Source organism: Eptatretus burgeri, chromosome 1, assembly GCF_056783735.1.
Source record: "Eptatretus burgeri isolate ZD-2024b chromosome 1, Ebu_testis_v1, whole genome shotgun sequence".
In the NCBI taxonomy this organism is placed as follows: Eukaryota; Metazoa; Chordata; class Myxini; order Myxiniformes; family Myxinidae; genus Eptatretus; species Eptatretus burgeri.
This window is the reverse complement of record NC_140961.1, coordinates 113,641,816-113,785,994: the sequence shown is the minus strand read 5'-3', so window position 1 is coordinate 113,785,994 and position 144,179 is coordinate 113,641,816. Positions and strand designations below refer to the sequence as shown.

Genomic DNA, 144,179 nt, shown 5'->3' with positions numbered 1-144,179 from the left:
CTGTACACATGTAAGCGATGTGGGGGCTGGAGCTGTTTTGCTGCAGGAAGATGCTACAGGCATAGATCACTCTGTTTGCTACTACTCAAAGAAGTTTAACAAACACCAAAATAACTATTCGACCATATAAAGAGAGACCTTTGCTCTTCTGCTAGCTTTGCAACAGTTTATCGTATACTTGGGTGTAACTACCTTTCCAATAGTTGCTCTCACAGGATCACAATCCCTTAACTTTTCTTCAATAAATGAAGAATAAAAATTAGAGATTGATGAGGTGGAGCTTGCCTTTCAAGAATTCAACTTGGAAATGAAACACATCAAGGGCAAAGACGATGTAATTGCAAATGCTCTGTCAAGATCTGAATATCTCTGGAATTGTTCTTGTCGACATTTGGGAAGTATTAAGGAGGATAAGCTGGGGTTTTTTTTTTTTGTATTTCTAAATGCTACTCGCAGCTGTGGAATGTTTTGTTGTGTTTAGACTTTATGTAAAAGGTAAGAAAGTTCTCGCTCTGTTCAAACTTTATCTTTTAGAAGGGGGAAGGTGTTATGGAACAGCAGAACAAATAATTGTGTTGTAGGTGAAAGTTAATTGTAATATGGGTGAAAGGGTTTTGCAGTGATAAAATAATTGTTTTCTGGAAAAGGAATTTATTGCTTGTGGGTGAAGAAAGCTGTGTTATGTCCAAGTTGGCTTGTGGAATGTCAAAATGAACCTTGCAAAGGCCGATTTTTGCCTCTTCAACAACAACACCATATGAGAAGGCTTTGGAAAGAGCCTTTGGAATGACGACAAAACGAGACCAGAAAGAGAAAGCACAGAAAGAGTTGAGGGTGCCAGACCAGAAAGGAGGTGGTATAAGACAGAGCGACCACTTTCCTGTCTGTGATGGGAAATTTATAGGGCCATAGACTCAGCCTCAGCGTAGAAGATTCCATTGATATTGAAGGCCTTGGTTTCTGTGGCATCAATCTGAGTAAGATTTGAGGCAGGGGAGCCAGCCTACAGGGGAGAGCAGTACTCCATCAATCTGCAGATGAAGGCCTTGTTGGTGGATTGGAGTTCAGGCATGCCAAGGAAGGACTTTATGTGATAGAGGATGCTCAGATGGCAACTGGCTTTGGAGGCCAATTTTGAAATGTGCTTTGCTCAAGAAAAATCATGGCTGACGGTGAAACCCAGGTATTTTAGTGACTGAACTTCCTCAAGAGGATTGCTTAAAAAGTAGATGCAAGGGTTTGCCACATGGTCCATTTGGAGACTGAGAGTGAGATTTGTCTTTATTGAAAGGCAACTTACATGTGGTTGAGCAGCTTGTGATTCTTTCAAGATCTGAAGAGCAGGAAGAGGCTGCTGCTTTCATGGCTGAATGATGAGGTAGTCATGACAGAGGGTGCAGCCATCACCAAATAGATAAAGAGGATTTTCCAGAGTCAGAAATATTGTTGATGAAGATTAGTAGGAGGACAGGGCCCAGAACACTGCCTTGGGGGCATTCCACCTTGACAGAGAAAGGAGATGACAGGATTCTGTTGAGAGGCACACGTTGGCTACGAGAGTAGAGGAAGTCAGTTTGTCATGTGTGGAGTTGGCATTGGATGCCATATTGAGAGAGTTAGCATTCTTAAATGATGGTAACTTTGACAACTCCCTGAACTTAATATTTTTTGACTTGAAACCTAACAATAGTTGTACTAATCCTGGAGCTGAATGGTATGACCTACCATTAATTGCAACAAAAACTGCCAAATTATTTATGAGTGACATACTTATGATTTGATACGGAATGAATTGTTCATTGGTTACCTCTGCCACCGCAGGTGAGGGAGGTCATGTATTCACCCCTTTCTGTCTGTTTGTGCACAGGATATCTCAAAAAGTTGTAAATGGATCCGGATGAAATTTGGTGGGCAGGGTGCGTGTGTGACAAGGACAAACTGACTAGATTTTGGTGAAGATCCCGATCCAGATCCGACTACTAAAAAATTTTAAGTGATTCTTCACCAATTGAGAGATCGGGCCAACAACGATATATAGCATGATTTCTCAAAAAGTTGTGGACAGATTCAGGCGAAACTTGGTGGACAGGTTGGTGTGGAGCAAGGACGAATTGATTCGATTTTGGTGAAGATCCAGATCTGTATAGGAAAATTATTTAATTTTTAAAGTGATTTTTCACCATTGAGAGATTGGGGCAAAAACGTTATAGTACTGTATCGCATGATATTTCAAAAATGGATTGGGATCAATATGTTCTCCTGGATCAGGTATTACGTGGTGGAGGTATGCACTCTACTGAGTGCCCTTCTAGTTTTGACTGTAATGTTTTTTTCCAAGAGTGGAGCGGAGTGAAAAGGTGACAAGTTATAATTTTGTAGTTAGACTTGTGATCAAATGATAATAAACAGATTAATTAATTTAGATTTCATGTCAGTTATATCCATATGGTTGTCAAGAGAGCTCCCCCAAAAAATCTCCCACTGTTTCTATCAAAATCATAATTTTCCTCGAGGAACTGAATTGCTTTTGTGAAAGCTTGTAGCCTCTCTGCCTCAAGTGGACTTCCTTCCCTTTTCCATTAGAAATTTCCATGCTTTGATGCAGGTCGGCCCTTGGGAATTTGTTTCAAGGTCTGAAAGTTCACTGTGCAAAACTAGTGGCATATTTTGTCTGCAGTAAACAAATTCTGGGCAGACATTATTCAAACGGAGCCACAACTTCACAAGACGAGTTATCATTGCACTGAGCAAATTGCCTGGATCGTTTCCTGGAAGCTTTTGGTTCTCACTGGTTAACATGAAATCATTTTTTCTTGCCGTCAGGTTTGACAGTTTATCCGCAGAACACACAATGCTCCTTGTATACAGTTGAAGGCTTGTTCATCAGAACAAAGAATCTGTTCCGATGTCTGATGGAATTGTGTGGCTTTCCTTTTATCCCGTTCAATTTGTTTTGGATTAACGGAGATATCTGACAACATTCAATGTCAACTTGTTCTATTGGTGCAACCAGAATGTATTTTCCTCGGATTTTCCCTGTGCATTCAATACTCCAATATATATTTATTTTTTGACCATTATCTGATGGTTTATCATAAAGGCCTAAACTGTCTGAACATATCGATGTTGAATGCTGTCTGAAATGAAATTTTTTTTTTAAAGGATACAATCAAAAGGGGTGACGTTTACTGACAAACAAACAACAACAACAAAATACCACCTATCCTGGTACAAAATAGATTTCACATTTATCCTTATCAACAACAATATACAGGTATATTAGGTATTAAAGAAAGATTGCATTGCATATTAACAATAACTGGTCATATAAAACAACTAAAATGACATCAGTTATCATCAGTTTCATCAGTTTCAGTTATCATCAGTTTCATCAGTTTCAGACAGTTATAAAACATCAGTTATCAATGGAATATTTTTCCACTTGATTAAACAGATACAAATTTCATATTGTATACGTTGTACATGTTGAGCTTTTGATTTTGTATATTAATATTTGGAAAAAATAGTGAAACCCTGTAAAAACAAAATAGGAAATATAATACTTAAATGGTGATTGTTCCGCCGTGGAGAGAAGACAAGCAGGTCGGAGACGATCTGTTGGGTGGCAGATGACAATTGTTGCTCACAGGTTGTGTAGTTACAGCTGGTGTGAGACAATCTGTGCCTTGCTGCTTCACCAAGTCAGGTGTTTTGCATTATTACCATATCTGGTGTTTGGTCATAAATATATGATTGTGTGGTGTGCCTTCCTGACGAGCTCATAATAAGGACAAAACCATGGTCGGTGGCTTCACTGTCCTTTGTTTGTGACCTGTAAAATTCGGTTTCTAATAGATCCGAGTGTGCCCATGGAAATCATCTGGAATTGGAGGTGATGCGGTGTGCATACAAAGCATGATGTCATGCCATACCATTGCTATATATTGTTGCGGTTATGGAAAAGCCCTGGGGAGTTTAATCAAAACATAAAAGAACCCTGGAGTTCAGATATTTCCACAATGAATATTTAGGTTGGTTATCCATCCCCTCGCATCAGGGGAAAGGGACATGCATTGTGATTATTGTTGGAACCTTCCCCATTGTTTTCTTCCTCATTCCCAAACCTTTATTTACCTTACAACCTCATTTTCAAAACTTCATTTTCCAACTCACTATTCGAACCTCATTTCCAAACCCTTATTTTCTGACACCTGACTCAAACCACCAGTCTCATGCTTCATTCTCAAACACAGCCTCAAACGACATCACCTCACCAGTATTTCAGACAGATAATTGCTATACCAGCATTGTAATTGTCATAATCCTTCACCTGTTCAGCATCGGATCAAACAAAGATCTGCCTGAAACACCCCCACCCTCCCTAGACGCTCCAATAACCAATCACAGCATGCTTGAGCCAATTAGGTCAGTTTCCAAAACGGACCTGATTGGCGACAATGTGCATGGGATAATACGAACCAGGGACGTTGTGGTTGGAGTAAAGTTGATGTACAGATCTGGTGCAGTCGAAGTCCACAGATATGGCAGCCCAGATCCTGAAGGAGTTTGTTTCCAGTCTGGGTGAACACCAGAGCACTACCAAGTGGAGGGCTAGGGTGCTGAGTGGGACGAGCACTATGAAGCGGAATGAGAGAGCACTTCCCAATGCTACAAGTGAAATGCAAAGTGAGGCGAGCGCGCCCAAGCGGAGCACGAGGGAATGAAGGAGGGCGCTCCTCCATGAGGATATTCCTCATGGCCTGGTGACACAAAAGCACCATGCGTGATGCTTCCCAAACTACCAGTTGGAGTGGGAGCTGACCAAGCCAGTATAATTTATTTCTTACATGTCTTTTGCACACACACCATATAAACTTGCATCTTCAAGCGCATAGACCTCAGGGCTCACCTGTTGTGGAGCATCAATGAACGACACAAGACCCTGAACAGTCCTTTTCAGAGCTAAGCATGACAGGATACCACACAAAGCACACCTCCCACCCACTCCTCTCACTCACTTGCATCGACTCCTCATTGAGACCCATGCGGGCTTCATCTACTAATGTATGGGTGAGGAAGGAGTCGCCAACAAGCGACAAATTCTTTATTTCTGTCCCCTTGTCTGTCGAATTTCCCCAAATGAATGCAGGAATGTGTATTTTTCATCAAATAGTATGTATTTGTGTTGTACTAAGATGAAGCAAAACATATTTTATAGTGGAAACTATATTCATGCAAAGACAGCATCATTCGTCTAATGTAAGAGTTTTTAACGTAATAGCTTGTTCCAACACTGTTTTTTGTTAAAAGTTACTATTCTAATGCAGAAACGCATATTTTTCATCAAATAGTGTATATTTACTGTTGGACGAAGAACAACAGCACATTTTAAACAAGAAAAAGAGCAACAGAGCGTGCAGACCCTCACCAGGACTTTATGTGTGGTGTTTGTGTAGTTTTGTATGGTGTATTTTGTGTGGCGTTTGTGTACTGGTGTGTTACAGAATTCATGAGACATAATTAGAACTGCCACTTTATAACTACTGGCAGTAATGACCGGGTACCAAGACGTCCCACTTTGATGCAACCCCACTTTGATCGGACACTTGACCTTGGCCCATGACATTTAATTTTATTGAATTGAATTCAGAATGGTAATAAAATAAATTTCAGCTGCTTACTCCTCCACCCTCAAACCAAACCAGACATCTCTATCTCTCTATCTCTCTATCTCTCTATCTCTCTATCTCTCTATCTCTCTATCTCTCTATCTCTCTATCTCTCTCACTGATGCAGTGTCCCCCTTACCAGTACACTGGTATTCATTTTGCTGACCTTGGAGGGATGACAGGCTGAGTCAACCTCCTGGTGTATTAATTCAGTGGCCAACAGGGCTTGAACTCAGGACCCTAGGATCCCAAGCCGCCACCCTAACCACTAAGCCAACACCAGGCTTCCACCAGACACAGATAAGTGAGCTTAATTAAAATAAAAAACCCAGATCGAAAAAAAAGGCTGCCAGACTATCTGTCCAATCAGGATGAAATTTAAAACATATATTCTCCAACATGACTACTATCCCTGTGTCGTAAGAGGCGACCAGGGTTGCGTCAGGAAGGGCATCCGGCGTAAAACCTGTGCCAAATCATTATGCGGATCATAACCGATGATCCGCTGTGGCGACCCCGAACGGGAGCAGCCGAAAAAAGAAGAAGATTCTCCAACATGACTACATCATAATTTTGAAGTTTCACATTGATCGATGAAGCTGTTCAAGAGAAATATATATTTTTTAAGATTTTTGCTCAATCCAATATGGCTGCCAGACCATGTGACCTCTCATTTATTCGTGAATACCCTGGTATCCCCAAAAACAATATGGCCGCAAAATCACGTGACCGATGACATCATCAATTTCTTTCTCTGGACCAATTTATCCCAAGATGACCCTCAAAAGTTTTCATACCGATCGGATGTAGCGTTCTACATATGCAATGATGACGTCATAAAGAATGCACCTATGATGTCACAAAAATCACATATATTCCCCATGAGGAGTGCTTGACAATTGTCAAGTTTAATTTTTTTCCTTCGTGTGGTTTCAGAGATATAAGTCCAAAGTTTTTATGTTTTTCGAACATGGCTGCCAAACAATGTGACCCATGACATCATAATTATCATTAAACCATTCTACATGAATGGTCGCTCCTCCAGTGAAAATTTTGTCTCAATCCTACAAGCAGCTGCGGAGAAAAATACTCATGTTATGTGCAGAGAAACGGACAAAAAAATGACCGAAATGCAATACCCTCTCCTCCAACGAGGGTAACTTGGAACCTTATTCATGCAATTACAGTCTGATTTGCCTCAAAGAAGCGTTTCAAACATAATAGCTTGTTCTGATCCTGTATTTTGTTCTCAATTGCTATTCTCATGCAGGAACTCGTGCTTCTCATCAAATTGGTGTGTATGTTATCTTGTACAAAGCAAAACAACATGTTTACATTCAGAACATTATTCATGCAAAAACCGTGATTTGCCTCCTCGAAGAGTTTTTAACGTTATGGTTGGTTCTGACCATGTTTTTGTTCTAAGTTCCTGTTTTATTGTAGAAAAGTGTTTTTCATCAAATATTGTGGATTTTAACTTGTACTAAGCAAAACAACATATTTTAAACTGGGAATCTGATTCATGCTTAAACAGTCTTGTTTGCCAAAAAGAATCATTTTAACATGAAAGCTTCTTCTGACCCTGGTTTTTCTAAATCATTATTCCAATACAGGAATGGTGTTTTTCATTAAATAGTGTGTATTTTAACTTGTACTAAGCAAAAGAACATATTATACATTCAGAACATTATTCATGCAACAACAGTCTGATTTGCCAAAATAAGCGTTTTTTTTTTTATCACAATTGCTTGTTCTCACCCTGGGTTTTGTTCTAAATCACTATTCCTCCCCACCTCCCCTCCAAAAATGTTTTCCCTCAAGTCCCCCTGACAAACGTATGTTCAGAAAACCACCTACCCCTCCCCACTACCCCCACCCTTCCCCATCCTCCTCGCTCCCTACCACTCCCTGAGTGTATCCCGGCGTGTGGTGTGACTTTGCTCTCCCCATTTCTGAGCTCTCCTTTCCTCACCCACTCCTCATTCCCCCACCCCTCCAAACTGCTCATCTCTCCCACACACCATCCCCCCTTACAATATTCCTATCAGTGAAGCAATGGGTTGAATTTCCTCGTCTATACTAATGTGTGTGTGTGTGTGTGTGTGTGTGTGTGTGTGTGTGTGTGTGTGTCAGTGTGTGAGTGTGTGAATACGTGTGTGGGTGTCTCCTCTATATCTCCAAAACCATGAATCCTTGCAGCCTGAAACTTTGCATGCATACTAAGGGAACTCCAAGGAAGTGCATGAGTGAAAATTGGGTGTTTGGGTGAATATAAACACCCCTTTTGAAGATAATTAATGGCCTTATTTAATTATATCCCTAATCAGGTGCATCATCGGTAACCTCACTCGATATGGGCTCTAAAGGTGTATCCTGGTTTACCTTGCTGAAGTCTGAAACCACCATGTTTTTTTTATCCTGTTCAACCATGCCCTTATCTGGAACAGGCCACAATGATTTCTGAACGTTAAAGTATTTTTCACTTTGCTCACTCATTATCGAATGTCTCTTCATCATACATACGAATGGCTGGATACATTGCAATGCTCATAAAAGCCAGGAGACACCAGTGTTTGTGGTTATATTTCATTTCCGCACATGCCATAACTTCGAGAATATTTTTATTACAACATTTACATTACAATTTTTAAAAAAACATTTTCAACAATGTTTAACTGCCACTTTTAACTGTAAAACTGTAAAATGCCTGTTGCAGCCTGTTGCAGTAAAATGCCTGTTGTTGCCAGCCACTGTCTGTTGCACCGCAGAAAATGTGGTCAATGCAGGCAAGTGGCCTTAACCTTTGTTCAAGTCAATCGATATAAAGTATTCAGTGACAGTGTGAATATTGTAGAGCGCTCGCCAAGTGGCTTCAGAACTCAAGAAAGCATTCCAACAAAACGGTTGATAGACAATGATCCGTCGTATTAAAGACCACCCGGAGATGCCCAAATAATGTCCAAATTGGACAAATGAACACACTTTTGTCAGTCGAAAAGTTCAAACCTAGAGCTTCAATTTTGTATTTCAGCTTTGCTAAAGATTCTCGAGGTTAAGGCATGTGCAGAAATTAAATAAAGCCACGAACACTGGCATCTTCAGGTGTTTATAAGCATTGTAATGTACCCAGTGATTTGTAGGTATGATGAACAGGCATTTGATAAAATGAGTGAGGAAAGTGGAAAAAAAAACTCTCGTAAAGAAATCGTTGCGGCCTATTCCAAGTCAAGGGATGGTTGAGCAGGCCAAAAAATAAGGCTGATTCAGACCCCAGTTAGGTAAACCAGAATACACCTTAAGAACCCGTACAGAGCGATGTGGTTAAGGATGAACTGATTAAGGATATAATTAAATAAGGTCGTTAATTATCTTCAAAAGGGGTGTTTTAATTAACCCAAACACCCAATTTTCACTCTTGCGCTTCTTTGGAGTTCCTTTGGTATGCATGCAAATTTCAGGCTGTAAGGTTTCATGGTTTTGAGGTTATGGAGTTATGGAGGAGACATACATTGACATTTGTTAGTATAGATGTCGAGATCAGACCCCATTCCAGGAGTGGGTACCAGGTAGCAAGTGTCACACCAAGTATTGCTGCATGTATCCTGACAAATAGGAAATTCTAGTCACATATTAACGTGTCTGTGGTGCACAAAACAGTTCTGAGAGCATCCAGGAACAATTTAAATTTTAAAACGGCTCTTCTGGCTAAACAGTTGCATAGGCTTCAGCTATAAGGCATGAGCTTCGCAGAGCTACAGCCCCGTACATTTATGCAGGATTGTACTGCAGCCAATACCGGCAAGAGAATTTAATTCTCATTTTTATTGACCAGTTCACCTCTTCCCGGGTATAGTTATAGACGAGATGTTCCCTCTCTGGGGTTGGCTAGTTAACAATGCAGTGGAGCAGCACACACACACACACACACACACACACACACACACACACACACACACACACACACACACACACACACACACACACACACACACACACACACAGTCACACCTTCCTCTCATTTTACATACTTCTGGTAAACATGTATAGATCACAGATAAACCGACATAATGCACTTTTACACATATTGGCATAATTGTCAGGAGAATTAAGACATCTTGTCAGGCCAAATTTAGATCCCACTGAACCAAAGATTTCAGCACAACTCAGGCGAAACATTGCTTTTTTTATTACATCCCATTTGCAAAATAGCTGCAGTAACAACTGAGTTATTTTCTGAACCTGCCAACATGGGCCAGAGGCGAGATTGGGAATTGTGTGGAATATATAATCAAAACAGAATATCCTTCATGATTAAAAGCTGCATTTTGGTTGACATGGTGAAATTTTCACAGTCTTATGTCTTATTTACCAAGTATGTGTTATTTGTTGCATGGAAATGTTCAAAAAAAAAAAACACACTGTATTGTTACGGCCACGGGTACCGAGTGTATAATGAGGGGGTTATTCCTCGTTTCTCCTTGGAAGAGCTGGACCTGGGGCCACTCCGCCCACAATTAGCTTTGTAGTATAGTGGGTTGCTTTAGAACAGTGTTTCTTTAACTTTTTAGTATTGTTTCCCCCTTTGAAATTGCCGAATAATGATATTTCCCCCGACCACATTAATAGTCCAGCAGCCATTTCTCATATGAGGCCAAATAAGGAAATTCGTTCAACACCCCCCTACAGAAAAGGTTTGACTTGACAGAGTGGTAGAATAGACCCTATAGAACACCTCCAGGTAGTATGTGGTTTCAAATTTTGGTATCATTAAAATTCTACAGGCCATTATATATACCAAGGGTACTAACCAAGAGGGTCACTGTGGGCTCGCAAAATTTAGGGGGAGGGGTAACGTAAACGTGAATATCTTTGTCTAGACTCAGCCAATTTTCAATATTGAGTTATTATTGGCTTCCTATTATAATTCTCTATCAGAGTATGTACAGTTATTTGAAAATGGCCTTTTCCATGGCATCACCAAAGGTAAAATATCACACTAATTCAAACTTTCTGACATTTTTAATTGTGTTCTCATATGAAGGTGAACGGTGTTTCTCAATTACTACTGGTATGTGTACATTTTGGAAATCAAACGTTTCATTCCCTCGTGCTGCGCTTGGGCGTGCTCCCCTCACTTGGTGCTTTGCATTTCACTTGCAGCATTGGGAAGTGCTATCTCATTCCGCTTGATAGTGCTCGTCCCACTCAGCACCCTCGCCCTCCACTTGGTAGTGCTCTGGTGTTCACCCCAGACTGGAAACAAACTCCTTCAGGATCTGGGCTGCCATATCTGTGGACTTCGACTGCGCCAGATCTGTACATCAATTTTACTCCAACCACAACGTCCCAGGTTCTTATTGTCCCATGCAGAGTGTCGCCAATCAGGTCCGCTTTTGGAAACTGACGCGATTGGCTCAATCAGAAAGTATTGTTCTGCAGAAATTCGTATACATACAGAGGCACGCATAAAGAAAACAGCAACTGTTATTTTTAGCGTTCGTCTTTTACTTGTGTATAGCAACACGGAAGCACATACATCGGAGCCGAGCATAATAGTTGTCTTTGGAAACACCGAAGTACATTAGTGAAAGCCGAGTATAATAGTTGTCTCTGGCAGCACGGAAGCTACTCATTCATCATAGTGGATGATAATAGTTATCATGGTCGACACTGGGAGTTGTACATGACAACACAGAAGCACAATAGTGAGAGCGAATCATAATAGTTGTGCGTGGTTGCACGGAAGCACATTCGTCAGAGCGGTTTGTAATATTTGTGTCTGGCAACAAGGAATCACATTCGCCATGGAAGCATGAAGATGTCGTCTGTTGTAACTTTTAGTCAGCGTCTTCTTCACTACTGGATTCAAAGATTGTTCTTGGATTTTCACAAGTTTCTTCGGCCATACATGCACATGCATCTGTGCATGGCATGTGGTTGGTTCTGCATGTGCAGTCGGCTCGGCGACATAGAGACGTCTTGCAGTGACAGACAGTCAGCTCCGGAAGACCCCGTGGTGCTGGATCTTTGGTCATGAGCACGGGCTGCAGGCCAGCATCCCGAATTTTCCAGCTATGTCCAGCTGCCGGTGGAAGGCTCTGTGGAGCTCTTTTGACAGAACTGCCGGTATCTCACATTGTTCACTTTCCTCCCAGCCCCCTTGGTTGTTGAGTACATTGCACATATGAAGGCTTCGCATGCTTCTGAAGTGCTGTTGCTGAGCTCGGGTTCTTCTCCACGCTGTCCCAGACTGATCTGATGCTCTTTACTGTCAAGTAACACATTGAAACCCTTTTTCTTGCCGAGACCTGAGAGTGCACTGTTTGAATCGCACCCAATGAGTGCGTGGAAGCTGAGTAAAGCATTACACAGCTCAGGTCCTAGTTTGTGTGCCAAGCTGTGGATAGGAATATACCTAGCTTTATCCTTGATTCCAGTCTGAAACCACAGCTCCCGACACTGGAGTTTTCTGTAGTGTGTGGTGCAGAGGACAGCCACATCTGTGTCAGGTGATTCTGTATGCCACTGTACTCTCTGATGGAGTGGCACATCCCAGTGGATTCAAGTGTCCGTTTCCTTTTTGTCTGGTCTGAATAGACCCTCGGCTCAGGGACTGGACCAAAGTGCCCTCGTTGATAGAGGACTACTGTAGTGGCATGAGTTGTCCTCTTTCCATCAAGAGTCTCTTCAGTCATGTCATTATTGTCTGCTGCCACCTGGACAAAGATGATGGGGGAGATGTTTGATGGCAATACCAGACCAAGATGTCGCTCTTGGCTCGGATCTCCTGTGCAAGGCTTGTGTCGGTTGCCTCAACATCATCGTAGGAGTCACAGTGGCCCATTCTGCTCAGCATGGTAATGAGCTGTTTTGACCTCATCATATGGCGAACTGCAATTCCCAGGGCTACATGCTTGGGCATGTTAGTTCTAGCATGAGTCGCACAGTGTACAACATCCTGAGCAAGCTTCAAAACACGTCTTTCATCTGATGAGTTGCTACATTTTGGTGCAGAAAACTCATCTTCATCTTCCTTTTCTGGTTTAGCAATAACCAAGCGTGGTATCCAGTAATGACTGTCTGGTATCACAGATTTGGATTTTGTCAGGGTTAGATCCATGATATTAGGTGGTCGGACTGATATGCCTAGGCATTCATTGATCTCCGACTTGATGAGTTTTGCAGTGCGGTACAGCAGACTCACCCTGTCGCAATCATCCATCGCTGTTGCAGGCTGTTTTCTTGGTACACCCGTGGCTGTTGCGGTGTTACACTGATAGGCAGAGTTGATGACATCTTGAAGGGATATGGAGCTTGAGTACAAAAGCTCGGACTTACTAAGATCATATGGCTTATGGAAGACAATGTCATCTCCAAAGTGTTTCTTTAGTCGAAGTTTGAGTCGCTGGGTAGTGTAGCTGTCGACTGCTACTCCCTGTCCACGCAGAAAATGATTGTATCTGTCCAGAAGAATTGTCATATCAAAGGCCTTCCCACCATTCAGGTCAGCAGAGATATCTTCAGCCAATTGCTTGAATGCCGTATCGTAACAAGTTTCTTGTCTCCCTTCATGGAAGCCAGCATACTGCAGATTAGATTTGCTGATGTATGAGGCATGGCAAGCTCTGTGGTGTCGAGCTTCTGCTGCCACTAGATCATTACTGACAGCTCCAGTAGTCCGTAACATGTCCTCATCGCCCTTTGCGGTCGCTGCTTGCACAATAGTTTCACAGGCTTGGAAAGTTCTGACCATGGTCATCTCCTTTACCCTTCTGTGTGTTTTCTTCTTGCAGAAGAGGCACATAGTCCAGTCAGTGGACGTTGACTGGGACCTGGAGACCCTGGAGGTCTCCGTCAAACTTGTTTCAGATTGTGTGCCAATCTTAGATTCTTCTGCTGGTGTGGGTGAGAATGCAGATCTTCTCCTCTGCATGTAACGCAGGTTTTCTTTACTTGTCCAGTTTTCGTAGCAATTTGAGCGCCATTTAACATCCGCGGTTGCCAAACTGTCAAAATCTGATTTTAAACGTTCGTATACTTCATCTCGTCGGAGTTCCAGTGCTGCAACAAGTGTCTGTATGGAGTTATCTCGGGCTTTCCTCAGTGTCTCGTTTGAGTCCATCTGACAAATTATGCACTTGTGAAAGTTAGTCACCTTCTGTCTCTTTACAGGTAAAAGTTGAAATAATGCCTGACTCTCTGAACTGGCCATTGCTTCAGTTGGCTAGTAGGATTCTTTCAGATGTTCAATCTGGAATGACACAGAAAAGCAACTATGTTAACCCACAGCCTCTTTTACCATAATTATTAACATGACATTTTAAAACTTTATTTTTGTAATTATCTAGTCCATAAGAATTTCATAAAAAAATAGACTAACGCAGCATTTTTTAGTCCAGCAGCATGAACCTGTGAAAAATTCAATTGTTCAACACCCACTACAGAAAAGTTTTACTTGACAACTTAGTATGCTCTAAAAGATGCCTAAAATATTTTTTAAAGCTCATAATATTTGATTTGTTTGTGATTCTTACCTCTTGTGGTTGTACAGTTGAATGAATATCGACATTTCTGTACTTATTCTGAAAGAAAATTATAATAGGAAGCCAATGATGCCTCAATATTGAAAATTGGTTGTCTCGACAAAGATATTCATGTTTACGTTACCCCTCCCCTAAATTTTGCTAGCCCACAGTGACCCTCTTGGTAAGTACCCTTGGTATGTATAATGGCCTGTAGAATTTTAATGATACCACAATTTGAAACCACATACTACCTGGAGGTGTTCGATAGGGTCTATTCTACCACCCTGTCAAGTCAAACCTTTTCTGTAGGGAGTGTTGAACGATTTCATTTTTTTCAGGTCCTTGCTCCTGGACTATATCAACACAATTAATTTAAAAACTAAAATTTTTTTAAAACATAATTCCAATAAATATTTTCATGAAAATATTGATACTCAATTTATTGCATAACATTAAGTCTTATATTATTTTCTAATCAGCATTCCTAAAATTAGCATTAATTCTTGTTCCGCTAATTTTTCATCGCTTGGGAAGCGTATTTGCACAACCTATTCAACGCAATAATTAGTTTGAAAATTGTTCAACCTAAAAAATTATTTCTACCCTGAAATCCGAAAATTTTCCCCCAGGGGGGAATATCCTCTATGTTAAGAATTACTGCTAGAACCACGAACGCCAATCAGTTAACCACAAGCTCCATTGTCCACTGTCTAATTTTCCATTTAAATAGAGGTCACTTGACTTCCTGAACATGAAGCGTGCCCTCGGCAAAGCACCAGTTTTATCTTGATTAGATCTTAATTAGGGCGGCCAAGCGTTTACCGCTGGTGCGTGCCGACTATGACAGGTCAATTCGTTTGGTAATTACCTCCCAGTCTACCTCGGTTCGGACAATGCTGGATCAATGAAAGGAAAGGACAAGCACGGACACGTTGAAACACCAACAAGGAATTTATTAATAAGAAAAATAAATGAACAGAAGAACTTTTTATTTCTTTGTGGTGAAAAAAGGTAAATTCAAATCAATCAATATAATCTCAAAGAAAGAAATAATTAATCAGGCATTGATAGAAAAATAGACAAAGATCAGATGCTTATCACTATGCCTTTCTTAACGATTAATCACAAGACAAGGGTACCCACCAGATCATTCGGGGGGAGAGAAATCCGGTCTCGGCTTACCAAGGAAGAAGTCGTCGTGCATCAAATGAAATGTCCCAAAATGTGTGAGCGCGCCTTGGTCAGCTGCCAGGACCCTGCCTCGTCATGCACCCATGCGCAAACAGGCTCGAACACCAATCAACGTCACGTCATCACCCACAGGAACCAGGGATGCCAAGAATCAGGTACACCAATAATCAGGTATGTCAAGAGCAGGTACCAAGCAGAACCAGCAGGAACTGTTCAACAGTCACCAACTGCCAGGAGCTGTCAGAAATGGTCAGGAACCGTAAGAAGCTGTCAGCAATGGTCTGGACCTGTAAGGAGCTGTCAACAATGGTGAGGAACTGTAAGGAGCTGTCAGAAATGGTCAGGAACTGTCACCAACTGACAGGAAAGCGGTCCTTCTGTCCTTTTTATAGGCGACCAGTGTGGGCGGAGCCTCAAGCAGACTTCAGCCAAATCCACCTTGCCGATTGGTGCATCGCCGCACGTGACCTGCAACTGTCAATCTCATGACCATCCCTTCCTCGTTCAGCCCAACACGAACAAGAGCCAGCCAGCATCCATAGAGCTGCCAAACAGGGCATCAAAAGTCAATGGAAAAAGGTGGACGTCAACGTCGGTGAAAGAGAGGTAGGTGTCAAACATCAATCAAAGATAGATTGGTGAGGTAAATGATCCACAGCCATATTTCACCATCAGAATAATTATTCAGGAAAAGTCCACAGTGTTCTTAATCAAATGTCCTGTAAGTCCAAAGTGTGAATAAATTGTCCACCTCCAAGCCAATGTGTCCCGATGGAAAGGGGTAGAATGAGCCTCCATTGGGATAACGACTATCTCTCGCATGCATGAATGTGTCGTAAAGAGGAAAAGGCCATCCCATAAGAAAGGGAATCTGTTCTATACCCTTCTCCAATGCATGAAATAGAATCCCACCAGACGAGGGGATAGGTCTATTCTGGACATTCATTTATGGGAATAACTGTCTGAGGACCTAAATGTTGTGTGCATTAGTCGGATCTCATTCTGAAATCCGTAACAATATAATAATCACTGTCACCGAAGGTGAAGGAGGTTATTTTTTCACCCCTCTCTGTCTGTTACTGGCAAAATAGAATATTTTTCAAGTATATTTGTAAGTCGATTTTGTTGGGTCGCCAAAATAGGTGACCCTTATTGTCAGTAATTCTGTCTGTTTGTTTGGATGTTTGTTCGTTTGTCATCAGCATAATTGGGAGTAGACGTGGGCGGATTTTGACCAAACTCGGGTGGTAGGTACATCTTATGACCTCGTGCTTTGGAAATTGTGATGGTTGCTAGTGGCGCTTTAGTTCCCTAGCAACAACCGAAAAACCTTCAAAATCGGTACCGTTCACGCAAAATCAATTCCAAAAGACATTATCCCACGTGGGGTTATGAAAATAGGCACGAATGATCTACAGGTGATTCTCCATCTAATGCATTCCGGTTTTGTGATATATGGAATACTTTACCTGCAGCTCCCCCTACAATTAAGGTATGCGCGAAAATTGGCGAAAATTGAAGGCCCCCTAGTGACCAGGTGAGTGCATTGATACGAATTAAACTTTGCATGTTTATGGTACTCAATGAGTACTACAACTTTGCCTCAGGATATATTGACCGATTTCGCTTAGGTCAGGGGTCAAAGGTCAATTAGTGCAAAAAGCGATAATATGCGAGAGCTGGAGGTGCCATCGCACCAAATGCTACTCCTCTGAGCGTTATGGTGGGATGGTCATGAAAATTCACACTAATCGTCTTGAATACATTGTACACAAACAATTGAGCCGGATTTTCGATTTAGATCTTTGTTCACCCACAGCACCCCCTCAAACTTTGGGGATTTCCGATTTCAAACCGCATTTTCGGTACTTTTCATTCAAATGGATACCGAGTAGTAATCAGTAGATGGAACTGGATGAGATTTGATATGCATAATCTTAAGGTGATTCCCTATCCGCTATATGATATCCATTTTACTCTATATCTTATAGTTTCCATGCTCGGCAACCCATTGCCGCCTTCCGGCTTGTTATTCTATTTGTCTGTTTATTGCCTCCAGGTCACAATTTTAAATCGATCTTCACTAAACTTCACCACAAAGTAGAGTTTGTTGTAAGGAAGAAGCCTATTATTTTTGAGGTCAAAAGGTCAACATAGGCCACATGTCAACAACTCAGGAGGTATTTCTAAAATCCTCAATTTCATCAGATTGACTTGAAATGTGAAGAGGGTTTATAGTTCATACCACTAAATTCAACTAGCCAATTATTTTTGAGTTTAGCATGGACCAAAGGTCAACAAGGAAGGTGAGAGATGATAAATGGGGCTTTTGGGACACCCATTCAAATGAATGGGGAGAAAGGGAAAAACTTTCTGACTCAAGCCCCAAAAGCCCAAAATAGGAGACTGATTTTTCTCCCCACCTGTCCCCTTCCCTCCCATACAAGCAGATGTAAAATTGAGACTATTAAAGATTGAGACTTACTGATTAAAGCACTTCTTCCCTTTCAAATTTTCATTCCACTCAAAGAGCGAACCAACAAATATTTGTCCATGTTCTACTTTAGAGAATAACTTAATTTTCTTATAACATTCATTTCCATTGAGTATATTCACAAAGAAAAACTTGGAACTTGGTTCTTGCTATAAGTGTCTTTGTTGAGCAGAAACGAAATGATAAACTTCTCTTAATGCTCTTGCTTGACCACCTCTTGAGCCACATATCATTTTGAGATTGTAGTAAATTGTTTTTCCATTGTTCAATTGATAACCATCAAAGTTTTCAGTCCATTCAAGGATATTTTTTTCTTCTTTACATCCTCCAACTTATTTGTAATTAAATTTATCCGCTTATTTGTTTTATCCACTTTTACCCTGGTTATTTCTTCAACAAGACTTATTTGATATTTCTCACATTCTTTATGTTTCCCATTTAAATACCAAGGCTGATTACGTCTCCACTCTTTGGTTTGGTTATTGCTTGGTTCTATAATTCATAAATCAGTAAAAAGACGGTGGTGGCCTGTTAAAATTCCCAATCCAATATCTTAACTGATGCGAATGACTTGGTGTGATTAAGTGATTTATCACAATATATATATCCTTAAATAAAACGGCTGTGTATTCCAAAGATACAGAAGTGTTGATATTATCTCCAGGTCATACAGAATTCACAGTTCCAACTAAAATAAAATTTTATAAAGAAGGGCATATCGTTTGTATGAGAATAGAACAATGGAGATATGATATGATTGATTTAGGGTATAATTGGTCATTTAAAAGTAACCAAGAAGACCTGGAACAATTAAATCAGTCTCGTAAGGAAGAATATTATCCACTTGGTATAGAGAATGAGTTTTCTGGAAGCATGATTAGCAAACAACAAATAAAAGAATTTAATAAGGGTAAAATCAGTAATGGTTTTGCCATAGTTTATATCATGAAAACACGAAGAATAGGATTATATATAATAAGTTAGGGAATACAAATTTTAATTTTGATTTGAACTCTGGGAAGATAGGGAGGTATTTCCTGTCATTATATTAATCTGTCATATATTTCTGAAACATAAATGACAGCAAGAAGGCTTCCAGAAAATTATCATTTCTGTGTCCAAGCATACCTTCAAGAAAAGGGTATTCGGTATTTTAATAAATATGTTCCACAACATAAGCATAAGGTATTTTCAATAAAAGATTGGCTTTATACTGAATTTAATAAACCAACAACTTTGGATTTAACTAAAATGTTAAATAATGAAAAAAAATTTAAAGCTAAGAAAACGCAATGCTCTTTTAGAAATACAGAAGAAATTCTATTGGTTTCTTGTTGTAAAAAAAAAAAATTTTGGATGTAGGAATATCAAGTAATCCGGATGAATATATGTATGATATTCTATGGGGTGAAAGTGGTTCATGGATAGTAAGGGATGAGGAAGAAGTTGAAGAAACTGAGAAGAGAGAGAAGGAGGAGAGGGAGAAGAGAGAAGGAGGAGAGGGAGAAGAGAGAGAAGGAGGAGAGGCAGAAGAGAGAGAAGGAGAGGGAGAAGAGATAGAAGGAGAGGGACGAGAGAGAGAGAGAGAGAGAGAGAGAGAGAGAGAGAGAGAGAGAGAGAGAGGAGAGGGAGGAGAGGGAGAAGAGAGAGAAGGAGGAGAGAGAGAGAGGGAGAGGGAGGAAAGAGAGAGAATAAATAAATATAAAAATATGGAAACCAGTGAGATTATAAAAAGATCAATGGTATTACAGAAAATAAATAAATCTCAACACACCGAGGAGGAAAACAAATAATTGGCAAGTCTATTAGAAATATATGCGTCAAGACTGTTAACATCGGTTTCAGGGAAAATATTTAAACGAGAAAGTGAAGAGAAAGAAGGAAAATATTATATTATTAATGATGTTGGTGTAATTGACTTTAATTAAAGTTTTACATTTTTTTCTTAAATAAATGGAGGAGAGAGTGAAGACATATCTAAGGATTCTTTCTCTTCTAAAAATTAAGATTCAAATGTGCTTGTTGGAAACGAAAAAGGTTTTCACACTCTGTCGGAATTTTCCACATAAATAAATGAGTTCTTGTCTAAAATGTAAAAAGAAAACCAAGAGTAACAAGTGAAATCCTTCAATACAGCACGTGTGGTGAAGCAAATGAGTACACTAATGTTAAAATATGCAATTTATGCTTTTTCAGTTGAAAAACAATTAAAAAGCGTATTTAATATTTGAAATGTAAAAATCTTGTTATTATTGTGATAAGCACCTTTATATATAACAGAAGGAATGAAATGGTTTGATACAGCATGGCAGGAGGCCACAAAAGAATGATAGCATAAGAAGAACTTAGCTTTCAGCATTCAGCGATCGGCGCGAAATGCAATGGTGGGCAGAAATGACGTCTTTCGTTCGTTCGTACATGAGAGGGGCGCGTTTCTTGTTTTTTTTCCCGTCAAGCAATAAATTAAATGGTTTTCACATATATAACACATTAGTTTCACAAATTTCCATTGAAATACTCAGGTATTTCTGTCAATTCTCACTATTTCCATCTCTGTTACGCACTGCAGCTACCGGACGGCCATCATTGGCTGTCTTGAGGCACGTGGGGGGGGGGGGGACAGGGGATACTGGAGCCATGGTAGACACCGGTGCACCGGGACATTTCAAACTCGGTGCAATTGTATACTACGCATGCGCTGTAAAAATATCACGTATGTTAAAAGGAAAAATAATAGGGTTATACAAAAAGGTACGTGTTCGGTGTGTGGCTCAAAAAAGAGTAAAGTCACCAAACACAAACAAGGGGGAGATATACAAAAGTTTTTATCAGGAAGTAAATTTACAACAACTGGAATACCAGGGGAATTACATCTACCATGGTATTCTTTCTGTGGTTCAGGGCAAACTTGAATTAGACATTAGATGAGGCTGACAATCCTAAACCGTGGAGAAAACCTGTCAAAAGGGTTGATGAAGTGTGCATGAAGCATGATGTTGATTATGGCAATAGCACGATGTTGGAAGAAAAGCATGAAGCCGATAGAGAAATGTTGTATAATTTGTCTCTGATACAAAATCCAACGTTGAGAGACAAAGTTGATAGGTTCATCGTGAAGAAGATGATCAGTGCTAAATTGAAACTTGGGCTTGGGAAGTAAAAAAAACTTATAGGCTCTAATGATGTCATTAAGAATGAAGAGCAATTAGCTGATGAATTACCTAAACCAATAATCACAAAGTTTCATAGAAGGAAGGTTTATTCCAAGTAAGTTGATTATATCTGGTCTGCTTATTTAATTGAACTCAATAATGATAAGGGGTACAAGTATGCTTTAACCGTTATTGATTTGAGGAGTAGATATTCGTGGGTTGTTCCTTTGAAAAACAAAACAGGTAATACTCTTGTGTTAGCCTTTCAACAGATATTCAATAAAAGCAAGAGAAAACCTAAAAAATTGTGGACTGATGAGGGTACAGAGATCTCCAACAAAACATTTATGAATTTTCTTTAAAATAACATTACTATATATATATATATATATATATATATATATATATATATATATATATATATATATATATATATATATATATATATATATATATATATATAGCACCTTTAATGAAGGAAAAGCGGTTGTTATTGAGTGTTTTAATCGCACTTTAAAAGAGAGACTATATAAAAAATTCACTCAACTCGGTTCTCAACAATGGTTGTCTTTAATTCAGGAGATTGTAGGTAAGTACAACGACACAATTCATACCTCAACAAAAACGAAGCCATAAGAAACATTTACAAATTTAAAATATGAACTAGCCGGGAGGCGGCGATGGTTCGCGGGCATTATTGGACAATGCCACGATAGGTACAATTGAGCTCGTGGAAGCTTTTGAGGAAGCCCTACCGTAAAAACCTATCTCTTCCGTCAAAATTGACCAAATCAAATCGGATTTTTTTATATGTTGTACTTATGGACATTACACACAGCTTTCAAAAATGAAATTGCGAGAAAAAAATGGAGAAAAAAATAAAAATAAATGTAAAATAAATACATAAACTTCAAGTGGGCCGTGGCTCCACCAACAAGGGGCGTGGGATGACCCTCATACAAAAAGACACAACTGGACCATGATATCTAGCTTGTGTCCAAGTTTCATCAAGATCGCATCAAACATCACGGAGCTATGCTCTGGAGAGGGAGTCACAAACAGACAGACAGACCGACACACAGACAACAAAAATAGTGGTCACTGCTGGTGCTAATGGGCAAATATTCATTGGTTCGCTCTTTGAGTGGAATGAAAATATTAAAGGGAAGAAGTGCTTTAATCAGTAAGTCTCAATCTTTCAGTCTCAATTTTACATTTGCTTGTTTGGGAGGGAAGGGGATAGGTGGGGAGAAAATCAGTCTCAATTTTACATTTGCTTGTTTGGGAGGGAAGGGGAAAGGTGGGGAGAAAATCAGTCTCAATTTTACATTTGCTTGTATGGGAGGGAAGGGGATAGGTGGGGAGAAAATCAGTCTCAATTTTACATTTGCTTGTATGGGAGGGAAGGGGATAGGTGGGGAGAAAATCAGTCTCAATTTTACATTTGCTTGTATGGGAGGGAAGGGGATAGGTGGGGAGAAAATCAGTCTCAATTTTACATTTGCTTGTATGGGAGGGAAGGGGATAGGTGGGGAGAAAATCAGTCTCAATTTTACATTTGCTTGTATGGGAGGGAAGGGGATAGGTGGGGAGAAAATCAGTCTCAATTTTACATTTGCTTGTATGGGAGGGAAGGGGATAGGTGGGGAGAAAATCAGTCTCAATTTTACATTTGCTTGTATGGGAGGGAAGGGGATAGGTGGGGACAAAATCGGTCTCAATGTTACATTTGCTTGTGTGGGCAGAAAGGGAATAGGTGGGGAGAAAATCCGTCTCCTATTTTGGGCTTTTGGCACTTGAGTCAGAACGTTTTTCCGTTTTCCCCATTCATTTGAATGGGCCTCCCAGAAACCCCATTTATCATCTACTATGGTGGTATTTCTAAATCCTCAATTTTCATTCAATTCACTTGAAATTTGAAGAGGGTTTATATTTCAGGATAATGAATTCAACCACAAATTATTTTTGAGGTCAACATAGACCAAAAGGTCAACATAGGTCCAAGGTCAACAACTAAGGTGGTATTTCTAAAATCCTCAATTTTCATCCCATTGACTTCAAAATTGAAGATTATTTTCATATCAGGACACTAAATTCAACCAGCCATTATGTTTGAGGACCACTTGGCTAAAATTTCTAAAATTGTCAATTTTCATCTGATTCGCTTGAAATTTGAAGAGATTTGCATATTTGGTCATTGAATTCAACCACCAATTATTTTTGAGGTCAAATTTGTTTAATGAATTTTGCAAGTGTCGTGCTCTGTGTGGTGTCTTCTTCTTCTTCTTCGTCTATTTGTTTGTGTGTAGGATATCTGAAATAGTGGTGGATGGATCCGGATGAAATTTGTTTGGAAATTTGTGTGACAGAGTAAGAGTTGTGTGACAGACTAACTGATTAAATTTTAGTGAAGATCCAGATCCGGATCTGACTACTATAATTTTTAAAGTAATTCTTCACCATTGAGAGATGAAGCCAAAAATGATATATAGCATGATATCTCAAAAGATTGTCGACGGATTTGAACGAAACTCGGTATACACTTTGGGTGTTTGACCAGGAAGAATTTATTAAAATTTGGTGAAGATCCGATCCCGGATCCGATAAGCTTTTAAAGTGATTCTTCACCATTGAGTGATATGGCTAAACTAATATATCACGGGATATCTCAAAATTGTGGACGGATGCGGATGTAACTTGGTGGACAGGTTGGGTGTGTGGCATAGACAAATTGATTTGATTTTGGTGAAGATCCAAATCCGGATCTAAATACGAGAATTATTTAATTTTAAAAGTGGTTCTTCACCATTGGAGAGATAGGACCAAAAACGATATATAACATGATATTTCAAAGATGTATTGGGCCGAATATGTTCTCGTGGATCAGGTATTGCGTTTCGGAGGTATGCTATCTCCCGAGTGACCTTCTAGTTGTTTTTGTAGCTTGCAAAGCTTTATGATCATCCTTGTGAAACAAACATCCTAATCAATGCTCTGATCTCCAGGTGGTTCTGTCAGGTTGGAAGGAATGTGAGCTTGTTTTCATGAAGCAGATTTACTTGCCAAATTGTGCTTCTCATTTTGGATTACAAGAGTCATGATTTCCTCTGGGATTCGGCTTATAGTGTGATGGAATGGTGGCTTGCTGTGTGCTACGGGTAAGCCGCTTTCTGGGCCTACTCTCCAGTGTATGATCAACAGCTATCTTCGTATTCATTTCATTGTAAGGGCAAGAAGAAGCTCATTTATGGTAACTACAAAACAATGAAAATTTATCCACTACAAATTGTACAATTGTATGAAGGCAATATATTTTTTCCTATCCCCAATATTTTATAGTCATCCACACATTTTTGTTACCTCCACCACTAAAGGTGGATGGAGGTTATGTTTTCACCCTTGTTTGTCTGTCTGTTTACCTGTCTATGAGCAGGATATGTCAAAAAGTTGTGGACGGATGCAGACGAAATTTGGTGGAGAGTTTTTTGTGTGTGACAAGGAAGAATTGATTCAACTTGTGTGAAGATCCGAATCCGGATCCAGATCTGTGATTTTTAAAGTGATTCTTCACCATTTGGTGAAATGGCTGAAAACGTTATATAACACGATATCTCAAATAATTATGAACGGATTCGGACAAAACTTGGTGGACACGTTGGGTGTGTGAAAAGGACGAATTGATTCAATTTTGGAGAAGGTCTGAATGTGATCCGGATCTGACAGTTTTTTTTTTTTTAATAACTTTTGACATGATTTTTCACCATTGCGAGATGGGATATTTTATAACAATGTGGATATTTAAAAACAATGTGCACGAGTTATGACAAAACTTGGTGGTTGAGTTGGTTTGGTGACAAGACCAAGCCGATTTGATTTTGGATAAGGTCCAGATTAAGATCCGGCCCATCAGCGGGATACAAAATTTAAACTCTTCAGCCTGGCACAGGTATGCACTCTTCCGAGTGTTGTTCTAGTTCCAGGAGCAGCTATATCCCCCTCCATTGCTTCCCATCCTCCATCCAACCATAACCCCAAAGCCATTTCCAAACCCACTCCATCTCACACATATTCTTTTCTACCATCCACCATTTTATCCTCCCACCTTCCAACATTCCTGAAATTAAAGCCTTGTCCTCGTCGTCTCTTTGTTCATGTACTCTCTTTTCATTCCACAGGCACAGGAAAACAGCTAATGCTTCTAACAAAACGAAATTGCTTACTTCCTGCCCAATTGTTTTTTTTTTGTAAATACAGGTTCTGCATTACTTTTACTCATTTGTTTATTTTGAAGCTGCTTTGCATTTTTTTTTCAGTGTCAAATATATTTGGGGAAAAAGACATTTCATTCAAATATTTCTTTTGTGTGGGTACACAAGAAGGCTGACAAGATTATCACAGTCATGTATCAAAATATGAGGAAATTTGGAAGTGGGCATGGATAAGATGAGAATGGGACTGCAAAAACAATGATGTATCGTATACCTTGACTCAGGTACTGTCAGGGTATACACGATTTGATGGACCATACTCTTCATAGAGCGTCGGCGCTGCCAAAGCAGCCTTTTGGGAAGGGTTACCCTTGGGCGGTTTGTCATTGCCTTCCCAGCAATGTTTGTCCCTTCCTCTATCCGTTTAAATATACTGAGTGTAAAGTAAGGAAGCAGCACATAGCATTTTAAAAGCCTTTGGTGTGACTCGGCCATGGTTCAAAAACTTCATACCCCCAACCTCCCAGCCTGTCCATCTGTCCGTCCATCCCACTTTTGGCTTTTTTGACTTTTTTTTTCCAATACTCTTTAACATATTCAACTGAAACTCTGCATGGCTTTATCATGATAAGTTACAGAACAAGTTCGAGTTTCAGGGCATTTTGTAAAATTTTCACAGTTTTTTGCCCTTTTTACACTTAGATAGTACATCTAATCTCACATAGTACATGTCTCACATAGTACATTAGATCTCACATAGTACATGGATCATTGTTCAGATGCCATGACTCCACCGCACTGCTTTCCACCCATTGGCTGGACAGCTGGCTTGACTCCACCACAATAAAATATCGCATCACCATTACATGAAGCAGCACAGATAGTCAGGACTTGGGCGTGGGTGTTAGTCCACGTGCAGCTGGAATGATCCCAGGTATATAACCACGATGTATTATATACTAGCAAATACCACCTGTTGTTTTACTGACGGGAATACTGAGAGAGAGGAGAAAGAGAGAGAGAGAGAGGCGGGAGAGGATGGATGGAGAGAGAGACTACACACAAAAATACAAATAAACAAACAGACACACAGGGGTGAAAACATAACCTCCTTCCACCTTCGGTGGCAGAGTTAATGAGATGCCACCAGGATTTGGAGGAGGGAGACAGGTTTGAGATTTCAGACAAGATGAGAAAGATCTTGTTTCCTGGCTCTCCCCAGGGTGGACACACACTTGTTCCAAGCTTTGTGGAAGGAACTGAGAATGCCTTCAGTTGGATTTGTCTTCCATGAGGCGAAGGCAAGTTGTTTCAAGACAACTGCCTCGCCACAAGCTTCAGTAAACCAAGGGCGGGAGGAAGGGTAGGACAACCGAACACGAGAGGGGATAAATCTGTGCATGAGGGAGAGCAAGTTTCTTTGAAAGAATTCCCAGGATGAGTTGATATTGGAGAAAGTAGAGACGGGAGACCAATCTAGAAGTTTGATGGCTGCTTCATGACCTTGCCATTCGGCTTGAGTGAAAAAGGTACAGTGGGGAGTAATACGAGAGGGGGCAGAGGGAAGTTTAAGATTGGAGGAGGTGGAGTGATGAGATGGAAGAGAGAGGGCAGGGGAAAGAAGCAGCTTTGTGTATATGAGAGGGTACAACTTTGAAAAGGAGGAGTGAGGTGGGAGATTGGAGGGAGAAGGGTGAGAGGAGAGAGTTGAGGGAGAAGGGTGAAAGGAGAGAGGTGAGGGGGGAGTTGAGGGAGAAGGGTGAGAGGGGAGAGTTGAGGGAGAAGGGTGAGGGGAGTTTTTGAGAAAGGTGAGAGGAAGCTTAGAGGGAAGAGTATGAAAGTTGCTTTGAGAGGGAGGGGAGACGATGAGAGCAAGCATGGCCAAGGGGCAGGAGGGCTATTGGGAAGGTGGGGAGAGATGAAGGATGAGACTTGGCAGTGGTATGGTGAAGAAGAGAGCAGGCAGGGGGAGGTAAAACACGTTCTTCAAGTTTCAATAGCAATATCGTGGTTCGATACTGGAGTAGGAAGGCAAAATAAATGATATGATCAGGATGAGTAAAAAATGTTTTCAGTTGTTATGAAGTAATGAATCGCCACATCTAGGCATTATAGCCGAGAGGTACTTGACCTTTTTTCAAGTCAATCAATATAAAGTATTCAGTGCAAATGTTGTGGAGTGCTCACCAAGTGGCTTAAGCACTCTAGGAAGCACTCCAACGAAACAGTTGATAAAGAATGGAAACAGCTGATAAGGGGAAGGAAGCAGCTTTCTGGATGTGAAGGGGGGGGGACTTTGAGAAGGGGGAGTGAAGGGGAGATTGGAGGGAAAAGGGTGAGAGGCTTGGTGGATATGAGGAAATGTGCAGAGATGTCAAATCAATGTCAGAATTGGACAAATGAACACTTTTTTTTAGCAGTCAGAACTGCTGCTAAGTTCAATTCTGGAGCATAAAATTTTGTAATGTGGCTTTGATTAAGAGATTCTAGAGGTTATGGCATGTGCGGAAATGAAAAAAAAGCCACGAATACTGGCATCTCTGGCCGTTCATTAGCATTGCAATGTACCAGGGCAATCTGTAGCTATGATGAACAGACATTTGATAATATGAGTGAAGAAAGTGAAAAAAAAACTTTATCGTTACGAAATCGTTGCAGCCTGTTACAAGTAAAGGCATGATTAAGCAGGCCAAAAAACAAAGCGGCTTCAGACCCCAGTGAGGTAACCCAGGATACGCCTAAAGACCCCAGAGAATGAGATGGCTGAGGATGCGCCTGATAAAGAATATAATTAAATATGCCCGTTAATTATCTTCAAAATGGGTGTTTTAATTCTCTCAAACACCCAATTTTCACTGTGGCACTTCCTTGAAGTTCCCTTTGTATGCACGCAAAGTTTCAGGCTGCTCGGTTTCATGGTTTTGGAGTTATAGAGCAGACACACACTGACACACACACACACACACATTGACAATATTAGTATGGATACCTGTTTGACCCTTTAGTCTCCTTTGGACCATTTTACACCTTTTGACATTTTTGACCTTTATATCCCCATTCGACTCTTGAGAGCATTACACCATCCAGACCGCTTTGACCTTTTCGACCACTTTGACCCTTTAAGACCTATTAGACCCCTTTGTCTCCTGAAGATCTTTACACACTTTAGACTGTTTCAACCCCTTGACGCTTTGACCCTTTCAACCTGAAGACAATTAGACCCTCTTTTGACACTTTAGACTCCTAAAAGTGTTTCAATCCCTAAGACACTTCAGACCTCCAACAGCTCACTACTGTTGGAACATACCCTTTTGACCCCTTAAACCTTTTACACCCATTTAGATAATTTTAGACCTTTTTATTTGGATACATAGTCAAGGCTTGTGGATGAGCTGGAACACAGAGCGGATCAGGATGAAACAAAACAAAAGGAACAGCAGAAGCAGAAAGGGAAAATGCCAACAGCGGGGCTGAAAGAGAAAACAGACGGAAACGAACAAACAAGGGATGCAGGTAATGGTGAGGGGTGGCGTGGAACGCAAGGGGTGGACAAGATGGAATTTATACCATTTTAGACCTTTCAGGCCTTTTGGACCTTTTAAGACCCTTTAAACCTTTTAAGGGCCTTTATACCCCAAAAGACCTTGACACCCTTTTGACTGTTTAGACTCCCTGAGCCTGAAACATTTTAGACCTTTAGATCCATTAGACCCTCTTTAGACACTTGAGACTCCTTAAACCCTTGAAACCCTTACTACGATTGGAAAATACTGTTTCGGTCTTTAAACCCCTTTAGACTTAAGACCCTGACAGAGTCCAACAGACCCTTTAAAACAAAGACACTTTAGACCTTCACACCCCTTACACCCCTTAGGTGCTTAGACCCTTTCGGCCCCTTTTGATGGACACCATCTCGTCTTCTTGCAATCCACGGACTATCCTTTTTCAACAAGTAATGAGCAATCTCTACACACCCTAAGGGTCAGTACTCTGAACATAATTTGCATATTGGGTCACTGAATTGGTTCACCAATCCAAATCTTGAAGCCTATAGTTTGAGGTCAAGATCACATAAAATCGTCAATTGTCATAATATTGATTAGATTGAACTTTAAACAGAATTTGCACATTCGGTCACTGAATTGGTTCACCATTCAAAAGCTGAAGTCTATTGTTTTTGAAGTCAAAAGGTCAAAGTCACAGCAAGGTCATGTTTCCTGACATACTTTTTGAGATAACTTTTGGTATCGTCATTGTTAAGACTTCCAGTTTGCATTGCTACATTAAACTCAACCAGTGGTTAGCTTTAAAAGCTGGTAGTTGTTCTATCACCATCCGGTCAGCCATTTTCTCAAGCGGTCAATGTCAAAAATTTCAAGGTCGAATTTCTGAAATTGTCAATATTGACTTATTTAAACAGGATTTGCATGAAGTCATTGAATTGGTTCACCAAAAATCAGAATTATCGATTTGGCCATTCTGACATGTCAACGGTTTCCATGACAACAATTTCACCCCCATCTTACTATAATTCACCATCTGTCCGTCTGTCTGTTCCCAGGTACTGCAAAAACGGTTGAACCGATCGCAACCATTTTTTGGGTGTGTAATCCTGGGACCCCTTGGAGTAAAATAGGCATAAATATAATAGCATGACCCCCTTGATGGCTCCCGTAGGGAGCGGGTGCTTCTAGTTATAATCAAATGAGATTTTCTGTGACTTTATTATTGTCAAAACTCAGGGTTTTTTTCAAGCAATCATATTGAAACTTACACAGCTTATTTGTACATATGTGTAGTATCTGTGTGCAACATCTGGTCAAAATTAATCACAAGTCAAGATCAATGCTATCTGAAACATTTAAAACACCTGTTTGTTTACAGTTATAAAATTTACCAACAAAATTTGTTATGCAAACCATTCAATCTTGGGAACCACTTGATATGTCAAATTTTGGAAATTGCCAAATTGCTGTTTCCAAGACAACTCTTCTTCATTTGCACTTCACAGGTATTGTGCTAAGCAAGACATCCTTGTTTTATATATTTATTTATTTAGTTATAGTCGTATTGTGTCGAGTTCGACGAAGAGCTCGAACGAAGGGTTAACGCCTCTTTTTCTCCGACGAGGTGTTAAAAATCAAAACATCAGTTTCTCCTCGCTTCCCACTGCATTTAGCACACCTCAACCAATGTCCTTTTGATTTCATCCATTAAAATCATAGCCAACAACCCGACACATGCTGCCCTTTTTTTGGGGGGGGGGGTTCGTTTTTATTGCAATTGATAAAATTTATCATGCAGTAGCTTACTTTCTGCTGGGTGATTTTTATTGTCAGATCAATCCATGAAGAGGAGCTCAAAACAAACTGAACAAGTTGTAATCTTGGCTAAATCTCATAAAAAGCATCCATCAGCATGATGCATAGGACTCTTCATTTTTAATTACTGATGGAATTGCACACATGAAAACTACTTCATGATGTTACCGGCAGAAATATTGCTTCATCCGCAGATCTGTTGCATGGTTGCCTTTATAAGCCGTCTACTGCTGTGTTTGAAATCCTGTCGAATTAATCTAAAAACATCATTTTGAAGCAATGGCCAGAGGCAATAGTGCAATTGAAAATGTGCCTCCATCGGAGCAGACATTCCATGTTATCTTTTAAACCAGAGTATTGGTACTATTTTGGAATCTTAGTAGTCTGAAAGATTACCCCTGTCACCAACCTGGGTTGTGGTTAGAGTCCGGGTTAAGGTGACAAGATGCCAGGTGGTTAGACATTTTTCAAGCAAATCATAAATATGAGGGTTTTTTTCATGTAAATAGTCGAGGCTCGTGAAAGAGCTGGCATACTGAACGGATCAGGATGTCACAGACAAAACAGAACACAAAACATGCATGGAGAAGGAAACTCCAAGGAGGAAAAAAACTGGAAAATTAGGAGTGATTTGGGTGGGGGTTAATGAGGGCAGAAAAGATCATGGTTTTGAATTGGAGATGATCTGCGATGGTGGTGAAAAGTTGTCTTGAAGACCTGGAGGGAAGGATGACATTGAAGAAGATGTGGAAGTTGATTCCAAAGGCAGGAAAAAAAAGATGAACAAATGACTGGAGGTGAGCCGTGATCCTGGACTTCGGTAGGTTTATCAGAAGAGGGTGGGGTGAACCCTGTGTGCCTTGCAGAAACCTGGGGGGGAAGCATGGACAGAGCAGAGGGTACAAGACCAGAAAGGAGGTTGTAGTAGACAGACCACTGACCTGTCTGCAATGACAAAGTGATAGACCCATAGACTCAGCTTCAGCGAGGGAGATTCCAATAATCTTGATGGCATTGGTTTCCACAGCGTCAAGCTGTGCAAGATGTGAGGCAGGGGAGCCAGCCCAGAGGGGAGAGCAGTACTCCATAAAGCTGCATATGAAGGTCTTGTCGGTGGATATGAGTTCAGGTGTGCCAAGGAAAGACATTGTTCGACGTAGGATGCCCAGTCGGCAGCTGGCTTTGGAGGCCAACGTTGAAATGTGGTTCACGCAAGAAAGATCTTTGCTGATAGTGAGACCCAGGAGTTTGAATGACTGAACCTCCTCAAGATGATTGTTGAGAAAGTAAATGGGGGAGGGGGTGGTTGCCAGAGATAGTGAGAGTGTGAGATTTATCAGGATTGAAAGATGTATTCCAAGTGAAGTGTTTGAACAGCTTGTGATTTTTGTCAAGGTCTGAAGAGAGGGATGAGGCTGCAGCCTTACTGTCTGAAGGATGAGGGATGTCATGGCACAGAGTGTTCAAAAAGTTAAAGAAACAGGGTATTCGTCGGGAATCTATAGCCAGTGTTTCCTGTTCATTATAAGTTTCCACACATGCTTGTTATTTTCTATTAGTACCATTTGTTTGACAATCAAAGTTTTATCTATAAGTGTCCTATTTCATTATATATATATATATATATATATATATATATATATATATATATATATATATATATATAAATATATCTGTTGTTAACCAATGACTGACTCACTAACTCAGTGGTATAAATGTTTAGTACCTTCAAGGTGGTGTGGAAAGCTGAACTTTTGCAAACTGCTGCAACACAAAGCCAATATCCCAAGAAAATAATAATAATCACAAAACCATCAGAGATTGTCTGTAAATGAAAATATCCACGAATCAGAGTCCGCCAGTGCAGCCTCTGTCTGCTCACTGCTGGCAGACAATGGAGATGACACTGGAGCTGGTTGCTAGTCAACGGTAACAAGTTCTACTTCTGCCTCTTATTTTATAACTTTTGCCGTGTTTAGTTTTAAAATTACTCTGGCTGTAAACTTTTCAATCAAGAGCTCATTCCAATCATTAATTCTTAATTTACTTGACTTACTGAACAGCTAGTTGCATAATATAAGCACAGTTGAAGGAGACCAAACTTTATACATTAAAAGTGAAGCAATTACAAGTGATTCCCCTCTGTCTATGTCTCTGATCCATAATGTGCTTCAGTATTGATATGTTTAAAATGTTGCTAATGACTAAATAGTCGAAGTAATTAGCAGTTTGTTAATTTATAAGTAATCATAGTAAAGATAGCACAGTTTAAATATTGCAAATTTAATTATATTGAATTTTAGGTCACATGACTTGCCATTATTTTTGGTCATTTTTCATAAAGTTAATTATGAATATACAACATTTTTAGTTTGTCTTTTTCTTTGCATATCATTGTAATTTAGTGCTCTTGAATATAAATCTCTCGCACAATCCACATCATCAAATACTTAAACCATATATTTATTACTAGTAAAGGTGCCGTCTTCGACGGGCGTTACTGTTAACATATGGTAAAAGACAGATAGCATGAATGTATTTTAAACAAAATATTATATCATTTTTATCCATTGATTATTATCATTCAGGTTTTCCCCTTCGACTGTCCCGCAGTAGCTCCACTTCGATGACATTACCACGTAGTTTGGTGACTACACAACGTGTACCATTCATGAGTTCCGAAGGATCCATAGAGCGCATTAAAATTACAGGGCACCCTACTTTAAAGTGATCCAAAAGGCCGGATCAGTTTCATCTACATATTCATATGTTGTAGAATTTAGCTGGTTCTGAAACTGTTAACAGCATGTCGATCGGATGGTTCTGTGATTTTCTACGGTAGTAAACAGAAGTACGACTTATGCCTGTACGTCACTATGCGGAGACCCGAGATTTTTATGTGCACGTGCTCAATCCCGCACCCACCCGGAAAAGACCCAAGTACACTGTCAGTACTCACCTCCACACTAAAACGATGATCATGATTTTGGGTTTAACCGTGACTGACCGGGCGATACTTTGTTGGCAGTTGGTCCGGCTGGGCAGCGGGTATCGGTCGATGAAAATTTCAAAACTGCAACCATGTATAAAAAAAGCAAAGAAATACTTTGTACTTAGTCAGAAAGTCATGGTTTTGTGAAGAAACTACAGCACATGGAAAGTGCAAATTCGTCAGGTATGAACTCAACTCTTTTCTCCCCAAATGGAGCGTGATTCTATGAGCCGAACTCATCTTCGTGGTCCTCTAAAAAATGGGAAACATTTTAATTTCTTTTTTGTGCAATAATTCCTCCCATTTGGAAATGGAGAACATAAACTGTTTAAGTACCATAATCATCAAAACGAATTTTGAGGGGCCTCTTATGGAAGACAATAATATCATTACTATATATGTCAAAGCTTGTTTCATTTCATGCAGTAACAAAAATCTGATGGTGGAACAAAAAAAGGGGCGTGCCGAAATATTAATATAGATGTCTGCACATAGGATGTACCCAAGTAGTTGCTTGCAGTGTGCAAGTATGCCCCACCGGTACAATTATGGAGCTTAGTACAACTGAAAATAGAGGTGCCTTTTCATTTTTTTGATGCAAAGGAGCCAGCTCCAAAGAAAACCCAGCTGCCTTTATTGCTCATCTGGTGAAGAAACGTGGCTTCACCGGCAGCATCCCAAAACCAAGTTACAATGAAAGGACAAGGCATCACTGTCCCACACTAAAATATTTTTTTAACCCAACCATTAGCTCGCAAAAGCATGGCCTCGATATTATAGGATGTGAAGAAAATCCTGACAAAAGTACAATCAAAGGGGAATGATATGCCAGCCTCATGCAAAAATTGCGGTAGGCCATGAAGGACACATGTCAAGGGATGTTGGTCAACATCCCTTGACATCAAGATGTGCTCCTCCTTAACCACAACCCACACACAGAGACTTATAGCCTGAAGCTGGCCCCAATTAAGTCATGTTATGTTTTAGTTGTTTTTTTTACAACACGATCGTAGGCTCGTAGTGGAGCTGTCACACACACACACACACACACACACACACACACACACACACACACACACACACACACACACACACACACACACACGGACATAAAGACATACATGGGAGACAACACGGGACTGTTAGACGAGACAAACACAGCCACTGAGCTTTGAGGAAGATATGACATTTCCCAGGGCACTCTGGGTATTAGCAACGCCACAACAATGGCACCACCTTTTTAACCGCACTCATCGGGGCATTTTCTAAGAAGGAATTTCCTCCTTCCTATGGATGCTAACCTATTGGGATTGTCCATGCTCTATCCTTCCAAATGCTGAACATCAAGCAGGGAAGCAGCACGTACCAATTTTTAAGTATTTGGCATGACTCGACCGGGGTTCGAACCACCACCGAGTCTGGTGTTTTGATTACACTGAACAACAAATTTCAAAAAATTTTTTTTACTGGAGATGTGTAAAGTGATTAAGACTAATTTGGGTACGCTGATTTCAAAAATCATAACCGTTTTGCTGTATCACGTCAGGATTTTCAGGAACAGAAATATTCCCATTGCCTAGAAGTCAGGATTTCAATGAAATTTACATATGTCTTTAACATGTCTATTTCGTACAATTGTTGTTAACTTGTGTTATATTTCTTTCTTTCAGATAAAGATGAGTAGGCGTTCCTGTACCAATCATCCTGACAACTTCTGTTATGTCTGTGGTCGGTATACCAAAAAAGATCAACAGCGAAGTATATCTACAGCAGTGAAAATGAAGGCCCCCTACTTTCACTACTTCGGGTGTAAGGTGGGGGACCAAGAACAGAGCTGGGCACCACACATCTGCTGCACAAGCTGTCACACAACCTTGACTCAGTGGTTGGTGGGCAAGCGTGCGAGCATGCCATTTGCGGTGCCCATGATATGGCGTGAGCCGCAGAATCATCATGATGATTGTTATTTCTGCTGCACAAGCATCGCCGGCTTCAACAAGAAGAATAAAGGTCACATCAAGTACGCTGACTGTGTCTCTGCTCGTAAACCTGTGCCTCATGATGACGAGAACCCCGTTCCAACACCTCCAGCTGATCAGAACATAGCTGTAAGCAGTGGTGAAGAGGATGGTGATGATGAACCTTTTGAACGCGACACTCAAGAATCACACCTTCTGAACCAGGGAGACTTAAATGATCTTGTAAGAGATCTCTCGCTGTCAAAGGCGAAGGCAGAGCTGCTTGGATCAAGGCTGCAGCAGTGGAATCTACTTGAACCTAACACCAAGATATCCTTGTTCAGAGCACGTCACAGAGACAGGGCTGAGTTCTTTGAGATGGAAGACACGATGACATTCTGCAGTGACATCAACGGTCAGTTGAAAGAACTTGGGTGTGATCACGATCCTGCAGACTGGCGCCTCTTCATCGACTCGGGGAAAAACAGCTTGAAGGCTGTTTTGCTCCACAATGGCAACGAGAAACCATCAGTCCCACTGGCTCATGCGTTCGGCATGACAGAGACCTATGAGACTATGCGGCAGCTGCTTGATTCCATCAAGTACAATGACTTCAACTGGCACATCTGCAGAGACTTGAAAGTGGTGGCGCTGTTGTTAGGGCTGCAGTCAGGCTACACGAAATACATGTGCTTCCTTTGTCTCTGGGATAGCAGAGACGACAAGAATCACTGGACGAAGAAAGATTGGGAAGAGCGAAAAGAGCATGTACCTGGTCGACACAACGTGAAGCATGTCGCCCTTGTCGACCCAGCCAAGGTTTTCCTTCCACCACTCCACATAAAGCTCGGCTTGATGAAAAGTTTTGTACGGGCAATGGATCTGAATGGGCGTGGGTTTTTATACCTCAAGGAAAAGTTTGGCAACACCTTGTCGGAGGCCAAGATCAAGGCTGGTGTCTTTGTTGGACCGCAAATCCGACAGATTATGAAGGACGAAACTTTTCCGACAACTCTAAACCCCAAAGAGCTGGCAGCGTGGAGGAGCTTCAAAGCTGTGACGGACAACTTCTTGGGGAACGAGCGCGCGGACAACTATGAAGAAATAGTGCAGCAGCTGCTGGAGTCCTTCAGGAAACTTGGCTCCGGGATGTCCCTGAAAATCCATTTCCTACACCAGCACCTGAACTTCTTCCCTGACAACTTGGGAGCAGTCTCGGACGAGCACGGCGAGTGATTCCACCAAGAGATTTCACTCATGGAGACGCGTTACCAAGGGCGGCACAACCCGAACATGATGGACGATTTCTGCTGGTTCCTGCATCGTGAAACTGACACAGAGCAGCACAAATGCAAAGCCAAATGCCTAAAGCATTTTTAATTACATTCTAGTGGAGTTTTTCTGTAATTTCTATAATTTTGAAGCATTCATGATGAAATAAATGAATAAATGAATTTTTGTAAATTTCATTGAAATCCTGACTTCTAGGCAATGGGAATATTTCTGTTCCTGAAAATCCTGACGTGATACAGCAAAACGGTTATGATTTTTGAAATCAGCGTACCCAAATTAGTCTAAATCACTTTACACATCTCCAGTAAAAAATTTTTGTTGTTCAGTGTTATTTAACATTATTCAATGGAAAACATTCAGCTCATGGATGTGAACTAATCAATCAGATGCAATTTTTTTTTAACGCATTCTCTGATACATTCAGTGCAAACAAAGCACGGTGCTTCACAGTGTTGTGCAAGTAAGATCAAAAAATTGGCCAAAGTAACCTTTCCGATACAACAGATGAGGACAAGAAGTCAACTGCAATAAAGCATGACTCATCGGTCCTCATGAACTAGTTATAGATGTTGGAACATTGTGCTGATGTTTCCCTCCGTATATTGAAGAGCATAGTTGAGCTTCAGTGTCAGCACAAAGTGTGCTGCAATGTCGAATTTCAGAGATTAAAAAGAATTTTTTTTAGAACCTTCCAGGATAAAATGATAGAAAGAAGAGCACAAGGCCAAATCTCTCCTTATGGAATAGTCTTTTATCTTCCACCGGCTGGTACGGGTCAAGATACTTTGTCCTTTTAAGGCTATAATTTTCTTTATGATCGGTAACTGACCCGCTCGGAAAGCACCATAAATATTTTACATTCCCTCCCACCTTGATGGGTTGGTGAGGGGAGGGGAGGGGGATAATGTTTACATCGATCTCAGGCAGTCTGCAGACAAGTCAAATGCAGGACAAACATGGGAGCAGACATCGGTGTAAGTCCAATATAACATGTTAAAATGACATCAGGAGACATTGGACAAATACATGCAGTTTAGGGATCATCAAAGTGAACAGCACTTCACATCCTAATCAAAGTTCTTTTTCTTTTTTTCAACGATTTCTCCAAAAGAGAATCACCAAAATACCACATCCCACCTCTCTCAACCCTCAAGGTCACAGAAAAGCCTCTACATGCTAATCATCATCTCAGATCATTCCGTTTGGTATCTATTCCATAACGATAAGAGACGTTTGTCTGTCTGTCCGTCCGTCTATCCATCTGTGTGTCGCCATTTTTCTCAGAGATGGCCAAACGGTTCTTGGTCAAACTTTCAGAGGTCCATCAGTGAAAAAGTTGGATTTTTTTAATGATATGATTTTTTATGATATGATATGATTTTTATTATTTTTATTTTATGATATTTTTTATGAAAAACGATATGCAAGGAAAAAGACAAACTAAAAATGTTGCATATTCATAATTAACTTTATGAAAAATGACCAAAAATGATGACAAGTCATGTGACCCAAAACGCAAAAAGTGAAGAAAAAAATAAGTCCATGTTTTAGCCCAAAAAAGTTGGATTTTTTTTTTTCGATTTTTTTGGTTTTAATCACTTTATCGTGCCTAACTAAGCCTTTGTAGCTATGTAAAAGGTAATATTAAATAATCCACAACCCCATTCCTGTGTGTGTGTGTGTGTGTGTGTGTGTGTGTGTGTGTGTGTGTGTGTGTGTGTGTGTGTGTGTGTGTGTGTGTGTGTGTGTGTGTGTGTGTGTGTGTGTGTGTGTGTGTATAGAAGTGTTTTCGACCCCCACAAAAAAAATTACATAAATATTTATTTATTCTAAAATGCCAACAGAATTAGAACATCACCGGGCTACGCCATCTAGTGCAGGATTTTCAATGCCTCACCCCTCTCACACGTCTCACAAAATAAACTACCCCAGCTATATAGCACAAAGTATTGTATTGTAATAAACATCTCGTGATGCAATTATAGCTGAGGATTACTGAACCATTGTCTCTGTAAATAAGAGGTGCTATTTAATGCCTCATCAAAGTGAGGAAGGGGTTGGGGCTGATGTAACTAAAGCTTCAAACAGCTGGGACAGTAGTTAGTTGACAACAAGCTGATGAGTCATCTAAGTACAGAGAAACATAACCATGTAATCAAACTAGCCTTGAAATCTTTGCTCACTTGAAAGCAAAAAAACAGAAAAAGCCAAAATGAATCAACGAGCACAACAAAATTGAAACACCCTTAAAAATGACCTGGTGTTGGCTTTGTGGTTAGGGTGGTGGCTTGGGATCCGAGGGTCATGAGTTCAAGCCCGTTGGCTGCTGAATCAACAGCAGGGGGTTGACTCAAGCAGTCATCGTTCCGAAGTTGGCGAAATGAGTCCCAGTGTAGCAGCCAAAAAGCTGCACAAAAAAGGGAAGGGGGTATCAACGGATTGATTAAATCTGGTATTGGTGTGGTGCAGGCATGATGGGCCGAATGACCTCCTCATGTGCCTTAATTCCTTGTAAATCCTTGTAAAAGGAGATCTATGCCCAAATAACTCAAACGTCCGGATGCACCAAAGACCTTTGCCCACTTTACTTATGGACTGACGAAAGTGAAAATTTGATGCAACTCAATAAACTGCTCATACATTGTGGCTTGACCGAAATAGACCAAGATCGATTCTCCTCTGCTGGTGCTCTTCTTTGCCAGAAGATGTTGCCATACCCGTATGCTAATACCATCAACTGGGAATACTTTGAACAAGTTTTCAAAAAACCTTTTCCTAACATCTAATTTCCTCACCGACAATCCGTTTTTTTTAATATATCATATATTTCTTGCAATATTCAGTAGGATCAGTAGGATCAAATTCAACTAAACACTGCTGATTTGATGCCTGCTCACCATTGGTTGCTGTATCTCAGCTTGCATTTCTTCAGATAGGGGAAATAAAACCGACTGTCCCATCTGCATCGATAGGTTGTGGACGCTAAAGATCAAATTCCATGACAGAATTTGATTTTCATCGTTTGTTCGCTCATATGCAGCACAAGGCGGTGGGGTAGCGTCATTGTCTGAGTGAATGGCTGTGCTGCTGATGCAATGCCTTCTGCTGGTTATTGCAGGAATTTGGCCAAGGTGCCGGGGATAGATCGCCTACTCTGTGTGAAGGACACCGTGGGATCTTTAACATCCACCAATAATGTCAGCAGATGGGATGTCCAGTTTAACATCCACCCAAGGGACGGCACACACATTGATGAATTAACCTGCCTTTGAAACACTAGGATAACAGTTTATAGCTGGGTCAAGATTCGAACCTCGGCTCTGCAGCTTCGAGACGAGTGTTTAATTTTGATGTACTGCACTATTTGCAGAGCGTTGTTGTTGCGCAAACAGTTTTTTTGCAAAAGTTATATTGGATGGTTTTGCCATTGCCTTCCCAGCATTGTCTATCCATGCTCGATCCTTTTAAATGCTGAGCGCCCAGCAAGGAAGCCAAACGCATATCATTTGACACCTTGCGCAACAACAAACACCTTGACACCTTATCTGTCTATGTGTCGACAAACGTCAGCTTATGATTGAACAACAATTTAATTTAAATTGAGTGTTATATTTTCAACACGAATCTGCAGTTTAGCAGTATTTTGTCTCTGCATTCATCCTGATCGCACACGCACAGAGAGAAGACGCACAGAGAGACAGAGAAGATCGCACACGCACAGAGAGAGAGACTTTTTTTCTAGTCTGTCTGCCTACCTGGCAGTCAAACAAAATAGAAAATCATTCCAATCAGGAAACTTAGTTTGCAAGGACGTCATAAAGAACACAAACAACAGGCATGAAAGCACTAATGTAACGTGCTAAGTAAGGTGGTGGAAAAGATGCTGCATCAAATGGCGGGAATCTACCAAAATAATTTCTTTCTACAACCTATAAAATCTTTATTTTATTTCAATCAAATTATATACGTGAACACGGCAGAACACAAATCGCCTTTTTGTCATTTTCAAAAACTTTTAATTGAGCCTTACTTCGACAAAATATTACATAATCTCAACCAATCAAATTTGTCACTCACAGATCCCATCCATGTCCTTATTTCTCAAGACTGTACAAGGTAAGGTGTTCTATGAACTCTCTTTTTAATGAAGTCTTTGGTATGATTTGGGTGGGGGTTCAAACCACCGACCTCCCAGACTCAGAGCAGACACTCTAACCATTACATCACCGAGTCTGGTAATAGTAAATGCTATAAATAATCTCACGAAAACTATACATGATCAAACATTTCAGAAGCAAGTAGGATATTGTATATTGGTACCCTGCTTGTAGATGGGTTATTATACTACAAGTTTCCTTAATTACAAGGAACTTCAACACAGGAGGAAGTCATTCGATCCATGAAGACGGTGCAATGGTTGCCAACCTATGGTTGTTTGTCTGTACTCTGTCCTTTTTAAATGCTGATTGGCAAGCAAAGCAGCAGCACGTCTCGTTTTTAAAGTCTTTGGTATGACTCGGCCATGGATCGAACCTCTGACCTCCCATACACAGAACGGACGTTCTAACTAATATTCCACCAAGTCTGGTAAGTTAATGGTGATAATTGGTTGATTACACAGAAGATACATAAAAATTTCTAGAAGTAACAAAAGATAATGAGTATGGGCTGAGTTATCTTGGAAGGAGAGTTGATCAAAATTTATTGGACAATCACTGGTCCAGAGATTATATTTCAGCTGTGTGTAGGAAATAAGGCAGTTGAAGAATACAAGAATTCGAACAAAGACACGTTGTGGTTGATTGTCCGATTGCCATTGTTGTTTGGTTGTTGTTTTGGTGGCTTGATTTTTTTTATTTTTGTGGTTGCTGCTGCAGGATTCCTGAGTCATTTTATTTGGTTAAGTATGTCTTGCACCTTTCTTCTTGCTCAGCATTACACTCCTGCAGATTATAGTGGACAGGTAGCTTTTTACCTCTGCCACCGGAGGTGGAGGAGGTTATGTTTTCATCCCTTTCTGTCAGTTTGTTAATTGCCGACATCCTTTGTATTTCGGCAATTATGTTGGTCGGTTGTGTGTGTCATTCTGTGTGTTGTCTGTCTGTCTGTTTGTTTGTGTGTTTGTTTACCCTGTAGCAGCCACACCGTTTCAGCGATCATGACCAAACTGGGTACAGACGTCGACCATGGTCCAACTTTGACACTTGTCGTTTTTGGTGAATCTAGGTCAAAGGTCAAGGTCACCAAAAAACCGAAATTCATATTTTCGCAATAACATCCGCTAAAATGGTCGTATGAACTTCAAACCAAATCCAAAATGTGCACCTTCCAACTCTGCATCCAACCATATGTCTCATTGGGGTGTCACACCAACACCCTTCTTCACGGTCGGGGGTCGAATGTCAGGAGGGTCGGGTCAAAAATTTCAAATTGTGATAAAAATGCCATTTCAACTCCGATTGACTTCCAAGTTATGATCATGACCAAACTAAGTGCTATAACTCATTAAACAGCAGCACTATCGACTTATAAGAACCAAATTGATTTCCAGGTTTATTTTTTTTTTATAGAGATCATGGAGATATGACAAAGTTATTCCGGCAACTCCTTGCTCAACGAGCAATTTCATTTGTTTGTTTGTTTGCAGGATATCTCAAAAAATTATGAACGGATTCGGATGAAACTTGCTGGAGAGGTTGGGTGTTTGACAAGGACGAATTGATTCGATTTTGGTGAAGCTCCGAATGCAGATCTGGATGCGAGAATTATTTAATTTTTAAAGTCATTCCTCACCATTGAGAGATAGGGCCAAAAATGATATATAGTGTGATATTTAAAAAATGTAATGGGCCCGATACATTCTCGTGAATCAGGCATTGTGGGGCGGAGGTACGTGCTCTACCCCGAGTGTCCTAGTTTGCCACTGGAACCCCGGCAGGCACTGTGCAATCAACATTGAATGTTACGCTGCTACCAGGCACACGCTCACGGTGATCTAATTCTCTCCCACAATCTCTGTGGGAATATGCTGTGCTCACATGTTGAACACTGCTGAGCTCCCATCTAGCTGTATGAACTGATCTCATTTCTCTTTTCTCTCTATAGACTATAATGTGTGTTTAATTTTGTCATCTTGGTTAAAAATGAAGCATTCAAGAACATACTGTGGCTAATGCATTTATTGGAAGCACTAGAATTGCAAATACTGTACTGTACTTGATCATTTTATTATCATTCATTGAATGTTATCTTGCCATGAAATTGCTGTTTGTAAGTTGACTTAATGCTTTGTCAGGCTGTGTAATACAAAAAAGCAATAACATTCTGCCCTTGTGCCTAAGGCTTGATACAGTATGTGTTTTACTCAAGCCAGATTTCCCCTTTCTTTATTCTTGTATTTGTGCACTGTTTGAATTCTGATTCCGAACTGCCGTGAACTTTCCCATCAGCCACAAGTTGCTCTGATTTGATTTGTTTCATTCTCTCGTCTTGCATATGTAAGGACTACACCGTAGTGATTTCGAACGCACCGCCAGATATTCTGGCAATTTTAATACAGTAGTGAAGAAAGCAAAAGCACCGAGATAATCCTGCCTCGGTCAAGGCGGTGTGACACTGTTGCAATGGGATTAACGGCCTAGATTTCTATGCATTGTAACTTGCTACTTAAAATATATTTTTACAGGATCTCAGGCTCATAGTGCGACTGCCACACACAAATGTCACACACACGGACATACAGTACAGACAAATACACGAGACACAACACAGGACTGTTTAGTGTTAGACGAGATAAACACAGCCACTGAGCTTGGGGTAAGTTCCGCCACTTCCTGAGAACCAGTGACGTCACAACAATGGCGTCGCCTTTTCCGCCGCACTCAGCGGGGCATTTCAGACGGAGGAATTTCCTTCTCCCCACAGTAGTCCAGGGTCCAGACCTGATTTCTGGTGGTCGAAGGTACTTCAAAAGCCAGAATTTTTTCATTGCTGTCAGGTGTTAGGCCAATAGGGATAGACGAACGCTAGGGTGGATGTAAATAAATATTTTGCCGAAGCAAAGGCAGGTTGAAGATGAGATGTATATTTTCTTCATTAATTCATACTCACATGTCAATTTAACATCGATGTCCTTGCATGGTGAGAGAAAGACGATGCTCTCCCAGACCTCCCAGGATAAATCCCATTGTTGGGGGTAAATATACCGATTCACGATTCACGTTGTGATTTGTGTTCTACATTATTGAAAACATGAAATTCAATTTAAATCAAGTCGTTCCTTGATCATAGACTGACGTCTGTAGATAGATCGACAAGGTGAAGCAATTGCTTAACCCCACTTTTTGCTTCATGCGCACGGGATAACAATAATATTAAGCCCACTCTCAACTTCAGTCCTTTCTACTTTTTCACATATCTCTATATTCTTAGTAATTCTACCCGTTTCTTATATTTTTGTTCATTTTCTTCTCTTTTATAGCTCTTTTAATCTTGATTTATCTCATTTTTTCTGTCTTTTTACATAAAAATGAATTCTTACAATTTTCTCTGTAAGGCTCATTTGGCTGCACCTGGATGGATGGGTTTGAGGGTGAAGGAGCAGCTCAAACCTGAATCCTATCCAGGTTCCTCCTGATGTCTCTATCTTTACTCATTCCAGTTGCTTCTGATGACCCCAATACAGTATTTGGTGTTTCATTTGATTAACAATAACAGCAATAATAATAAGGATAATAACACGACCCCGCTCCTCTTGGCCACTCTCGTAGGGAAGTGGGTGTTTGTTATCTTGCCAAAACGAAGTTTTTGCAAGATATGTTAGTCAGCTTGTATGTTTTTTTTTGTTGTTTTTTTTTTGTTTGTTTGTCTGTAATCACGTATAAAAAATTCTGCAGAGCACAGTTATCATTGGAAAATTTTGTAACTTCACATATCAGAGGCCTATAGAGGTCCCTTTCTGTGCACAAAATTTTGAAGGTCAAGGTCACTTTGTCGCAAATCAGGGGAGTCGACGAAACCCTTATTTTTTTGAGTAATTTTGATCGGATCGTCTTCAAACTTCATGGGAATATAGTTCATGGTCTGACGCTCAGCTGATTAATTTTTGGTGGCGATTGGCCTTGACCTTCATGGTTAGCACCTCAGGTCAAACATATTTGACCCCAAGGTCAAATTTTCAAGTTTTAGGGACCATATCGTGTAGTACCTCAAATTGAACACCTCGATGAGTGCTTTCTAGATATGTCAAGATTGAGACATTATGACATCATTTGGTGACGTTATGAGGAAAAAGCATATTTTTCATGGTTACTCTGTAGAACGATTCTCATCGGAATCTCTCGTAGGCAGATATTCCTCAAGGAGTCGCTCCTGGTGGATAGCAGCTCTGTTCACCTCAGTGTGACCTTAAAGAAGTCACACGTGGTCACCTTTTGGCAAGATACGGGTCACCCTGAGGGTGACATTGGTTTATTTGTTTTTTGTTCATATTTGAAAATGACGATTTTACATTCTGAATTATTTATGCACTTAATTTACATGTCCACATGTTTTGCATATCAAAAAAAAAAATTAGAATATCAGGCATGCACTGGAAAATCAGTATTCTCTTCCTGGTGGAATTCTGGATCATCAAATTATTCAAGACGAGTAAAAGCAAAAACCTTGACAAATATATCATTACACAGAGAAAGTTTGTCGACTTCTACACGCTTGGGAATGGAAAACTTTCTTGAAAATAGAGCAAAAGTCCAAATGAGCTAAATTTGTTCTAAATGGTGAGGCAAGATCCAAGCTACGGTAAGTCTCCAGAGATCATCTGGAATGGAGAAAAACAAATGATTATAGCACAGCCTTCAAGGAAAGCCAAACATTAAGTGATAAAATTGGCTCGGTTGTAAAATGTTTTTACATCTTCTGGACTTGGGATTCTTTGTAAGAAAAATTCCAATTGAAGTTTTATTTGGAAGTTGGAACTGATTCATGACATAGTGCAACCTTTTGTTGTACAACTCGACGACTGCAGATGCCTTGCTCTTTCCCATGTTTTCTCATTCTGACGCGGATAATTTGGCACGCTTTGTGTACTATCTATTGGAAGTTCGTAGCTTTATGACAGACAGATCCTGTTTATGTCTTGGTGCTTGCCAGAACTTTTAAGTACATTTTGAAACACAGAAAAAGCACATTCAGCCCATCACATTTGTGTTATATCCCCATCCCATTTTTTTTAATTATTTTATTTTATTCTTTTTAAGTTTGACTTAATTTTTCTCACTGACTTACAGATCTCAAAATGCTTATATTACAAAATGTCATCTCATTTGGATCAAATTGGCTGAGTTAATATGGGCATTGCAATTATCCAAATGCTTACTCTTGTGAAAAGTACCGCTGTATATCAAAAGCAGACGAAACAGTTGACTGAATGTCTCCATTCAAAAGACAATGTGCATGACAATGCAATAGCTGCTCCTTGCACAGCACCACAGCAGATTTCATTGGATTCTGTCCAGCATCAATTCCAGGATCAGACAGGATTAATTGGTTAGTGGCCCAAAATGTCTTCTCGGAAGTCATTTAATGTTTACATATGCAGATATGATCAAATATTTGAAACAACTTTGCACCTCCTTTGTCTACACCTACTTGTTCTTCCCTTTCCTTTCCTTTTTTTCTTGCTCTTCCTAACCTTTATATTTTCTCCCCATACTTCCCTGTCCCCTTTTATCTTCAACAGTTTGGAGGTAAGGTTGATAGCAGAGAGAGGTGATCAGATTCAGGAAAGTCTGGTTGCTTTCATATATTGGGAAAAGGTTGGCAGATGCAGTTTAGCATTTGGAAAGGTTATATGCTAAGAATAAATAAGAATAATGAGAACAGGGAGCAGTCTTGTATAATGCTATATAATGCAAGGGCCAGTCTTGATGCATGTCACATAGGAGAATGATCAGCTGGGGGATTGGGTTGGGTGGGGATCGGGGGAGGGTTGCTAAGCAGGCAACACAATGAGAGGCAGCTGTCGGTAAAGCTAATAGGGTTTTAGGTTATATTTACAGGGGAGTAAATTATAAATCAAAACAGGTAGTGTTAACAATGTACAGAAATTTGGTGAGGCCTCATCCAAAATGTGGTTTACAGTGTTGGTCATCACATATAGGGAAGGACATATAATTACCATAGAAAAGATTAAGTTTTGCCTGATGAGACTGTTTCTGGGACTAGCTAGACTAAGCTATGAGTAGTGGCTAAAGGAGACAGGATGATTAGAAGGGGAGCTGATACTGTACATATGTTGAAGATAATAATAGAGGGTAAAGACAAAATAAATGGGGAAGGGTTTTTAAGTAAAATAGACAGTGACAGGATCAGTGGATAGGTGATTTCAGAAATTCACATACCCAGCTTGGCATTTTTGGGTACAATGCATCACAAATGGTGTTTTTAGGCCAATTAGCAGAGTACCCGCCCGACGAATGATCTTGTTCCATTTCTGTTCAGCCATTTCAGACAAGATAATTTTTGTTTTTTTTCAGAAAAAAAGAATATGGCTGCCGAATCATGTGACCGATGACGTCATCAATTTTTTTTTTTCTGTGGACCAATTTCTCCCGAGATGACCCTCAAAATTTTCATACTGATCGGATGTAGTGTTCTGCATATGCAATTATGACATCATAACAAAGACACCTTTGATGTAACAGCTGGAAATAAGTCGGAGATGGTATCGCCACATCTCACAGCACTCTCAGTACTAGAGTATAGTTCAGACATCACATTGATCAGTTTGGTGGCACCCCACAAAGACCAAGAATCCTCCAGAGAGAATCCCAATTCACTGAATCGAACGCTTTGCAGAGATCAACATAAACTGCAAGCAGCCCCTGCCGAAACTCTCGTCTGTGTTCCATGAAGACCCGAAGGGCAAGGATATGGTCAATCTTTAGTGTAAAGCCTGACTGCTCTTGGCGCTGGTGCTCAAGCAGATGGTGGCGAACCCTCTCAAGAATTATCCGAGCAAAGACCTTGCCTGGCACTGAGAGGAGTGTCACCACTCGGTACTTGCTGCAATCCTGGCGATCACCCTTCCCTTTCCAGAGAGGGCAACAATGCCCCTCTTCCAGTCAGTTGGGATGATGCCTGTGATCCAGACAGTGCACAAAACTGTATGCAATGACATGAGTACAGCATTTCTACCAGCCTTGAGAAGTTCAGCATGGATGCCACGGATCCGAGGAGCTTTACCCTTTTTCAACCGGTTCACCACTGCCTGTGTTTTCACAAACGAAGATGGATCACAGATGATTGGAGGATCAGCAATTGAGATTGTAACAGCCCTGACATCCAACTCAACAGCTGGTTTATCAGCCTGGTGCAGCCGCTCAAAGTCAACGGCCCAGCGGGTCTTCACTTCGGACTCCTCTGTCAAGAGCCCACTCTAACTGCAGTACACTGAGGGACGGACTTGGAGGAATGCAATGCGCAAATTCCCCTGTGAGGAAGACAAGAATAACTTGAAGACAAGTGATGCTCTACCCCCTCAGATTCCTCATACAAAGGCCTTCTTGTCCACCCTCAGCGCATGTACACTTTTACGCCTCAGCTCTGAACAGCTCAACTCTGCCATTCAGTCTGGCCCTGCGACTCTGGTCAATGTATCTATTGTCCCTTGAGACAAAATTCTTCTTTCACCCAATGGTAAGTTCCATGACATCCACTGGCAAAATCAAGGATGGTGGTCTTGAAGGCACTTCACAACTCTTCAGGATCCCCCAAAGCACCCAGACCCCCAAACTCCCACTCAGCCTGTTTAAAAATTCCTCAGCTACTCTCTCATCCTTGAGCTTGCCAACACCCAGCTAAAGCTGGGATGGTACCATTCTCCCTGATTTAAGCTGCAACTTCAGAGTTCCTGTCATCAAGAAATGGGGTTCCCGAAGGCTTTGCCACAATCCCATCATCCGGTGAGCTGCCCTGCAGAGGGCAGCAGCACAACAGGTACTCCCACGGAGTGGGTTTTCAGGTTTACTTACATTTATGAGTTTGCGGAGTGAAGGGTTTTATGGTGGCCGGAGTGCAAATCCTGCCACCAACCTCCAAAAAAAAAAAAAAGTAACCCAACTGTAGGAGGACGTTTGCAGACACAGGAGGGCACTAGGTATGGATGGCCATTGGCTGACAATGGATGACATTCCCTGTTGGAGATTTAGTGGAGTGACTGCATTGTTGGCCAGGTTCTTGGTGCGAAGAGTAGACTCCGATAGTGCGATGTCAACCTGTAAAATTTGGTCATAGCTGATAATATGGCCAGTATTGGAAAAAAAGTTGACTAGCTTGTTTGATATTATCTGCTGGTGGAGTAGACAGCCCAACCCGATATGCTTTGGTGTCCATTTCCGACCACCACTGACATTGAAAACAATGTCCTGCATGATGCTGAGATTTGGACATTTCACTCTTCACAGTGGGGAGTTTCGTCTGCACTAGTGAGGTTCTAGAGCTTTTGTCCTCCAAATAACAGCATCGTACAGGCTGTCAGGGTTGCACACTATTGCATCATTTTTGCCCACACCTACCTGGGTATCTGTATGACCAGCATGGGAGGAAATGTCTCCACGGATCTTCAACACTACATGGATAAGCAAGACGAGGTCATCTTCTGATCTGATTTACTTGCAGACAGTGAGCATGTTATCAGCATCGTCTGTTGCTGCCATTTCAACTCGTGGTATGTGTTTGTATTTATGAGGACTTAACTGTGTAAGACTTTCACCAGGACCATGGTGGAGAGATGGGATGAAATCAACCATGACTGGAATTTTTCTCTAAAAGAGTATTTCTGGCTGCAGTATGATGCTGGCATTTCATTTCCTCTAGTTTCTGAAAAGTCGCTATAATGGTCTCATACCTCTGACATTTCAATGACATGACCCTTTTTGGATACATACCTTTCTGAAAGCCAGTTCAAAGCAATGTCGTTAAGCTTTATTTCTTTCTGATTTTTTTTTTCCACCTGAACAGTTGAATTTCGTCAGGCAGCATAGATGGTATTTTCCCTCAGCCATGATCAGATCAGTTACCCCAGCCAGATTGATCATAAGTCGACTGTTGGACTTTATGTCCAATGGAGATCAGGGGAGTGCCCATCACACTCCACATGTTTCGATTTACCCGCCGATCACATCACGTGCCTTCTGGTTGAATGGTTCGCATTAGTGGGAACAATCGTCTGGGTGGCAGACAGATGGTTGTTCTTTGTGGATTATGCGTTTTTACCGTATGAGACATAATCTGTGGCGATGCTCACCATAACAGCCAGGAGGTGCGAATGGTCCTCAGTCGCTGGTCATTTGGAGCATTATCAAGAATCTGGTTACTTCAGTTGAATGTTTCAACAGATGTTGTTTTTTCTTTTGGCTGTCGATTTTGGACAAAAGAGACACAAAGTCCACTCAACAGCCTGATGCATGCTTCTTCATGAAGTAATTGGCAACTGGTTATCCAGTGCACTTTTACAGCTTCCAACAGATGCTGTTTCTGTTAGAGCCTCCATTAATGCCGAAAGCCTTTTGATTTTGCTGCTGTCTGCAAAATGTACATTGCATTTATTATGCCAAAAATTTAGAGACAAATCTGCAGGATATAAAACCGTCTGGAGTCTATCAAATGTTTCCACGTTCGTTGCATCTCTGAATTTTCTCTTGCTTTTGGCTGCCTCTCAAAGTCTTTCCACACCATGCGCACTTGCAGGGTGAGGTTTTTCATTGCCAGAAGCTTGGCAAGCTATACACAGACCAAGGACTCAAGAGACTGCATGCTCAAGTCTTAAAACTGGCTCCATTTTGTTTCTTCAGAATAAACAAACTGAATTATTCTGACAAAAAAAAACAAAACAAAACAGAAAGCTGAAAAATGAGTGGGTGTACATGTACATTAATAAAACAATAAGAAATTGTGACATCCTTTCTGTGGAGACGAATGTGCATGAAACATAAATCCTAAAGTTGAAACATGAATAAACTTTTAATGTATACCGCATTCAGGCCTCCAATCATCACGAAAACAGTTGGGTTTTCCATATTGTTCTACGTCACAGTATCCGATATGGATAAATGGTAAATACTTCCACATGTAAAATGTAAATAAATCATCAATTGGTTGCTGCATTTATTTGATATCCCGTCCATGTAAGAGTTGATTAAACATGCAATCATGAATCAGAAAATACATTTCACACTTGTCCAAAATCAACACTTAAATGGTTTGACAATTAATATACACTAACAGGTGTACCCGGCATTACCGGGCAATGTCAGGTCGTTCCTCCCACCCCTTACACTTCCTCCTCCGACCACCCTCCGTCCAAACTCCCACCCCTTCCCCTGCCTCCTCCCACCCAACCCCAGTACCTCTGGACTCCGACCCCACCCCTTCCTCTGCTTTCTCCCACCCCAACCCTTCCCCTTCCTCCTCTCACCTCCACCCTTCCCCTGCCTCCTCCCACAAAGGAATTTTTGCAGGGTTTTTAACCACGTTTGGGAAAAACAAATAACTAAAATAAAACCCACTTTCGATTCCTACCAACCTCTAACTTGCCTCGTCGCCTCCAACTTGCCACGTGTCATGTAGAAATCTGTCACCCGAGGGACAAATTCATTGATATGGTCGAAATAATCATGGTTGAGATGTTTATCATCGTCACCATGTAATGAATCTGGGTTGTGTCCAGTTACCAAGTTTCTTGTAGAGTGCTCCCCAAACGGCTTAATCACTCAAGCAAGTACCCCACTCGAAACATGAATATGTTAGTTGTAATGAAAAGGTGAAGTTTTCAATGCATTGTTTTAAAAATGTACATCAACACTCAGAGGTGATGTTCAGTATACATTTCATATAACTTTAAAGTGTACGTGTACGAAGAGTGTACAAGTACACAATAAATATCTTTTGGGAATTTCCCAGCTTTCCGACTAATTAATTACGGACATGGGCATTTCACGATCAAGCTGATTTTAAAGTTTATTTACTCCATGTAATATGTGAATTACATGTCCATCAGTTTGTTTATAAGCCTTGAAAAGTCGGATGAAAACCAAAAAATAAAAAAAAAATGAAAGACCACAATTTTATTTTCTTTTCTCTGCATTATGAGAACGAACATTATGAGAATATGATAATTGGGAGATGTTGTATTAGACCGCTGCTGCTGCAAACAAAACATGCATTACTGAGCTTAAGTTGTAATCAAAATGTACCTTTGTTTCCTCCAAACGTTACCATTATTTAATGATACACGACGTGTTGTTCAGTCTTCAAATGTACATCAGCGATGAACCGTCAGAGCAATTCAGAGCGAAAAAGATTGCGGCGATTTCTGGGCAGCTGGAGGGAAAGGTGTGGCTTGGCTAATGAGTGGTGTTTGTGACATTAGTGGAGGGAGGGGAAGGCGTGGCTTGTAGAATGGGTGGTGTTATGACCCACAGACACAAACTCAGCTTTATGTATATATATATATATATATATATATATATATATATATATATATATATATATATATATATATATATATATATATATACACACATACATACAGTAGACGAGGCGTAAGTTGTCACCATCGGGACTGAGAAAAAAGTGACGACTTAGAAATGTGACGACTTGCGCGTATGCGAACATTCATGATGACTGTGGGGTGAAGGATGAAGTCGCGCGTGGCCTGGACACATATGTGTGAGAGCCGGCTATTGTACCAAAAGGAAAACACAATCCTCGGGGCATAGGTGGGGGTGAGTTGGTGAGTTGGATAGTGATCAATCAAAGATGGAATTCATGAATCAGTTTTTCAAAAGTAAAGATAATGAACAACTCTGAAAGACAACTCGTATACCATCGGTGATGGTATGGTGACAAATTACATGACACACAGTCATCGTGGTGATGATTACCACTCAATGCCTATGTGTAAGTGAGTGCGGTAATGTACAAAACAAGCCAAGATAAAACCATGATCGGACTTCAACACGAAGCTCGATCGATCCTTTACTTCTTCGCGAAGTAATCCGTTATGTTTGACTGCCTCAAACTCTTGGGCATCTGGTGCATGAGAAAGGACTCAAACTGGTCATTGTTTTTCCATGATGTTGACTGGGCAATCCTCCACCGAAAGACAGTATCGGCCGAATATTTGGCCAAATCGGCCGAAACCGAATATTTGGCTGAGCCGACATTTGCCGAAACCAGATGATGAGCGCGTCATCGACATCTTCAAAGGACACACATTTCACGCATTTCACACTTCCCACCGGCCTCACGATCTTCTCCACTTGTCCAAATATCTTGCCCTTATTCTTCAAGATATCGTTCAATGTCTGCCGTTTGATGTCCAACTTCTCAGCTATGTCTGTTTTCTTCATCAGTGGATTTGCCTCCCAAAACTGGATAATGTCGTATTTTTCTTGGTAGGTTTTAGTTGTAAGCTTACGCTTAGTCGCCATTGTCCTGCCTGAAGTGCGATCAACGTGTGTACGCAGTTATAAATAGCCTATCACTGGCGGTGTATACCAATGAGCGAGCATCACGATTCCATGAAATCGGGCTTCTCTTGAGGCAGCAGGTTATTCTCAACTGGAAACTCAAGAGGTTATTCTTCACTGCATCAGGAACTGTTTTTGCTTCTTGATGAATGGGAATGCACTTCTGCTTCTTTGCAGTCCTAGAGATCATCCAGACTTCACTTGCTTTAGGGGCAGTGAAGTGCAAAAGGAGAAGCATGACATCAGTATCCCTGCACTTCACAATAATTCATTGATAGCCCAAATCCACTGCTTCAGAGGCATGAAGAGTCAACCTTGTGTCTGCTTCTTCATGATTCCCATTAAGTTTGAGGTCATCTTTGGATTTCCTGGTTGATTTTGCCCCAGTGTGATTAATCCACCTCCAGTTACCATCTCGTATTCTTCTGTAAGATCTTTGGTTTTCTGGATGATCATTTCAGAGAGGAAATGTGCCAGGTCTGCCTCGTTTTCATCCATAGCAACAAATTGGCTTCAAACCTGAGGCAGTGGAACATCTGGTCCATCTATCAGCTTTCGAATAGGCTTCTTCTTGTTCACTAATTTTGCTCTGGTACCAGATTTGATTGAATCCCCACACAGATAGCGATCAAACACAATGTCAACTCATGTCGTGTTATCTCCAAAATAACGTGTCACTTAGCGAATAAAAGCAGCAGCATAGTCTCCATAATGTCTGACATCCATGAGGCTTTCCCATAGCTTGGATGAGTGCATGACCATCAATGAGAAAACAAATGTTCATGTCAGATTCTGGAAGTTCTGAAGCAGTTTCAATTTTGTTCATCAAAACACTGATTAGTTCTGCTTTATTTGTTGAATTCATCTCTCCTCCAGTGTTTGCCAAGGAGAACCTCTTGAGTTTCCACGCACACACAGGTTGCGACACAACCTCTTCATTCAGTAGATATGGAAAAAAGACCTGCTGGAATTTATTTTTGAAAAACCAACGACTGGTAGAAGGGATTGGCCATGATGGTGAGCTTGGACCGGTTGAACAGTTTGTTTGCAACCTCTCTGGAAGTCCAGGGCTGCAAACAATTGATAGTGCAAGATTGAACATGTTCAGCAAAGCCAAGACAGGCCTGGAACTGCTTCCTCCAACACGTGATGCTTTGGAGCTTCATGTGCAACGCGCCAACTACCAGACCAAGATTTGGCTTCAGGCAGAGATGGAAACTATTGTTGTGACTTTGCCTCCAGATGCTCGGAAGAAGGAGTCAGGTTGTCTGAAGCCTCAATGGACCAGGCTACCTGATGTACCATTGTCCTGCCTCAAACTTATGACCTGCTCTTGCAAAACGAAGTGCAACACTGCTGGATGCACCTGCTTCAAAAACAATATGAAATGTACAAATGCCTGTGGCTGCGATTCTATTGACTGTTGTAATCCATCAGATTGAACACTATTTCTGTCAAATACATATTGCATACACATCAAATTTTTGTTTAAAAATATATTCATTTGTATTAATTTGATATTCTAATTCCATTTCTTTTCAATAATACTTCAAAAGATGCATCTGTATATATTAATTCTTGGCAATTTAAATAAATATTATCTAAAAGTAGTAGTATTTTTTCCTGACTACTTTTCGGTATTATACTCGGGTGGACTATATATTATTATACTAGGGTGGACTTTGGCCTACATGACCTACTTCTGAGATCAATATTCTGACCTAAAAATAGTACCAAACCGTTTGTCTCTTCCATACCTTTCTTTTGATATTTTACATGACTATATTTGGATGACTTTGAAATTTTACCTTTTTGGGGGCACAAAATGACCTTGAAATGACCTTTAAGGTCAAAATTTTTAGTGGCATCCACCCAGGTATTTCTGTCTGACTGATGACTAATTGATTCAGCATGGGTGCCGGCTATTAACATTCCATGCAGGTAAAAGTCACAATTTTGGTCCTTGGCTGGTCTACTAAGATATCAAAAACATCATTCATTGTAATTGTTGAAGAGGATTGTTGAGTAACTGGTGTCCATTTAAGTTGACAAAGCTATCGGTTCCACCTCGATGACATCAAAATTAACAATACAAAGACAACTATAATTTATTATACAATGGAAACGAATTATTTGATTTCCCCTCCCAACATGTAGTCAATATGGTCAGGAGATGCTCAGAGTGCACCCGAGAGCATCTAAAATCCATAGCTTCCGGAGTCCTTAAGTGGGCCCAGGAATACAGGCTTTGCGCTCGCAGAATCTGGGATATTATGTATCCGTACACTTTATTCATGGGCCTCCCCTTAAAAAAAAATCCTGGATCCACCCATGAATAGGCTAGATATTGGCGGCACCCTGAACAAATTACAAATCCCTGCTCTAACGGCACCCTGCTTCGTTGAACATCAGGCCGAGCCAAGCCTATTCATGGAAAAAAAAAAAACTTTGGCCAAAACTTTCCCCGGCTGAGCCCACGAGAAGGTGGGAGTAATTGTGGCCATTAAAATTAAAGAAAGAAAGTTTAGGTTCCGAGAAGCATCAGGGTATGGAGGAGGTGAACATCGATATTGGCAGGAATGGTTGTAGTAATACAAGTAAGGATGGATGATTGTAAAAACGTGTAGTGATCGATGTCTAGTCTGGGTTTGTGTCTCATCCCAACTATAAACTGCCATCCTGGTATTTCACAGTCAGGGTGGTTCATCAATGCGTGTGCCTTTCACTGGAAGGCCATTAAACTAGATGTCCTGTGAACTAGAATTTGGTGGTTTATGCTAAAAAAAAATGTTTAAAATCTAACAGTATGTTTCGTGGAGAAGAGGCCATGCAGTTATCGCTAACACCATGACCAAATTCCGAATTCTTGCCACCTTCCGAAGAGTATCGTGTGTCAAAGTGGAGACCTGTCCGTGATTTTAAATCTTGCCGAAAAAGTCCTTCAGCAGCATTTCTCTGTGTTCCTTGAATTTCTCTTCATTAAATTCAACATTTATTTTCTTTTCTCAATTTAATTCAATAAATTTATATTAGTATTTGTTTTTTAAGGTCTAAGTATTTGTTTTTTTTAAAGAGAAGTACAAAAATACTGCAACAGATGAATGTTAAAATCAAAGCTCCTAAGATTGACAAAGCTCTTGGAGTATTAATTAATTATTTCCCGCAAATTTGGTGTTTAGCGCCACAGTGCGATCAGTGTCGGAAGGACAACATTGGATGGACAAATATATTTATATAATTATGAGTTATGACACATGAAAGCCTTACACGAGTTAATGACACCACATTAGGAGAGTGTGAGATTTGGCCGTGCCGTGTCTACTTTTGATGCTTTCACAAATACAGTCATGGTGACTTTCAAAAGGAAACAAAAAAAAGCTTTTAGCATCAGAATTACCTGAAACTAAAGTTCTCTGGGATTATTAAAATTGACAAGTGATTGTAAGCAGATGTGGCAGCAGGTTTAACACTCTCTTGAGATTCACTCTGCTGTGACTAATGGTTATAATTTCTTTCACTGACATAAAACTCTTCAAAATAAAAATTTTAAAGCCAAGTACATATACTGTAATTCAATGTTGACTCACAAAACTACCTTTGCAATTGTGGATCTCCACATATAGTACAGCTGGCAGACATATCGTGTGTGTGTGTGTGTGTGTGTGTGTGTGTGTGTGTGTGTGTGTGTGTGTGTGTGTGTGTGTGTGTGTGTGTGTGTGTGTGTGTGTGTGTGTGTGTGTGTGTGTGTGTATAGTTGCGGATCCAGGGTCGGGGGCGAGAAGACCACAAATGGGGTGGGAGGTACCTCGGGTTCCCACCAGACTCTCCAGAATCGCATACCGTTGCACACAAATAACTTTGTGACGTGGCGGGTCACTAATCGACTGTGAAAGCCAATAACTCGATCTCATGACTTAGGGTCCTCCGTCTAATAAATACCGTTTTCCTAAAGGTCACGTGATGTAATTACCGGTAGACACGCCCTCGGTACGTCTTGTTAAAACTGGATCACCTTACCGGATCATATGTAGCCAAGCGTAACTGCCCAAGTACGTACCAGCTAAAAAAACAGATCGTTGGGGGATAACGACCCAGCTAAGCTAGGATATGGACCATGCTGGACCAATCAATGAAGGAAAAGACAAAAACGAGCTGGGAATATTTCAGCACAAGCATTTATTTACAATCAAGCGAGGAAAGGTATGTGGCACAGTGAATTGGGTTTATTCGTATGTACAGCAGGGATAGGAAGGAATTTGTGGGGTGCGGCAAAAGGGCAAGCTATTTACAAAAGCAGACAGAGCAGACTTATCCCGTGATCACTTCTACAATCTTAACTTTTGCTACGACAGGCACCATCTCACACACACACACACACACACACACACACACACACACACACACACACACACACACGGAAGATTAGATAGCCAGAAAGAAAGAGAGCAGATGAGGATAAAGGGCCTCGCAATACCTGGCGCGGTTGGACGACCAAAGCAACGCAGTACGCTTTGGGGGAGGTAGGAGGGAGAAATACTGGTGTCCAAGGTGTGGGAGTGGGGGGTGTTGTGTAGTGCAATATGGGAGGGTGTGTGGTGCCGTGCCACAGGAAAATGGGATTGCGAGTCAGTAATGATGCTCTTTTGCGCGTCCAAAGGGGATGAGATGGAGGGGTGGAAAGAGAGAGAGGAGAGAAGATGCGTGAGGTGACAGATCCCTAACCTGGTCATGCATATGTCTGCTAGTGTAGCATTACCTCTGTGGGATGCTCCACTTGAGCGTTGCCACCTCAAGAGTTGGCACGTTATCTCCGGCTTAGTCACTTTGCCCAGGCTCGTGACAACGTGCGCTCTGCACTGGTCCACCGGAATAAGCACGTCTCAGTCGCACACCAACCGCGAGTGGAGAGATCCAGCGACGGGCAGAGGCAACGAAGAGCAGTGAAGAAGAGGGCGGAGCAGAGAGGCGAAGAATCGGGCGAGCGTCTCTGCGATCGACCTTTTATAAGCCCCGGGCAAAGGGTGGGGTGACAATCGGAAGCGACTCATTGTGACCCGAATCCTGCTTCTCTATTGGGCCACAGCGGCCATAGCTACGCCCTGCCAGGCTCCTGGGGCCGGAAGCGGTCTCATTCGCACATCTGGGGTGACACGGCCCGGAGCAACGTACCAAACTTCCTGATTGCTCTTCCCGCGACCCTTCCTCGCCGCATATCTTGCTGTGTTCAGGCAAATGGACGTGGGTCGTATCAATCCCACGTGCTCACCCGGGATATTCCCGGCAAGATGTGGTTAGTGCTATAACATCCGTTGCTCGTCCCCGCATCACGCGGTTCGAGTACAGCCTGAATTATGCCGCACGCCTCTGTTTAGTGGCAAATTGTATCAATACAGAGGTACGAGTAGGTGCGGTAATATTTTCCCGTATGCGGGAGGTGTTGGTAGTTGAGGTGGTGAGTTGTTGGTGAGCGAGGGGTGAGCAAGGTGAGATGCCGTTGGAAATTGGCACGCAGATTTGAATGAAATGGTGCACCATGCGTTTGCTGAACAGTGTTTGTTCTTATGTCGATTCGTTCACGGGAGGCTGTGTGCTGTGTTTGTTTGTTTGCTTGCTTTGTACCATGGCGAAAAGGAAAGGGTTGGAATAGAAATCAGAATAGAAGATAAATAACTCATTAATGGACCGAGCTATTAGACCCACACAACACACTTGGTCCTGTTAACCCACTATACATGAGGGGAAGGTCTGACTGCACGAAGACCAACTAAATAACTGCCTGGGGATCACTGCATGTTGTGTGCCATTGCCTGAGAGGCATGCGGTTTGTGGACCGCAACAAAATATATATATATATATATATATATATATATATATATATATATATATATATATATATATATATATATATATATATATATATATATATATATATATATATATATGATGTTAAGGCGATGTCATCCTTCTGAAGTCAGCAAAATGAGTACCAGCTTGCTGGGATGATTGAGCCATTTGAGTATCCTGCATTGGAGTGCAAACCTGCCCAGGAGACTGCGAAGGCAGCACCAACACTCTGAACAGAGTATTGTCCTAATGGATTTGGATTGGCAGTGATAGTCATGTCTCTGCTGGCTGTGAGCCAGATGTCAGACGTCTGGGTCAGGCCTGGGGAGTCATGGATTCACTGGATAATGGGGTGGAGCACTGCCAGTACCTGTGCGGGAGGACGAAAGTCCGAGTCTTCAAGTCCTTGGTGCTTCAAGTCTTACTCTACGGATGTGAGACTTGACTCTGAACAGGGATCTGAGATGGAGACTTAATCACTGTGGTTCCAGGTCTCTTCGGAGAATCATTGGCTATCGCTGGTCGGATTTTGTGTCCAACGAGCAGTTGCTGAGAAAGACTCAAATGAGATTTGTTCCCTGCGTGGTCCATGAAGCGTCAGCTGTGGCTGTATGGACACGTGGCTCGTTTTCCTGACGCTGATCCTGCTCACCAGATTCTCTCAGCGAGGGAGTCTCTTGAGTGGAGGAGGCCAGTGGGCCGACCACGTGCCTCCTGGGTGCAGCAGGTTGATCGGCATCTCAAGGAGATGGGGATGGGTCATGCATCTGCCTGGGGGATGGCCAGACGGAGGCCCCTGGAGTACGGAAAGTGGACGCAGTGACGCGCTGCTCCGGCACATGCTTCCATACCTGACCTGAAGACAGATGCGGGGAAAGAACATTCAACAGGATGGGCTGTGGTGGGGTTAGAAACACAACACGGAAAGAGGGAACCCATCTATCTAATACATACGCAACACAAATACAGCATAACCACATAAATATCTGGCATTTAACTGAACAATACGCGACGAAGTAACTATCTCTAACTATGTGAGGATCTCTCCACAAAACTGCAACACTAAAAAAAAAAAACCCAACACTAAAAAACCCCACTCCATCCGTCCTCCATTTGCCTTTTGTTGTCACCATCAGTTCATCAATCACTGGATTCAAAATAGTTCGGACTTTAACGGCTCGACGTCGGGCTCTTGTTTTAATTGGTTTTTTTTGTTGTTTGTTTGACAAGGTATTTATACATTTTCCTCAACAACAACAACATGTAATATTTTATTCCGTTTTGTTTTTGTACGCGTGGTCCGTCTTCCGTTTTGAAGGTGTAAAAACAACAACAACAACATGGACGACGACGGATGACGTCATGACGTCACGTTGCCATGGTTAGCCACGCAGTGCAGTACAGTTCCGCGTTTGTGCGTGCTTGTTCACCAGGACGGCGCGTTCTGCAACTTCCGTGATGGTAAAAAAAAAATCCTTTCATCCTTTGATTTCAGCTGACCCTGAACCGTGTGGCTTTTGCTAACGAGATCGAGTGAACCTCGTGGCCGTTTTACCGCTCCGTCGTCCAACGGCACGGCACGCGAGTTGCGGGTTCGATTCCCGACGCGACTCGTGAAGTGAAGTCCCGTCTCCGAGCCTTATCGCTGATGGATGTTGATTAAACATCCCGCGATTTCTTTTTTTTGGGGGGGGGGGAGGGGGGGACGACGACGACGAGATGAGTCGGCGAATCGTCGCCGGCATCCTGAACAAATTACAAATTCCTGTCGTTCTCAGTTGAACGTCGGGCCTGGCCAACAGGTTCGTGAAAGGCGAGTTCAAACTTGCGTTCCCCGGACGACCCGCCACGGGGGGGGGGGGGGAAACGGGGGCATTAGACTAGTAGAGTAGAGTAGAGTAGAGTAGTGGTAGTTGTGGGGGTGTTGGTTGTGGTGCGAGTACTTCACAGTTTAAGGAGCGTGTTGTTGTTGTTGTTTTTTGAGTTCGTGATGAATTGCCTTGTTTTCCACCATTAGGAGTAATCGACGCGGTCATTTCGCTCTCATTTTTGCCACTTTGTGTGAATTATACTTGATGCCCTCATCAACGTTCCATTTTATAATTAGGCGATTGTTCAAAGACTCTTATTTATTTATTTATTGTTTATATTAGGCTTCCATTGCATCGATGTGTTTTCAACTCATTAACTTGCTGAGTGATTCCAATTCTGATTAACATGTGATTACTTACTTTGGAGACCTGGTGTTGCCTGAAGATCTTAGGGTTTTGAGTTTGAGCCCCTGTCATGGCGTTAAATGACACCAGGTGGGTTGATTTCACCTGCCATCCCTCTGAGGTTGGCAAAATGAGTACCATCCATCCATCCATCCATCAGGACCATACTCTGTGCAGAGCGTTGGTGCTGCCTAATCAGTCTCCCGGGCGATTGGGCACAATCCTGGACGTCGAATGCCACTCCGACACAGGATACCAGTAAGCTGGCACTCATTTTGCCGACCTCAGAAGGATGACAGGCTGTCAACCTCACCTGGTATTAATTCAACAGCCGAGTAAAATGACCATCTTACTGGTAATAGGGGCACTGCATCAGTTGCACAGCTGTGCTTCCAGAAAATAATGCAACAGGCTGCATACAAATTAATGATAACTTCCTTTGGGCTGCAGCTTGCATCATTAATTTCTTCTGTTTGGCCAAGTACTAGGGATGTGGATTTATCTGCTTTCCATCCCCACAGCTTCCTTCTCCCTCCTCCATTCAGCCTCTTCTGACACTGATCTTCAACGTGTCGGGCCATTGCCATTTGATCAGGGTAGTAGCTGGAAAAGCCTACTCTTGTTGAAAAGTACTTTGTGGTTGTTTTCTTACACATCCATGTGACTGCTAATGGACTGAATGGCTGACTTAAAGTTCCTTTTGAAGGATGACATGCTCCATGGTTCAGTCCCCTCTGTGAGCACGGTCATCTCACTTGGGATCAAACTCAGGACGAGACATCTAACGGGCGATTACACAAACACTGAGATGGCCTCCCATCCACAATGTATATATATATATATATATATATATATATATATATATATATATATATATATATATATATATATATATATATATATATATATATCTTGTCTATACTAATAAGTGACAATGTGTCTCCTCCATAACTCCAAAACCATGAAACCTAGCAGCTTGAAACTTTACATGCATACGAAGAAAACTCAAGGAAGTGCAAGAGTGAAAATTGGATGTTTGGGTTAATTAAAACACCCCTTTTGAAGATAATTAACGGCCTTATTTAATTTTATCCTTTATCAGGCGCGTCCTCAGTCAACACTCCCTCTGGAGTCTTAAGGCATTTCTTGGGTAACCATGCTGGGGTCTGAAGCCGCCATGTTTTTTGGCCTGCTCAACCATGTCTTGACTTGGAACAGGCCAGAACGATTTCTTAGTGATAAACTTTTTTTTTCACTTTCGTCACTCATATTATCGAATGCCACTTCATCATAGCAACAAATTGTTGTGCACATCGCTTTTGTGAGTGCGATAGTTTTCAAATTAGGAGCTCCGAGCAATTTCATGCATTATATGATACGATTTTCCACTATCTACTCTCACCGACTTATCAAAGTATATCATCAAAATATTTCAGTTTCTGAGGATCGGATTTCGTCTGGACTGAAGTGTCAAAATCTGATAATTCAATGAAATTGGGAGTCTTATAACTAAGCCGATATACAGTCGCGGCCAAAAATATTGGCACCCTTGCATTTTTTTTTCAAATAACTTACAATTTTCTCTGAAAATAAGTTGAAATAGACAAAAGTATTTTGTCTCCACAATTCTCGATTTCCCTGTTAATATTACAGAACCTTTGTTTTTAATTCAGAACTTAATACATCCTTTGAAATCAGAAAATAAAAAGAAATGGAATTGACAATATTATTGACATCCGAGACTTAATATTTGGTAACACAGCCTTTGGACAAAATATCTGCAGTCAAGCGCTTCCTCAAGCCCTGAGTGAGTTTCCTAAACCTCTGTACTGGCAGTTTGACCCACTCTCCTTGTGCAAACTGCTCCTGTTCTCCCAAGTTTGAGGGTGCCTTCTCCAAACTGCTGTTTTCCGATCTCCCCACAGGTGTTCAATGGGATTTAGAACCGGACTCATTGCTGGCCACTTCAGAACAGTCCAGCGTTTTGTCTTTAATCATACATGGGTGGTTTTTGAAGTGTGTTTGGGGTCATTGTCCTGCTGCTAGACCCATGAGCTTCGATGGAGACCCATCTTTCTGACACTGGGTTGAACATTGTGCTCCAAAATGCCTTGAAATCAGGAGATTACCATGTACTCATTCAAGGCACCCAGTGCCAGAGGTAGCACAGCAACCCCAAACCATCACTGAACCTCCTAGATGTTTGACTGGAGGGAAGGTCTTCTTTTCATTGAAGGCTTCATTTTGTTTTCTGTAAACAGAGAGATGATGTGTGCTTTTCCAAAATGCTCTAATTTGGTCTCATCTGTCCACAGGACATTCTCCCAAAAGGATTATGACTTGTTCAGGTGTTTTGGCAAACTCCAGTCGGTCTTTCTTTAGTCTCTCTCTCAGCAGTGGGGTCCTCCTGGGTCTCCTACCATCGAACCCCCTTTCATTGAGTTGGTGACGGATGGTGTGAGTTTAAACTGTCGGACCTTGTGTCCGAAGGTTAGCTTGAATCTGTTTGGCATTTGATCGAGGTGCTTTCTCCACCATTCGAACAATCTTTTGCTGTAATCTTCGATCAAGTTTTCTTTTGTGGCCACGTCCAAGGAGGTTGGCTTCAGTGCCATGGGCCTTAAACTTCCTGATAACATTGTGTACAGTGGACACAGGAACATCTATGTCTCTGGAGATGGACTTGTAGCCTTGAGATTGTCTGTGCTTGGCTGCAATCTTTTTCTGACCTCCTCAGACAATTCTCTGGTTTTCTCTCTTTTCTCCATTCTCATTGTGATGCACACAGTGACACAAAACAGCAGAATGACTCCTTTTCTCGATTCAGACTGGTTGAATGAGTGATTTTTATATTGCAGGCACCTGCAACTCACCACAGGTGAGCTCAATTCCAAAGTAAAGGAGAATCACCTGTTTGAAATCAGATTATTTCTAACAACTTCTGAAAGGTGCCAATAATATTGTCCCAACCATTTTTGGATTTCTGTGTGGAATAAGCTAAGATTTAATAATTTTTTTTCAGCTTTTTTTGTTTTGTTCCACTGTAAACCAAAGAAATACATGTGTGGATACCAAAATATTGTTTTTATTTCAACAATTTTCTAGAACAAATAGTGCATTATTTGAAAAAAGTGCAAGGGTGCCAATATTGTTATGTTTGTGGGGGAAGATGAAGGGATTTCAGAGGATAGGTAGGATTGTATAGGGTTGCTTGGCCCGTGGACGTGTAGGAGATGTCTCAATGTAATTAAGAAGGGAGACTATGAGCTTAAGTGTTAGGTGTCACCACATGGGGGGGGGGTGGTGCGGTGCTAATTAGATAGGGATTAGGGATAAATTCCCCGATATGTAATTGCCCCCGTGCCACTTTTCCCTATGTTTTTGCACTCCAAGATCAGCAATAAAGGTGGGGAACATTTCCCTAAAGCAACGACAAGTGGGCAGAAACCCCGCCTTCCCGGGTTTCATGCGAGCAGGGTACGCCCCAGAAGCGGAGGATTGATGGGCATGATGTGAGACGCATGAAGAGGAAGAGAGCATAAGAGGCAGCAGATCAGATAGGACGGAAAGGAGGCGAGTGGTGAAGGAAAGGGACGAACGCGGTTGGAGAGAGGACGTAAGAGGACACGAAGGATCTCGCTTTTGCTTTCGGCACGACAAAGGCTGCACAATTCTTGTATTTGTGCTGAGGCGATTGGCTCACGTGGTGAAGCAAGAAGCTGGCCTTTGACTCTTGATTGGGTCATGAGGAAAGGACCCCAAACTTCGTGTATGTCAAATAGCAGGTCGGTGAGGATGATCAACGATCAAGGCAGCTGCACGTGGTCTCTGAGCCTTGGTGTTCATTACCACTCATGAATTGCCTAGCGTACGTTCTTCCCACTGTGAGAGAACAATTTGGCACCATTTTTGGCACGTCTTCGAAGTGCCTCGATTCCGCGTTACATAAGGACCATCTGGACCAAGCTAAGTACCAAAAAAGAGGATGGCCATTGGCTGAATCGGAGCTCCTCCGCCCTTTGAGCATATTCTCAGTGTACACAGACCACACACTCTTGTCTACCCTAAACAAAAATGATTGCCATCTCACATGCTCACAAATGAGACAGAAGTGGTTGGTGGAATCCTCACACAACCTGGCAAGTTGTATTGTTGTGGGCCGGGGTTCGGTTGCGATAAATGACCACCAGGTGGAGCAGTTGAGTAGTCTCCCATGAACACCCGGAATTTAGATCGTGACCCTCGGACAACTCCGAAAGGTCACGGGTCCCTTAGCGGACCATGGACGCCAATATTTCAACCGCGTGGCATAGGGTTAATCATCTCGATCTCCAATATACCTAAATAACCACGCAGTCTAGCTACCGGGGAAACCACACACTCGACGGGCTCTGTCGAACCGGGTCGCTCTAGCGACCTCGGTCCAGTGTAACCGAGTGGAATTACCAGAGTCCGTCGGACCCAATGACAACTTACCGGCCCAAACGGCCTCACTAATTCTCAATACTGGGTCAATGGGAGAAAGCACAGAAAACGAGCTGGAACATTTAACACGGGGGGGTTTATTTATAAACTATAATCGGGGAGGGGAGCAGAAAAAGAGCAGAGTTGTTCGAATAAAAGAAATGCAAGCAATGTACAGTTAGCGAAAAGCACTTAACAGTTCTACTTAAAAGACCCAAATAAAAGTTAAAAGTTGAAAAAAAACAAAAATGTTGAACATAAATCTTAAAAGATAAAAGACCCAGTTATCCCAAATATTCTGAAACAGTCTTGACTTAAGCTACAGAAGGTGCCATCACACACACACACACACACACACACACACACACACACACACACACACACACACCCACACACACACACACACACACACACACACACACACACACACACACACACACACAAGAAATGGTGGCCACGGCCTTTATTTGCACCTGTCCGCCTCTTGCGGTCTGGTCGAGCTTGTCCGGTGGCGGGACTCGAACCCGCCACCAACAACGCAGCACCAAGCACCAGGGACCATGAACGACGCCACGGATGCCAGCCAGCATGGGAACGGACCAGACGAGATGCCAGCAGGCAAGACGAGGCTTCCTCTCCTTCTCCTCTTTTTCGACGACCGGCAGACCTTCTCTTCTCGATGGCTCGCCACCTCTTATCCTCCCCCTTCCCCGCGGGTCGAGGGCAACGCTCTGAAGTACTCGCCTCCAGATTGGACGAGGGGCGAACATCCCATCTGGCTGGGCGGGGCCGCCCCTGAGGTGGTCAGCTTCCTGATCGGACGAGGTGTCTGGGGGGTGTGTCGAGGCATCTCGGAGGCTCGCCCCCCAAAGAGGCTCCGTAGTAGCTTTCGGCACGCTGGCCTCCCATTGGCTGGGGCGCGTGTGCGATGCTCGCCCTTCGCTAATTGGCTGGAGGAAACGTCCCATGCCCTTCCTCGGAGCAGAGCCTCGATTTGAGGCGATGGAGGCTCTGCCCACGCCTTCAGCCAAAAACACGTGGGCAATGGCGATCGGGTTGAGTGAGGGACGGTGCCGTTGTTGTTGTTGTAGATGTATAAAACCTGACTATAAAATAACTCGGCGCGCACACAAAATTCCCATTAGACATAGGGGGGATTCTAACTATAAACACATACTTACCGAAATAACTAAGCTTAGGGACTGCTGTCTGTTTGTGTGCAAATGACTGCCAGATTCGTAACAGTATGTCTAATGGAAAACTCCTCGTAACTTTGAAGGAGGCTCGTATTGGTCTCCATTGGCGAGCATGTAGATCGTTGGATGGAATGGACAAATTTTGATGGAAGTGTGCCATCTTTTGTGGGAAGCAAGGAGAAGCTGTTGTTTTGAGCATTAAGCCTTCTTGAGGAGGGCCAGGGTGGGAACATGTTTTGAAGGCTGAAACCTTTTGAAATGCATTGATTTTATTGTTCTCTAATAGAAAGAATTTCGTTGTTGATAACATTATATATTGTTAGCTTTTACATTACCTTGCTTTTGGGAAGCAAGATAGGAGGCAAACGGTAGACCATGGTTGAGATTGGATGATTGTATGAGGAGAGATATTTGTAAGGTGTGGGTCGTTGTAGATTGGAGAGAGTTGGCTGAGGACAGGGGAAAGTGGATTAGTATCATGGGTAAGGCAGGGCAGAATATTGGTACCATTGGACCTCGTCACTTATATGGAGAATACGAAGAATGTTGTTATCTTGTGCTTTCGTTTTGTGAGCTTTGCATAGTTGTCCTCATTGCTGACACATTCCCCAGTTGTGATTCAATTGACGTCATGAATCTGGTTCTGATAAGCTTGGAGGCTTCTGACGCACTTCCCAAAATTATCTTGTCATGGTTTTTGAAGGCATTGTGATATGTCACATGATGTTGATGTTGAACATAAATCTTTAAACGTGTTTTCAAGTTTGAAAAGCCTTGTTTTTTCATTTGTATTTCCTTTTTTGGTATCATTGATGACTGACTTTTCAGCATCAGCAAAAAAAAGTTTTATTTTCAATTGCACAAGTTATTTACTTGCTCATGTTGAATGTTTTTTTTTTATCATTCTCAATACAGGTTTGGAACAACATACAGCATTTGAACTTTTTTATGTACACATGATGGAGACAAACTATAAACGGTGCATGAAAGCATGATTCATAAAGTTTTGCTCAATACAGTTAAAAGTTTTAGGTTTCAACGTATATTACAAGTTCTTAAAACGTTCTGCAGTTGTTGCTGCATAATTTCTTGAATTTCATTTGTGATCTTAGCCTTAAGTTCATCCAAAGAATGTGGTTTTGCTGAGTAAACAACAGTTTTACATAGCCCCATAAAATGTAGTCCAATGAGGACAGTTCAGGTGAATGAGGTGCCAAGCAATTGGTCCATGTCTACCGATCCACTTGTCTGGGAAGACATCATTCAAGAGCCGTCACACATTTTATGCATACTGGCACGGTCGGTCCCTAGCCTTGCTGATAAAAGATATGTGGAAGATTTAATCATGTCAAACCTACCCTGTGGGTGATCTTGTTCCAAGCATGCAACACGTTCTTCTGACGCATACCTTTATTTGGGCGATGTATAGGCAACTGACAGCTCTGTATATGCAGGAAAAAAAACCCCAACAAGTTGTGTGCATGAAGTAAAAACATACCTACTGCTTATAATTCAAAACACCTCACTGCACTGGAAAACGTGGGGACAGGAATACTGTACTGTAAATGGTGAAGACTTGTGATACCCTCCCCCACCTGGAGGCGTCGCTACACGATACACATTTACATAGATAATTTGCATCCGTCCTTCCCCTCCCCCACCCCCAGGATGACCGGAAAAGATAAAAACACCCCGACACACTAATTGGGGTCATTCTGATCCCTATGCAGCAAGTCTGGATGTAATCGGCCCAGAACTGTCGGAGCGCAACAAAAAATAAACAAACACACAACCACTGATCCGTGAATTATAGTGAGGATAACTGAAGAAGGCGGGAAATGATTGTGAATTTAACGCTCCATCTTTATTTAATTTTAACATTGTTCTTAACAAACATAGACAGGAACAACGCAGGCATGATTGGCCGAATTGCCTTCTCATGCGCCAAAGTTCCTTGTGTAATGTTAAGAACAGGAAGAAATGGGGAGGGGAGGACAAAGAGTTGGGGGTGAGGGTGCATGCAGTTGGAAGAGGGAGATTGAGATGTTAGAAGTGGGTGGGCAGGGGGGGGGGTTGAAGACCTGGGGCATGGAAGGGTGGTTGAGTACTTGGGTTTGGGGCAGTTGAGGACTTGAAGAAGAAAAGGGGAGAGGCTGACAGAGTTGGGTTGGGGGAGCGTAAGGAGAGAGGTGACAGAATTGAGATTGAGGAGTTTGAATCTTTTGAGGGGTGGGGGAGGGGAGTTTAGGATTTAAAGAAAGGGGGAGGGAAGCACAGAGTTTGAGTGTGATGGGGGGGGGGGGCAGAGAGAGGACAGAGTTGGGGGGGGGGTTGAGGACTTGGGATTGTGTATGTGTGCAGTTGGCAACCTGAAGTCACGTTTTACATTATGCAGAATTTCCATGGATCCTAGATAGTCCCGTTGGGTCTTTTGGGTCTTCTTGGTATTTAAGTTCTTGAGGTATTTTGTGTCCTCGTGTCATTTGGTTACCCAGGGTCTTTTGCGTCCTCTGGTTCTTGAAGGTCTTTGGGGGTATTTAAGGGGTCTTTTGAGTCTTTTGGGGTCTTCAGCGTCTTTTCGATCTTTGGGATATTTTGGGTCTTTAAGGATGTTCATGGTCTTTTGGGTCTTTTTGGTCTTCAGGGTCTTTTAGGCATTTTTGGAATGTGGGGCCTTTTGAATCTGGTTTGTTTTTTGGGGTCTTCTGGGTCTTCGGGGTCTTTTATGTCTTTTGGGTTTTCACGGTCTTTCAGGGTCTTTTAGGTATTTTGGGTCCTCAGGGTCTTCGTGGTTTTCATGGTCTTTTGGGTCCTCTGGGTACTTTAGGTTACGTATTTCAGGTTACAATTGTGGGTGATGTCAGGCCAGCTGTCCAACCAATCAGTGTAGAGCGGATATATATATATATATATATATATATATATATATATATATATATATATATATATATATATATATATATATATATATATATATATATATATATATACACGAGTCAAAATTCGCTAATGCATTGCAAAAGCGTGACAGCTGGACAGAAAAATCATATTCAAATAATTCCGCTCAATTCGTCACTTCTGGAATCATTTGATACCACATTTTTGGGTTTCACTCATTATAAACGTTTCCAGTCACTGGAAAACGAAGAAAATATATAATGTTTGCCAAAAAAGTGGGGTTAACGTGCGTCAGGTTTGACTGAAATATGAGGGGATAAAATGTCGTTTTTCACATAATAGCAGAGATATCACGGCCATTACAGGCTTCTTCATCGGAAAACAATGACGTGTTGTTTGTGCAATGCCACTAGGCACACGTCTATAGCGTCATCACTTCTGTTGTACCTCGTTCACGTGACCCGCAGACCACTTTCACGTGCGTAAGAAATTGACAGACCTGCATCATCTGTTTTGTCGGGCATTGTTTTGCACGATCGGCCATCAATAGAGGCGATTCATGCAGATCAGTATACTACAATTACGATGTAATACATATAATTGATATCTTTATTGCAATGCAGCTAAATAGTAAAGCTTATCATCATTTATGCTCTCCTGTGAAACTTTGACAGACACGTATTACGCACGTGAACCGAGGAAACCGCTCCGTACGAGCAATTCGTCGATCTTTCCGGTGAAACGTGTTGCAGAACAAAGGATTCTGAACATATTCTCTGGGGGAAAGGTGATTAATATTCCAATAGACGTATGCGAGTACGGCTACTAGGGGTATGCAAATGCGTTTTACGCGGACGTCACAAAACTAGTGCATCGGAATCAACGTTTTTCGGAACAAGATATGTAAAATCGGACAAACGATGAATTTCGATGCTGCGCACTTTATTACGGACGTGTCCTATGATAGGTAACTACGTAGTGGGAATAGAATATTCGACACTGGGCAAAGGTATCCAAAAAAGAGGCAAAATTATAACGTACCGAATTCCATGAAGGCAATGTAATGCATTAGCAAATTTTGACGTGTGTGTGTGTGTGTGTGTGTGTGTGTGTGTGTGTGTGTGTGTGTGTGTGTGTGTGTGTGTGTTTTTGTATATTTGTATATGCTGGGTGTGCTCTGGCTTTCAAAAGGAATTAGCCACTGTGGCTAATCCAGGTTTAGAATGATTAGCCACAGGAGAAAGGAAATAGCCACATATTTTATTCAAAAGTTTTTTTTTTTGGCAATATGAAATAATAAGTTAATTTTAAGGCGGAGGTGTGAGTTTGATGCGTGAGGTTGGTTGGATGAGTGAGTTTGACGTGTGAGATTGGTTGAATGAACGACCATCAGGGGAGGTGGTGATTGTGAGGGGTGGTGATTGTGTGTGTGTGTGTGTGTGTGTGTGTGTGTGTGTGTGTGTGTGTATGGTCGTTGTGCCTTTAGTAGGTGGTCGTGGGGGATGGGGGTGGTTGTGGACCAGGATTGGATCAACCTCATGCCAGTCAAACTCACTCATCCAACCAATCTCACCCAACAACTTTACTCATCCAACCAATCTCACACATCAAACTCTCATCTAACCAATCTCACACATCAAACTCTCATCTAACCAATCTCACACATCAAACTCACACTTTCAACCAATGTCACACATCAAACTCACTCATATAATACAACCAATCTCACCCATCAACTTCACTCATCCAACCAACCAAAGTCACCCATCAAACTCACTCATCCAAACAAACTCTCATCCAAACAAACTCTCATCCAAACAAACTCGTACTACTACTGATTGTGTCAAAACTCACCTGGCAACCAATGACCCAATGAAGCATGCAATGCCGAGTAGCGCCGAATCATTCCCGGGGAAAAAAAAAATTAAAATAAAATTTTGAGACGAGAATCATGGGAATCATGCGTAATTTCGGACGATTTTTTTTTTTTTTTAAACTTGAAACTACTTTAAAACTACTAAAGTTAGTATATATAAGCTTGTACGAAATCACGCGTGATTCCCGTAATCAAAACATACAAAATGGCGGCTGTCTCGGCCGTCTCAACGAAGGTTGAATTCTGTGCTAAAATCACCCAAAATTCGTCTAAAACTGGTAAAAAAAAACACTAAAACATGGATTAGCCACAGTGGCTAATGGGTGGTTTCAAATATTAGCCACAGGTAAGGGGGATTCACCCTGTGGCGACGTGGCAAGCGGCAGCACACACCCGTGTGTGTGTGTGTGTGTGTGTGTGTGTGTGTGTGTGTGTGTGTGTGTGTGTGTGTGTGTGTGTGTGTGTGTGTGAGATAGATATAGATAGATATATATATATATATATATATATATATATATATATATATATATATATATATATATATATATATATATATAATGACAGAGGTGTGGGAGGAGAGTGCTGCATTTTGTGAGGAGGGGACAGACAGAGTTTGGGGGGAGGGGGGAACGAAAAAAATAAAAAGAGATGGGTGAGGGGTGGAGGTGGCATTGCCAAAGAGGGTGATATGTTATGCTTAATGACCGAACACAAATAACAAAAAAATCTCATATCGGAACAGCTGTACGCACAATAACACAACAGAGTTTGTAATGTTAACTGCTGGCACATCTGCAAAAATAATATCACAGGTGCAGAAAATTTGTGGGAATATGAACCGAAAGCATGGACTGAAAACATTGAAGTACCGCTAACATACGACCTAATGATCCCTTCGAGCGTGAACATCGAAAACAAAGCATTGCGACCAGACATCATACTTTGGTACAAAAAAGAGAGAAGAAGGCATTGCTCAGTGAGGTGTTGGTACCAGTGATTTTGGACTAAACGATGTAGAAATCAAGAAAATGACCAAATATGAAGACCTCAAGAATGAAGTGAAAAGATCCTGGAAGCCGAAGAATGCCAAAGTTGTACCAGTGATAGTTGGAGATTTGGGAATGATGAAAAAGTGTTGCGGAAATGGGCCCTTTTTAGTGGGTTATTATTAAATATAGGATTAGCCCAGATCCCCCCTTAAATGCATGTTTAGTCAGGTTGTTTGGGAATCGGACATTACATGTGTGTCGGAAGGTGTAGCAGGCGGTCCAGTGTTCATACAGTGATGGTGTACCGAGAGGCGCCTTCTTTTTCCTTCCCCCCTCCTTACCAGCCCCCACCCAGCGCCCTGACAGAGTCCGTCAACAAGACGTGCTAGCAACCCATTGGCGGAGAGCTGCTGCAAAGTCGAACGATGGACCAATCACATGCCCCCAGAGGTGGTCCGAAAGCCTGCCCCGAAAGGCAAGAGGAACTGCTTTTTTCCGGTCTGCAATCTGCTTTATAAGGAGTGACCTGACCAGCTGTTCCTCCTTGGCCATGGGTCCAGCATGCAGGTCATCCCCAGGTTCATCCTGAATCCAACCACAAAGCCTCTGACTGTCCGTACTCCCTGCACAGCTCGACCACGTCTTTTCATCCCGTCGATCCACCTGCAGAGTCCAACACCCAGATTTGGCCGAATCTGGTGTACAGGCCAGGCCTGGATTTGCATGCTTTACCTTGTGAAAGACCGGCTGGAACACACCAAAGATCTTTGTCTCCTGTGCCGTCGACCTCACAGGGGCTGGACGCACTGAGGCTGCGTGCGTGAACGGTGCCGATAGGAGTACGTGGCCGCCATTTTTGCCCCGCTGCATGCTCGAGCTGGGCACTCAAATCTGGCGACATCAGCTTGTCACGAGCCGCATTCGTGCCTTCGACACTTTTCCCCTCGTCCATGAGGCACCACCAAGTACTCTGTGTCTTGTATGCGTTGTCCAGGCCTAAGGCTTATAGTCCATCGGTCAATGTAAAAAAATGAAATCTTGTCATATTTTTGTATATAATCTTGGCACATGCATTTAAATTCCTCTAAATAGTATTTCGGACATAAAAAAACATGTTGCCAGTTTTTCTATTTGGTCCCGGGGTGATTTCTGAGCAAAAGTATGAAAAAACATTTTAGTTGCCGTAAAAATATTTTTAAATTTTTGGGGAGCCAGACTTTTGGCAAATGAATTTCAATTCATCCAAATTATCTCGTTAAATACGAAAACAAATATTGACAATTTTTTCTTAAGGTATTTTGTGCTCTCAGAGTCAAAATATGGTTCGATTGTTTAAAAATTTAATAATACAAAATACTACACTAATTCTACTAACAACTGATATTTTATGATCTTGGGTAACATACTGGACTGCAGGCGCGGATCTAGGAAATTTAAAGGGGCGGGGGCGTCGGGCCCAACTCACGAGTGCTGAAGGCGCGAAGTCCGTGAGGAAGGTCTGGGGGTCGTCCCCCAGAAAACTTTGAAAAATAGGCACCCGGAAATTCGTTTCTGCAGTCTACTTGAGGCTCAGCAGAATCTCTAGCAAAGCTGGAGTGTATATGTGAGAAAATTTGGCATTATTTTGGTCTGTCGGGGGAAGGGGGCTGTTGGGGGGGGGGGGTCTGCCCCTCCCATAGATCCGCCACTGGTGTCACGTAATTATTGCATTTGTTTCGTAAGTTGCAGATGAATACGTCCCAGCTACGACTTCATTGCTGTTACAAGTTCTGATTGCCGACTTGTGTCAAGCCCAACATCTGCACCTTCACAGAGAACATAAACGAAGATGGCCACCTCTGCAGCATTAGGAGAACCACCTATAAAGAAACGATCAATTGACTTTGACCTCTGCCTCAAATGCCAAGGAGAACAGTGGGTGAACACTAAAAACAAAGGGAGAGAGCTGGAGTCACTGATGTATCCAAAACATGAAAGCTATCAGAAATTTCTTGACTATACCAGTCAAAGAGCTGAATATAGGAATCCTGACTTCGTTCATTTGAATCAACTGCTGCATGGTTTGTCAGGGGAGATCTTGGAACGAAACCATGCTGTATGGCACAGGACATGCATGCTACAGTGAGGTGACACACAAAGGGCACACTGACAGAGACAAAAAGCGGTACTAGAAAGCACTGTCTGCGACGAGTTCAAGCGTGTTGTCAGACAAGAAGGAAGGGGGACGACCCATGTCAAGTAGTACCACTATGCCTGATAACAGTGAATCTGCTGAGTCAATGAAAAGGTCACTCACACGATCCCACGTCAGTCCGTTCAACCGAGAGCTTTGTTTCTACTGCCAAGATCTCAAACATGAAAAGAAACATGCCAGATCTGGTTCAAACCCAGAGCAGGTTCACTTATGCAGAACTTCAGACATTGGAAAATTAGTCAAAAAGATTGTAGATGCCAGTCATAATGACCAATGGAAATTGAATATGGCAGACATCCTTGCGGAGGGAGACTTCCTGTCCAGGGACATCAGGTACCACACAAAGTTGCCACACAATGCACTGGCAGCGCTACGTGCAGCAGCCCCAAAGGCTCAGTAACATGGACAACCAGTCAGACAAAGATACTGTGGCATCTATTTCAGCGGAGATTGAATTATTTGCCGAATTAAAAGAGCGCTTGAATCAAGGAGACATCATCACACTGACCGAGGTGGCTGTACTGTACACCAATATGATGCACGATCATGGAATTCACAACGAGAAAATCACTCGGCAGGTCCTCTTGGAGAAAATCCAACAGAACATCACAAATTTCACAATCACTGATGCATGAGGGAGGAAGCCAGCAGTCCAACATTCCAACGAAGCTGATCGCTCTGCTATAGACCAGGCAATAGAGGAGAGAGACATCAAAGGAGAGATGAACACAATCTTCCGGTGTTCCAACATAATTAGGCAAGCTGTCCTACGGTCTAGAAAGGATGATCCATGGTCCTTTAATGGGTCACTGGTCGGGTGCAGTGAATCAGGTGTACCAGCTGAACTGATCGTTTTCACAAGATGGGTCTTGCAAGGAGCAAAAGTGGCAACAACCAAGACACGCACCGAACGTCTGCTCCCCACGGCCACCAGGACAGCCGCACCTGATCGCGGCCTTGCGACGATGGGCAGGTCGTGACGTCTGTTTTCCATGGCCACTAGGACAATCCCACCTGATCGCGGCCTTGTGACGATGGGCAGGTCACGACGTCTTGTTTCCCACGGTCGCTAGGACAGCCGCGACTGATTGCGGCCTTGCGACGATGGGCAGGTCGTGACGTCTGTTTCCCACGGCCACGAGGGCAGCCGTGCCTGATTGTGCCCTTGCCAAGGCGAGGTGATCCGGGCCCCGGCCGGCAACGCGGTTTGAGAGGAACGAACGGGTCTTTTAGTGCTCTGTCAGAGTTGATGCTCTATAAGAGTTGATGCTCGATAAGAGTTGATGCTCTTACGACCCCGTCCGCTCCTCAGCGATGTGCTAACTGTGCCGAGGTCCGATCACCTCGGACTGCCTTGGCGCTGGCAAGCTCTCCCCGGCTGTGGTCTCCACGCAGCTCCTTGGCTTTCCCCGACTGACTCTCTCCAGACTTCGGGCTCTACTCAGCTCTCTGACCTCTCCAGACTTCGTGCTCCACTCGGCTCTCCGACCCCTCCAGACTGCTTGAACCGGTGCTCTGCACGGCCTTTTATAGGGCTGGTGAAACGAGATCTGATCTCCGCACTCTGACCTCTGACCTCTGCCCGGAAAGCGGACATGGTAGAGATCACCGGCCTTCTGGATCCGATTCTCAGAGAGCGAAGCTTCCACACAGAGCGGACTTGGTAGAAATCAACACCCTTCGACCCCCACAGGCCCCGCCCCTTTCTCTCCTGTGATCCGTTTTTCGAGGCAAAGCTTCCACACGGAGTGGACGTGGTAGAAATCACCAGACTTGCGCTCACAACGAAACCTCCCGCGTCGGTTTTCAGCGACGCTGTTCTGTGGGGATTCTCCGCGGCTGGTTCAAGGATGGCGTCGTTTCGGAGACGAAGGTGAGGCGATGTTTGTGGTGTGGAGATGTTGACGGTTGCTGGCAGAGTGGTGAGGATGGCGTGCTTGTTGAGAGGCAGGTGTGGTTGTGGTTAAGGCGAGCAATGTTGGTTGTTGTAATGGTGGTGGAGATGTTGGTTCAAATTAACGATAGAAAAAGAAAAACCTACCTCAAAGGATCCAGCCCTGTGACATGAATAATCCCCATTAAACAACGGTGGGGAAATCTAACTGAACACAGACTTATCGATCAAACTGAACTTCGGACCTTTATGGTGTTCTGCGAATTTCCACAGCCGTAACTATATGGCACAATATCTCAAAACGTTATAGATGAATTATAACAAAACTTGGTAGTGAGTTGGGTCGATGACAGGAACAAGCCGATTAGATTTTTGTTCAAGTCCTGATGCAGTTCTAGCCTATCAATGGGAGAACAAACGTTAACTGTTCAGGCTGATGGAGGTATGTGCTTTGTTGAGTGCCATTCTCGTTTGATTTGTATTATATATTAGCAATTAAGATTTCTATTTGCTTCGGTAAAACCCAACGATTGTTTCCAGGTGTTGTTACATGTGCAGTATACGTGTGTGACATGAATGCAAATTATTCCTCTATCTACATGGCAGTAAGAAGCTTTGCATTTTTAACAGACTGCATAACATTTTGTCTGAACTCCCAACCCAATAACCTTGAAGGGATAGGTTATGCTGAATACCGTTGGCAGTGCCCAATGAATGTGTCTCGTGCTGATAATTTGCTCCATTCCCCAAGTCTTCCTGTACGTATGTACGTACATTTTAAAATAAGCATTTGTTTGAAAATTCATTCACTAATAACAATTTAACTCTTGTATTGAATTTAATCCATCCATCCATTGGGACCATACTCTGTGCAGAGTGTTGATGCTGCCTAAAAGCAGTCTCCTTGGCTAATGGGCACAACCCTAGATGGATCGTTACTCCCACACAGGATACCAACAAGCTGGCACTCATTTTTGCCGGCCTCGGAAGGATGACAGGCAGAGTCAACACCACCTGGTATTAATTTAACAGCCGAGGGGGATTTGAACTCATGATCCTAGGATTCCAAGCCCACCACCCTAACCATTAAGCCAACACCAGGCATGTATTGAATGTCATAATGGCAACAATATGCAATATGTCAAGAATATATGACAGTGCATGCATTTTAAGAACACTTTTCATTTCAATTATCCTTTAAAAATTATCATCCCAGTAGTCTCGACCTCCCCCCTCCCCCACAATTCCCTACTCCCTCCTGTCGATTCATGGCTCGTAAAATGTGACCCGCTCCTGCATTTGTGGCCCTGTGCTTCAGATATTCATGATTTTTTTCAGGCGTATTCAGTCTTTTTAAACTTTTTGTGTTTTTTTCTTTTCTTCACGTTTTGTGCCGGCGTATTCACGTTTTTTTCAGGTGTAGTCACTGTTTTTCACTGTATTTTTTTATTTTTCGCTTATGAATCTCGATAACTGCCAGGAACCTATCCCCCTTTTTTCCCCCATTGAAGCAATGCCCTGACATTCACGGATTTGACATTTTTAGCATATTTCAGGAAGTATCCCCTGCAAATGTCGGGCTTCAACAGTACTCAAATTTTTGAAGTGATTTTGCACCGTTGAGCGATACGATACACGAGCATAAAGCACAATATCTCAAAAAGTTGTGGATGGGTTTTGGCAAAACTTGGTGGACGAGTTGTTAAGATGACAAGAATAAGCCAATTCGATTTTGGTTCAGGTCAGCAAATTCGGCCTATCAGTGAGCTACAAAACGTAGAGTGTTCTCCCTGGTGGGAGGTATGCATTCTACTGAGTGCCCTTCTCGTTAAACATTACCACTGGAGTTTAACTGGAGTTATTTTGTTTAAAACAATGCATGCAGCAGGTCTTCTGTTCTTATGCAGCAATCTCCCCCTTTCTTTCGTTTCTTTAAATTGCCTTGCTTATGAAGCTGTTTGCCATGTCAAACTTTCTAACAACGTCACTTTTGTTCTTTGTATTGTCAGTTGCAGGACATTCTCCCTTTCTCTCTCACAATGAATCTGCGCTTTACTGAGTATCAGAGGAATGTGAGCATGACCTTTTGAAAGGGGTGCCCTTTCCTACATGATCCATTTGGTGGCAAAGAGCCATGAATCATTTCACTGTATTGAAGCATTTGGGAGATGGTACATACGGGTCTGTGCTGATGGGGAAAAGCAATGAGACAGGAGAGCTCGTTGCTATAAAGAAGTGAGTTTGTTTTCTGTTGTCCATCACATATTTGCGGAGCTCACTCCTTTGAAGTTTTTGAGCTTTTGTCTTTTTAAGTTTTGGTGAACTTGACTCGTATCAGCATTTTTCTCTTTTAAAGAAAGAAATGTTTTTTTTCTCATCTCATTAACAGGATGAAAAGGAAATTCTTTTCTTGGGATGAATGTATGAATTTGCGAGAAGTGAAGGTAATAGCTTTTCTCACTTTACCATTTTTATAAATTTTACTTTTTGTTTGCATTTTGTGAATTATTTTATACTGTACTGTTTATTAATTATTGTAAAGAAAATGGACTTTTAAGGGTTAATATGTTAAATGGCTAATGAGTTGTATCCTCATATCATGTTCAGAATAGATTTATTGTAAACTCCAATTTAGATCTGCCAACACAGTGTTTAGCAACACGTTGTCGCCCCTCTTTCCCTTTGTATTTTTCACTGTTTCATGTGCTTTATTCCTCATTTATTTATTTCATTCACAACCTTTTTCCTTTTCTCCTCACTGTCCTCACAACCAACTGCTCGAGAGCTGGTTGGCCCGTGTGCCGTGCTCAAACGGACCAATAAGTTGTGTTTTCATGCCAGCCTTGTGATGAGCATGTTTGTGATGTTCCAATTTTTTTATTGTTTGCCCTAAAACCTGAACAGATTTTCTTTTTTTTTGAATTTGTTTTGGTTGCAAATTATCCTAATTTACATCTGTTTCTAGTCTTTGCAGAAGTTGTCTCATGTCAATGTCATCAAGCTGAAAGAGGTGATAAGGGAAGGCAACCAGCTATACTTCGTTTTTGAGTACATGAAAGAGAACCTTTATCAGCTCATGAAGGACAGGTATGCACTGAAAGCAACCCTGATATTGGACAGGCTGAAAAGAAAAGCAAAGCTTGTATCTGGGTTGGTCAGATGGATTTTTTTTTATTTGTCATACTTTTAGACATGAATAAACAAAGCTTGGCAACCTCTCATTGAAACGCATTTATTTGTCATGCAAGTAAGACTATAAAACTCGACAACCATCCTAAACCTCCCAACTATCTTGCCCACCTTCATCATTATACCTCCACCATCACATCACTATCTATCTATAAGTTCAGCTGTGTGTGTGTGTGTGTGTGTGTGTGTGTGTGTGTGTGTGTGTGTGTGTGTGTGTGTGTGTGTGTGTGTGTGTGTGTGTGTGTGTGTGTCTGTGTGTGTGTCTGTGTCTGTGTCTGTGACCGCTGTTTCTCGCCAACCACTGGTCCGATCTGATTGAAACTTGCCAGGTATATTGCTGTGGACCTGAGTATGTGCCTTTTCAAGGTTTGATATTAATCGGACAAGTGGTTCCCAAGTTATGGGCATTTATTTACCAAACCAATGAAAGGACACGTTGCTGCATAGGTGTGGCCGATGGGGAAGAGATCCTCAGCCTCGTTCCCCATTACGGGTTACAACGTACGGATTTCCGGATAGTGATGACACTGTATTCAAATAATTTCTCAATTTCTTATGCGCATTTATAGATAAACACAATGCCCCAATCCAGTCGTCGTTTACAAGAGTGAAGGAACGGCCTGTGTGGTTGTTTGAAAGTTTTTTCTCTCTTTCTTCTCTTTGTGTTTTTCCTTGCGATGACATTGCGAAAAGGCAAAATACTTTGGCGCTAATTGAATAATTGGCCATTAAAACTAAATTGCGAATAATCATGCGGACTTAACTTCCGGACTTCTGGATAGTGATGACTTACTGTATTCTTTCTCGATTTTTTTTTTCTCGACACTGTATTCTTTCTTTCTCGATTTCTGTACTTTCTCGATTTGTTTCTTGATTTCTTTTGCGATTTTTTTTTTCTCGATTTTTTTTTTTCTCGATTTTATCGATAAATTATAGAGAGATAAACACAATGCCCCAATCCAGTCATCGTTTACGACAGCGAAGGAACGGCCTGTGTGGTTGTTTGAAAGTTGTTTTTTTTTGCACGTATGGCCAGGCACGTACTAGTTTAACACAATGCCCCAATCCAGTCATCGTTTACGACAGCGAAGGAACGGCCTGTGTGGTTGTTTGAAAGTTGTTTTTTTTTGCACGTATGGCCAGGCACGTACTAGTTTAACAAATTACCTCAATCTGATTCACAGCTTTAATAATCAGCATTCACACTTTCCAGTAACTTCTTTGGGAGGGTATGGGGAGGGAATGCTGCTCTTGTTTCAGGGTGGTCGAAAATGAAATGTAACTTTTTATTTAACTATTAGCATTCTTTTTTTTTCTTGATCAATTTTGTTTGTTTTTGTTTTATAATACACAGGATGAGTTAATTTTTTGTTTGCTATATCAAAAAGATTATTCAACAAGCAATAAGTAGCAATATCATTCGTAGTTGAAATGCTGCATCCAAGAACAGCTCCTCTGGATGACAACTGCCACACGGACAGTGAAGTTCCCAATGATCCGGCTGAGAACTGGAGATCGTCTGCATCTGATTTTCCATCTGATGTTATTTTTCATCTCCTGCAATGTGTATGGGTTGTTTTTGTACTCCTGTAGCTTTGAGAAACTCCTGCATAGGTAGTTGTCGTGAGGAGACAGATCCGGGGAGTAGGGAGGTCATGGGTTGTCCCGAAGTCGAGGAATGAGTCGATCACCCGGGAAATGACGTCTCAAAAACTCCAAAGCACCATTCAAAAATTGCGGTGCTGCATAATCTTCCTGATAAATGACTGAATTCATAGTGATGTCTTGATTCCTTCTCAGAGCCGGAATGAATCTTCTCTGACAGCATGTCCACGTATCTGTCTGTACTGACTTCACTGTTTGTCTGGCTTTGCTATCAATGAAGAAGGATCCTATTATACTGCTACGTCCGATAGCACACCAAACCTTTATCTTCGCTGTCAAAACTGATTGTTCTGCATGTTTGTTTGGTTGGTGTTGTGCCCAAAATATGATGTTCTGTTTGTACATGTGGCCGCTGAGATGGAAGTGGGCCTCATCACTGAAGAGGATTTGTCGAGAAAATCCTGCTCTTCGTCGATCTGTTGGGTGATAGCGGTGCAACGTTTGAATGTCCCCCCTACTTATTTTGGTCTAGTGCTGCAGTAACTGTATCTTGTACGGATACAGTTTGCAACTGTCAGTATTATTCTACCAATGTTCATGCGAGAAGTTCCCACTCCCTGTGCAAGTCAGCATGTCGACCTTTTTGGAGAAGCCTGCAAAGCTTCTTACAATCTCCATCCTTTTGGGTGTTCTTATGCTGAAGGTTTTAAGCCAATGTCCTTTAAGTTGGTCTTTCACACTTCCAGTCTCTCTAACATTTTCAACATTACATTTGATGGTTTTGTATTGGAGAATTATTAGCTTTGGTTATATCCTATGAAACTGCCTTTTTGTCGAAACGTATGACTTTGTCGAAAATGAGACACACGGATAAATTTTTCGATATGGTTGAAATTTCGATGGAAAAACAAAACTTCAAACCTTGTTCATTAGGCAATCTGAAAATAAAAAAAGAGGTTAATATTTGTAAAATGATGACACCTGTTTGAAAAGTTGCACATCATTTCGGATCACCCTGCATATGAAGTAAATGTTCCCATTATTACCTCTGCCACCGAATGTGGAAAGAGGTTATGTTTTCACCCCTGTCTGTCTGTTCTGTTTGTTTGTGTGAAGGATATCTCAAAAAGTTATGGACGGATTCATATGAAATTTGCTGAGCAAGTTGGGTGTGTGACAAGGATGAACTGATGAGATTTTGGTGAAGATCTGGATCTGGATATGAAAATTTAAGTGATTCTTTACCATTGAGAGATAGGGCCAAAAGGATATATAGCACGATGTCTCAAAAATATATGGACGGATTCGGATGAAACTTGGTGGACACGTTAGGTGTGTGACAAGGAAGAAATGATTCGTTTTTGAAGATCCAGATCCGGATCTGATAATTTTTTAAGTGATTCTTCACCATTGAGAGATTGGGCTTAACCGATACATAACAGATATCTCAAAGTTGTCGACAAATTCGGATGAAACTTGGTTGACAGGTTGGGTATGTGACAACAATGACTTGATTCAATTTTGGTGAAGATCCGAATCCAGATCCGGACACGAGACTTTTTTGAATTTTTAAAGTGATTCTTCACCAGTGAAAGATGGGGCAAAAAATGATATAGAGCATGATATTTACCTCCACCACTGAAAGTCGAAGGAGATTATGTTTCACCCCTTTCTGTCTTTTGTTTGTTTGTTTGTCTGTTTGTGTGCAGGATATCTCAAAAAGTTGTAGAGGGATTCGGATGAAATTTGGTGGCCAGGTTGGGTGTGTGACAAGAACGAAATGATTAGATATTGGTGAAGATCCTGATCCGGATCTGGCTACTATAAGTTTTTTTTATAGTGATTCTTCATCATTGAGAAATTGGGCCAAAAACGATATATTGCACGATATCTCAAAAAGTGGTGGACGGATTGTGACTAAACTTGGTGGACATGTTAGGTGTGTGACAAGGAATAATTGATTCAAATTCGGTGAAGATCCAAATCGGGATCTGATATTTTTTACAGTGATTTTTTTTCACCATTGAGAGATGGGGCCAAAAACAATATAGTTCTGTATACCATGATATTTCAAAAATGTATTGGGCCCGATATGTTCTCGTGGATGAGGCATTATGTGGCGGAGGTATGCGCTCTACCGAGTGCCCTTCTAGTCTGTTTCTGTTTTCCTCTCTTGTTCTATTTTCTGTGTAGCATCAGTAAGTTCTGATGGTTCCTTTTTTGGGGAGTTTGTACTCTGGGAATCTCATCACAAATGTATGTCCTGTCATTCTATTGTGGCATTGGTGGCAAGTCGCCATTTATAGGTGACCAGTCATTTCTTATTCTTTCTTCAGTTTGTTCATCTCTTATTCTTAATTCCCCCTCTGTGAATATTTTCTGTTTGAGGATATTGTTTGTCTTTGTGTTAAAATTACCGTTATCAGGGCATAGTCTTCAGATTATTTGTTCCCAGGTGTTTGTACTTTCTTTCCTCATGCCTTTTCGTCCGGCATATCCCATTGCCCATAATAACGTCCATTTTTTCCTTCTTTGCCAAACTTTCTTTTTGATACTGACTCGTTCTTCTCGAGTCATCCAATTTATGTCTTCAATTGCTTGCTGTCTTGCTTTGTCAGTTATTTCCTTTATTCTTTCCTGGCTCAAGTATCTGTGGATCATTGAAGCTACTGCAGTGAATTTTTTTTTGTAGAACTCTTGCGGCCTTGGCTGCCAGCTTTGTTCGTTTCATTTGGCTCATGAATCTTTCTCCTTTACCAATAGTCCCCCATGCTTCATGCGCAGAATACGCTTTGCAATGGAGGATGATTTCCTTCTACTCTAAGCTCCAGCTCTTGTCATTTAATCTTCTATGATTTGTCTGAAGCCTCGTAGTTGTTGAACAGGCGACACCGTTTTAGCTTTTAGCTTTGCTGCAGATGCTTCCCTGTCATGAGGTGGGGATCTCCTTCCTCACTGGAGGACGTGCAGTCATCCTTTTCAGCACACATTCTGGCTGCTTGGTGTGGTCGCACCGACCTATGCCTCTGGGTAGGAAGGGTCTGTGTCCCTCTCATCATTTTCTGTGACTCATTATATCATCGTTTGGCATATTTTTGTTACAGTCAGCCATATTGCTTTCTGCGAGAGGCCGTAGGGCCTTGGCTGCTTGACAGGGGTCACCGATGGCACTCGAAAACCTGCTCGAGTCAGCCATGAATCTGAAACTGGGTAGATTTGCATTTCAGTAAGACAATGATCCGAAGCACAAAGCTAAAGCCACACTGGAGTGGCTGAATAAGAAGAAAATAAATGTTCTTGAATGACCCAGTCAAAGTCCTGACTTGAACCCAATTGAACATTTATGGCAAGACTTGAAGACTGCAGTCCGTTGACGATCCCCATCAAACTTGGCAGAAGTAGAGAAATTTTTACGTGAAGAATGGGCAAATATTTCACCATCTCACTGTGCAAAGCTGGAAGAGACCTACCCAAAAAGACCCATAGCAGTCATCGCAGCAAAAGGTGCTTTCCACCAAGTACTGACTTCAGGGGCTGAATACTTTTCAATCAGTGAATTTAGATTTGTACATGTTTTTTGCACATATTCCTGACATGGAACCTCTGTTCAACTGTAACAGTGTTTGGTTTGATCTCTTCAGTTATGAATAAAAAAGTCCATTTGGAAAAATTGTTTGTATATAATTCGTAATTCATCTAAATGTGGCATTTGTAGGAGGGGTTGAATACCTTTGCAGGCCACTGTATACATGTGCACTCTCCTCGATGAACCTGAGAAAAAAAATTTACAGTTATAATACGTACTATAACTGTCAAACAGTTATAATATTGTGGTTCTGACTTCTTGGGGGTAAAGAGAGACAATCTCATTGTACAATTCTAGTTATTTCATAGTATTTTGTTTTGTTAAGTGTCCGATGTTCATGTATGCAGATATCTGGTTGCAAGTATCGGACATCGGTAGGTGTCCGATGCATGTTATTATCTGCTTTCACACTCTGGTATGCATCCATTTCCTACACCACATAGCGCATAAAACGCACTTCTCGGGCATTTATTCCCTGCATTTAGCACAGCGTGCCTTGCCCTTCTCCCCCAACCTCCTAACAAATCTCCCCAAACCGCCTCAAACCGACTTCGTGCCAAGAAGTTTGCATCAAATGGCCCATCCGTTGTCATTAAGGGTGACAGCGTGCCAAGCGTGTCACTGATTTGGATGGTGAATGTGCCAAAAACTGCAGAGCGCCCCATGAGCGGAGATTCGACCAATGAGAAGTGTGAGAGCCGTGAGAGGAGAGGGTAAGTTGTTGATAAAAGGGTGAGCACACGCAGTCTGTGGAGAAGTCAAGGAGTCTGCTTAGAGAGTCAAACAGGTAGCTTGAGCAGTCTAGACTCATGTCACTCCAGCTTCATGTTTCACTTTCACTTTCGTTCTCACCCATCTTTCACTTTCATTCCTTCTCACATCTTTCACTTTCTGACCTTGCCCACCTTCACCTTGCATCCTGTTCACTGCACTCCCTTTATTTGGCTTCATCGTTGGACCCCTTCGCTCGATCATCAATGCTGAAACTTGCACTGTCCTGTGCTGCCAAAACCTGCACTGAGTATAAGGCATCCTTCCCTCCCTTCAAAGTGACAGCATAATGCATCTAATGGCACGAATGTTCACTTGGGAATGAATGGGAGATGAATGGGAATGTAAACGTGCTTTGTAAATACTTGCATTGATTATTAAAACCCTGCAAGGAAGAATTAATATCCTGACTTCTCCTATCTTTATTCATGGTGGCATAAGGCAACTGAGGGCTCGATTGTCCATATATTTAGATTGCCTTGTAGATCACAGCAAGTGGCGCGTAAAGCTGGTTCGCTTGGCCAATTAACATCCATTACATAGTTTGCAGCACGATACTCCATCTGTGACAATCATTTCACTGGTGACAGTAACGTGATGTTGGGCATGGGGAGCCGGCCAAAGATGAGCGACACAGATGGCGTTCGTTGTCTTTAAAGATGTGCCGACCTCTTTGGAGTTATCCATAGGTGATGTCCGTCACAATATGTACACTCTCCTCAATGAACCTGAGAAAACATTGGCAGTTATAATAGGCATGTAACAATCGACTTGCTTAATTACAGAGTATTGTCATGTCCAGAAGGTTTGCCCCTAGCTTGATGGATGGCCAAACGGTTCTCCCTTGGAGGCCGACAGCTGAGATTCTCAGAGATGAATGGCGTGCGTGAAAGAAATAGCGTGAGGTAATCTACAGCTTAAATCTAATTTTGAGGTGACTGCACACGCACACGCACACGCACACACGGTCATATAAACACGCTATTCACCAATAGCTATTCACCAATCATCAGATTGCGGGTAACCACGCCCCAGGAAATGACGCCAAGCAAGTTGTGAGGTAATATTCAACTTCAGGACTCCCGAACTGAGGTGTCGCTTTTTCGTCGACCGCGCTTGCCGATCCCGCTCTCTCCGTTCCCTTGCCGAGATGCGCTCTGGTTTCTCTGATCGTCTTCCTCGCACCAAACTCCACTCGTGCGTTTCCTTCTTGCTACGAGCTGCTTCCCCGTCCTCTCTGATTGCTTGCCTTCTTCCTTGTGACTTCTTCCTCTCGTGTCTCACGTCATGCCCATCATTCATCAGCCTCGGGGGTGTGACTTCGCCCGCCGTCACCCTTGGAGGCGGGGCTTCTTGCCTACTTGGTGATGTTATAAAAACGCAATTCTTCCATTGCTCTTTTGTAATAAAAAAAAACATAGGGAAAAGTCACAGGGGGGGGTTACATACTGGGGAAATTATCCTTAATCCCTATGTAATTAACACCGTACCACCCCCCCCCCCCCGTGTGGTGACGAGTCACACTTAAGTTCACAGTTTCCCTACTTGGTTTCCATCGAGATGTCTCCTACACGTCCACGGACCAAGCAACTCTATACAATCCTATCTTTCCGATGAAATTCCTCCATCTACCCCACAGACATAACAGTATGATGTCCCAGAGGGAGAAGCTAACAGACTGCCAATGAGGAATGATTGATTATCTGCTGTCACATTATTTTAATGGTTAGACACTTTATCAGGATGATTTTAATTGTTGTAGCCGTTCCCAAATGCATTCTAGGAAACTTCATCATAAAGCATAATCCATCGATCAAACAGACCATAAACAATAATTTTAAAAAGAAACAACTCGAGCGTATCCTTCGGAATTTGGGGAGTCATTCGGATGTCATTTAAGCACCAATTATTTGAACCTTGCATTCCTGAGAATTGTCTGGATATGGAATTGGGAAAGAGCAGTGTATAAATAGGGCAAATGGAGGAAAAATAAGATGAGGGAATGAGGAGGTGTGGAATATCTAGCAGTGAAGGTTTTGAGGGGAAGCAGAGGGAGAGGTCACGGGATGCAGGAGGGATTTTTGCATGTAAACTGCAAAGATGTTTCTGAAACCAAAAAAAAAAAAACAACTAGAAGGGCACTCGGTAGAGCACATACCTCCGCCAAGCAATGCCTGATCCACGAGAACGTATCGGGCCAATGCGTTTTTGAAATATCATGCTTTATATCGTTTTTGGCCCTATCTCTCAATGGTGAAGAATCAATTTCAAAATTAAATAATTCGCATATTCTTGTCCCGTTTCCTTGTCGATGCCATTATCACAGCAACCATGTCTGTTTTGAGGCATTTCCTATGAATAGTGAATCTAACAAGATTAAAAAAAAAAATGTATTACTTGTGTGGGTGCATGATGTTGAATCGTGTAATTATTCTGTGCAGTTTGCAAAAATTTTCAATAGCAAATCAAATTTATTATTTGACCTTTGACTGAATTCTTCCATTGCTGTACATTTTGTTTATCATTTGGATTTTCAAAATACTTCATTTTCTGAACAGGAACAAGGACTTTCCTGAAGCAACTGTTAGGAACATCATGTACCAGATCCTTCAAGGGCTGGCTTACATCCACAAACACGGTATGACTTTTGAAGTCTGTAAGGAACAAACTTTGTATATTATTCTTTCATACCCATATAGTCGATGTCAGAATGCATAATTCAATTAATCATTGGTCAAATTTTGCAGGTTTTTTCCATCGAGACATGAAACCAGAAAACCTCTTGTGTATGGGGCCCGAGCTAATAAAGATTGCCGATTTTGGGCTCGCACGAGAAATTCGTTCATTGCCACCCTATACCGACTACATCTCAACACGGTGGTATGTTACTCGGATGCATTATTTTGCTGAGCCAAAGTAAAGGAACTATAACATATTAATATAATAAATGCTCAAACATTGATGTGCATTTTCATCATGTAATAAAATGTGCATTATTTTTTTTTTGTTATTATGCACACTTTTTTATTATGCATAAAAGATTATACGTGTTGTTTCTAAGAAACTTCAAAACACACTAGACACATGGATAATTGTGAAATGTAGATGTTTTTAAGTCATGCCTTTGTGGCAGAGATGTGGTAAATATTGTTACGACAAGGGGTTTGATGTTCGCCACGAGGCGAAGCACTCGAGTTCCTCCCGAACGCCCAGTCCTGAGGCCACCACCTGCAGATAACTCTACGGCCCAGTGGTTTGTTGAGAGAGAGGGATGGAGGCGAGAGAGGGGTGTAGGGGAGAGAGGGGTGTAGGGGAGAGAGGAGTGGAGGAGAGAGAGGGGTGTAGGGGAGAGGGGTGTAGGGGAGAGGGGTGTAGGGGAGAAAGGGGTGTAGGGGGAGAGAGGGAGGGGTGGAGGGAGAGAGAGAGGGGTGGAGGGGAGAGAGAGAGAGGGGTGGAGGAGAGAGAGAGAGAGAGAGAGGGGTGGAGGAGGAGAGAGAGAGAGAGGGGTGGAGGAGAGAGATAGAGAGGGGGTGGAGCAGAGAGAGAGAGGGGTGGAGCAGAGAGAGAGAGAGGGGTGGAGGAGAGAGAGAGAGAGGGGGTGGAGGGGAGAGAGAGGGTGGAGGAGAGAGAGAGGGGTGGAGAGAGAGAGAGAGAGAGGGGGTGGAGGAGAGAGAGAGAGAGAGGGTGGAGGAGAGAGAGAGAGAGAGAGAGAGAGGTGTGGAGGAGAGAGAGAGGGAGGTGTGGAGGAGAGAGAGAGAGAGGGGGTGGAGGAGAGAGAGAGAGAGGGGTGGAGGAGAGTGAGAGAGGGGTGGAGGAGAGTGAGAGAGAGGGGTGGAGGAGAGTGAGAGAGAGGGGTGGAGGAGAGTGAGAGAGAGGGGTGGAGGAGAGAGAGAGAGAGGGGTGGAGGAGAGTGAGAGAGAGGGGTGGAGGAGAGTGAGAGAGAGGGGTGGAGGAGAGTGAGAGAGGGGTGGAGGAGAGTGAGAGAGAGGGGTGGAGGAGAGTGAGAGAGGGGTGGAGGAGAGTGAGAGAGAGGGGGTGGAGGAGAGAGAGAGAGAGGGGTGGAGGAGAGAGAGAGAGGGGTGGAGGAGAGAGAGAGAGAGGGGTGGAGGAGAGTGAGAGAGAGAGGGTGGAGGAGAGTGAGAGAGAGGGTGGAGGAGAGTGAGAGAGAGGGTGGAGGAGAGTGAGAGAGAGGGGTGGAGGAGAGAGAGAGAGAGGGGTGGAGGAGAGTGAGAGAGAGGGGTGGAGGAGAGAGAGAGAGAGGGGTGGAGGAGAGTGAGAGAGAGGGGTGGAGGAGAGTGAGAGAGAGGGGTGGAGGAGAGAGTGAGAGAGGGGTGGAGGAGAGTGAGAGAGAGGGTGGAGGAGAGTGAGAGAGGGGGTGGAGGAGAGTGAGAGAGAGGGGTGGAGGAGAGTGAGAGAGAGGGGGTGGAGGAGAGAGAGAGAGGGGTGGAGAGAGTGAGAGAGAGGGGTGGAGGAGAGTGAGAGAGGGGTGGAGGAGAGTGAGAGAGAGGGGTGGAGGAGAGTGAGAGAGAGGGGTGGAGGAGAGTGAGAGAGAGAGGGGTGGAGGAGAGTGAGAGAGGGGGGTGGAGGAGAGTGAGAGAGAGGGTGGAGGAGAGTGAGAGAGAGGGGTGGAGGAGAGTGAGAGAGAGGGGTGGAGGAGAGTGAGAGAGGGGTGGAGGAGAGTGAGAGAGAGAGGGGTGGAGGAGAGTGAGAGAGAGGGGTGGAGGAGAGTGAGAGAGAGAGGGTGGAGGGAGAGAGTGAGAGAGAGGGGTGGAGGAGAGTGAGAGAGAGAGGGTGGAGGAGAGTGAGAGAGAGGGGTGGAGGAGAGTGAGAGAGAGGGTGGAGAGAGAGTGAGAGAGAGAGGGGTGGAGGAGAGTGAGAGAGAGAGGTGGAGGTGGAGAGTGAGAGAGAGAGGTGGAGGTGGAGAGTGAGAGAGAGAGGTGGAGGTGGAGAGTGAGAGAGAGAGGTGGAGGTGGAGAGTGAGAGAGAGAGGGGTGGAGGAGAGTGAGAGAGGGTGGAGAGAGAGAGAGGGGTGGAGGAGAGTGAGAGAGAGAGGGGTGGAGGAGAGTGAGAGAGAGAGGGGTGGAGGAGAGTGAGAGAGAGAGGGGTGGAGGAGAGTGAGAGAGAGAGAGGGGTGGAGGAGAGTGAGAGAGAGAGGTGGAGAGAGAGAGAGAGAGAGAGAGGGGTGGAGGAGAGTGAGAGAGAGAGAGGGGTGGAGGAGAGTGAGAGAGAGAGGGTGGAGGAGAGTGAGAGAGAGAGAGAGAGAGAGGGGTGGAGGAGAGTGAGAGAGAGAGAGAGAGTGGAGGAGAGTGAGAGAGAGAGAGAGAGAGAGGGTGGAGGAGAGTGAGAGACAGAGAGAGTGGAGGAGAGTGAGAGACAGAGATAGGAGTGGAGGAGAGTGAGAGAGAGAGAGAGAGGGGTGGAGGAGAGTGAGAGAGAGAGGGGTGGAGGAGAGTGAGAGAGAGAGAGAGAGGTGGAGGAGAGTGAGAGAGAGAGAGAGAGAGGGGTGGAGGAGAGTGAGAGAGAGAGAGAGAGAGAGAGGGGTGGAGGAGAGTGAGAGAGAGAGAGAGAGGGGTGGAGGAGAGTGAGAGAGAGAGAGAGAGGGGTGGAGGAGAGTGAGAGACAGAGAGAGGAGTGGAGGAGAGTGAGAGACAGAGAGAGGAGTGGAGGAGAGTGAGAGAGAGAGAGAGAGAGAGAGAGGGTGGAGGAGAGTGAGAGAGAGAGAGAGAGAGGGTGGAGGAGAGTGAGAGAGAGAGAGAGGGGTGGAGGAGAGTGAGAGAGAGAGAGAGGTGGAGGAGAGAGAGAGAGAGAGAGAGAGAGGGGTGGAGGAGAGTGAGAGAGAGAGAGAGAGAGAGAGTGGAGGAGAGTGAGAGAGAGAGGGGTGGAGGAGAGTGAGAGAGAGGGGTGGAAGAGAGTGAGAGAGAGAGGGGTGGAGAGGGAGAGAGGGGGTGGAGAGAGAGAGAGAGGGAGGGGTGGAGAGAGAGGGGGTGGAGAGGGGGTGGAGGGGGGTGGAGAGGGGGTGGAGGGGGTGGAGAGAGGGGTGGAGAGAGGTGGAGGAGAGAGAAAGAGAGGGGTGGAGGAGAGAGAAAGAGAGGGGTGGAGGAGAGAGAAAGAGAGGGGTGGAGGAGAGAGAAAGAGAGGGAGAGAGAGAGAGAGAGGGGTGGAGGAGAGAAAAAGAGAGAGAGAGAGAGAGTGGTGTGGAGGAGAGTGAGAGAGAGGGGTGGAGGAGAGTGAGAGAGAGGGGTGGAGGAGAGTGAGAGAGAGTGGAGAGGAGAGTGAGAGAGAGGGGTGGAGGAGAGTGAGAGAGAGAGGGGTGGAGGAGAGTGAGAGAGAGAGGGTGGAGGAGAGAGTGAGAGAGAGAGGGGGTGGAGAGGGAGAGAGGGGGGTGGAGAGAGAGAGGGGGTGGAGAGGGGGTGGAGGGGGTGGAGAGAGGGGTGGAGAGAGGTGGAGGAGAGAGAAAGAGAGGGGTGGAGGAGAGAAAAGAGAGGGGTGGAGGAGAGAAAGAGAGGGGTGGAGGAGAGAGAAAGAGAGGGGTAGAGGAGAGAGAGGGGTGGAGGAGGGAGAGAGAGAGGGGTGGAGGAGGGAGAGAGAGGGGTAGAGGAGAGAGAGAGAGGGTGGAGGAGAGAAAAAGAGAGAGAGAGAGAGTGGTGTGGAGGAGAGTGAGAGAGAGAGGGGTGGAGGAGAGTGAGAGAGAGGGGTGGAGGAGAGTGAGAGAGAGGGGTGGAGGAGAGTGAGAGAGAGGGATGGAGGAGAGTGAGAGAGAGGGATGGAGGAGAGTCAGAGAGAGGGGTGGAGGAGAGTGAGAGAGAGGGGTGGAAGAGAGTGAGAGAGAGAGGGGTGGAGGAGAGTGAGAGAGATAGAGATAGAGATAGAGATATATATAGATATCGAGATTGGAAGTTGTGTTTTCATTTGGAAGTTGTGGGTTACGATGTATAAATGAAGGTGTAAAAAGTCTGATTTAATGCAATTTAATTCCAGGCTGCAAGGTAACAAAAGGTGAACATTTTGAAATGGAGTGTAGACTTTATATCGGCACTGTAACTGCCTACCCTCCTGCAACAGCCTGAGCAATTCACACACTTTCGGCTGTGACATAAATGTGTGCGATTTTTTTTTCTCTAGGTATCGAGCACCAGAGGTTCTATTAAAATCACCACGTTATACCTTCCCCATTGACATCTGGGCTGTGGGGTGCATCATGGCAGAGCTGACAACGCTTCGGCCACTCTTTCCCGGATCTTCAGAAATTGACCAAATTTTCAAGATCTGCCAAGTGCTTGGTACTCCCACTCAGGTATCGAGTAATGTACTTCTTCTGCAAGCGGCAGTGCATGGGTAACTTGTTTCATTAGACTTGTGAAATACATGGACGTTATTGTTCTACTGGATTAATGCTGCTGCTGCTGCTGCTGCAACTGCTTGTTTTTCATTGACAGAGCGACTGGCCAGAAGGGCACCAATTAGTAGCATCCATGCATTTCCGTTGGCCACAGATTGTTCCCAGCAGTCTAAAAAGTGCAATCCCCAAAGCCAGTACAGAGGCATTGGAGTTGATGCATGATATGCTTAACTGGGACCCCAGAAAGCGTCCGACAGCCTCAGAGGTAAATGGATATTTACTTCTCTTGTCAATGTCATGTATTTAATGCATATATATATATATATATATATATATATATATATATATATATATATATGTGTATATATAAACCGGGCGTAGTGGCGTGCGCCTGTAATCCGGCTACTCGGAGGCTTGGGTTGGAGGATCACTTGAGGACGGGAGCTCTGCGCTGGGCCGTGCTATGAGAGGGTGTAGGGCAGTCCGGAATTATGGCGAAATCCAATCCTTATCCCTGTGCCATAAGAGGCGACCAGGGTTGCGTCAGGAAGGGCATCCGGCGTAAAACCTATGCCAAATCAGTATGCGGATCGTAACGGATGATCCACCGTGGCGACCCCTCACGGGCGCAGCCGAAAGAAGAAGAAGATATATGTAGATATATGTATATATATATATATATATATATATATATATATATATATATATATATATATATATATATATATATACATACATACATACATACATACATACATACATACATACATACATACATACATACATACATACATACATACATACATACATACATACATACATACATACATACATACATATATACATGTCCATATACTGTATGTTGTTACGAATTTGGAAGCCCTGTGCACACAAACAGACAGCAGTCCCCAAGTTTAGTTATCTCGATATGTATGTGTTTTTTTGTTAAGGTCCCCTACCTGTGTCTAACGGGAATTAAATGTGTACGCTGCGAAGTTTCTTCATAGTTAGTTTTTTTTTGACAACAAATCCCCTTCACTTCACTTTGCACACTGACGCCATTGCCCACATGCGTTCGACCACGTACCTGGGCGGAGATTTCCGTCGCCTCAGATGGACACTCCGCCCAGGAGGGTAGTTGTGTGCCCCTTGTCCAATCGCGCCACAGAGGGCGACTTTTCCACGACACCCTGGCCAATGAGGGTTGAGATGGCCACAGAGAGCGACCTTCCCATGACACCCTGGCCAATGAGGGTTGAGATGGCCACAGAGGGTGACTTTCCCACGACACCCCGGCCAATGAGGGTTGAGATGGCCACAGAGGGCGACTTGCCCACGACACCCCGGCCAATGAGGGTGGAGACCACCTCAGATGGCGATCTTCTCACCCCGGACAAGAAAGATATAAAGGAACACCAGGCTTGGGAGGTTGGTCGTCTTGGGGGTCGCGGGTCTTTGTGCTGGCTGGTTTGTCTGGTCCTGGATCATCGTCGTCTCTGATCTTCTCCTTGGTCCTGGTTGATTGGTGTGTGGCCGGTTGGAGAGCGCGGTACCTGGTGCTTGGAGTGGCATCGTGTTGTGGGTTCGAGTCCCGCCGAGCTGGATCGTCAAGGGCTGCACAAGGCGGGAAGGTCCAAGCTCGCATCCTTACCTCCAGCTCACCTTCCCTCCGAGCTGGGGGTATCAATAAAGGCTGTGGCCATCATTTCTTTTGGGGGGGTGTGTCTGTGTGTGGGCCCGTCTTCAAGTAGAATTGTGTAAGTGCTTTTTTTGCTCATTGTACATTACATTTCTTTATTCGTGATAACTCTGCTCTGTGTTCCTCTCCCCGATTATTGTTATAAATAAATACCCCCCCGCCCCCTTTTTGTTGAATGTACCAGCTCGTTTCTGTGTTTCTTTCATTGGCTTAGCATGGTGCGTGTTGGTAAATTGTGTAATTGGACCGACGGGTCTTGGTAACCATCCGCTCGGGGTACGCACGGTTCGAGCACGGTAAGGGCTCGTCCCGCTCTAGCTCCGTCGAGGCTGTGAATTCCCGGTAGCTTGCTGCGTCGGTATTTAGGTATATTGAAGTTTGGGAATTAACCCTATTCCACGTGGTCGAATTATTGGCGATTCGCAGACCTGTAAGGGACCCGTGCCTTTCGGAGTTCTCCGAGAAGCACGATATAGATTCCGGGTGTTCGGTGGAGCCGACTCTACTGCTCCACCTCGTGTTCGTGCTCGCCGCCGACACCTGGCCCCACTAAAATATATATATATATATATATATATATATATATATATATATATATATATATATATATATATATATATATATATATATATGTATATCTTGGGTGGTCACTAGACTACCGAGATTATCCATCTGTCTGTATGTATGTAATGGACAGCTCTGGAGACCAGAGGAGTCAACCGATTTTGATGAAACTTGACTGGTAGGTTCATACCAGGATCTAGTTGTATGCTTTTGAGCACCGTTGCTATGGACGCCACCGTTGCCTTGCAATGGGATTTTGAAATTTTTGAAAAAATCCGAAAAATATTTTTATATATATATTTTTTTGAAATCAAAAATCGGCTTCCGCGCTTTTATGTGCACTATAATCAACCTCTTTGTCAAAAATTTTCAGCCCGATCCGTCAAAAACTGTATGACTAGTATGCAATTATATAACGACCACCCATGTCGCCTACCGGCTTGTATATACAGTGGAAACCCTCATGTGGACCAACTGGGTAAGAGGACCACCTCTCATCTGGGCCACTTTTTCTCCAGTCCCTTCAGAAATTCCGATCTATTTAGTACATTGACTGATCGGCTAAGGGGACCACCCCTGGTTTAGGCCACGGACCACCATATTTCCAGTCCCTTGAAGCAGATTTGAACTCTCAAGCGGACCAGTGTCAATTGGTGCGGACATTGTTCCCTTGAGTAATCCGAGCATATACAAAGCTCTTTGGCTGGGCAAGCGTGACTAATTGCAAACAAACCTTTCCAAAAAGACATTCTCCAGATGATCACAAGATCGTGAAAGGAAATCGGAAACAATTACTCTTTACCCAATGAAATCGCCGGATTTTGGATCAGAATTTCAGTCACCAATAGGAAACCCGCCTCTGCTGCCTTGGCTCCTTAAGTTCCGTGCTCCATGCTCAGATTGTCACAGATTTACATTCGCTTCTTTCCACGACTGCCATGGCTCAAAAAACTCCCAACAAAGAGTTGATGCTGGATGAGAAGGTCAAGATCATACAGAGTGACAAAATCAAGTCTCAGCGTTACCTCGCAGTTGAGTATGGCATCAGCAAGTCACAGGTTCAGTGCATCTTGAAGAGAAAAGCCAAAATCATGATAGCATACGAAGAAAATGCTCCAATCAGAAAGAAACGCTTCAAAGTTCAAGAAAATCAGAAGATCGACGAAATGATGTGGTCGTGGTTAAGTCGCGTTCGAGCATTGAATTGTGCTGTCAGCGGTCCGATGATAAAAAAGCATGCCATGGAGTTCGCACGGTCGCTTCAAGTTCCCGAGGTAGATTTCACGGCATCCAACGGTTGGCTTTCCCAATTCAAAGCGCACCACAACATTAACTCTGCCAAAATTCCTGGGGAATCGGCCTCTGTTCCTCAAGAAGCAGTCGACAACTGGACCAAGCGCGTACCGACGATAATCGCACGATATGACCCCAAAGACATCTTCAATCTCGACGAGAGTGAGATGTTTTACTGCGCGATGCCAGAGAGAACGCTCCATGTTAAAGGGACAGAGTGTAAAGGCGGGAAGCAATCGAAGGAACGTTTGACTGCTGCTTTCCTCGTCAACATGGTCGGTGAATTCCAGAAAACGCTTATCATCGGGAGATCTGCCACGCCTCGTTGTTTCCGCAATCTCGACAAGCATAGTCTCCCGGTCATCTGGAGATCGAACAAGAAGGCCTGGATGACATCAGGTCTCTTCAAGGAGTGGATGCAACTGTTCAACAAGAAAATGCAACGGCAGCAAAGAAATGTTATCGTCTTCCTGGACAATGCAACGTGCCACCCTGACCTCGAGCTCTCGAATGTGGAGTTTATGTTATTTCCCCCGAACATGACTTCGCGTCTCCAACCTCTCGACCAAGGGATCATTCGCGCGATTAAAGCAACGTATAGAAAACAACTCGTATGGACGGTCCTCGCTAAAATCGACCGCTGTCATCCAGGCGACACTGACGCCATGAACGATTTAAAAAAAAGTGTGTCACTGTCTACGATGGCTGCACGTGGATCGCACAGGCCACAGCACAAGTCAGATAATCCACCGTGAAGTCTTGTTTTGTTCGGTGTGGTTTCGGCGACGACACTGTTGAGGGCGACGACGCGGTTGAGGGCAACGACGAAAACGATATCCCACTCGCCGATCTGCTCAAAAGAATGCAAGAAAATTACGGTTTGATGACGAACATGGTTGATGGCAACATTAACTGTGACGCAGATGTTCCCACGAAATGCGAGAACAATGAAATGGATCAAGTCCATGACGACGTGGTGACTGAGTTTATCGCTGATAACGACGACATTGATGATGACGATGACGTGCAGGAGCCAACGATTACCACGCGAGAAGTAATAGTCTGTATGGCGAAAACAAGGCAGTATCTTCTGTCCAAGAATCTCGGACATTTACTGGACACCGGACATTTACTGGACACCGTCGACAAACTACAGAATGGTATCGCTGAATCTGTCACGACATCCGTGAGGCAGCGCACCCTGGACTCTTTTTTTTTATTTTTTTATTTTTTTATTTTTTTTACAACATTGCACAATAATAATAATCAAAGTTACTGTTTCCGTGAATAATCAAAATTACTGTTTCTGTCTGTTTCTGTGAATAAAGTACAGTACGTGAATGTGAAATATGATGTGAAATCCTGTACAAACAGTTGTTCCACTTAAGTTATTCAATTTAGGAATTAAATGTATTAAGGAAGTTGTACATCTTTACCTGAAGACCTACCCAAATGGTGAAACCGGCTGAGGGGACCACCCCTCAAGCGGACCACTTTTGGCCAATTCCCTTGGTTTGGTCCAAATGAGGGTTTCCACTGTATATGTGTATGTGTATATGTATATGTATATGTATATGTATATGTATATGTATATGTATATATATATATATATATATATATATATATATATATATATATATATATATATATATATATATACACATACATACATATACATGCTCACCCGGGACGTTCCCGGTGAAATGCGGTGGTAATTGTGGTATCTGTAGCATGGTCGAGTGGGTGCCGTGCGGTGCCAAGACTAATGCCTGGCGCCGTGTGGCACTCAAAATAATGTGGTGAATTGTAGCGAGGTACAAGTGCAAAGGGTTGCAGGAGTATTTTTCTCATGTGTGGGAGGCATCTGTGGTAAAGATGGTGAGGTTTATGGAATGAGGTGAGGATTGAATTGAGGTGCCGGTTGAGAATTGGTGTGCAAATTCGAATGGGAAAAAGGCGCACAAACTCATGAGGATGGATGTCTGTCGGCAACGAGGCAGGCGATCCGAGCCACGGGAGGGACCCGTAACTATACTTATATATTGTTGCGGTTCTGCGAAACAGCATGCCTCAAAGGCAATGGCACCCAACATACAGTAATCATTAGGCAGTTATTTCATTAATATTCGTATAGTTGGTCCTTCTCTCATGTCTAGCGTGTAAATAGGACAAATTGCGTTGCGTGGGATTCGTAGTTGGGTCTAATATCTATCTCTTCATTCCTTAATCTGACCTCCATTTTTCTCTTTCCTTTCAGCCATTATACGCAACAAGCATGCAAGCTCGCACGTCCTTCAACTAACAATTTAGTAAGCACACTGTGAGTGCCTCCCACGTGCTCAATTGCTGGCATCTCTGGCAGGTGCATGCAGCATGTATACGACTGGGACAGGAAGTTTAAAAGTGGAGTGTCCAGCGTCACAGGTGCTGCTAGCTCTGGCCGGCCTCACACAGCGGACACACCAGAAATGGTTGCAAGGGTTGAGTGCATGCTCAGAGAAAACCATCGCATGACGCTGGATAAAGTGGTCTCCGAATTGAACATTAGCCATGGTTCTGCACACTATATCATTCACAACATGCTGGGGTTCCACAAAGTGTCTGCAAGGTGGGTGCCAAGACAACTCACACCCGAACTGAAAGAACTCCACTTTTAAACTTCCTGTCCCAGTCATACACCTGCTGCAGCGATAAACATGCGTCACCGTATTGCATTTTCATTCTGCGATAGATTTCACTGGGACTCACACCCTCACTTCCCAAGAAATGGATGACAGAACGTTACTCCTCCCTGGCACATGCTTCAAAGGGAGCCGCCATCTTGGCACTGTTCCACTGACATCATACGCTAAATGTTGCCAGATCTAAAACGGGCAAAACATGACACTGACCCGTAGATATAACATATGTCATTTACAATTACACACATTACATTCTCAAATTTATATCGCCATTTTAAGGTTATTTACTGACTGCCACTCGTGTGTGTGTTTATGTACATATATATGTGCTAATAAGCCTGGTGTTGGCGCAGTGGCTTGGGATCCAAAAGGGCCTGAGTTCAAGCCCCGTTGGGCCACTGAATTAATACACCAGGGGTTTGACTCAACCTGTCATCCTTCCGAGGTCGGCGAAATGAGTACCAGTATACTGGGCCAGTGTATACCCCGGTTAGAATAGGTGTACCAGATCCCTGTGTCGTAAGAGGTGACCAGGGTTGCGTCAGGAAGGGCATCCGGCGTAAAACCTGTGCCAAATCATTATGCGGATCATAACAGATGATCCGCTGTGGCGACCCCGAACGGGAGCAGCCGAAAGAAGAAGAAGAATATATATGTACTAATAAAAGGCAATGTGTGTGTCTCCTCCATGACTCCAAAACCATAAAACTTAGCCAAAGTCACATTTGCCACGGCGGCCGTGGGGTCTACAAAATCTATGGCCACTAGCATTTATAGGGCGGCCGCAGTATTTCCACGATCACACAATGTAGCAGTCACATATGTTTTTATTTTTCAGGGAGCTGCACGGCGTATTTATAAATTGTGGAGACCGAAAACGTGGGGTTGCCGTACGGTCTTTGATTTGATGTCGCACAGTGACCTTAGGGCGTCCCTGCGGCGGCCATATAATTTTCAAGGCAGACGCAAGGTGCCCGCAAGGCGACCGCAGGGGGGCCCTAAGGTGAACGTGCGGCCAGACGGACGGTAACGAGTGGGTTTTTTTATTTTTACCAGTTCTTTTGTTTCGGCTTGTCGAATTGCTACGGCGAACGTAGAAATGAAAAAAAGTTATAACTCCGCGTTATAATTCCATGGCGACCCCTACAGCCTGTAAAATATAGCCAAACGTCGTAGGGCCACCCTGAGGCCACCGCAGAAACTCTGTGGCGGCCGCACATTTCTGTCAAATCAGAGGGCGTACGGCCGCCGTATCCTCGCAGTAGAGCAAATGTGACTTCAGCCTTAGCAGCCTGAAACTCTACATGCATACGAAGAAAACTCCAAGGAAGTGCAAGAGTGAAGATTGGTTATTTGGTTTGATTAAAACACCCCTTTTGAAGATAATTAACGGCCTTATTTAATTATATGCTTCATCAGGCGATCCTCGGCCACCACGCTGTCTGGGCTCTTGAGGTGTTTCCTGGGTAACCTCACTGGAGTCTGTAGCTGCCATGTTTTTTGGCCTGCGCAACCATGTTTTGACTTTAAACAGGCCGCAACGATTTCTTTACGATAAAGTTTATTTTTCACTTTCATCACTCATATTGAATGTCTGTTCATCATAGCTATGAATCGTTGTATACATCGCTTTTGTAAGTACTTGAAGTTTTCAAATTTGGAGCTTGGAGCGATTTCATGCATTCTATGAGACGATTTTCTATTATCTATTTTCACGGACTAATTTAAATATATCATCAAAATATTATTTTGCTTTTGAGCATCGGTTATCTTCTGGACTAAAGAAGTGTCAAAACCTGTTGTGAAATCTGATAATTTAAAGAAATATCGAGTCTTGTAACTAAGCCAATACACCCGTTTACTTTAAGCACACTCCTCCATACATGCACAAGAAAATATGTAATTTCCAAAGCATTAAACTTATCTTTTTCTACTGTTTGGAGAACTATATTGAGTAAACAAAAATTTAGGAATGTAACAAAATTAACCAGATTCATTGAGCTGTATGATTTACTGCATTCACTGCTAGACCTCACACCCTGTCCCCCAGAGGGACTGCCTATCCAGGAATCGAAACCAAATCTTGTGAAAAAAGAAAAAAGCGACGTTTAAAAAAAATATAATAATAATTTCCGAGGACCTCGAACCAATGTACCACGTGACATGTGCACAGACGAGCAGGCAAAATGGCGGATTTTCTGCAATGTTTATTTCAGGGAACCAGCTTCATTGAGCTATATGATTTCATGCATTCACTCGAATGTCTGTTCATCATAGCTATGAATCGTTGTGAACATCGATTTTGTAAGTACTATAGTTTTCAAATTCAGAGTTTGGAGCGATTTCATGCATTTTATGAGACTATTTCCCATGATCTACTTTCACTGACTAATTAAAGTATTGCATCGAAATATTATTTCACTTTTTAGGATCAGATATCGTCCATACTCGATCAGTGTCGAAAGTCTCGGTCTTGGAATAGTTTAAGCTGAATAAATAAATAATTGGACGTAGTGTGTCAGTCCTGGAATTGTTTAATGTAAATCTATACTAACAAGTGTGTGTGTGTGTGTGTGTGTGTGTGTGTGTGTGTGTGTGTGTGTGTGTGTGTGTGTGTGTGTGTGTGTGTGTGTGTGTGTGTGTGTGTGTGTGTGTGTGTGTGTGTGTGCCATGCACCCTCCCTCCCGTAGTGAATAGCAACGTTTGGTGAGGTGTCGCTCTCCCCACTTCCCCCCTAGCTGCCAATGCCCCTTCTCACCTGACACCTGCCTCATCTGTCTCTCTCTCCCCCCACCTCCCGCGCCACTTTATTGACCCATCAGCGAAGCGACTGGTTGTATTTGCTCATATATATATATATATATATATATATATATATATATATATATATATATATATATATATATATATATATATATATATATATATATATATATGTAGTTGCGGCTGGGGGTCAGATGGGAAGCTATTTTGGGTTCCCACCAGACCCCTGGATCGCAGGCCGCCGTACACGGATAACTCCGTGACACGGCGGGTCGCTAACCGACCGTTAATGCCAATAACCCAGCCACGTGACTTAGGGTCGTCCGTCTAATATTGGTTCCCTAAAAATAATCACGTGACCTATTTACCGGGGGGCACGCCCTCTGTACGCCTTGTCCGAACCGGATCAGATGCAGCCGAGCGACACTGCCAAGGACGTACCGGCTAAAAGGAACGGATCGTTGGGAATAAAGTCTCGGCTTGGCTAGGATACGGACCATACTGGATCAATGAAAGAAAAGACAAAAACGAGCTGGGAACATTTCTACAAAAGGATTTATTACAGGTAGGCGAGGAAAAATATGTGGCACAGTGAATAGATTTATTGTTGTGTGTAAGTAGAGATAGAAAGAAAAGTGTGGTGTGACAATTAAACAAGCAAATTACAAAAGCAGACACAGAGCAGACTTATCCCGACATAATCTTCTGCAATCTTAACTTAAGCGAGGACAGGCGCCATGACACACACACACACACACACACACACACACACACACACACACACACACACACACACACACACACACACACACACACACACACACACACACACACACACACACTGATGAAGAGGAGCTAATGAGAAGAAAAAGTAGAGGAGATGAGGCTAACGGTCTCGTAATACCTTGCACGATTGACCAACCATGCCACCCAGTACGTTTTGGGGTGGAAGCTCCACAGAATGATCCCTCCTGGACAGCTGGCACATAGTCTCCTGATTCATGGTGCATCATGCAACTAAGCAACAATCCAGAGAATGGGCGCGACCGTCAGGCATGAGGGAGGGACTTTTGGCGGAGCCAGGTGAGTGTGCTGTCCAGCGGCGAGTGCGTGGAGAAGGCGGAGTCGAGAGCAAGTAGGCGGAGTGGCAAACAGCAGGCGGATGGGTGGAGAAGGCGGAGTTGAGAGAAGAATAGGACGAGCAGAAGCGTTGACGGTCTCGCGGCCCGTGCTTTATAGACCCTGCGGTGCAGGGCAGGGCGCCACCCCGAAGCAATGTCGTCACCCGAATCGGGCGCTCTGATTGTGCCCCAGCCACCGCACGGACCAGCCACCATGACGGGTGGAGACCTCTCTGTACATCCGGCTAGCCATAGCTGAGCTGTGGAATCGTCTCGCTCCGAACCCCGTGATATGAATTGCCTTGCACCGAACTCCCAGGCCGTGTCCCAGCGACCGGCCGAAGGTCGCGTCGGCCCCGCATGCCCGCCCCGGCACCCCCAGCAACCCGTGGTTAGCACTGGTCAGTCTGCTTGCTTTGTCCGTACACCATGCAGCCCTCGCGATCCGGGCCATACAGCATGCCTCTGCATGGTAGCATCTGTATCGAGGCGGAGGTACGGGAGGCTGTCCGTCATCCGCGGGAGACATTTGTGGCCGTTGTGGTGAACGAAGACCTACGGCAAGACATTATTGTAACCCCATGCGCAGACCCGAATGAAGAGGTGCGTTATGCATGCCCCGTACAGTGCGTGCAAGTCCACTATTGTACATGTGGTTACTTATTACTGGGCTGTGCCTGTGTCTGCCATCGTGCTTACAGTTATTTAACACAGGCGGTGGTGTGCGCGGTGCCAACCCCGAGCCATGCCATGAATTGAAGGACAGGATTGAATGTAATTATTAGATGTAGATTTGGGTTGAAAAGAGTATAGATATGAGTATTAGATGCAGAAATGGATTGAAAAGAACATGCCACGTGCATCCTGTACGGCATTGGGCGTTTATTGTTGGTTATACTGTCGGCCTCCGAGACCGCATCCTTGCACCGGCGCCGTCGTGTGGTTAATGCTTCTGGCCTCCTAAACAGTGGGTGGAGATTATCGCTGTGCTCCACACATTCTGTGCAGTTTGGTGGTGGAGGTTGTTTGTTTCTTTTTGTCTTCTTTGAGGTCGCATTACTATTGTGATGGGTGTGGCTGCAGTTTTTACAGGTGGCCGCTGCTTAGATTTATCTCAGGAATAAGGAAAAAGAGTAGGAATGAAGTTAGAGATATAATCAGACATAACTATAAGATCCACACAAAGCACTTTGTCCTGTTTGACCCATTAGACATGAGGGAAAGGTCTAACTGTACGTATATTCATGAAATAGCTGTCTGGGGACCACTGTATGATGGATGCCATTACCTTGAAGGGATGCAGTTTCCAGAATCGCAAATATATATATATATATATATATATATATATATATATATATATATATATATATATATATATATATATATATATATATATATATTGTTGTAGAGTTCCGCCCGCCGGCGTGCGAACGACCGCGTCTAACGAATAGAGGTCGCTTCGCCCACCGAATGGACAATCCAGTCGCGGCTTTCTGGATCAACGCCAGAAACCAGCCACGGGTATGTTTGTAACCACACCACAACCTTGTCCGCACTCTACCCACGCTACAGGGTCCGATCGCCAAATCTTAGATTTACCTAATTATTCGCGCGGGTAGGTTACCGAGAGATTGTACCTCAACGGGACCGCTTGGAAACGAGCCGCTTAAGCAGCTCGTTTCCTTTTGGGATAACCGAGCGGGGTATTATCGCGCAGTCCCGTTGGACCCGATCACTTTACGGCTATTTAAAAACCAACTATATTCCGAGTGCAAGATGGGGCAGTTCAATGAGGGAATGGACGCAACGAACAGGTTTACATTCACACAAGGACATTTATTATAATAAAGCACGTATGCAATTAAACAAGGCAAAACACGTATGCAATTATACAAGCAACAAAAGAACTACAACCGTCTACTTATTATGTACAGTCACTTGCACTTAACAGCAGTTCCTACTTATTAGACGGGACGCCGGACACAGGTACGCACCCAAGAAATGGTGGCAAAGGCCTTTAATAACGGGCTCCAGCTCGGAGGACAGGTGAGCTGAAACCCAGAACCTATCTCGAACCTCTCCACCTCGTGTGGTCTTCAAGTTCTTTGGACCCGGGTTCCAGCGAGAGCGAGCTCGATCCAATCGCCGTGAGCTGTGATCCTTCCCAAGCTCCCGCCAATCCTTCCGCGCTTCTCAACACGTGCTGATGTGACGAGGCGCCGATCCTTCCCGTCGATGTGTCGCTTCCCCGAGGAACCACCTCCACGAAGAGGTCGATGAGTCGCACCAAGCCGGGAACCAAAATGGAGAACAAAGAGCTCCACGAACCAAGAAGAAGAAGAAGAAGAAGAAGAAGAAGAAGAAGCCACCATTCGCAGCTCGAGCCGAGCAACTGGCTCAACTTCCTTCAAAAACAAAGCAGCTCGAAGCAAAACGCTCTCCCGAGCCAAGCAGAAGCCGAAGCTCATTGTGAACCACCAAAGCAAAAAGCCTCCCCCTGAGCCAGGCCTCAGCCGAAGCTCACTGAGCCAGCCGAAGCAAAAAGCTTCCGAAGGCCTCAACCCTACCGCAAGCCAAGCAGGACCCGACGGTCTGCTGAACGACGACTCTCTGCCGAAGCAAAAAGCTTACTACTCCAACTCCCCCCACGAACAAAAGAAAAGATCTCCTCTTATCCTTCTCCCGCCCTTCCCCCGCTCCCGGCGTGACTCAAGACTCATGCCCTAGTGCTCCACCCCCCGCTCAGCCACGGGTGGGAGGGAGTTGTTGACATCATGAGTCACGGGACGGCAGGGTTCTTCTTGCTCTTCGCAGAAGAGGGGGAGGGATGTCTCCATTGTTCGTTCCCTAACTATTAAATCGATCCACAGCGCATCCAATTGATTTCTGAACATTTAAACAATGAAAGGTGAGCTATCTCGGGAACAAGCACTTATCGACATCGCTGACTACAGGAACCTGAATGTTGTGTGCAATCGAATTCCCAAATTCGTACCAATATATATAAATATATATATATATATATATATATATATATATATATATATATATATATATATATATATATATATATATATATATATTATTATTATTTTATTCCACTGTCTAAAGTTTTCTAATCTTCTTACTTCTTGTAAAGAAAATTGTGAAGATGTTTAAACATAAAAATTTTATGCCTCTGCTGACAATAAGTCATGGAGGCATTATGTTCTTGGGTTGTCCGTCCGTCCGTGATCGGTTTTTTTGTGACCACGATAACTTAAGAACGGCTGAACGGATCTAAGTCAAACTTGGTACAAGTATGCTTAATTATGTAACGATGAACTGATTATATTTTTGGGTCAAAAGTCAAAAGTCAGATTATGTTTGGTAAAATCCTCTTGCCATGATAACTTGTGAACCACTGATGGTATTTTGACCAAACTTGATATAAATATATTTTATGATGCAAAGATGAAGTGATTAGATTTTAGCATCAAGAGGTCAAAGATCAGAAATCATGTCAGGAAAAAATTTTTTTATTGAGGTCGGGTTTTGAACTAAACTAAGTACATGTACCATGATACATATGCACAGATTAGATATTGCGGTCAAATGGTCTTGAGGTTTGCGGTCAAAGTTGGAGTAAGCAAAGTCTTAATGTGGGTGAAGGCATTATTGGTCGATGTCACAACATCAAATTGTGTCTAGTTTTAGTTGGTGTATTGTTACCATTATGGTGTTACAGAAACATTTGTGAGATCAGTCCTTCCATCCTGACAAAGATGAAAAATCATCAGTAAAGTTTGTATCCTTCCATTCATTTTTCTTTCATCATCATAATTTGGCCTGGGCTTTGGCTATTACTCCAGAGGAAAACCGATTTACCGTATTCGAAGCTCTGTAAATGATCCATAAAACCTTTTTTCTTTTTTTTTCAAAGTTTTAAATGTTTTTCTCAGTCTTCCCCGAAATATAAAACACAGGGTCCGGCAATATATTAATATACCGGTTATAGTGGTATAATTTTTCATATTGATTACCTGGTGTTGGAATTTTGAATAGACCAGTATACCAAAAAATATCGGTATGAAAAAATAGAATCGGTATTCGGTATATCACCAACAAATCGAAGAAAGGTGTTTACAATATTTAAATACTATACATGATTTGAAAAGCTTTGATGCACTCAGCTACACCTGGAACAGTGGAATATATGACGTCAAGACGTACCAGGAAATAGGTACAGTGGGTTTTCAATTTTAACCCTCTGCCCGCGAGCACTGTACAATCAATCGCGCTTTTCTTTGCCCTTGTGGCTATTTTTTAAAGCAATTGCCAATTTAGTAGGGGAGCCAAGGCCCAAAAATCCTGATGGAGGTGCAAATATTTATGTAGAAGACAGTGCAGAGTAAACCCGAAACAAACATCGACAATCTTATCTTATGCAAACATTGCAGTCACCATCAGACACACATACCTGAGGAAATTAGAATAGCTAGAAAGATCAGAGAAAGTACAAGGTGTGAACAAGCAGCCGACGGGCCCACGCTTCCCAGTCACTTTGGAGGGGCAAGAGGGAAGCAAACTGGGGGTGTCTATAGTGCGTGAGTGAGGAGGTGAAAATGAGGTATAATTAAGTGCAAGTGGGGAGCAGGGAAGGAAAAATGAAGAGGTACATATCAGTAGTTGCTCTTTTAGCTCTTTTGCATCCACAGCTGACGAGACAGAATATTGGAGAGACAGAACATGGAAGGTAACAGTTTATAATGGTGTGTGAGAAAGTCTGTACATGTAATAACTAAGTCTATTGTTGGTCTGGCGTTCTGCCCACTCGGCGCTCGACTTCACCTTTCCCCTCGTGCCACTGTTCAGGTCTGGACCCTCCTTGTAGTCCAGGCCTCCGTACTCAGAAGCAGTCGCCTCACACCCAGGAGAAGATTCTCTGACCTCTTGTGGACGACTGTAGCAAAGCCTGACTGTGGCAGACACTGTCGGAAGATCCTTGTGAAGCTATTTTATAGATGCTGGGCGAAGGAGGAGCCCAAATTTGGATCAAAATGCTCTGTAAGCGTTCCCCAGCACAATTGTTGGTGCGCAGACGCTTTCACTAGAAGTAGCCCTGCCCCTGCAAGACCCCAAAGCCGAAGATGGCCTCATCCACCCCAAAACTCTGTCATGCGATGGATGTCTGATATTAACATGGGTTAGGGTTTTTCGGAGCACTTTCCAGTCATGAACGTACGTTGGGCACCGAATGAGGGTCGCTATTTAGTGCAGTGTCAGGGCTATCCAGATGACATGGAATGAACCCCAGCATGTTCTTGCGCACCAAGCTACATGCCAATATATTCCGAACTCGAGCATTTGCCATGGTGAGTGATGTTCATGTTTCTCCAACATCCCCAAAGGACAGTGCTGAGCGTCTGAGGGTGCTGACCACGGTTGCGATGCTTCACTGTGGCTGTGGCGATGTGGGTGAAGCACAGTGATGTTTGTAGTGAGAAGGTTGAAGTTTTTATGGTGAGGAGCTTGAAGCATTTGTAATTGTTGCGGGGAGAAGGTTGAGTGTAGATTATTGTGGGGGATTTTTAGGAAGGCGTTGTGGTGGTCGTATGAATGTTGTAGCGTTGTGGTTTGAGGTTGAAACAAAGTGTCCATTGAAGAATGGCGTGTGGTTTCAACTGGGTTTTGGTGGCTGTTGTGTAGCAAAATCAGTCCACACAAAGGATCTTTAGCTTAACCGTTTTTAATGGCGTCTCCTGCTGCCCTCACTGAACAGCCCACTGACGTCACTCTTGGTTCTGCCTCGTCAGTTCCGGTTCATCATGCATTCATTAATATTCATGTAACTTCCAATACCACAGTGGCATATGCTAATGAAGCTGTCCCTGTTGCTAGGCAGTCTGTGGCATGCATGCATGAATGAGAGGTCGTGTGTGCAAATTAAAGTAAATAAAATAGATAAAGAAATAGAGAATAGAATTAAAGACCTAACTGAAAGCCCTCACAATGAATCTTGTCTCAGATACCCACGAGACTTGAGAGAAGGGTTAACTAAAACGAATACTAATGATAACTGCCTGGGGACTGCTATATGTTGTGTGCATTTGCCTTGAGTGACTTTCACAGAACCACAACAATATTATCATGAAACTGAAGCCTGATCTATCAATGACCTTTTATATGACTTTTAATTTTGTTGTTGCAGGTAAGCACTTGCCGTTACGTGGATATGGTTCAGCATGTTTGTGGAGCAGGGGTTTAAATTTCTACCTAAAATCCAGTCCTTATTTAACTACATAAAAAGTGCTCTCCAAACTTTTTTTTTTTTAATTCCTGCAAGCATTGTTATTTGTTACGCATGTCAACACTTAATGTTGAGATTTATTAATTTGAAACTGGTTAAGTAAAATGAAATCATGACTCCTTTTCTGCTTTTTTGATCTCTATATAGGCTCTGCACTACACTTATTTCAAGGTTGGCCAAGTTGTGAGCATACCTCAAAATGCATCGGTCCTGGATAAAGGCTTTCCATGGTTCCCTGCATCCTTGAAGCAACAGAAGCCTTTCTCTCCCCCCAACAAACACAAAACACAGGCAAGAGTTGAATGGTGATATTGTTTTTTGCTTCTTTGACATGTTTATACCTTCTCTAATATAACAAAACATCCTTTGTCACACAGTTATGTTATCTTTATGTGAATTCGTTCATGCTGCTCCTGCCTCTGAAGCTCCTGCCCCTAGCTGTGTTCCCATCCCTTGCCATCGTTCCACCACTCATCCCACTTATCCATCTTTACACCAACCAACCCTTTTTTCCATCTGGTCCATGAACATCAGAGGCCTACACCTCTCTCCTTCCAGGTCACAGCCTCATTTACAGGTGTCATTTGTCTGGGAATGAACAAACAGCCAAAGAGGGAGACAGAGGAAGGAAACACTGCATGCAACCTAAAAGTAACAGGGTTGGATTAGGAAAGATTAATGAGGATAATCAAAATTGTGGGTTCGGGTGGGGGTTGACATGAGGTGACGGTGTACTGTCTGCAAGGTAGAGTAGGATTGGCACCACCTCAGGAATGCAGTTTCACTCGCAGGAGAAAGAAGGAACAAAGGCGTGGAGGTGAGCAGCAAATCTGAATTTTATCAGTTTAATAATGAGCGGATTATCAAAAAAATAGTTGGTGGCCAGCTTGAATGCAATGGCTGTCTTGGAGAGGTCATTTAAAATAAACGGGATATTGTAATCTCCTCCGTCCATCTGTCGGTCCGTCCGTCCGTCACGCTATCTCCTAAAAAGTTCTGCAGAAATTCACCCAAGCTTCGTTGTTATGATCACCAAATAGGAAGAAGATGCAAGAGCAGTATCATTTTTGGCGCAATTTCCTGGGAGCCTAGGGAGGGGTCAAAAGGTCAAATACCAAAAATTGTAATTACAGGCACATTTTCAAAAAACATTGTAATGAAAATTTGCATATGCAACCAACACGCATGAAAATTTTAACGTTTTTTGGGGATTTCATCCATAGTTCACGCCCCAGAGCATAGGGACGGGGGGGGGCACAGGGTAGACTCCCTTTATAGAGAGAGTAGCGACATAGAGGGTCTGGAAAAATCTAGTCACGTGATTGCGTGGAGCCATTTTGAGTCCATCGCGGACAGGATCGGACGCATATCGGTCAGCGTTTTAACGTTCCCGCTGTACGCAGCGTTCTCATTCGTGTTTTACATCGATTTTATGACAAAATGACAGGTTGTTGCACCTTTGTGTGCACAAATAGAACGGAGAAGGGATTGAAGATGTATAGATTTCCATCAGATGCTAAAAGACGGAAAATCTGGGAGGACAGAGTCAGTCGTGTTGGATGGAAAGCAACTTCTTGGTCAGTTCTCTGCCAGGTCAGTGTGATGGTGGTCATGGTCCCATATGTGTATATTTGTGTGCTGCGCGTGAGACTGGCCTTTACTTTGGCTTTCCAGGCTTGTTATCCATTGCTTGTCGATTAATTAGCACTTGAAGGGGAAGGCATCTTTATTTAAAATTAAGTTTGAGTTTGAGTCTTCGAGCTAGATCAATTAAAATAGGGTCTAGATCATGTCTCCAAAGTCAGACTCAGACTCAAAGTCAAAACAAAGACGAATGAACGGAGAACGGATCCGGGCTAACTCGGCCCACGGGCTAACTCGGCCCACGGACTAACACGGCCCACGGGCTAACTCGGCCCACGGGCTAACTCGGCCCACGGGCTAACTCGGCCCACGGGCTAACACGGCCCACGGGCTAACACGGCCCACGGGCTAACTCTGCCCACGGGCTAACACGACCTTTCACAATGGTCTCCGAGACCTTCGTAAAACAAGTAATAAAATAAGTTGTTTTTTTTTGTACTTTCACATGGAAGATATGATTATTGTCATTCAAATTTTCAGTGATGCTTCAGAAAGAATTTGCTAGAAACCAATTCTTGCCAGTTATACAGTTGTATGCCACAACTGAGAAAGAGGGGGGGGATGCATTGAATGTATGTATTTGTCTCTGTTGATTTGAATGGGTGAGGACATTAACGTGTGTGTGTGTGTGTGTGTGTGTGTGTGTGTGTGTGTGTGATTGTAAATATGTAGTGTGTGTGTGTGTGTGTGTGTGTGTGTGTGTGTGTGTGTGTGTGTGTGTGTGTGTGTGTGTGTGTGTGTGTGTGTGTGTGTGTGTGTGTGTGTGTGTGTGAATGAGGGGGCCGGGTGGGGTGGGATAATCTATTTTTGGTGGGATTAATATATGATCGGCAACATGCAGCAAAGTTTCGATTAATAATTTAAATATGAAACTTAAACAAACACAAATATATACCCACACACAATAAACAAGGTTAAACAACTGCAGAAATACAAATATAACTCTTAACATTGTATTGTACATGTACATGTATAAACGGGGAGGTGAGAGTTCGAGTCTCGCTCTCGCCTCCCTGAAATTAAAATGAGGCTGAAATAAGCAGCACGTGTACTTGTCAAGTTCATTCCTTCTTTGTCATGGTTCTAAATGTCTGTGACTGTTAAATCACAAACAGCTCTGTGAATTTCTTCTTTATCATCTGGCTCTGAGTTGTCATAAATCTTCTATTTTGTCATCTTCACCATAATTTGTTCATTATCAACATGGAACTTTATCAACAATTAACAGCTTTGAACTCTGCATATGTCAGCAGACAGGACAGGCTGAGGAGACTACTTTCCAGCAGACAGATCGGGGGAATAGCATCCATCAAGGAAGCAACGGAAAAGCGGAAGAAGCTGAGGTGTGATGAATATAGGGCTACCGTTGATAGGCTAACAGCTCTCTTCACCGCCGAATCTGTCCCAGAACTGAAGTGGCACAGGCAGTGCTATTCCAAGTATACTCACAAAAACAACATAAATGCCAAACTTGAACGTGAGCAGTCCCCTGAGATGTGTAAAGCTGAGAGTACGTCTGGTGATGAAGCAGGACCTTCAAAACGCCGTTCATTGCACAGTCAGTCGAAAAGAATGGACTGGACACTATGCTTACTTTGTTAAGCAGACAACAAGCAGAAAACCTGTAGGGTCTGCACCATCAACACCAGTCAGAATATTTGCACAAATGCAAAATATATTCATGAGGTGTTTATTCGTATTGCTGATGCCAATGACTTAATCGCTGCAGAAGGATGTTATCATCCATACTGTCTGAAGAAGTTCCAACGAGATGTACAAAAGGTAAAGGTTGACACTAAATCTGCCGACCTGGCCATGGTGTGGCTTTCTCAAGAACTTCGACAGTCCGCTGAGAAGGGCCATGTATTTGAGCTTTCCTTGGGACTAGAAAGGTACAAAGAGCTTGCAAATGAGTTGGACATATGATAAAGATACATATACGATAAAGAAGTAAGGCACGTCCTGGTTGTCGGTGAGAAGAGGCTCATAGTCAGGGAAACCAAGGGTGTAGGTAGCTGGTCTTCAGCGCATTCCTTCAGCTCACAGTCATTGTATATCTGCGCATCTGATGCTGATCCAGTACCACCGACATCTGCCCAAATTAATTTGTAGTCAGCATCCACAAGCACCATCAGAACAATGGAGTAGAATCCTTTGTAGTTGAAGTATTGGGACCCACTCTTTGGAGGACAGCGGCAAGCCACGTGCTTCCTGTCAAGTGCCCCACATGTATGGGGAAAGTTCCATCGGAAGAACTTGTCAGCTATGGCGCGCCAACCATCAGGAGTACTTGGGCAAACCAGCACCTCATCCACGTATTCGTCAATAATGGCTTGACAGACTTTTTTGACCAGGGACTGGGTGTTGTGAGGGACCCTCCATCCGAACTTCATCGAGGCATACTTGTTTGCAGAGGCAAGGTGACGCAAAGTCAGTGCCAGCTTCATGCCAGGCTCAAGCGGATCCCTGAAGAAGGTGTACTGCTTGGTTATCCTTGGACCCACTCTGGCTAGCAGCTCGTCGAACATCGCTGGGGGCATACGCAGGAAGTTGGTAAAGGATGCATGGTCTTCGTTACGGAGTTCCACCATGAGCTGGTCATACATGCTAAACTGCCGTCGCCTCCCGATCAATGGTCTCACCCAGTTCCTTCTCCTCCGTTCACCTCTTCTTCTCCTGGCTCTATTGACACGCAACTGGTACAGTGTCAAATCGATGAGGTCATGTTGATGTCGGAGGACAAGTAGGTATTCTCGTCTCAGCCTTGCCGGATCCTCCATCTCTCGGATGACATGGACATCTACTCACCATGGAGTCTGGAACACTGACGGGTTCCTCCTGTGAACCCCATTTTTTTATATACCAATTCCCCTAAACGCTGCCAATACGCCATTATACCGTAGCTGTAAGTTAGAAACACGTTCAGTAAGTTCTGTGGTCGTCCGGAAGACGTCAAATACGTCTACATACGTCAATATGCGTTGGAGATACGTTACACATAGGTTCCAAGCACGTTACTCATAGCTTAGAAATAAGTTTCGGGTACGCTAGACATTACCTCGACATATTTCGACTTATGAGTAACTTACAAGTAATGTGTGTGGACGTGTGTCAACGATCGCATAACATGCCTACAACTTATGGCTAGCGTATGCGGAACGTGTGAGTCATACGCTGGCATACGTCAACAAATTTTGTGCATGCACAAAATTTGTTGACGAGCTCGGCATACTACGACGTATGCCAGCGTGCTTCAGCATGCTCTTAACGTATACAAAACTTGCCCATAATGTATTCGACGTGTGCCAGCGTATTCGCCAAATTTTTCATACGCTGGCTAAAACGTCAAGGTGTGACAGCGGCTTTAACACGGTACTTTTCAGGAATGTATTCTACTGTGTTGGGGAAGGAATTAGTAGTCATACTGTCTTGCTTCCCTTCAATCTCCAATGCTGTCTTCGCTTAACTGATGTGTATTTTCCACTCTTTCTGCAGATTGTGCCACGGCCAGTCGTTGTGCCTTCAAATGATCTGAGTCAGATTTTGAGTGCAACTCTTGACCGAAGAACATCTAATGTTCCAGTTCACTTTGGGGGCATGCAAAACAAGCCATCCCCTTCAAACACCAAAGCCACAAACATGGAGTTTTGCCCGTTGCAAAATCCAAACAGGTATGTTCACCTTGCATCTTCTCATCAGTGTCACTGGTGGTGAACTAATGCACATTTCAAACTTAATGTTCTTCTTGACTTGATAACTTGACACTTCTGACTCGGGTTCCATTTTTTTTGGTAATATGACAAGTGTAGTTTTTAACTTTAATAATATATTCATTTGGAATAAAGTATTTGTTTTCATTATTTTTATGTTCACTTTATTGATCTGCAGAACAATGAACTTCAAATCGCAGACATTGCATCCAGCATCAAGGTATTTCCCAGATTCCAAAAAACCACAAATCTCTTTGGCAAAGCAGCATTACCTACGGCAAGCTCGATACGTTCCTGGTAAATTCACACGCATCACAGACATCAGCTATTATTTCTGAATCAGTTGTTTGATTATATGGAAGCTTTTTTAATTTGTTAAAAGGAGAATTGCAATTTTATGATGTCACATCAAGTGTTCAAGGGAACATTTACCAGCTCAAACAGGGTTCGCACAGTACTTTAAACTCCTTGAAATTCCTGGAATAATGAAAAAGTATTTTTCAGTACCTGAAAGTCCTGGAAAACCAGGAAAATTGCGCAAATAGAAAGAATCTGCTAGCCACCTGTTCAGAATTGTCAATTCCACCACCGGAAACCTCCCTCAAGGATGAAGCATTACAGCCGCACTGAAATGGTTTCTCAGTCCGGCCCACAGAACTAATCGTAATCCCCCGTCAATGGAGTCATCACTGGTGCTAATTTAGCTGCTAAATTATTTCTGAGTTAATCCCCTCAAATGTTCTTCCATTTTATCTGCCCCTAATTATGTGTTAATGGCCTCAGAGTTTATCTGTTTGTCCATTCATACCAATAAATATTTGAGGACCCCTGGGACTTTACTTGGTTTGGACTTTCCACATATAATTTTAAATCAGCGGTTATGCTGCAGCGGGTAGTAACTGAGACACGCAGTGTATACAGTACTGTATTGTACCTATCTCTGTGTCAACACTGCATTCCCAATTCCTTTGTTTTCGGTTATTCTTGCCCCAATGCTTTTTACCCCTCAGCCAGAATTGGCGAAGGGGTATTATCGTCATAGGCGTTGTCCGGGCGTCTGTTCACTTTTGGTTTCCATCAATTTTGAGGAGAACGCCTTGTCCGATTAAATCCATTTTTGCAGTGTGTGTTGGGGCTGGGTAGAGGAAGGTTCCTTTCAATAATCAGTGCGATGCGATATCCAATATGGCGGCTAGGGCAGCCATCTTGAATTTGGTTTCCGGACAATAACTTAAGAACGGCTTGACAGATTGACTTTATTTTCATGGGGTATAATGGGGGTGGTTAGAGGAAGGTTCCTTTCGATATACAGCACAATCCGATATCTAATATGGCAGCTAGGGCAGCCATCTTGAATTTGGTGGGCATCATGGCGTCTGTCAACTTTTGGTTTCCGTCAATTTCGAGGAGAACGCCTTGTCCGATTAAATCCATTTTTGTTTGGTGTGTTGGGGTTGAGTAGAGGAAGGTTCCTTTCGAAAATGGGCGCGCTGCGATTTTCAATGTGGCCTCCGTGGCAGCCATCTTGAAATTGGTTTCCGTCGATTTCGAGGAGAACGCCTTGTCCGATAAAATCCATTTTTGCAGGGTATGTTGGAGTTGAGTAGGGGAAGGTTCCTTTCGAAAATGGGCGCGCTGCGATTTTCAATGTGGCCTCCATGGCAGCCATCTTGAAATTGGTTTCCGTCGATTTTGAGGAGAACGCCTTGTCCGATTAAATCCATTTTGGCAGTGTGTGTTGGCTCTGGGTCGAGGAAGGTTCCTTTCGATATACAGCACAATCCGATATCCAATATGGCGGCGAGGGCAGCCATCTTGTATTTGGCGGGCGTCCAGGCATCTGTCAACTTTTGGTTTCCGTCAATTTCGAGAACGCCTTGTCCGATTAAATCCATTTTAGCAGGGTATGTTGGGGTTGAGTAGAGGAAGGTTCCTTTCGAAAATGGGCGCGCTGTGATTTTCAATGCGGCCTCCATGGCAGCCATCTTGAAATTGGTTGTAATGAATGCGAGGGAAAAACCTTCAGAGTGTAGGCTTTATTTCACTTGATTGAAGCCGCTTCTACAGACACATCAGGGAATACATGTGCAGCAAGGAGTACATGTGTAGCAAGGAGTACATGTGCAGCAAGGTATACATGTGCAGTATATCACCGCAAAATAAATCAGCAATTAGCACAGAGTCCGGTATACTCTCAACTCTTACCATTCAACGAGCACCAAGTGAACCACCGCCGTAAATGACAATGCCCCAGGGACAATCCCACCGACCGCGCGGAATCTCGGTTTTATCTGTCCCGTGTGCGAGCCGCGCGACATGTGATCACGCGTCACATCCTTCAATTCATCACATTCTCCCCGTCTTTAAAATGTAACTAGAGGCTCAACTAACGCACCATGATTACTTCAACGCTATAGGAGTATACATTTCAAGCAGCGCAAACTATTTAAACTACAGAAGCATACATTCCAAGCAGTGAGGATTATTTTGAGTTGTAGGAGCATGGTAATGAGCATCGATATATGATATAATGAGCATATAGGAGCATGAGCATCGAGGGATGCCGATAATCCCCTTTACAGATCGAGTCGGCGAGGGGGTTTTATCCGTCGACCTCTCCGGGAGTAAATGGTAGTTTCACTTGAGGGAGGCTTCCGATCCTCTTGGGGAGCCTCGACTCGTGCCGGGGATGACTCCTCGATCGCTCTCGGGTGGAACGCGGCAGCTCCGTCGCCACCATTCCCGGGTGGAGTTCCTGGGGGGGAAACACCTGGGGAGGGAATGTCAGAGGGAGGAGTACCAGATGGTGGAGTACCTGCAGGAGGAGTAATGCGGGAGCCAGATGGCGAACCGACACAGTGGTCTCCCTGCCATCAGGAAGTCTAACATGAGCATACTCTGGATTAGCATCGATGAGTTCGACCTCCTCCATCATTGGTTCATACTTGCTTTGTCGTACCGGGCGCTTCATGAACACTGTTCCGGGATAGGTTAGCCAGTTGGGCACCGATTGGCCGTCAATATAACGTCGTTGGTGAGTAAACATTCGTTCGTGAGGAGTAGCATTGGTGGACGTACAGAGCAAAGAGCATATGGAATTCAGAGCGTCGAGTAGGGTAACCTCCCACCGCTCGGGCCCCAGTCCTCTCGATTTCAGCGCCAGGGTTACGGCTTTCCAAATGACTCCATTATACCGTTCCACCTGCCCATTACCCTGTGGGTTGTAACCCGTCGTTCGACTAGTTGCTCTGCCGTGCTCAAATAGGAACTGTTTTAGCCCGGCTGACATGAAACACGGCCCTCTGTCTGAATGTATGTACGACGGTTTCCCAAACATGGCGAAGAGGTCAGACAGACATTTCACGATAGTGCCCGAGGTTATATCCAAGCACGGAAATGTGAATGGGAACCTTGAGTATTCATCAACAACAGTGAATATGTATCTGTTGTCTGTCTCAGTCGGCAGGGGCCCTTTGAAGTCGATATTTAGTCTCTCGAAGGGAGAAGTGGCCTTGATCAACCTGCCAGAAGCCGCGCCATAGAATCTGGGTTTTAGTTCAGCACAAACAGGGCATGAAGCATTCATTTGTTTAATATCTTCGATAGAATAGGGAAGGTTTTGTCTGCGCATGAAATATGCCATTCTGGTTACCCCCGGGTGGCACAGAGACCCATGAAGGTCTTGCAAAGCCCGGCTGATTGTCGCCGAACAGTAGACCCGAGAGAAGGTGTCTGCAGCAGGGTTTTCCCTCCCGGGCCGGTAAACAATGTCGTAACTATAACAAGCTAGATCTATCCGCCATCTCATTATTTTCTCGTTCTTAATTTTTCCCATCAAACATGAAGGCAACGGATCGCTGGTCCGTGACAAGTGTGAAGTGATTGCCCAGTAAATAATGTCTCCATTTACGCAGGGCTTCGACAATAGCGTACGCTTCCTTCTCTATCGCCAAGTGTCTCTGCTCGCTTCCTGAGAGAGTTCTCGAGAAGAACGCGACGGGTCGTCCGGACTGATTGAGCGTCGCGGCGATCGCGTGATCAGAAGCATCCGTTTCCACTACGAAAGGCGCTGTGCTATCGATCGATAATACCACGGAATTGCTGATATCGTCTTTGAGGCTGTGAAAAGCTTTTACAACAGCGACATCTGGTGGGAAGTTTTTGCAATGCACTAGGGGATGTATTTTTTCAGAGTATTTGGGGATCCATCTGGCATAGTAAGCGACCATTCCGATCACCCGACACATTGTCTGCAGGTCATGAGGTGGGGGTAGCTCTCGAAGTGGGCGCAACCGTTCAGGATCGGGCTTTATCATGCCGTCGGCTATTGTGTAGCCGAGAAGATTAATTGACCTTGCCGAGAATACGCATTTCTCGTAGTTGAGGGTCAGATTATATTTTCTAGCAATGCTCAAGAATCTGTCCAGATTCATATCATGTTCCCCCCGATCCTCCCGCACACCGTGACATTGTCCACGTAAACAAAAGTGTCTTTGAGGTTTTCATCCGAGATGATGTCGTCCATAACTCGTTGGAAGCAAGCTACTCCATTAGTGACACCGAACGGAATCCTCCTGAATTGGTAGAGGCGTCTACCTGCCTAGAACGCGGTGTAAGGTTTGTCTTCCTCTCGAATGGGAATTTGATGATAGGCGCTTCGCAAATCGATGGTGCTGAATATTTTGTAATTGGCCACGCGTTCGACCATCTCGTCTATGCGTGGCAAAGGGTAGGCATCGAGTTGGGTGAAGTGATTGACCATTTGAGAGTAATCGACAACCATTCGTTTCTTATGGTTCTGGTTGGTGGTCACCAACACCTGCGCGCGCCATGGCGAATCGCTCGGTTCTATAATACCTTCTTCCAGTGATCGCTTGGTTTCAGAAGTGATGAAGTTCATATCGGCAGTGGTATATCGTCGCGATTTGATCGCTATCGGTTTACAGTCCGGCGACAAGTTAGCAAACAGCAAGGGGGACGATACCTCTGCGGTGGTCTGAGCATTTAGAATTAGACGAGGTTTGCTTCCTTCAAAGGGTATTTCGACGCTCGCGTGCTGCTTGAGGACATTATGACCCAGAATTACATCTGCGCATAAATCACGAAGCACCAGTACCCTTACATCCCGATGCGTGTACCCTTTTACGTCCAACTCAACATTGCAGTACCCTCGTACGCGGGACTGTAGTGATGTGGAGGCCATGCATACCGTATTGTCTGTCGGGTGGATCTTCCATTTCCTGCCCTTCACTAGCGAGCTGTTGACGAAACTTTCAGAGCTATCGGTATCAATCAGAGCCTCAGCCATATGCCCGTTAATTCGTACGTTGATGATAACTTTGGATAGATTCCCCGGTGAAGCTGCTGTTACTTTCTTTTGTGAATAGAGAGCCGCAGAAGTGGGTTTATTTCTTCTAAGAGTAGATTTGCATACCCTGGCATAATGCCCTTTCTTGTCACAATTCATGCATGTGGCATCCCTGGCGGGGCATTTGTTGCGGGTGTGTCTTTTATACCCACAAAAGAAGCATTTACCAACTGAAGTAGTGGCTGAGGAGTTTGTCGAGGTCTGGGTATCCGATTCCTCGGGTTTATCTCCATCCTCAGTGTCGGAGGTGCCCTGGGGGGTTCTTTGAGTTTCTGCCGTAGCAGCGTTCATTAGCAACATCGGTGTCCCAAATGACTCAGATTGCTGCTGAGCCGTATCCATTGCTCGGGCCTGGTCAGCTACCATTTCAAGAGTGGGTTGTGCTTTCTTCAGTAAGCGTTGCCGAATGGGGGCTGACCTGAGCCCTTGGATGAACACCTCTCTGGTCGCTTCATCTCGGTGTTCCTCGGCGGTTACTGCCCGGAAATTGCAGTCTTTGCCCAACTGCCTCAGAGCTTGCAGGAACTGATCGATTGTCTCCCCGGCTGCTTGCCTGCGCGTGTTGAGAAGATGTCGTATGTATACCTCGTTCTTGCGCTTCACGTAGAGCGCCCGCAGCACGTCGATCGCTGCGTCGTAGGTGTCACACTCCGAGAAGAGCCTGAATACACTGGGCGAGACATGGTTTATAAGGGCGGCCAATTTGTCGGCTCCCTCTTCAATAATGGTCAGATAGTGTGAGAAGGAACGGAACCAATGGGACCACTTCATTTCCGAGTCAGTCGCGTTTGGGTCTGCATCGAACCTCTCTGGCTTGTAGATCTTGTCCATCGTCGGTTGAGCGAGCCGAAGGGATCAAGTGAAATAAATTGTAATGAATGCTAGGGAAAAACCTTCAGAGTGTAGGCTTTATTTCAATTGATTGAAGCCGCTTATACAGACACATCAGGGAATACATGTGCAGCAGGGAGTACATGTGTAGCAAGGAGTACATGTGCAGCAAGGTATACATGTGCAGTAGGTCACCGCAAAATAAATCATCAATTAGCACTGAGTCCGGTATACTCTCAATTCTTACCATTCAACGAGCACCAAGTGAACCACCGCCGTAAATGACAATGCCCCAGGGACAATCCCACCGACCGCGCGGAATCTTGGTTTTATCTGTCCCGTGTGCGAGCCGCGCGACATGTGATCACGCGTCACATCCTTCAATTCATCACATTGGTTTCCGTCGATTTTGAGGAGAACGCCTTGTCCGATTAAATCCAGTTTTGCAGGGTGTGTTGGGGCTGGCGAGAGGAAGGTTCCTTTCGATAAATAACACTGAACAAGCTGTCACACAACCTTGACTCAGTGGTTGGTGGGCAAGCGCGCAAGCATGCCATTTGCGGTTCCCATGATATGGCGTGAGCCGCAGAATCATCATGATGATTGTTATTTCTGCTGCACAAGCATCGCCGGCTTCAACAAGAAGAATAAAGGTCACATCAAGTACGCTGACTGCGTCTCTGCTCGTAAACCTGTGCCTCATGATGACGAGAACCCCGTTCCAACACCTCCAGCTGATCAGAACATAGCTGTAAGCAGTGGTGAAGAGGATGGTGATGATGAACCTTTTGAACCCGACACTCAAGAATCACACCTTCTGAACCAGGGAGACTTAAATGATCTTGTAAGAGATCTCTCGCTGTCAAAGGCGAAGGCAGAGCTGCTTGGATCAAGGCTGCAGCAGTGGAATCTACTTGAACCTAACACCAAGATATCCTTGTTCAGAGCACGTCACAGAGACATGGCTGAGTTCTTTGAGATGGAAGACACGATGACATTCTGCAGTGACATCAACGGTCTGTTGAAAGAACTTGGGTGTGATCACGATCCTGCAGACTGGCGCCTCTTCATCGACTCAGGGAAGAACAGCTTGAAGGCTGTTTTGCTCCACAATGGCAACGAGAAACCATCAGTCCCACTGGCTCACGCGTTCGGCATGACAGAGACCTATGAGACTATGCGGCAGCTGCTTGATTCCATCAAGTACAATGACTTCAACTGGCACATCTGCGGAGACTTGAAAGTGGTGGCGCTGTTGTTAGGGCTGCAGTCAGGCTACACGAAATACATGTGCTTCCTTTGTCTCTGGGATAGCAGAGACGACAAGAATCACTGGACGAAGAAAGATTGGGAAGAGCGAAAAGAGCATATACCTGGTCGACACAACGTGAAGCATGTCGCCCTTGTCGACCCAGCCAAGGTTTTCCTTCCACCACTCCACATAAAGCTCGGCTTGATGAAAAGTTTTGTACGGGCAATGGATCTGAATGGGCGTGGGTTTTTACCTCAAGGAAATACCTCAAGGAAAAGTTTGGCAACACCTTGTCGGAGGCCAAGATCAAGGCTGGTGTCTTTGTTGGACCGCAAATCCGACAGATTATGAAGGACGAAACTTTTCCGACAACTCTAAACCCCAAAGAACTGGCAGCGTGGAGAAGCTTCAAAGCTGTGACGGACAACTTCTTGGGGAACGAGCGCGCGGACAACTATGAAGAAATAGTGCAACAGCTGCTGGAGTCCTTCAGGAAACTTGGCTCCAGGATGTCCCTGAAAATCCATTTCCTACACCAGCACCTGAACTTCTTCCCTGACAACTTGGGAGCAGTCTCGGATGAGCACGGCGAGCGATTCCACCAAGAGATTTCACTCATGGAGACGCGTTACCAAGGGCGGCACAACCTGAACATGATGGGCGATTTCTGCTGGTTCCTGCATCGTGAAACTGACACAGAGCAGCACAAACGCAAAGCCAAATGCCTAAAGCATTTTTAATTACATTCTAGTGGAGTTTTTCTGTAATTTCTATAATTTTGAAGCATTCATGATGAAATAAATGAATAAATGAATTTTTGTAAATTTCATTGAAATCCTGACTTCTAGGCAATGGGAATATTTCTGTTACTGAAAATCCTGACGTGATACAGCAAAACGGTTATGATTTTTGAAATCAGCATACCCAAATTAGTCTAAATCACTTTACACATCTCCAGTAAAAAATTTTTGTTGTTCAGTGTAATCAGTGTGATGCGATATCCAATATGGCGGCTCGAGCAGCCATCTTGAATTTGGTTTCCGGACAATAACGAGAACGGCTTGACAGATTGATGTCATTTTCATGGGGGTATAATGGGGGTGGTTAGAGGAAGGTTCCTTTCGATATGCAGCACAATCCGATATCCAATATGGCGGCTAGGGCAGCCATCTTGAATTTGGTTTTGGGACAATAACTTGAGAATGGCTTGACTTATTGATTTTATTTTTGTTGATATAATGGGGGTGTTTAGAGGAAGGTTCCTTTCGATATTCAGCGCAATCCGATATCCAATATTGCAGCTAGAGTAGCCATCTTGAATTTGGTTTCCGGACAATAACTTGAGAACGGCTTCACACATTGATTTTATTCTGGCGAGGTATAATGGGGTTGAGTAGAGGAAGGTTCCTTTCCAAAATGGGCATGCTGCGATTATCACTGTGGCCGCCACGGCAGCCATCGTGAAATTGGTTTCCGTCAATTTCGAGGAGAACGCCTTGTCTGATTAAATCCATTTTTGCTGGGTGTGTTGGGGTTGAGTAGAGGAAGGTTCCTTTCGAAAATGGGCTTGCTGCGATTTTCAATATGGCCACCATCTTGAAATTGGTTAGCGTCAAGGGGCTGAGGGGTTACGCCCGATTTGCAGTGCTATTTTTTACCATGGCTCCCATGATGAAATCTGTTGATAGTGGTGAACCAAGTGCAGAAAATTTGAGGAAAGTGATGTCTTTGACACAGAAAGTGGAGGTTTTGGATAAGCTTGGCCGAGGCGAGAGTGTGCGTTGTCACTGGGCAGACATGATAGCAATCGAATCCGACACCACTACTCATTAACGCTAAGTACAGTACTCGATTCTTGAGTCACCCATTTAATCGAAGGGAATGGAGTAGTACACTGGAATCCACATCGATCCCAAGTACTCCCATCCACTATTAATGGATGAGTTGTGTTCCTGAGTATCTTAATTCTGCCATTCTCTCCATTAGATCAAATTTTCATTGGTCTTCATCGCCTTGTAGCATACTTGCCTGCTTGCCTTTCACCAAGACCAGATGTGCTTGGGTCAGGGCGGGGATTATACATTCGCTATTATTATTATTTCAAAATGATACTGCTATTATTATTGTTAATATATTATTATTTGTAGTAGTATTAATTATTACATGCTTTGTTAAAATGTTATCATTGTTTTTGTTATTTATTTTGTAATTAGAATGCCATGCTGTGGAACGACCGATTTAAACTGCTCCACACACCTTATAATGACATGCATTTTGAAAAATGGGAATTCTTCCCCCATTATATGTAGTTAATTATCCTAATCAACTCGGGTCATAACGATAATTTTGGTGTATCACAGTCCACATCAGAAAGCTCCAGTAGAACTCCACAAAAATACACACACACACACACACACACACACACACACACACACACACACACACACACACACACACACACACACACACACACACACACACACACACACACACACACACACACACACCTCGTCCATTTATAGTAGAAGCAACAAACACTTGTTGAGCTATGCACCTTGTTAATAGAACATTAAATTCCACAAACATTCACCTAAAGGGACTTGTTTATACATTTGGTAAACTCAAACCATGGAAAGTGGTTTTCCTGGTTTAGGCTTAGTGGTTAGGGTGGTGGCTTGGGATCCTAGGGTCCTGAGTTCAAGCCCCGTTGGCCACTGAATTAACACCACGGGGTGACTATATGCCTGGTGTTGGTTTAATGGTTAGCGTGGTGGGCTTGCTATCCGAGGATCCTGAGTTCAAATCCCCCTCAGCTGTTGAATCTATACCAGGTGGGGTTGACTCTGCCTGTCATCCTTCCGAGGTCTGCAAAATGCGTGCCAGCTTGCTGGTATCCTGTGTTGGAATGGCGACCCATCCAGGATTGTGCCCAATAGCCTAGGAGACTGCTTAGGCAGCACCAACGGTCTGCACAGAGTATGGTTCCAATGGATGGGTTGACTCAGTCTGTCATCCTTCCAGGGTCGGCAAAATGAGTACCAGTGTGTTCTGGTAATAGGGGCACTGCGTCAGCGGCATATCCGCGCCTCTAACCAATGATGCAACCAGCAGCCAAAAAGGCTGCACACGAAGGGAAGGGGTATTGACGGATTTATTAAATCTGGTATTGGTGTGGTGCAGGCATGATGGTCCAAATGGCCTCCTCCTGCACATAATTTCCTTCTCAGGTAAAGTGAAATTCTAAATTTTGATGATAAACTTTGTTGCAGGTACACATAGTATGACAACACGTGATCCATATTACACATTTTAAAGTGCATTTCTTCATGTACATATCCTTTTAAAGGTGCAGCACAAGGAGAATACACAATCAACCTCAGATTTGCCTTTTTCATGTACAAAATAAATCCAGAAGATTTATTCATAAGAATGCACAATATGCATTTTCAAAAGTTAATCGTATCCCTTCCCCCCCCCACCCACGTCATTGGGGTCGGGTGGGGGGGGGAGGAACTGAAGGTTTGCCGAGGGCATCAAATACCCTTGCACTGGCCCTGAAAGGGTGCATCTGTTTGTTCTACATTCCTAGCCTCCTTTTTTTTCCCTGTACAATTATGTGGACCACTTTATACATCCCACTTGGTGCAAAAGATTTCCTCAATCCTGTGGCATCGAGGCTATGGCTTCATCACTGTCGGTCAATTAAAAAGAAAAAAAAAACTCAATCACATGGTGGAATTGGTATTCTCCATCTGTCCCTTTACAAAAATGTTTTGGCATTTCATTTCATTTTTCTCTCCATCATACCTCTATTAGAGATGCAGTCTGTCGAGAGCTTTGGCTTTACCAATTGTCACAACATGTATTTACAAGCATATGTCAAAGGGAAAGTTTATTTCCTGATTTATTTAATTATTTTATCCAAACACAGAAGCACAGTCCGAATTGTATGAGCATCACAAAATGAAACAAGAACGGGCAATCAGAGATTGTTTTCATAAAATGCTTAAGCTGTAATTAGTAGTAATACTTAAATAGTGTTTAAGTAATACTTAAATATTATTTAAGTTTAATACTTATTATTATTTAATATTTAATATTTAATAATATTTAATTTAATAATAATAATATTTAATTTAATAATATTTAATAATAATATTATTATTTAATAAGTAATACTTATTATTTAAGTTTAATACTTAAATATTACTTAAATATTATTATTTAAGTTTAATACTTAAATATTACTTAAATGTAATACTTAAAAGTAGCTCCAGCTCGGTGTCTGTGTGCGTGCATGACTGCACCCATCCAAAAAACAAAAGACTGAATAGAAAAGGCTGTATATTTTGAATGTGGATGGACTTTGCATTTTGCGTTTCGATTTTGGTCTTCCTCTTAGTATGTTGTTTATATATTCAGTATTCAGCATCTAAAAAGACTGTGATTAATATCACATTAACAATCTCCCCATCTTCGCTCCGCACACCGCAAAATTTTATACATATCTCTAAAGCTTATGCGGACTGCCTTTGCTTTCTCGTGTTTTATGTTTGTTTTTTGTTTTTTTTTCGCATGCAATTTTTTTTGAAGTAACAAAATGCTTAATGATTGATATACTTTGTTATTTTGGTATGGATTAAATCCATCTATGTTGTTAAATTGTTTTGCGGCTTGTTTCGGTGGACATGTATTGCTTTTGGAATGGTTTTGTCCACTGTCCATCCCCCCCCCCCTTTTCCCGCAATCCTGGCCTGATTTGCTTGAGTCCACATTAATGTTCAATTTTTCTTCCAAATAAAACGATCAATGTTTTATACATTTCATAATTTTTGGTTGCATGCACTAGCCCAGAAACAGTCACTTCCTCGTGTTGAAATCACCGTCATGGCTTGAGCAGTAATTGAGGGAGGACAGGCTACAGTTTAACATTGTTGTTAGAGGTAAAGAAGAGTTACAAATTGGTGTTTTAGTGATCTCTCGTTGTGGTACTTTAGCGATGTATTTTGGCGTATTTTTAAGTCTTGGTAGTTTAGAAAACGTTTGAGAATATAAGTTATGGCTTTTAAATGCTGATGACTTCACTCAGGAGTTTATGAGCATATCATTGTGTACACATTTGAATGGGTGGACATTTTTTCCCATATCATCCCTCGATATGGAGTACCACCGTACTCCATGATGTGTGTGTGTGTGTGTGTGTGTGTGTGTGTGTGTGTGTGTGTGTGTGTGTGTGTGTGTGTGTGTGTGTGTGTGTGTGTGTGTGTGTGTGTGTGATTTTTTTTTTTTTGTATACCTTGTCAAGGCTCGTGTGAGAGCTAACACACAACGCACAGCAAGGGGGCATGAGACGAGAGGGGAGGGAGTGGGAGGGACAAAACAGTAGGGAACAGAGACATTAGGGGATCTGTGGAAGGGAGAGGGATGGGACGGGGAACATGAGGAATGGAAGATGGACATTACAGGGACTTTCAGGAAGGAAAGCAGGAAATTTGAAGGAGGTGGGCTTGGGTGGACTATCGGAGGTAGAAAAGATTGAGGATTTGGATGGGGGGTGATAAGAGGTGGTGGTGAACAGCTGTTTTGAAAGCCTGGAGGGAAGAATGGGAAAGAATAGAGTGAGGGAGTTTATTCCAAACGCAGGAAAAAAGAGGAATGAAAGAGTGAAGGTGAGCAGTGATTCGTGATTTTGGTAGTTTTACCAGAAGGGGGTTGTTGGCGGACCTTGAGCGCCCTGTGTAAATGTGGTGGGGACAAATCGCAGAGAGAGCAGGGGGGCAAGGCTGGAGAGGAGACGGTAGAAGACAGAAAGACCACCGACCAACCTGCGGTGAGTGAGTGAGAGGCCCAAAGACTGAGCCTCATTGCGGGAGATGCCAATGATCCGAAATGCCTTGGTTTCTACAGCGTGAAGCCGAGAAAGGTGGGAGGCCGGAGCACCAGCCCAGAGGGGAGAGCAGTACTCCATCAGGCTACGGACAAAAGCTTTGTAAGTGGTCAGGAGCTCTGGAGGGCCGAGGAAGGACTTTGCACGATGGAGGATTCCCAGTCGGCGACTGGCTTTGTAGGCGAGGTTTGAAATGTGCCTTTCCCAAGAAAGGTCATGGCAGATAGTGAGACCCAGAAGCTTGAAAGAAAGGACTTCTTCCAGAGGATTGTTGAGAAAGTGGATGGGGGGGTTTTCTAAACAGTCCTTTCGAAGAGACATTGTGAGAGTGTGAGACTTGTCCGGATTGAAAGACACGTTCCACGTGTTGGACCAGTTTGTGATTTTATCCAGATCTGCAGTGAGCGAAGCAGCTGCTGCTTGCCGTTCTGAGGAATGACCGATGGTACTGCAGAGGGTGGAGTCATCAGCAAAGAGATATAGAGGATTTTTCAGAGAGTCGGAGAGATTGTATATATACAGGGGGCTGCAAAAGTAGGTATACAGCAATGAATTATAGTACAGTCCTTACTGTATTCCTACTTTTGCAGCCCCCTGTGTGTATATGTGTATATATATATATATATATATATATATATATATATATATATATATATATAGAAATATATATATATATATATATATATATATATATATATACACGCACACAACATTGTGTGGGGGGGGGGGTAACATCGGCCATGTGGCTGCAGCCTCACGTGAGGGTGTGGGGGGGGACAGGGGGGCATACGTTTTCTATGTAAATGTGTACCGTGTAGCTCCACCTGGTTGGTGGCAGAATGTATTACAATTTCGTTTTTTATCTGGGCAACGCTGAGGTTATAGCACTTTATTTGCACTGGTAGATTTGTCCTCCTTCTCTTTAACCCCCCCCCCCCCGATGAAAAGGCCCGTCAAATCCTGTCATCGTCGTATGAGAGATATATCTCGCGGGAAAGGACATCAGGACGTACGGGGGGGGGGGGTGGGGGGAGGACGTACGGGGGGGAGGACGTACGGAGGGGAGAGGGGGGACAAAGGGGGCGGGGGGGTAGCGGGACGTGAGGGTGGGGTGGGGGAGTTAAAGCATTCTGTGCATGCATATAAATTTGGCAAACAGGATGACTAATTGGCCCGTCAGAGAAACAACGGGTAGGCTCTGCTGGTATACCATATTTAGAGTTGGTTTAATGAGGTTGAAGTTCTGGACTACAGGGGCCTGTATGGTTAGTCACTTTTGCATTGATATTGTTTCCTTTTCCTGTTGGATTGCATTGATGTCACCTTTCTGCCATGAGTGTTGAATGTACCAGTAGAAAACCCAACACCAGAAACCAGATTACAAATCTCTCTTCTATCATTTGAAGTGTGCATAAATCAGCAATTTTATAATTAAAATTAAAATATAAATTGACAAGAAAATCCTTGTCATTTTGAATATGCATATAACTTGCATTTTATCCACTTTTCTAGTCATTGTGTGCTTGCAAAATTCATTTTTGTGTGGGAACCAAGAGTTGTGTTTCATACCACCATTTTGTATTGCAGATCAAGGCTGTTTTAATGCTGGATTGTTGGCGTCAAGGGATTCGATCCACAATCCTGCATCGTTCACTGGTCAAACATCCTTCAAGCCCTCACCTTATGTGCTGCAGCAGGTTGCTCCCCATGCACCACCTGTTCATGGGCGTACGGACTGGTCTGCAAAGTATGGTGCCCGCAGATAGGGTACGCTCTGACTTTATGACCAGCAAGCTGGCTTTTGCTAGACCAAAGGAGTTGCACAAGAATCTCAGCATGACTATCAAGGAGTGCTCAAGAATCTTAAAGATCTTGAAGTTCAGGAAAACCTTTCATTTAATTGATTGATTTTGTTACAAATGTTGCCAATTGTATATTTTGTTTTTGAAAATTATATTGTGGGGAAAAAGCAAAGATGTCTTTATCTTGAGACATTTCAGCATGACTTTTACCATGTACATAAGATTATTTTAGCCTGATGGAGGTCCTCCCTGCCAGATAAATACAGTACCTTTCTAAAAGGGGAACCTTACATGGAGCTCTTTTACCTAATTTACAAGCATTTCATCTCCTTCTTTGAAAAGAAAATCGTTCTGAAGTTATCCAAGATAGACAACCCCATTGCCTTTGTTGAGGATGACTTCATCAGTGGCCCAAAATGAAAACGAGGACAAACACTAAGGTGGCACCGAGGAGATATTTGTGTTTTAAAGAAACTTTGGCAACAAGCTTCTGAGAATTTAGCATGTATTGCCATATGTTGAAAATTGTTTATGTCTCTTATTTGGTGTGAGGAAAACTGGAATGATATATTAATTTTGATTCAGAAATCTTTATTCTTTTCACATATAAATCTGTAAACCATCAATTTAATAGACATAATCTCAACAAAAAAGATTAATTTATCCTGAGAAAGGTTGCTCTTTAATAGACACATTGTTACTTGCAAAGTCCTCTGAACTTTAACAACTGAGTTCAACATCTTCATCAAGGGGGTATTGGACCTAGATTGCAGTGGAGCATTAGAGTCAAGAATTGCAATGTGGAACAGTTTCTGCTTATTCTCTTTGGTCCATTTTAATTACCCCATTGGTGAGAAATAAAGAATCTCTATACTAACCTCCACTCATTTGTTCCTCTCCCACCCCTCCAACCTGTGGAACCAACTTCCACACGCTCTTCAATCCATTCTTCCCTCCAGGTCTTCATAACAGGTGTTCATTCACCACACTCTCAGATCATCCCCCATCCAAAACCATGATATTTTCTACACCTGTTAAACCACCCCACCTACCCCCAAAAAATTGCTTCTGTATCCATCTTGTCCACCTCTTGCATTCTCCCCTACCCTTCACCATTACCCACATCCCTTGTTTGTCCTTCTCTGTCTGTTTTCTCCCTCGGCCCTACTGTTGGCATCTCCCCCTTCCATTTCAGCGTTCCTTTTGTTATTTTGCTTCCTGATCCATTCTGTGTTATAGCTCTTCCACAAGCCTTACCTCTGTATACCACAAAAAATGGCTCAAGTGTGTATCCATCCTGTGCCGAGTCAGAAAACACCACCTTACAAATTTCAAGGCTGAACTTTCCAACCAGTCTCCTCCTTCCAGGTCACAGTGATGCCTTGTCAAGCTTGTCCTTGTCAAGTTATGGTGATGGCTTTTCAAGATCCATCCCCTTCCTGATCCCGTCCCTCACCTCAAATGGCAGAACAGTACTGCAGACTCTGCCCAAGGTAAGGCAAAATGTCTCAACCTTATTTTCCTCCAAATCTCGTGTACCAAACCCATCCAACTCTGGTCCCCATCTTATCCTCTCGTTCTCCCCTGAGGAGGAAGAGAAAGTTCTCTCTAGCTCACTCTGCTTTGGTGACAGGCCCAGAAGGCATCATTGCCCATGTTCTCAAATCTTTTTCTGCCATTTTTACTTCCACTTTACCTTTGGCCACCTCCCCTCTTCATGAAAGTCAGGAAACTTCACTCCCGTCCACAAGAAGGGTGCTAAAACATGCTATCAACGACAGTCCAGTGAGCTTGCCTCCAATTACAAGCAAAGTCATGGAATCCAAATTGGTTGGGATGTTGTCTTTCCTGTTTTCAAACAAACCGATATCTGACCATCAGTTTGTATTCCATCCTGCTCACTCAACTCTGGACTTGCTCCTTTCTTAGCAAAAATTAGACGTGTTAAATCTTAATCAAGAGGTCAGGATCTTGGACGTATCTCAGGCATTCTACACAATCTGGCATCCTGCTTTGCCTGCCAATCTATCTATCTGTGGCATTTAACAGCAACTTCATTCAGAGATTTGACTTTCTCCACTTATGCAGTCGTGTTTCTGTCAATGGAGTCCAAGCTCCTCCACTCATCCAGTGAAGGCTGGACTTCTCAAAGACTGTGTATTGGGCCCAGTCTTGTTCCTCATCCTACAAAATAAAATAAGGCAATTCTGTGTGTGTATGTACATCTGATAATTTTCAAATCGTACAGCTGGGCCAATCTCCACCAAATTGTGCATACCTTCTGGTGGGACCCAGGGTTGGGTCATTGGCACAACCACCTCTTTCCCTACCATCCCCTCAGTGTGAGTGGTGAGAATACTTGTGATTTTCACCAATGGCACAGTGCAAGTGGTTTCCTGACACCTGCTGGAGAGAGGGAGGACTACTCACCATGGCACAAAACATATTTTCCCCACCACCCACACTCCAAACCATTAAGCTAACACCTAGGGTCTTGAGTTCAAATCCCGCTCAGCTGTTGAATTAATACCAGGTGGGGTTAACTCGGCCTGTCATCCTTCCGAGGTCAGCAAAATGAGTGCCTGCATGCTGGTACTAATTGGTCCGACTGTGTCGGAGTGGCGACCCATACAGGATTGTACCCAATAGCCAAGGAGACTGCTTAAGCAGCATCAGCACGCTGCACAGAGTATGGTCCCAATCTCCTCCTCCTCCAAACTCCCCCAGGCCACTCCTGGAGGGAATAGGTGTGTCTAGCTATATTGAAATATGGCAATTGTGTGTATGTTTGTACAAGTGATCATTATATCAAGGCAAACCCGATCACTCTGGGAGGATCGTCAAACTAGCCAAGCTATCTATTTTCATGGTCAGTCACTGGTAGAGGTTCAATCTCTTGAAATTCTTGGTCTCACCATCAGCCATGACTCCTGACCAACCACATAACAATTCGCTGTCTCCCAAAGTCAGCTGCAGACTGGGCATCCTTCGTCGATCTTATTTCCTTGTGAAATCAGAGCTACTTCCAGTGTACAAGGCCTTTGTCTGTAGCTTGATGGGGTCACGGCTATGGGCTAGCACCCAAGCATAATATCCGTCTCTCTTGGATTCTGCATAATCTAAATATCTCATCTCAACATTATTGTAATCGCCCATGGCAAGGCCGAAGTAAAATGTCTGTTATTTTCACATCACAAGCAGGTCAGTGGTCTTTCTGTTTTATTTTATGTCTTCTCCAATATTTCTCACTCTGCTCTCTGTTGTCTGACCCTCCCCAGCATCTCCAGGATGCACGCCTTCTTCCAGCAACCCCCTTCCCAAATCCACTGACTGTGCAGATTGCTTTCTTCTTTTTCCAAAATCTTCCAAAATCTAGACTTTGCACATCTTGCTTCTCCCATCTCTGGAAATGCCTTACGGAGAATGTTCTTTCCCACTCTTCCTTCTGGGGCTTCAAGGAAGCAGTGCACCACCACCTCATGTCATCCAGACAAATGATCTTTGTTATCCCCATCAACCCTGTCGAACCCAACCCTTTTCCTTGCTGATTTCAGTGTTTTCTCCCCCTCTCTCTCTTGCTTTGCTGGTTGTTCCCATTTTTTTCCCCACTCCCTACTGAGGAATTTTTATTTATGCCATAACTCTTCGCAACAGTGTGTGTGTGTGTGTGTGTGTGTGTGTGTGTGTGTGTGTGTGTGTGTGTGTGTGTGTGTGTGTGTGTGTGTGTGTGTGTGTGTGTGTGTGTGTGTGTGTGTGTGTGTGTGTGTGTGTGTGTGTGTGTGTGTCAAAAATGTTTGTACCTTACATACGTTTGTCTGTTGGCATAGGTGTAGAGAAATAGAAGAGTATGAGATCGTTTTCTCGTATAGCGGTAAGTGAATGACTTGTGGGATTACTTTCCCATTTTTGTTAATTTGATATTCAAGCCATTTTGTGTCATCCCCAGGAAATGTATAACATTTGTTTTTAATCTTTAAGTATCATGATTTTTCTAATTTAAATATTACAATAATCTTTTTTAGGTGTGGAATGTTATTCTACCTCGAAGATTTAAACTACAAATGTTCTTATATAAGCAAGATGCAAATCTTTTGATGTTAGCATTGGTAATTTTGTTCTCCATGTTTGTGTGTATTGACGGTATGTCACAGTGTAATTATACTCTACTATGATGCAACTCCAAGGGAAGTCCTAGTGGAAGTCAAACATATGATAACAGTTCCGAGTTAATTGAGTATATAGTGTCCCAACTAGTCTCCAATTATTCCACTTCTCCATCAGATGACTTTAATGTGGACAACATATTTCTAGTAACTTTTTGAGTACTAGAACAGACTGATGTTGATAGTGTGTGTGCTTGCAGAACAGGGAAAATGAGTTGTTGGTTTTATCCCGCCAAAATATGAAGGTCACATTTTGTGTCTCTGAGTGTCTAAAATCTTGTATCGTGTATATAATGCTTGAAAATGGCTATACTTTGGAGAATGGATTTCTAAACATTCAGTTGAAACTGGGAATACGAGTAGTACATTCCCTTAGCTTTTTCAAAATGAGTAGCTGTTGATCATATTTTCCTTTAATTTCATATTGATGGCCACCATTTTGTTGCCAACTGTTCTACTAACCCTTCTTTCAGTCTCCATCAAATTTAGGCAAAATTTTCTGTCAAGAATAGTTTTATGAAGAGTTGCATGAAGATTTATTGATGATGGAGTCTACCAGGCCTGGATTGATTCTGATTTTTGTGTAGGTACCCTTCTGTTTTAGAGTATAATTTGGTCAAAGCAGTTTTGTTTGTCCTTCAATGTTTGAGCTCATTTTTTTGAAAATGGCCATCTTTATAGTCTACCATTGTTGCCCGAAGAAGTGCAGCAACCAAAAGGAGTGAAAGCAGATCGGAAAAGACTCCGGAAGAGGGTTGCTGCTGTTTCTGCAAAATGACTCTCAGTCAAATTTGATGCTAGTTGTTCTTGTCCTTAACATGTATGAAGCAGTGTCATATATGCGACAGTGAACAAGAAGTGATAGTTTTGTGCATCGAAAGGAGACGTGTAAAGTTCAGATTGTGCTAAAGACCTGTGTGCATTGGTGTAAAATTCAGGTGTTTGTCAAATTTTCCGTCCTGTCAAGAGCTGCTTCTCATTCGCGGTTTGCGGTGCAAAAAAGGGGGAAGCATCCAGTTGTGCCTACATCTGAAAGAAGATAGATTTGGATCACAGTGCTGCGGCAAAAATTTGAACAAGAACATGGTACAAACAAACCTGTTGACTGCTGTCTGGTTTGGCTGGAACGGCAAAACGCGTTTTGTAGTTGCCAAACTTAACCGGTCCATCCCAACCGAGTTCAGAATCAAAATAGCTTTTTGTGTGCAATCTGAATTTGTGTTGCAGCATTCTCAAAAAGGTTATGGCCGAAGAGTACAAGAATACATAACATAGCGAGCTATACATGGTGGCCCAAGATATGACGTTTCCAACTGCAATTAAAAACAAGACCATCCTTTTCATTGGCCTCCTTGGCCATCAATCAAACATTCATTTCCTTGACCATCAATCGAATTAACACATGTTTAACAGTATTATATTGTTATAACATTGATTCCTAAGACATTTGCCTTTATAAAAGTGCCCATCACTGTCTTCAAGTACAAAGTGAAACATCCACTCATTTTAGGATTTGATTTCATGTATCACGTGAGTATAATCTACCGTTGCTTTAACTGTTTCAAACAATTCCAAAGTAGAGCCCTCCTAATAACAGATAATAACAAACTAATAATAACAATGCTACATTATAGTTTGGTGATACAACCTGATCATCGAAGAGTACGTCTTGCATGTTGCAGTTTGTGTGAAAACTCGATGGATGATAGAAGACAATCATACATGAATAAAAGATGCATAATGTCTTAAATATAGTGTAACTTGAAGTTGAACTGCCCTTGTATCATTGTTTCTTCAGGTATGTTGACATGTTCGTTTCTTGGACATGTGAAATGGAAATGCACACACCTTTTGTTACATTGAAAGAATAGAAATTAAAAAAAATTTTCCCTTTGGCTAATGAAATGCTTTTCTCCTTTTTTTGGAATTGCTTGGGCTGTGCTTGCATTTGGAAAAGTAAAATGTAATCTCATATGTAAAGCTGAATTCATGTTTGTTTGTTACCTCCATCACCGAAGATGGATGGAGATAATGTTTTCACCCCCGTTTGTCTGCGAGCAGGATATCTCAAAAAAATTACGGATCGATTCGGACAAAACTTGGTGGACAGGTATGGTGTGTGATGGAGATAGACAACATATAGAGATTGAAGGGAGACAGGCGTAAATTCAATAACTTTGACATAATCTAGTACTGTGCACTCATCGATCTAGAGAAGGCATATGATAGTATATCAAGTGAAGTGGTGTGTTTATGTTTGAGGAAGAAGGGTGTACCAGAGAGGTTTCCTTAGTACCCTGATGGAAATGTATTGTTACGGCCATGGGTACTGAATGTTTTATGAGGGGGTTAATCCCCGTTTCTCCTCGGAAGAACCGGACCTGGGGCCAACGCTCACAATTAAATTAGTGGTACAGTGGATTGATTTAGAACCACGAACCCCAATCAGTTAACCACGAGTTCCAGTGTCCACCATCTTAGTTTGCCATTAACTTGAGGTCATGTGGCTTCCTGAACGGGGAGCGCACCTTCGGCAAAGCAACAATGTTATATTGATTAGATCATAAGTAGGGTGGCCGAGCGTTTAACCGCTGGTGCGTGCCGACTATGACAGGTTAATTAGTTTGGGAATTACCTCCCAATCTATCTAGGTTCAGACAATGCTGGATCAATGGAAGGAAAGGACAAGCACGGACACGTTGAAGTGTCAACCAATAATTTATTAATAAGAAAAACAAGCTGGTAGGCGACGAGGGATCCGCGAGGATCGAAGCGCTGGATATGATGCTTTTCATTCTGACCGATCCACCGACGAAGATTCATTGCCAAGACGTATTCGTTCACATACAATTGTTCCTCTGCCTGGCAAGATTTTTTCCTATTGCGTATTTTGCCAACTGCCACTCCTCATAAAAATGATGGTAAATAGACACCCGATTTTTGAAGGACTACCATTTGAAAAATAAAAGCTAAATCAAAAATCGGCTTGAGTAAAATTTTCTAAATATCTCAAAGTGTTTAATTCCGAAGTCTGGTTTCTCCACATTCAAAACTGTAGGACAACTATTGAAAATAGTGAACGCGGTTTTTCGGCTGCTGCATAGCAACGGGTGGTTGCTTAGCAACGAAACTCAAATGCGCACACTCCCACCTTGTATGGCACCTGTTCACCAAGTTTCTTTGAAATCGGTTTGCTGGTTTGTGCTGTGGAGCCTCGCGTTGCACACACACACACACACACGGAAAACCTGATAAACTTCTCTCAATGCTCTTGTTTAACCACCTCCTGAGCCACACATTATTTTAATAAGCCATGCCCACTTTTATAAGCCACGCCCACTTTTCATCAACCACGTCCACTTTCCATAAGCTCCGCCCACTTTCCTAAGCTCCTCATAAAAAATGACGGCAAATAGACGCCCTATTTTTGAAGGACTACCATTTGAAAAATAAAACCGAAATCAAAAATCGTCTCGAGTAAAATTTTCTTAATTTATCGAAGTGTTTAATTCCGAAGTCTCGTTTCTCCACATTCAAAACTGAAGGACAAGTATTGGAAATAGTGAACGCGGTTTTTCGGCCGCTGCATAGCAACGGGTGGTTGCTTAGCAACGAAACTCAAACACGCACATTCCCACCGCATATGGCACCTGATCGCCAAGTTTCATCGAAATCGGTTTGCTGGTTTGTGCTGTGGAGCCTCGCGTTCCAGACACACACACACACACACACACACACACACACACACACACACACACACACACACATACACACACACACACACACACACGGAAAACCCGACAATAAGGGATATCTAGCGAATCCAATATATAAACAGAATAATTTTTATTTCCTTGTGGTGGAAATAGTTGAATTCAAATCAATCAAAATCATTTCAAACAAATAAAGAATTAAACAGACATTGATAGAAAAATAGACAAAGAGCAGATGCTTATCACTATGCCTTACTTAACAATTAAACACGAGACAAGGGTACCCAGCAGATCATTCGGGGGGGGGGGGAAGAAATCCGGTCTCGGCATACCAAGGTAGAAGTCGTCATGCATCAAATAAAATGTCCCAAAATGTGTGAGTGTGCCTTGGTCCGCTGCCAGCGCCCTGCCTCGCCATGCACCCACCTGCAAACAGGATCGAATACCAATCAGCGTCATGCCGTCACCTCCAGGAACCAGGGACGTCACCTCCAGGAACCAAGAATCAGGTAAGAGCAGAACCAGCAGGAATGGTCCAACCGTCACCACCGTCAGGAGCCACCAGGAGGTGCAACCAACAGACAGCTGTAAGGAGCTGCAAGGCACGGTGAGGAGCTGTAACCAGCTGTCATCAACTGTCACGAGTGGTCAGAACTGTAAGGCTCTCACCAACTGTCACGAAAACAGTCCTCCTGTCCCTTTTTATAGGCGAACAGTCTGGGCAGAGCCTCAAGCAGACGGCCAAATCCACCTTGCCTATTGGCACATCATTGCATGTGATCAACCTCGCGATCATTCCTTCCACGTTCAGCCTGACACGAACAAGAGCTGTCAAACGTCGATGGATAAAGGTGGACGTCAATGTCGGTGAAAGAGGTGGGTGTCAAACGTCAATGATAGATAGGTGGGTGAGGTAAATTATCCAAAGCCGTATTTGACCGTCAGAATAGCTGCTCAGGAAAAACCCGCAGTGTGCTTAATCAAATGCCCTGTAAGTCCAAAGTGTAAATAAGTGGTCCACCTCCAAGCCAATGTGGCCTGATGGAAAGGGGGTTGACGAGCCTCCTTTGGGCTAACGGCTAACGGCATGAATGTGTCGTAAAGAGAAAAAGACCATCCCATAAGAAAGGGAATCTATTCTAATCCCCTCTCCAATGCATCAAAGTTAGAATCCCACCAGATATGGGAATGGGTCTATCTTGGACATGCATTTCGGGAAATATCTGAGGAGCTAAATGTTTGTATGCATTCGTCGGATCCGATTCTGAAATCGATAACAGTGTATGGAAAATTCATGATGGTAAGGATAGTGAACTGGGACCCTCCATATTTTTGAGTGGAGGTTGGTCTCCCCTATGGCTCTGCACCAAGTCCCTTCCTTTTTGGGACGATGATGGACATGCTGAGTGAAAACATCAGAGATAGAGAACTGCAGGAGGTCCTGTTCATACAACATTGTTGTAATTGTAGAGTCAAAGGAAGAGCTACAGAAAAGAATGTTGGAATGACAAGAGAGCTGAGAGAGACAGGGAGGAACGATTCATAGTGTGCAGTGAGATCGTAAGAATGGAGTAGAGAGGGTCAACATTGTAGATTGAAGAGCTGAACCAACTGGACAAATTCAAATACATTGGCTCAGCACGAAAGGAATATGGAGGTTGTGAAGCAGAAATCCATTACAAAGCGAAGGCATTATGGATGGGGTGGAAGGAGGTTTGTGGTGTTGTCTGTCATCGAAGGATTCCAAGAAAATTGAAGGTTAAAATCCACAAGACAGTGAGTGATTGGACCAGTTATAATGTATGGTGCAGAAACATGGGTTTTGAGAAAAAAGGAAGAGGAGTTGTTGGAGATGACAGCGATGAGAATGCTTGGGTGGATCGTCAGAGTATCACTAAGAGTGCGGTTGAGGATATAGGATATTGTACCCTGGACGAACCAGTGTAGTTTTATAAAACCTCCGACTGATGATTTCGCACCAATTTCCAACGTCTTTGGATTTATTCACACCATGGTTATAATAACCACAAACTACGTGCCATACCGACACACCAATAGTGAGTGAGGAGCGATACCAGATGATTGAAGGAAGAGTATAACAATACCGATTTTCAAACAGAAAGGGGATATCAAGGACTGTGGAAACTACAAAAAGATCAAATTGTTGGAGAATGTAATTTATTTATTTGTTTTTAATCAACCTGTGGCTGCTTGGCTGTGTCATTTTCTGGGGGTGCGGCTGTGCTGCTGATGCAATGCCACTGTTACCAGCAAGCTGGTACTCATTTTGCAAACCTTGGAAGGATGAGAGGCTGAGTCAACTCTCCTGGTGTTAAGAGAGATAAAGTTGCACGTATTGCAAAAAAAGATTAAAGAGGCCAGATTGTGATGGTTTGGACCGATAATGAGAAGAAACGATGAGGAATCAATCAAGAAAGTATGAAATGAGCCAAATGGAGGAAAAAGGATCAAGTGGAAGTCAAATATTACGATGGAGAGATGAAGTGGAAATCGATTTCACAAATATGATATTGAAAGAAGAAGATACAGAAGACAGATGAAAATGGAGAATACGGATCCCAGTGGAGGGGTTTCAGTACCCATGATGGAGTGCTCAGGTGCCATATTAGTTGGCAAGCTAAACAAGCAAGAAAAGGTAAACAAGGCAAAAATACTTGGCATAACCTTCCATTGTAGTAAGTCAGAATAATGAGATAAACATTGTAGTAAGCTAGAGTGCAGAGCTACTGATACTATCGTTGCCAGGGAAGCGAATTCAACCAACATGGTAGTGTGCATGACATTATGGGATAGTTCTGAAAACCATCTATGGATGACTCCGAATTGGTGGGATGAAGGCTGAGGAAATAAAGATCAAGTAAGAATCGTCCATGGTGCATGCTGGCTATTTTGGAAACTTTTAGCACCAGAATAAATTGTGGTGATGCCACCTCAGCAACAAAAGCAACGAGAAAGAGCAATCAATGATTGCAGACCCTCACCAGGACTTTTATGTGGCAAATAAATTGAAGGATGTACTAAATCAAAGGCCAGGCTATTGATTGCAAACGAAAGGTCGAAAGGGCAAAGGTCTGAAAAGTTGAAAAGGTTTGACAGTCTAACTCTAACTAAAGGGTCTTAAAAGGTCAACGGGGTCTAAAGGATGTAATTTAATGTCTGAAGGCGTCTAAAGGCTCTTTAAAACACCTAAAAAAAGGTTTAAAGGTCAAAGAGGTCGAAATTATCTTAATGTACCATTATCATTATTGTCATCATTATGTACCTTTGCCATAATCTTTATGTGTCATTTTCATGAAGTACCATTATCATAATCGTTATTATTTATGTACCATTATTATCATTATGTATCATTATCATGATCATTATGTAAAGCCTGGTGTTGGCGTAGTGGTTAGGGTAGCGCCTTGGGATCCAAAAGGTCCTGAGTTCAAGCCCCCTTGGCTGCTTGAATTAATACACCAGGGGTTGACTCAGCCTGTCATCCTTCTGAGGTCGGCAAAGTGAGTACCAGTATACTGGGCCGGTGTATACCCCGGTTAAAATAGGTGTACCAGATCCCTGTGTCGTAAGAGGCGATCAGAGTTGCGTCAGGAAGGGCATCCGGCATAAAACATGTGCCAAATCATTATGCGGATCATAACGGATGATCCGCTGTGGCGACCCCTAACGGGAGCAGCTGATAAAAGAAGAAGAAAGAAGATCATAATCATTATGTACCATCCATCCATCCATTGGGACCATACTCTGTGCAGAGCGTTGGTGCTGCCTAAGCAGTCTCCTTGGCTATTGAACACAATCCTGGACGGGTCGCCACTCTGACACAGGACACCAGCATGCTGGTACTCATTTTGCCAACATCAGAAGGATGACGGGCCGAGTCAACGCCACCTGGTATTAATTCAACAGCCGAGTGGGATTTGAACTCGGGATCCAAAAATCCCAAGCCCACCACCCTAACCAAAAAGCCAACACCAGGCATATTATATACCATTATTTTGTACCATTGTCATTTTCATCGTTATTATTACCAATGTTATTATAATTACATTCCATTGTCGTTTTAATCATTATTATTATTATTATTGTCATTGTTATCATGATCAATCATATTAGTATTATCATTTTCAATTTTGTCGTAATTGTTATCATTATGTGCCATTATCATAATTATTGCATACCAACAATGAAAATGGGACATATCATGACCATTATCATTTCAATATTATATAATTAATACACATATTCACGTTCTGTGCAGCAAACAAACATACAGACTTGTGGACCCAAATGCAATGCCGTACCCAGTCCTCTAGTGAGGGTAACTACACGTCGTCAAAATATCCAGACATGCTTTGCCAATCCATCTATAAAGGATCCATTACAAACACAAACTCAGGATCTTGACCCCTTAGACCACCAAATAACTATCCGCCAAAATCAGCAAGCCTCCATACCAACACTACGTGAGTGTGACTCTCATTGCATCATCTACAGAAAAGGTATACAAGTCTGTTCACTTGTATTATTATTATTAATATTTGCAAAATAAAAATGCATCATTTTACTGGTCGACCACACCCCTAATATCAACAGTCTCAACATCACACAAATATAGGAAGTCAAGTTACATCTCAAAAAGCTTTCTTTTGGGGTAATTTGGGGTTATTTGAGGGTGTGGGGCTCTTGGCAGTTTCCTTTGGAGATTGCTTCCTAATAGATGCCAATTTCGAGGACATGCTTGACTGGCTGGATCTGCAGTGGAAATCTTTTTCAAGTTTGTACTTTGACCTGTATCTACCGGGCGTAGTGGCGTGCGCCTGTAATCCGGATACTCGGAGGCTTGGGTTGGAGGATCGCTTGAGGACGGGGGCTATGCGCTGGACCATGCTATGAGAGGGTGTAGGGCATCTCGGAATCATGGCGAAACCCAATCCTTATCCCTGTGTCGTAAGAGGCGACCAGGGTTGCGTCATGAAGGGCATCCGGCGTAAAACCTGTGCCAAATGAGTATGCGGATCATAACGGATGATCCGCTGTGGCGACCCCTAACGGGAGCAGCCGAAAGACGAACAACACAACTTTGACCTGTATCTGTGGGCTGCAGCAGGGCGATCTTTAGCTGGGAGACGATTCTTAAACTCACGTTCACTACTGTCGGAAAATATTTCCTTTAATTACACTCCGATGGCACTTGAACACAGCGCAGAGGAATGCACTCATGTGTGGTAGGAGCTCAGAATCCAATGAAAATAATTTAGGGAAAAATCAAGCATCAACAGGTCGTCGTCATCTTGTGCCAAATTGAGTCAAATTCTGAGTTTTCTGGAGCCATAACTATTTCCCTTCATCGTTTGTCCTTTCCTTTCCAGTGTGAGTCTGTGTCACCCTCGGCCTTCTCTCCGAGAGCCTAAAACTTCTGGACAAACAGTATTTCTGAATAAAACTTCTACATAAAAAAAAGAGAAAGGCTGAGAAATCGTTTCTCATTTTAGCATCTTTAACATTTAGCCATTTTGATTTAAATACACCAATTCCTTCAAGCTGAGATGGCAGACCTGTTGGTGTGTAACCTGGCTTTAAATCCCGGTCCAATATAAACTGTCATCCCGGTGTTTCACAGACAGGGTGATTCATGTCTGTGCCGTATCCCGGATGGACGTCAATCCGGGCGTCCCATCTGCCCGAATTAGTTGGTGGACCATAAAGATCCCACAGTGCCATTCACAAAAAGTTGGCGAGCCATCGGCACCGTGGCCAAATTACAAACTCCTACCCTAACCGACAGAGGGCATTGCATCAGCGGCGTACCTGCACTCGCAGCCAATGTTGTGAAACCACAGCCTTGTGCTGCACATCACACCATGGTTTCATTGAGGACATGAAGTTCATGAATGCTAACACTTACTTAAAGATCAGCCTTTGTTCCTGTGAACTACAGAAGATAATAAAATCACTCCAGGGACCTCCATCAATATAATGCCC

The 144,179-nt window shown here is 43.1% G+C and overlaps 1 protein-coding gene across 4 annotated transcripts; it reads left to right on the top strand.

The window, feature by feature from the left end:
• The first annotated feature begins 60,503 nt into the window (after positions 1 to 60,503).
• Positions 60,504 to 135,569, top strand: LOC147035213 (serine/threonine-protein kinase MAK-like). Of its 4 annotated transcripts, none has more exons than XM_085895558.1 (12): positions 60,504 to 60,640; positions 78,916 to 79,141; positions 79,296 to 79,350; positions 79,872 to 79,993; positions 88,616 to 88,695; positions 88,805 to 88,937; positions 93,180 to 93,351; positions 93,494 to 93,661; positions 109,954 to 110,097; positions 114,946 to 115,121; positions 115,339 to 115,457; positions 130,086 to 135,569. In XM_085895558.1, the coding sequence occupies exons 2-12, from the start codon at positions 79,041 to 79,043 to the stop codon at positions 130,262 to 130,264; spliced, it is 1,449 nt and encodes a 482-aa protein (XP_085751684.1). In that variant the 5' UTR covers positions 60,504 to 60,640; positions 78,916 to 79,040; the 3' UTR covers positions 130,265 to 135,569. The 4 variants fall into 4 exon arrangements, with proteins under 4 accessions (XP_085751684.1, XP_085751713.1, XP_085751703.1 ...); XM_085895577.1 differs by lacking the exon at positions 60,504 to 60,640 and adding an exon at positions 60,898 to 60,981; XM_085895567.1 differs by lacking the exon at positions 60,504 to 60,640 and adding an exon at positions 76,288 to 76,885.
• The last annotated feature ends 8,610 nt before the right edge of the window (positions 135,570 to 144,179 follow it).

What these genes read in the sequence shown, in the direction of transcription:
- LOC147035213 (XM_085895558.1), top strand. Translation starts at nt 79,041, where the DNA reads ATGAATCATTTCACTGTATTGAAGCATTTGGGAGATGGTACATACGGG. An exon ending in GAGCTCGTTGCTATAAAGAA is followed by an intron (nt 79,142 to 79,295) that starts GTGAGTTTGTTT and finishes TCTCATTAACAG; the next exon opens with GATGAAAAGGAAATTCTTTT. An exon ending in CCAACAAACACAAAACACAG is followed by an intron (nt 110,098 to 114,945) that starts GCAAGAGTTGAA and finishes CTCTTTCTGCAG; the next exon opens with ATTGTGCCACGGCCAGTCGT.